Raw genomic sequence first — 122,463 nt, forward strand, 5'->3', positions numbered from 1 at the left:
AAAAACTCTCCCCACTTTGACTGTACTTCGGATTTTCTTTTTTTTTCCCCCTATAATCTCAATCTTAAAAAAATAAAGGGGGGGAGGAGGGCTTTACTGCTTATATGAAAGGAAATATTTCAAACACCCATTCTCTAGACAGCCAAATGTCCAGAAATCAGAGGATTTTGCAAGCGAAAGCGTTCCTGAAATGCACGGATCTGGGTTGAATGTTTGTAACAGAAAACAAAAATGTGTGATTTCTTGAACACAGCACCTTTCCCTCACACCTTCCTTCCCTCCCATTCTGTCCTACCGAGTGTTTCTGTCGTGACCTGCACGTTTCTGACGGCAGCCCCTAACACAGCCTGCAGATGTTTGATGTGTGCCCTTCCCAGCCAGAGCTGCAGTGCAATGTGAGCAGCTCAGGCAGGGGCTCAGTCAGCCCACGGGGGGACATGGGCAGGATGGGTGATTGCAAATATATGTTTCCTAGGAAACCTGAAAATCCTCTAAATGTAACATCTCTTCACGACAATACTTCATTAAGTGATTCAAATGCCTCTTCCATATTTCATTTGGTTCCAACTAATTTTATTTTTTTTTTTCATTTTGACTCTGAGTAGTAAAAAACTCCTCTAGACTATAGGATATATAGGATATAGTCTAGAGTATAGGACTATAGAACTATAGGATTTGTGCAGAGATACAACAGAGGTTACTGGCAGAACTGGAGACTGACCTTCCATCTCTGATCTTTGAGACCAGTGCTTCATCCCTTCCATAGATAACTGAGACATTTTTCGTACCATCTGTTGTCCTAGCTGGAAGTTCAGATTTATCATTATTATGTTTCAATGATTACAGAGCACTTCAAATCATGGCGTGTTTGTACCAGTTCCACAAATCAGTTACGCAGCTGAATGCAATCAGATTGCTCTGTGTGCTTTGTCCTTGGTTGTCTCTCCATCCCTAATGGATTCAAACACTACATCATTGTAATCTGATTTAAAAGGAGAGATAGCCATACACATCTGTTGCTTCATGGTTGGCTTTGGTAAACTTCTGGGTATAATGCATTGGAGAAGCACCACGTTGCTGAAGTCCCCATCCCTTCCATCCAGCCTTTACTAACAACCTCCAAGAACAAAACCTTTAGAATGACACAGGAGCAGAGCGTGACTGAGGTCAGAGCTCAGAAGAAGATGTCACACCAAAGGTAGATCAAAGCAACCATGAGCCCCACACAAATACATGAGTGTGCTTGGAGAAGCTCTGGCTGTGCAGTCATCCCACAAGCAAATGTGCTGTTTGCTCACCCCCCTCCTCCAGAGGATCATGGCTATATGGCTGGCATCTGGGGGAAGCTGAGAGGGGGAGAGAAGTCTGACTGTGAATGTGTACTATGAAACAAAAGTAAAAGCAAGCCCAGTGATTGCACATATGGGTACATTCATGTCATCTCTGATTTTTTTCCTACTGTGAAACAAAATAAACTACAGGAGATTCATCAGCAGCTTTCCTGGTTGCTTCCAGCTGTGCTTTTATAAATATTGTGGATTTAGAGAATAAACAATATTTCCTGACTCCCCCAGTTGTCCTCCAACCCCAGTGAAACTCATGGGTGAGAGCAGCAAGCAGCACTGCAGGTCACTTGTGGGCTTATAAAACAGCCTCTGCCCCAGCCAACCAAGTCCAACCTCCGATATTCGGTTCTGGATCCCAGCATTCCCACTGCCCAAGAACTTTTGCCAGTGAGAGACCTCAGACAGTAATTGTAGTTATTAGCCTATAAAAAAACAATGAAAACCGAAAAGACAGCTTGGCAAATTGTCTACTAAGAAGGGTTTATCAATACAGCTTAAAAACAAAAAAATGTGCAATTGGAAAAGAGAAAGGAATGAACGAGTTGGCTGTGTTGTGCAAAACATATTATTCAACATCCCCAGCAACACTCCACAGACCAAAGGGCCTTAGGATTTCAGCAGACACTTCTCAGTCAGTGCACATGACTGTTCCAGTCTTAAAATCTCTCTGCTAACAAAATTTACATAACCCAGTGGCAGATTGGACTCTTAGTGAGGAGAGAGAAGAAATAATCAAGTGCAGGACAGAAAATCCCAGACACCCACTTGACTTTACTGCCAGAAAAACCACGTTGGCTTCTTAAATTACACAGAACATGTCAACAAATAGCAATAACGCAGTGAACTGTGGCACAGAATGGCTTGATCCCTGTACTGATACAATGCCTGCCTTGTCCAACTCGGGTCTAATCTTCCTCTTCAATATTTGTGGTGAGAGAAAAAGGAAATGCAACATTGGCACTGGTCTTGCAGAAAGATTTTGTGTGCAACAGAGAAGTGTTTCATCTGTGTTTTCTCTCTCCTAAAATATTTCTTTGGTAGCTAAATGGGATCAGTTGAGGAAGGAGGGCATTTTTTTTGCTAGTTTTTTTTTGGAGGCTGATTCTTCTAAAACAAGGTCTGTTTACATATGTTACAGCACATGAATTAGCACATCCATAGGATAGGCAAGGCCAGCACCCTGGTACCAAACCTAGTCTCCCTTTGTGCTGAGGAAGCCATGAGGACAGGACTCTGCTGTTCTGCTCCACTCTACTTTTTCTTAATACCATAGAAACCAAGAGAACAGTGATTTATATGTTTCAAAATTCTGCGTTGTTTCTATCCAAGCTAATTTTTAAAATGATTTCAAATTGGGTTATTTAGCATATTGGCTCAGAATTGCTTTTTTTCAACCAAGAAATCACAAGTATTTTACCAGGTTTTGTCTCCTTGTCTTGTTTTCCATTTCTTGATCAGCACTACCTTAGTTGATAGAATGGAGATGATGTTCTTCCTATGGAGATGTAGCAGAAAGGTTGCTGCTTTGCTCTGATGTATTTAATGTTAATTGTTCTTTACTTTCGTTTTTCTCTTACATGTGTCATTTTCTCCTCCTCTTGCACTTACTTCCTCAGATTCCTTTCATTTTCTGCCCTCTATATGGTCTGTATACTTCCAATTAATTTCAGTGTCACCCACACTCCTCGCTCCTTTAGATCTTTTCAACTTGTGTCTGGTGGTCTTTGGACCAGCAATTTACACCTATTGAGTATCCTGCTCATACACCTCCTGAAGAAGGTATCAAGCTCCATTTCCACAAAGGAGAAATGATTTATTCCAGCTGACACACCAAATGGACATACAGATCTCCAAGGATGTCAATTCCAACACCTGTCCTCTCGTTTGTTTGAGTCAACCCAGTAATGAAAATAAATGCCTCAGGCCTGACAGAAAGCAGGCGGCTGATTGCATTAACAGTGAGTTTTCCAGCCAAAAGTGGTTACAAATTAAGTAGCCAGCTGAGATGTTGAATAATAAACCCATGTATTTTGGCACAAATTGCCATCTGAGGCTTGCTCACTCAGGGTTCCATCCACAGAGGCGCGGACAGCCTCAGCCTGCATCCAGCAAAGCGTGGGAGCAAGTGATGATAGTGAGGACATGCAGTACATATGAAGCCCAAGGAACAACTCACACAGTGAACAGTAAGCCCACATTTAACAACTTTGCTTCAATAAGCCCAGAAAACACTACTGAATGTTTAGTATATATAGGAACAAGCACAGACCCTTAAATAAAGCAAGTGATGAGTCACTTCAAGAGTGCACTATTAGGAATAAAAGCAGTATTTCTCCTGCAGATACAGACAGCCCGTATTACTTGACAGAATTTAATATTTAAACCTGGAGCAATAATATTCAGAAAAAAGATTGGGTGCAAATTATTTCAGCCGACCCCACCAGCCATGCTTCTCATAAAGGCTGATGTCATGTGTCTGAGGTTCACAAGTTGCAGTGTAAGCAGAAATATAATTGAAACATAAAATCCAACATCTTGAGGACTTCCAGGTTACTGCCTAGGTGTTCAAATTCTTTCCACACGAGGCAGCTTTGTGGGAAAACGTTTCAGCTAAAGCCATTGCTGCTATATAAAGAAGCCAAAAATCGACAGCTCCGTGGGTGTGAACTGCAAGCAGCATTTTCACTGCAACAGCACTGTACAGAATCTATGCTTCAAGGTTTCACAGCACCAACTCAGAAGATCAAATGAGTCTCTGCAACTTTATCTTATACTTTTTGGTGCTTTCCTGTCCATCATGAAGTTCCATATCCAGGAAGCTGGTGGTTCCAAGAGTTTTAGATTATATTAAAATTAAAAAGAAAAATAAAAAATCAACATGAAAACTTCATGGTTGCAATGGAAAGATTTTAAGAGTAGCCTAAGTATGCTTTTCAGAACCAAACAGGAGGTACAAGTTAAATTTCTTCTTTTTTTTTTTTTGTTTTGTGAAGCAGTAATTTAGGAGGCTTAATTTGTGATTTGATGGCAATGCTGTGCAAAGTAGCTGCTCCAATCATATGAAATCCGGCTGATTGGTTTGAATAGCTGACTTAAATTGCAGCACATGAACAACCACACTCCTATACCAGAGCTGTCAGAGGGATATTCCCCAGCAAGATTGAATTTTAAGATCTCCAAATTTCTCCAGCAGAATTCCCTTTCTACTTGCCTACAGTCACAGTGAAAGAAGTTCTGCATTAGAAGGAAAATTAACTGCATATGATTTTGATCACTGTTTCAAGCACTGAAGAGGGAACTGCCAACAACTTTCAATGGTTTCAATACTGAAGAAATGTACTTGTTCCTTACATTGGTAATGTTTGTTCTACTTTCAAAATCAAGTGTTGTCCAGTGCCAGAACATCATCTCAAATTCTACAATGCTAAGATATACTTACAGTATTCTCATTATGAAGGCCTTGACAATGTGACCCATTTCCCTGCGTAGGACTTAGAACATCCAGTTTGATTTCATCAACTTTGTGCACTCACATGTCTTTTGATGGCCTTCTGCTGCTTCACTGTGTGCTTCGTGGCCTTGTTAAGAAAACAAACAAGTAAGACCTGCTCATCTCAATGTCATCCCCTGCTTCTCTGCCCTAAAATCAAATTTCATGTTTAGTTTTTTGAAATGATCAGAAGGCGCCTTGAGGCAGACTACAGGCCAAAACTGATCTACTGAACTGCATTTGTTCTCCTTTGTAACAAAGGAGACATCATTCTTTATACCAAAGAATAGCACAGTGGCTGCTCCGGGTTTATCGCATCAGCAGGCAGGCAGACGATAACAGCAAACACTGCTCCCACAGTTCCTCACAGTCCCATGATAAGGGCAGTCAGCACAGCTTCTTTTTTATTTTTTTCAGTTCATTTGCATTTTTTGTTGAATAGATGACCACCAGCCCCAGATGTCTCTAATAATTAGAGCATCTGAGTAATTCAGTACTCCCAAGTACGAGCACCGTGAAGCAGAACAGATGGCCAATCCTGCTGCCTTGGATGTACATTCTTCTGACGTTTGAGAGGGAAACTGCAGCACGGGAGAAGGGAGGTTTGGGGCTTTTTATTAGCTTTATCAGGTGACTGACAATTTGCTGGAAGACATTTGGGCTATTTCTGGTTTCCACGTTATGCTCATACCTAAATTGGAGATGAAATCTCAGCAAGAAGTGAAAAGTGTCACGATGCAGCAGACAACAGAAGGATGAAAGTCTAGATAGATTACAAAACAGACACATATTTTTAACTTAATATTGAAGGGCATTCTTAACAACACGAGTGAGTGGACATATTCTGCTCCGTGACAAAAGAACCAATTTTCCCAGTACAAGAAAGTGCTACAAAAGTAGCAACAAAATGTAGTGAATGTAGTTTGCTGTTAGGTCAACTTCCTTTAACAATCCGAAAGGACTAAAATGTGTGTTAAAGTGCTGTGATGCACAATTATTTATATGAAATCTGGTTTTGAATTTCTGAACTTTTCTGCTGGTTTTAATCCATATTCACTTAAATGTACACATCAAACCAAAAGCTTCAGTTAGAAGTTAGGTTTCTCTGCCATATTTCCAGAAAGTTTGAACTCTAAATCTCACTCCACTGCCCACACTGATGTTGTGTTGACATATGAAATGAATGAATGGTGCTTTATGCTGCCTTCTGTATGTTATGCTGGGCAACAATATGCAGGTTAATGCATCCAAGGTCGGGAAAGTGAGAAGTAAGAGTTCCCCTTTGAGTGCTATCAGATACATTCATTACAAGACTTGTTATTGTTACAGAGATCATACATAGTCCAAGTGTTTTCCTGCCAGAATTCCATGTACAAAAATCATTTCACCTATTGCTATCTGCAGTAACGCATGATGCAAGCCAGCCTCTGCTTTGCAGACAGCATATTGCTGTGCTGTATGAATCACTGCAAACACTATGCAAACATCCTCAAGGGTTCGATCCTTTCCTAAGCTGGTAACAAAATTTCTATCTTTTTCCAGAAGTGCAGGATAAAGCTCAGCTCTGCTGGTTACGGCCCACACAACAGCACAGGTTCCCATCTTTACAGCCTGAGATATTCTGCTACCTTTGAAAAACAAAAACACAAACACTGTAGCCTGGGGCTGTGAAGAATATTATGGCCTATCTCCTGACATAAGAGGAGGGCAATAAAGCTGTCAGAAGGTCTGGAAAACATCACTTACAAGGAAAGACAGGATCTGGGAATGCGTAATCCAGACACTGAAAGAAGTTATAGCAGCCTTAAACTACAGGAGATGATTTTGCTGACTGCTTTCCTCTTTGCATATCCACTGGTGATAGACAAGAAAGAATGGGCTTGAAATGCAGAGGGAGTTTGAAAATAAGAAAAAAGCCAACAACTGCCCTATTGCATTGGAGTGGATCAGCAGGGAAGGTCTGAGTTTGCCACTATGGCAAAGGAGAGGGGTGGATGTCAAGGAGATCGGCTTAGGAAGATACCTGTTAGAAATGGCACAGAAGTCATTGTGCCTGCTTGGGGATCAGGATTATGTGACCCCTAGAAGTTCTTTCCCACCCTGTATTTTATTGCTCTGTGTTAAGTACAGCTGGACGATTCCTGAAACGATGTACGTGCACATTTTTGTGCAGCAGGTGTGCATTTTACCAGCATGGAGCTGGAAGTGGGTACTTGTCAGACTGCTGGTGTTTCAGAATGTATCCCCTTGTTCTCTCTGAGCTACTCACATTATGCTGAAATTATAATCCAGACATTTCATTTTGCTCTATTGTGTCATGTATTTTACAAGGATATCCAAAAAGGGATTTAAAAACTGAAACCTTTTATATATATTAATTTGGAGCCCATCACTAGAACACATAATGTACTCTTGATCTACCTGCTTCTTTTTTATTTACAATGTCATTATTTACTCTTAGTGCATTAATAGATAGAACAGGTTCCAGTGGGAGAATTGTTGTGGTGGGAAAGCTGACCACTGAGCAAACCCACACTGAAAGGACTGCGTGCCTCGGGTAGCCTAGAGTGGAGTCATCGTGCATCAGATGCAATTAGGCTTCTTAGAGAAAGCCATACTCACATGAGTATGCAGTGCAGGAAAAGCACTGCCTGTTAAAATATTGAATGGCAAATGAATGCCCAGCACCTTTATTATTCCTGGTCACTGAAACAAACGCTTTTATATTTAATTATGGCAGAGAACTGGGAGAAGAACATCAGACACACTGAAAGGCAAGTATTAGGTTCTTTTTACTTAATGAGCACTATGCTGCCAGTGCCAGGTATCCAGAAACCCAATCCAGAGATCAGCTCCACAACCAGCGTGGGTCACTTGAGCAAGTAACCTGAATACAGCTTAGTGCCCTGCAGAGACCGGCTGTGCCAGAGCAGCTGTAGGGACCTGCTGGTGCACTCAATGTTTTTCTTGTCCTCTGCAGTTTCTAAGAGGTCCTGCAGTCAAAGTTTCTCATTGGCTTTACTGAGATTATGCTTTAAAAATAACATTTTCTTAACAATCTGACCTATGGGACTTGTACACTGTCACACAAAGTTAGACACTGGCTAGAATTCCCTGCAAATACCACCTAATAATAAAATCACTAAAATATTGTGATCATTTTGCTGTAGCTGTTGGACCCAGGCTCATGACAGCCTGAGAGATGGGCAGAAGAACATGTTCCTTCTCATTCCTTTCAGACTCAAATATAATCCTGAAGATAATAAATATTCATGATACTAAATATTTAAATTCTTCCACCCTGCTGGCCTGGATACTTCCACATTCACCCAAAAAAAAAAAAACAAAAAAAGGCAAAAAAAGAGTTGTAATGTAAAAAGCTAAACAAAAAAACCTGTGCATTCAGAAAACAAGGGTGAGTTTTCAAGGAATAACAACAGTGATAAAACATTCCATACGGAACAGAGATGAATATATTACAAAGGCATGGCAATGATAAATGACTTTCTCACTGTGAAGTGGCTCACAGAGAACTGCGGGTCAGGGTCAGCTCATTTTACAGACCTGGAGGGTTAGATATAAATTCTAGACCCAGTTTGATTCTAGAGCTCTTCGTGCTTCAAAGCCATTTGCCACAGGGCTGCCACACTTCATCAGCAGCACATGCTTTTCTTTCTTGGAATAACCAAGCTGGGGGTGGAAGGCATTAGTAAAACTCACAGTCACATTTCAGTGTTACTGCAGGGCAGATATAATGGAAATATAAAGCCACAGATCCTCAAGTCAGACCACTTTCCCTTTTCTTTAAACATCTTATTCATGGAAAGTGGAAATGGGAGACAGAAGTATAAGGCCAAAGCAGATAATACTGGAGAACCCAGCTATAGTAAGCTCTCCGTGATGGCAGTTTTCAAGTCAAGCACTTGTAGCTGGCGTGTCCCCATAGCAGGCTGCAGAGCAGGCATCATAGCACTTGCAGGGTTCCAACTGGTGAGAACCTCTGTAAAAGGAGCTGCTCCTCTCCCACCAGGCATGGGAAGGTTCTTTTGGAATCTTGATTGAGACCCAAATGATCTGCTCTCGTTAGATACTCACTAACTGAGGCACCCAGATCTCCTCTCACACTATTTTTACTGGGTAGCCTTTATGTTTTCCAAAAAACCAGAATAGCTCACAAATCAATGAAAAAAAGTTGACGTAAGCATGTTGAGTATGAAAAAAACCCACGAGGAAACACCTTCCAGATATATGACTAAAGTGAGACTGATCCCATTTATCCAACTCTAAAAACACAAAGACAGAAGCCAACAAAAAAGCCAAACAAGTTTAACCTTGGCAGCCTGAATGAAGCCTTTCTTTCATTTCCATATGTGTGAATGATGCTGAATTACTACGTAGTTTGAAAGGCCTTGCTCCAACACTCGGCCTTTGATTATAATGTTTTGTTCTCTAGTTCTTTCTCCTACTTTCTATTCTGTAATCCTGGCACACGTGAGGTACTTCTAGTTCTTTAGATCTTCAGGGTTTTGTTCACGTTGGAACAGCTGCAACAACTCATTTTACTGCAGCACCAAAATGTATTATTATGCATTACACAGTGATCAGCATCAGGAATGCAGAGTTCTTAGGGAAGAGTCAAGAGTTCAACATTTTCTAGAATCATTTTGAAATATTCTCAGAACTGGAACTCAGAGGGAGTAAAATGCCCCGAGCTGTGAAATTTCAGATATAATTTCATTTTCAGAATTTGAAGTTCTTCAAATTTTCATGTCAAGCTTTTAAATATAAATATTTACTTTTTTTTTAATCATGTATTTTATGAAATCATGTATTTTATGAAATGTTTGGTGTAAAAATTTGAACAACATTACAAAAGATATAAAATGTGCATAGACTCACTGGACTCCTCAGAAGCTTTAAGAATTCAAGTAACCACAGAAAGCAGCTACTTCCAAATGGGGATGGAAACTCAATGTGGGTTTTTAGGACTGTAATTCTGGTCTTGAACCCATGACCAAGCACTTGAGGTTGGAAAAATATCATTCCTAGACAGCAACCTATCCTTCCTTCCTTTGCTATCAGAGATAATCTGCTTTTACACAGCCAGTTCATCCACCAGAGCTTTCTAAACAGTTTCCAAAACCTTTCTATACTTTGCCCTGGAGATACTTAACACAGGAAAACATATGGGGTGAGAAACCTTATTACACCACTCTCTTTCCTCACCTTCCCTAAGACAAAATGTTTAATATGAGCACAATCTGCCAATGTCACCCACACGACAGCGCTCAGCATCTGTGTGGCCATATGACTGCTTAATCTGCCTGTTTCATAAGATAATTACTGAATGAGAAATTAGTATTAGCACAGCAAGCCATGGAGTGTTTAAATTAGTCAAGTTCAGGTATAATTTTGTATGGAACTTCAAGCGCTTCATTGAAGGTGTGTCCTTGCCAATTCAGGAAAAACACTTTTCTTCTTAACGAATTGCTTCTTCACGTGTTTTCTTTGGATATATTTTGTGACTGCAACCAAAAACCAGTGCTACTGTCCTGCAAACCAAATGGATGCGACCGACACCTTTTGATGCGGTGCTGACAAGGCGCAAGGAAGCCCAGCCTCGGGTTTCGGTGTTCTTAGCTGGCAAGGATGGGCAGCAGGGATCCAAGGCAGGAGGGCAAGGTAGCTGTTGGCAAACCACACCTAACAGGCTGATTTCAAACCAAACATGATACCAAAGAAGAGATGGGCTCTCTGATGACAGACGTAACCTCCTTCTCATGTAACTGTTATCTCCTTGACTTAGTCACTAGTTTTAATGATGAACTTTCACTGCCTATGAGAGAAATTAGCTCAATCAAACCACTGCTGTTTGATTACACCATTAATAAGACATGTGACACGAGCAGGACTGTATACTAAAAGTAGGAAAAACAGCCTTTGGGAAGAGAGAGATTTTCCTGCATTTAGTGTCAAAGGAAAACCATTCCAGTAAGAAAGCAAAACCAAGACTTGCCAACACAAAACTGTCCATCTGTCATGCATCCCTATACATATAAAAAGAATGAAACATAATAATAACAGTAACCTACTTTGGGATTTTCAATGACTAATGTCTTGAAAATAATAAGACAGTTGGAATGTTGAGGTTTTTTCCATGAATACAGTATCTTAAATGAGACAGTAATGAGATAGTACTTTCAGAGTCCTCATTCATAATAATACAACTCTTAATAAAATAAGAATGATGAATAGATTCTATTTTTGTCTTCAAGACAGACTAAACAAACTTCAGTGCAGCCAAGAGCACCTGGAGAAAAGAAGGAAAACATCTGCTGGTATTGTAACATGTCCCCCAGGGCCTTGCCTTGTGAAGGGTACGGCGAAGGACAGCCTTGAATTCAGCAGCAGGAGAGTGCTGGGGTTGGGTGAGATGGTCACAGTTGCTTCACTATGCTGAAAATGACTCTAAACCAGCCATTAGTAAACCAGCAGTCTGTATTGTGTGCATGCCTGGGATCAATAATTAAAAATTGATTTTTAAGAACCTGAATGTAATGGGAATACGGGGATATGGGAATATCCCTATCTCCATAATGCATCTTCAGCTGGAATTTCTCCCTTTACAGTAAATCCACTCCAACTTCCACATATCAGGCATATGAAATCAAAACACTTATACAACCAATTTTGTGCATAACTTATCATTAGAATTAGAAATCTCATGAAATGAAAATGTTAATAAAATATTCTGAAAACTCTGGAATCTGCTATTAAGGAGAGTAGCTTCTGACTGCATAGCTACAGCTGCTTGAACTGTGAGGACACCCTAGGAGAGAGCCATGTTGTGAATTTAATAGGACAAAGCTTCAGAACAGCAAAGAATTGTCAGTGAAATTTATTATTAAAGGTTGAAGTTAAAATGTAAAACCATTAGCAAATTAAGTCCATAGTAAATAGATTCTGGAAGGGCCCACAATTCAAAGGACTCATCAGCTTAAGATATGCTAAAATCAGCCAAAGAGTCTTTCACAGCCTGCAGTGAATTTAAAGTTGAAGATATGAATGATATTAACATTCCCTCCCTACAGACTTTTCTGCACACAATCTAAAGCTCAGTATTACTTTACTGTAGTCTAAAACATTCAGCTTTGGCCTTGGCCTGAAAAGATAAGGTCTCTTTCTGGAACAAGAGCTGACACACTTTGCTTGTCCTACCCCTGTAACAGTTTCTAACAGTTAACAGGACAGCATCTTGTACGACTGAATGAACAGAGTAATCCTGGGACAGAGGTGAGCATGCTTACTCCTTATATTGTATGTATAGATTGGCAAATTGGCCAATTAATGATATGGGAATTCAATGGGAGTCTCGCAGTGAAACCAGAGACCCAATTTTGCCTTGAAAAGAGAAAATGTTTTCAAACAGTTCCAAAGGCCAAACAAACTGCAGCTCCTGGCATAGTCTCTTGCATCTATTTCAAGGGTGAGCTTTCTGACACAGCACCATCTGTTTGTCCCATGTTTTTACCAGACAAGAGGGTGTCCAAGTCTATTCCTTGGATTCTTAATCTCCGCTGCAACACCACTAATGACCACATAATAGCAAAAACAATCTTGTCTTTGCTGGCAAGAGAGACAGCATTGATTTCTAGACAATACTTGTGTAACAAAATATTGGTTTTTGCTGGAAATTGCTGAACCATAATAGAGCAAAAATATTAGAGGAAGAAGATGGTAAGATAGACGTGTTGCGGAGGTGGTTGTATTCCAGCATCCTGAAATATTTCGTGCTTTGAGTTGGAATTTAGATTATGAGATACATGAATGATACATGCATTAAGAGATAACACTTCTGTAACAGTAAAATAATTATCTGCATGACCCAAATGTGGACCTGGAAACGGAGTCCTTCCAAAGTCCTGCTGTCAAGCTATGCTGGGCTATGAAGCTTCACAAAGCTATTTCATAAAATTAAGAACCCATTCTAAAATGAGGAAGATATTATACCACTTCTCCTTTTCCCAATCACGTTTAGATCCTTCCTTCTCATGCCACGAATAATGAAGAACTTGCAGTCCAAGCAGTGCCCTCCACGTCCTTGGGTCCTTTTTAGCTCATCGCAGAGCTCTGCCTGAACTCTGTGACCATTTCTGTTGACGATGCACAAAAAAGAAGATGATTGAGCTGCTTTTCTCCTTGCAGGATTGCTTCTGCAAAGCTGAGGGAGAGCAGCACTGTCAGTAATAGCAGCAGTTCTGAGTTCAAGTGAGGAATCAGAGGTGCTGGGTAAAGTGGCACAATTTTTACCTTAGTCACTGTTCAGAGTAGACTGCTTTCAATTGATGCCCTCTGCTAATCTTTCATTGAGATCGCAGCATCTCAAGTATTCTCCCTGTTTTTATCTTCTGATGCATTTACAGATAAGGGAAGTTAGCATATGCATTGATTTTTCAAGCTTTTGCAGTAGCGTGTGATGCAGAGCTCAGAGGAGAACACAAACAACAATGCACCATCCTGTCAGCTAAAGAATGAAAAGTTGTGCTGTAATGCATAGATTCATCAGCATGGACTGATACACCCAGGTGAGGCCTGGCAGGAAAACAGGCTGGTGGAAGTTCTTGTGAAAAGGAAACTGCAAAAGTAGTGCAAAATGGCAGCGCCAACAAACAACAGCAACAATCGGAGGGGTGGAGGGCTACGAAAACTCATTAGGTGTGTGATTAGGAACCAGGGAGTTGAAGCAGGCCATCAGAAATGGTAGTTGAGTGACTTTACTGATATTTCTGCTGCCAATGAGCTACCTATTACCTTACAACAATTTGGGTCATTTTATTCTAACCAAAATGTTTTCCTCTATCTAAACAAATAGGTTGGACTGATGGACTGACTACTTTTCAAATCAGCCTCCCCTGTTAACTGAGGCAGATCTTTATGAAGTAATACCCTACATTTAAGTCTTTCTATAACATTTTTAGAAAGGAAAGCTCTAAATAGCAACATCTTGGAGACAGAATTCATCAGTGCCCAGTCTGTAAATAAACTGCCTGCTCTGATGTAGAATGAGCAGGGAAAGAAAGTTTCTGCAGCCCATGTCTGAAACAAAATTTTTTTACCAAGGCTAAAAAGATTTCAACTAAATATGATGATATTGCATCTGTTCTATGTGAAATTGGTTAAAATGAACTACAGCAATTCTGACTTGAGCACATGAAGAAATATCTCTGCTGCAATGAGCCTTCAAATTCCCTTTTCCCTCTTGCTTTCTGCCATACAGTTATACATAACACAACTGCCCAGTTATTTCCCAGGCAGGCAATAAGAACCCACCTGGTAATTAAGTTACCTCACTTGAATGTCAGATGTATTTTGAGTCACAGGAATATTTCAGCATCTCACATACCTTTCCTGTCCCATTGTTTAATTATCAAAGGAGCAATGAAAAGGAGAACAGGACTGAGGTGTAGATGAATATGAATTATTGAAAGGGACTAGGAGGAAAGCACTGCAGAAACAGGAGCAGCTGTCATTTAAGCTCTGCAGAAGGGCCACCAGGATGTATCAGAGAGATTTCCTCAGAGAAGTCCTCCTCTCTTCAGGAGCCTAAGTGACCTTAGGGCAATTTCTCTTGTCCAGCCAAAACATCAAGACTGACATTTTGTATCTTTATTTTAACCATTCATTTTACTTCATGTTAACACCCATTCCACAACTACAGGTGGTTACTATGTTACTGATAATGTCTTCTGTTCTTTCTCTTTGTTCGGTGCGTGCCATTCTTTTGCCCAAAAGACCAGAATTTCATGTATGATTTAGCTCTGCAAACACTCTCCCTTTCCCATTCTATGTGTCCTTTTCAAACAGTAAAATTCAAAGCCACAGAAACTGAAAACTCTACTCCAATTTAATCCACGATCCATGTCATCATCTTGTTAAATAACTCTGCAAGCATCTTTTGACCAGTTGGATGGACTACATGAATGGAATGATGTCACATTTGTTTTATGCTATCCCATCATATTATACAACCAAGCTGCATTTCTGCTCTCCAGACACTTGCTTGGGAAGTGTCTGGAAAGCACTGCATTAATCTTTCTTCCTACTTTATTTCTTTTTTCCTTTAGATTATCCCCCAAACTGGACATATTAGTCTGTTTTCCCCCATGTTCAGTCTAATTTTATTAATGCTTACCATTTTCTCTAATCTCTCGAGCTCCATCACTGTCTCTCTATCTATCCTTCCAGACATTTCCTTAGATTTTATCATTAATTAGAGCATATTTGTAAGGTTTACAACAGAATCTCGTTTAGAGATGTGATTCACACACCATTTGTTGCCCAGTCGCTGGCAGTCAGACCTTTTCCAAATCACCGTGTTGATAATTTTAAGATTACAACAAATGAAACACTTTCTGATTATTTTTCCCCTCAGTGTTCCAGCACTTGCAGATAGCAAATCCTCATGACTTTGGAAGACTGCAGGAGGTAGGGAATACAGATTTGAGAACAGACAGTAAGCAAAACAGAATGGCCAGGATGTCAGCAATGGCTGGGGAAGCTCACAGGGTGCACCTGAACCTTCCCAATCCTCGCACAATCCTTGCATGCTAAGGCAACTCCCTCACGTACCTTACAGTAATTCTAAAGTTCCTCTTCAGGAAGGGCTGACAAAGCACCCATCTACTGACAGCAGCCATGATACAGGTTATGCACTACTGAATCTTTTTACTACCGAAGCCCTGTAGTCCTGCAGGACGAGAGAGTTGCATCCTTGGGTGGCAGTTTTCAGACAGATTGAAAGATGGGTCTGAAAAGGAGGCTGGAGGGAAGAGCTTGGGCTCTCACCCAATGGTGAGCGGTTCACTAACAATGCTCTCAGCAAAGCAAGTGAAAGAAAACCCAAAACCAGCACAGCAAAGTTAAACAGCTACTCAGAGCCCACCGGATGGAGATCTCATGGGTTTACAGAGACCAAAATGCAAGCACAAAAGCTTTTTCTATCAGTTTTATATTCATATGATCAAATGATAATATCTTTGTATTTAGCCTGAATGAAGCTAACATTTCATTGGTGAAAACAGATACAGATATCAATAAGGAACTGGCTAAATTATTAAAAAGAGCTTAAGGGCACTTTCAACAACTGGGTGGTACAATATGCACAGCAATGCCTTTTATGTATATTGTGTTTTAATGCAAGGTCTCAAGCCTTGGGAGAAACCATGATTAAAATGATTTTTTTTTTTTTTACATTTAATGCATCATAAATGCAGAACTGGATTTGTATGGTAATTCATTTGAACAGTATGATATTAGAGAAAAAGTAGATGAAGTAATCAATCACCAGTAACAACTATAAACATATTTTCAGACTTTCCTTTGCAACTTTTTAATGATTTGAGATATAAATCCTAACAGAAGAAGGGAAGAAAACAGGTGATATTCAGTATTCAAATCCACCTCACCTGCTTAGTGATTCACATTTTAATCTGGCAGCTCATCACAGCAGTTAATGTTTCTGTTTTCTGTCTGAAAACAAAAAGCACTGCTGTACCTGATTCTTGAGCTGCGTACCTACAGATGATCACTGTTACCAGTAACTGATCTACCTATTAAAAACGGTCCTCTTGAGCATAGTTAGTTAAGACCAACTTTTTAATAGCTCCTGTCCTTCCCCTGTAATTGGAGCTTGCTGTTCTGTCTCAATAACAGAGCTCTCCTTACAGGACCACAGGGCATTTGATTTATGACTAGGAAATGAAGGCTTAGAGGCATTCAGTGATGTGTCTGGGATGACATACGATGATTTTAACAAAGGTAAGAAGGAGAGAACTTCTGTTTTGTAACCACAGTGCTGCCTTTTCTCTTTCAGTACTGCATCGCCTGATGGCAGACATCTTATGGTACACACTAAGTCAGGTTTGTGTTTATGGACACAGAAAAACACCCATGACCCTGTGATCTCCAATACCAGTGGTACTCACAGACATACGTACACTGCCAAGTGAGCTCTCCCATAAGCAGAGAAGGGCGTTCAAGACATTTGAAACATCTCGTTAAGTTTCTTCAGAGCAGATCTGCAACACCTTATTTTGCCCATTTTCCTCTTTTAATCCTTCAACAGGTGTTATTTTTCTCTAAGTCATACGGCGGCACAAATGCTATTCTTTTCAACCTACCCCTGTGTAGATAACCCCTCAATGAAACAAAGGTTATCTTAGTCACATCTCTTCTTTTTGACTACAGAAATGCATGAAAATGATAAAAACAACCGTCCAGGTACTCCAATGGCAGTCAAATATCAGGCTTGTGGAGGGCCTTTGGCTATAGCAGGAGGCATCTCAAAATCTGTATGCTCTTTTGGGCATTTGTGGTATTTCGAAGATCCTCAGGTTGATCATTGCAATGACTGTTTTAATACCAGTCATGAAAATGGTGTGATTCATAAATGCTTTGGGATTTTGAAATGGTAACTACTAGGTGAAAAAAGAAATGTTTATATGATTTCCAATTTTAATTTTACCAAAGGTTTTACGATGTTGAATGTTCTCTATTTTACAGATGCATCAACACACACAATGTAAATCTACCTGCAGTTAGAGGGAAAATGAAGCAACCTCCTATTTATTAGCAGCAAACTCGTGCTGATTTTTATCACCAGGGACTTTTTTTAATTCCTCCAGCTTCCAGGCTCTCAGGGAGGAAAAACATGCAGCCCATCAGTCTTTTCCTTGATGTGCATGCAGCCAGACAGATGTGCCCTTTCGTTTGAACTCAAGCAAGGGAAGGTTGCACACGTTTCCCATAAAACATTTTGGCACCTCCTAATGGACTGGTGCTCAGAGATGGTGGAAATGCTTCTTTCTGAAATGTGCTACTTGTGCGTGGCGCTCAGGGTGAGAATGAGCACCAAAACTGACAGCAGGAGGGAATTATTCTCAAGATCAGGTTATGAAAGGCTTCAGATTGTCTCTCCCTCAAGCTTTCTGATTACCTGGGTACGACTCAGCATCTCTTGCTATGTGAACGGATAACAGCACTCAGCTCTAAGCCATGGCATTTTAGTTTTGTTTCCTCTGCCCATGCCACATCACACTCCAATCCTTTAAACCTAGGTGATTCAGCCTTAATGCAACATGGATTGACATAGGATCATCCATTTGAAATCAGTTTCCTTGTGTACCGTACACAACAGGTATGATTTTCTGGAGTCCAGAGGAGATGAGCATAGAAAACTTAGGGTAATAAAACTGAAGTTAATTTCTAGGTGCAGCCATTGTGCAAGGAGGCAAGTGAAAGGACATGGAAATTTGTGCGTTAGATATCATTAACCTCACTATAGTTTTCTATATCTGATACAAGCTCTGAATATTTATTTGGCTTTAGTAGTATTTTGCTCTATTTGGCTCTTTTGGCACTTTCTGGCTTTCATCAAACTCGGCAAAGGAAAACCAACTTATAAAGACAGTGATGGAGAGAAGGGAGAAAGCCCTGCCCCAGTATGTGTGACTCAGTCTTCCGAGACAGTTTGTGGTGCATCAGGAGCTTGGATCATAACTGGCGTTTATGAATGCTGGGATGAGCAAGCAATACGTTACACAAGTGCTTAACAAATCAAGGGTATCACAGCCTGATTTACCACACGCTCCTGTGCGAACGCTATCATTATTCCGCTGGAATCAATAACACTGCAACTCGCTAAGGCTTGAATAACGAAGAGGTGAATCTAGCCCTTTACTGTCAGTTTAATTATCCATACAAACCAGGCATTTGGCAAGAAAGGCCATTTCTATTGCTCCATAAAGACAAATTATGAAGGAATAAACAGGAACATGAGGCTAACATTGCTGGACTGAGTAAAATATTGGCGTAATCCTGAAAGTTTACCTTGCAATACGCGATGCGATAATTGAACTAAGAAAAGAAGGCTAAGCTCTTCTTTATGTCCACTGAATAACATGAGGATATGAAAAGATGTTGAATTTCCATGTAACGAGGCTATCTAAATCCAATTACAGCCACACATGCTAACCACTGAGTACTGAATTTTAAAATGCTCCTTTCAATTTCACGCTGACTATTTTGCAAATAAATGAAAAAAATACGTATTTTATTGAACAGAAGAATTCATAAGGCACAAACAAAAAGAATCTGGGAAAGGACAGGTGTACACAAAGGCTGAGTGCTAGAGAACAAATCCCCACATGAGCACAAAAGGCCTCAACTGACAGAAAAAAAAAGCCACGCAACCATTTAGTGATGAAATTGCACCAACTGAACATTCAGTGCTGGGCTAATTTCTAAGCCAACGAATGAAAACAGCATAGGTTTTTTAAGTGAATTTATTCCATTCTTACTTTTTTTTCCCCTTTATATGCTTATTTTTTTCAGTGCATTCATATTTCCTTAAATAATTATTTTGATGTACACCTTTGTTTTTTGACTTTAAAAGCCTGCAATTCATCATCAGTTACAGGTGTCAAGGAAAGTAATTATCTTCGTACTATATTTAAGTATTACAAAAAGCCCAGTTGGGAAGCAAAAAGAGAAGATTAACAACACTCTCTTTATTAAATTACATACCTGCTCCCTGCAGAATGATTGGAAGACTTGGAAGTATATACAATTTCCAAGCATACATTCTACTCCTTGGTAAGATTGCCTGTTATAAGCAGACATAATTACTCTGGAATATATATAGTCTGGGATATACATACATATACACACAGTTTTGTCTCCAGCAGTTTTTTGCTGTTCTAATGGAAAAATACTGTCAAACAATGAGTGCACGATCGATTCAGAGAAGCTCAGCCAACCTAGCAGAGTCCAGGCCAACCTCCTCTGGTTTCTCAGCATTAAGGCACCTCCATAGGGTCCAACCAGTGTCTGTGCAGCCCCCCAGTACAACACCAGAAACCTTGGAAAGAGCAGAAAAGGGCATGTGTGCCCACTGCAGTACTTCCACCACAACACCTAACTTAGGCTACCGATTTTCTGTGTCAGAGGTTGGATCCACATGAACTTGCTGAGGCCTTTTCCAAATCCTGCTCACCACAGTGAGTTCCACAGTATTATTGTGTGTTTGGTGAAAAAAAAAAACCCACTATATATATATATACATAATTTGTATATATCTACTGCTTGATACAGCACTCAGCAAGGTATTACAGACAGTGATTTTTGCTGGACTTCCCATTTTCTATAGCAATTAACCATTACAACACCTAAATACTAATGCCATAAATGACCTCATTACCCAACTACCTGGGAAAAACCTGTTCACTGTGATGGATGCCTTTTAGCAGATTCTTCTCTGCGTTTCAAAGGGACGTAGCAATAGCTGCACCATCATACACACAAAGTTCCATCCTAGTAGATCTCTGCTGTGAGTACTTAAATTTGAATTCTGTCAAATAATATATAGCCAAGATTGAGGCTTTACCCCTGATTTATGCAGGGCTAGGCTTAACCTATCTGAGAGAGTTACACAACAGCATGCAATTGCCTTGTCCCTGGAGCTCTCTAGAGAACAACCACCTCTGCTCAGCTTGCTTCTCAGCTGCAGTATGTCGGCCTCGTTGTAAAAGGGGATGAGAGGCAGGTCTATGACATTGTAATAGAGTGGCAAAAATAATAAAAGGGGGGAAACAACAGGGAGGAGACAGGAAAGTTGTTCACATCAACAAATAAATAAAGCATATGGAAACTGCATGAAGGGCATGTAAAAGAAGCTGATCTGACCAGATGGCTAAGGAGCAAGGAGAGAGCAATTCCAGAAAGCAAAGGGGAACTAGAGAATGGAAAAAATAAGAACAAAGATTTTGATGTTAATTCTGAATAGGGCAAATTCAAAGGGAAATTAACAGGAAAACTACAGCTATTATTACAGAAAAGAAAAAAAGATATACAAAAGCAAGTCAGAGGTTTGAACTGATGCAGAAATAAGTCTTTCCCACCTGGAGAGAGACTTAAGTTTTGTGGTCTCAGCAATAACAGCTTTAGATGCTGAACTATTAAGGAGGATCTGTACTGGATCTTCTGCATGGATACTTTGGCAATGAGGCCATGATGTATCCACAGCCAGAGCTCCAAGTCCCCGTAAAACAAATATCAGGGTGCCCAGTACTGAAGGTGAAATTGTAAACTTCAAAAACATGCATTTCCTACTAAATAAGAATAAGACTCAAATTACTGAATTATGTATAATATTTACTCACTGATTTGGATTTATTCACCTTTTTGTCTGCTGGTTTCAGAAATGCAACCTTTATCAGTTGCTAAAGGGCTTCTCAAGGTGAGAAGGAAATGCTAATTGGTTTTATCCTTTGGTGAAACAATCCATCCAAACTTAATTAGAATAGGTTTGCTTTTTCTTCGAAAAGAAATAATCCATAAGAAAAGCTGATAGGCAGAGCAAACTGCATCTCGCACAAAGGTGGTAGGATTTAAGTGATTTTGAGCTATGCTCCCAGAACTCAGTTGCCTTCAGGCATCTATCTGGCCTTTCTCAGTGGATGGCATAATTAGGACCTGAGTGTAAACCCCAGTGGTGCCAGCTGATAAGAAGTTAATCTTTCGGGCACCACGTGGGCCAAGAGAGATGTGCCAACAGGTCCAATTAGCAAAGGCTTCCCGTTCCAGACTGTGCCATAGCATTTCTCAGCACGGATAAACAGCTGCAGGATCTGCTTCTGAGCTGCCTCACCTCAGCAGCGCAATGGGAAGTAGCCCAGGGCAAGCAAAGGGCTTCAGCTGCACCTTGTACTACCAGCTGCAAGCAGTGCAAACACAGCTCTGGGGTACAAACTCCTAAAGGCCTTTCCATGGAGCATTCATATGCCCAGTGGCATGTAAATCCCACAGATGAACCCAATCCTGTGGCAATAGGATTCAAGTCCAGGAGCTGCAACCACACTGGGTATAAACTGGCATTTCTTACTGAATTTAGGAACTTCATCAAGGGTACTTGTCATTAAGATCTGATCACAGACCACTTGAACCCTCTGACTGAAGCTAAGCAAGCAGAATACGGGTCAAACTCATGTCATCTCAACTTTACACAGAGGCAGCCCAAGACCTACTGGCAACACAGAACACAAAAGCCTTACAGCAAGCTCAGCCCCCACAGCCACGTATGAGAAGGTGAGAAACATGTTATGTGCTGTTCCCTTTCATCCATACAGGAGAGAGAAGAAAGTTCCTGGTTGTTGGAAAAGCAATGAAGATTTGCAGAGTGCTCAGCACCTGCTCTCTGCAAGATAGAGAACCTTTCCTTTAAAGAAGGAAAGCACTTTCCTGGCAGCCAGTGACGTGCAGAGGCCCAGCATCTATGGGCATAACAATTCCCTCTAATAATGTTTAAGAGCAAATCCCAGTCTCAAGAGGAATATAGCACATTGAAACTGCTCCTGAGGAATTTGACTGGTGTTGCCAAGATGACCACAACAATGGCAGAAGTTCACAGGGATTAAAATTGTTTTATTAAGTAGGTTCACCAGAATTTACTTATTAGCAAACCTGATTAGTCGGAGACTGTCTCCATGTTCCTACTCAGTTGCTGCCTGCTGCCTGCTGAACAGACAGAGGGATGCTGGAGAGATTATTGCTAAGCCCTTCCCCCTTCCCTCTCCCCTCCTCTTCCAGGACCACACTGACAGTCCCAAGGGAAACAGGAGAGACAGAGGGGGTAGGATCCTGCAGCTCTCGCTCAGCACATTTCACCAGAAAGCCCCATGAACCCAGGAAGAGGAGCTGCCACTCAGGACACTGACTCTTGAGCAAAGGATCTATCAGTACAACATATAATATATGAACACGTATGAATATTTTCCCCTTCCAGAGGACATAAAAGAGGAAAGAGACTTGGATCTCCAGAGTGCTACAGCAATTCTATTTTTTTTTTTAAATTTATTTATTTTGTAATCAATACCATTAAACATCCCCAGGTCTTTCTGCTGGATCGTAACTCAGCTGACCAGTTTGCAGCATGCATACTTCACCTGCGGGGAAGCCTGGCAGCGGGCTGCAGCCCGAGGCACAGTGGTAAGTAACTTGGGGGAAGTTTCCTTATGATTTTTGTAGTTTGCTGCCTTGGAGTAATGAATTCCTGTGAATCTTTGGAGGGATTTGTTCCTGAGAGAAGGAAGGGAAGGGGGGTGTCTTTCAATTGCTTTTCTCTGTGAGCTGGTCGTTTTCTTTCTGTCCTTGTAACAAAGTTTTCTATAGGATGGGTGAATGTTCCCTGTATTTTCTCAGTAATTTGCAGTGACGTGAGACCGAGCTGATAAGAATACTTGTCATTTAGAAAGCAGTTTACTCTTAGAGCATTGAACAAACATGTACTAGTTAATCCTTGCCATGGCTCTGCGAGGCAGGCAAAAGAGGCGAGCAGTGAAGAAAACAGGAATTAGAATCTGAGCATTCGAGTTAAAGCAATTAAGAACTTTGCATCCAGCTGATGGCAGGTAATTGACCACTCTAGTAACTATTAAGCAGCTTAGTTAAGTTAGTGTGTATTCAAGGGTTTACAGAAATTAGAGAGCCATGAGACAACTGCTGGAAAATGAACAATCCAGCAACGACTGAGATATTTTAGAGCAGAGGCTGATCTGCTCTGGTTTGGATTTGCAGGCGTCCGACCCTTTGCGATAATTATGAACGAGGCTTTAGCTCTCCTCTGTGCCTGTGTGTTGCCAGACAACCAATGAGGCTGCAAAGCAAATCGCATTCACAGGCTGCAGATTTCAGGAGGAGGCACAGGGGTGACTTTTACTTACAAACACTCATTAAATTGGTGGTTTAGGGAAGTACCCGAAGCACCCTTTCTCTTGCAGTAACCTCTACTATGTTTTCTCCTTCCTCACGCATCTTTTGGCTGGCAGATAACCCCGGTCTGATGCCATTTCGGATGTCCCAGTGAGAACTCTTAGAGATGCCTATTCTCTCTGGAGGCAGCGACCAAGACTATAGTAACATTAGCTACGCTTCTTGTAATTCCTTGAGCCATTTCTTTCCTGTCTCCGTTGAAACTCCTTCTGTCAAAGGGGTCCATTACCAAAGAGCCAGGAGGATTTACCACCCTGATCAAGCCTCTGCAGTCGATCTAAAGACAGAAATTATGATAAATGTTGGAGGCATCAAATACCTGCTACCCTGGAGCACTTTAGATGAATTTCCCCTGACCAGACTGAGCAAACTTAAGTTTTGCAGCAGCTACGAAGAAATTATTCAGCTGTGTGATGATTACGATGAAGACACCCATGAGTTCTTCTTTGACAGGAACCCCAATGCTTTTGGGATGATTGTCAGCTTTCTAGCAGCAGGGAAGCTGATGCTCTTAAGAGACATGTGTGCCTTGTCTTTCCAGGAGGAGCTGAGATACTGGGGGATTGAGGAATCCAACCTGGAGAACTGCTGCTTTCGAAAATTATTTCAGAAACTGCAGGAGCTGGCTGAGGTACGGAAAGAAGAGGAGCTCCGGAGGAGCAAAGAAGCTGCATGTGTCCTGGATGAGAAGACCAAATTTGGGCAGTTTATGAACAGACTCAGAGATATGGTAGAAAATCCTCAGTCGGGACTCCCAGGCAAAGTCTTTGCTTGTCTGTCCATTCTCTTTGTGGCCACCACAGCTGTAAGCCTTTGCGTTAGCACAATGCCAGATTTAAGAGCTGAAGAAGACAGGGTAAGTAAGTCTTCTTTAACTGATCTGACTGTAGAATTTAAAGTGTGTCTGCTTTGCTAGGTATGCATCCTTAAAAAGATAAAACAGATACAGAAAATCCATAGTGATGAGATCTGAAACTGCTCTGAAATGGAATTTTCTACAACAGAAAATGCAGTAATAGCTGAAAGTACTTCTGTCAGTTTCAAAAGGATGTTCAATTAAGAATAATTTTAACAAAGTAATTTACTAACTGTGAGCTAAACTACAAGAACGTATTTCTGGACAGAACTCTCACGTAGCATTGGGTTCCCTTCCCAAAAAGCAGTTGCTAGCATAAGTTATAAACTTGTTACACTGAGACTCTCCGACTCACACTGAGGAGTTTTCAGCACACTTTACTCTTTGGTTACAAGCAATCAGTCCATAACAGCAAAAGAAATACTTTCTATAACATGCAGCACTAATATCAAATACCAGCTGAACTTCTAACCACATATAGATCCTTTTAGTAGGGTCAGCTGCAGTAATTCAGGGCAAACTGTCCAAGCCTGTATCATACATGAAGGATCTTTTCTATAATACTGTTGTATTTTAGCACTGCAAAGATCTGTTATTCCAATTATAACATGGAGGAAAGTAAAATCTAAAGTTATTTCAGATGCAGTAACGCCCAAATTTATCAGATAGCTTTGACTAATCCGTTTAATTAATCCTTCACTTCATTAGCAAACTGTCCTTCTGAAAGTGGTGAGAAAATAAACTCCCTGCCCAGCAAGATAAGACATCCCAAAAGTATTCTGCACTGATGAATAAAGACATTTTCACATTTATAGCACATTACGGTATGCACCACGCAAATATATGTGCCTACTTTATTGCTCAAGCAGTAATTCAAGGCAGCACAGCTACAGCAAGGACATGTTACGATATGTGATGTCTTTCAATGAAACTGAGGACTGAATAACCTTTATTTGCATAAGAAGACTACTAACTTTCAGCAGTAAGTCTGGTGCTCTCGCAGCTCTCCACAGCTATTACTTCTGGCAGAGAAAACTGATACCCTGCTCCAGTGCTTCTTCCAAGGAAACACTTTAAAGAGAGCACATCTTTCTTAGAGTTAGATGTAAAAACATTACAAGCCCTGCTCTGGGAAGTGCTTCGTGCTAACTTTGTTAATGGAAGTTGCCTGATGGATTTTGTTGTCGTTATCCAACCGCTGCAGAAAAAGCTTTTGTGAATACTTGCCATGAAAAAGAAGCACGTGTTATTTCAGATCTCAGCACCATGTAACATGTTGTGTGCTTTTAAAGCTAATTCTCTGTGTTTTAGAAAGGGAAGGATTTTCAGGTTTGTAAGGGTATCTGGTCACTGAAGTATTGCTGCTTTCCATGGACCCCCTATAAAGCACAGATAACTTTACTTCCCAGAGACCTGCATCTGTATCACTACTTTAAAAACAAGCAGACTGGATTGAAACAAGCTCTAAAGTGAGAGTGCTTGAAGTGCAGGGCAGAGCACGAAGGCTGAGCTTGGTCCAAGGCATAGATTTATCCAAATAGTTGCAAACATCTCACAGTTTACACTTGAGGCATTAGAACAGTGCACCTCTTCGTGGAGCCACAGAAGCACAGAGCACAGTATTGAAAGCCTGGTTATTTGAACCATTTAAAATTATGCCAGAGAAAGCACAGGGGAGTATGTGAGACATACTGCCCACACCCTGTGGAAAAGCAGAATATCAACTACCAAATATTTTCTATCTCCAAATTCTTAGCCTGCAATACCTAGCATTTTCCTACTGGGATTTCAGAACAGCATTTTAGCAACAGCAAAGCAAACCACTAGCAGAGCTTAACTGATGAAAAAGCCCACTTCTCAGTTGTGACTCCCAGGGAAACTGCACATCTGCATGGAGATTTGTTACTCAAACCTGGTCACTGACTGACCTCTGAAAGCGACTCCAGCATGAGGATGTGCACCAGCAACCTGGGGCAGGCATGCAACACCTCAAATTTTGGTTCTGTGGGCTGAATTTAAAAATCCCATGATTCCCTTTTGCTTAGCAACAGAAACAGTCAAACTCCTCCAAAAAAGTTTCTGAACAACGTGTAATTTCACCTCTGAATCTAAAGATGTCCCATTCTGAGGTTTATTCATTTCTGAGCTGAAGTTTGACTAAACCTCTATGCTATAAAGGTGCTTAGAGGTATTTTAAGGATCTGTATTCCAATGTCACTTACACTGGAAATGGAATGTATCCATTCTGAAATACAAGCAAGAAAGGCTTTACCTCTGGTGCGTTTGTACCACTCGGGGCTCCTTTTTCCAATCATCACAGCTGTCACACTAAGAGGATGAGAACTGGCTGGGTTCCAGCACAAGGAGGATCAGATTCAAATGAAAGAAAAAGAAAAAAAAAAAGAAAAGGAAAAAATAATACAAGGTGACTTCCATTTCACTCAGAGGCTGACGCAGGCACATGAAATCACTCGTTCTTTCAGCAGGTGCAAAGCCAGGGCTCGTTCAGAAGGAAGAAAAGCTGCCTCGGCAGGCAGGAGAGCAAACAGGAGTGCTCACCATCCAAGGGAAAGTGAGAACTCCGGTCTCTGGGAGAGGGATGGCAAGGAGCCAAGGCAGGAGCATCTGCACCGGGGAAGCCCATCACCCTGGCAACCAGAGGGAGGGATGGAGCCATCCGCATGGGGAGCGCAGGGCGGGGGCTGGCTGACAGATCAGAGCGCAGCCCAAAGTCAAATAAAGAACGAGGCACTGGAACTGACACCGTGCACATCTGCCAGAATATTTCAAACAGCATTAGGAACAGGAAGAAAAAGCAGATAGAAGAGCAAACAGTTCTGTATCGTGTGAGTGCCTGATGTGAATCCCAGCCCAGAGGGAACGGCCCCAAGCGAAGGAGGCCAAAAGTTTGGGAAAAGTCCAAGGGTAAATCTGTGAGGCTCTATCTCAGGTCTGAGTCTGACCATGAAACAGATGCCACACAGCTTTATCTATGTATTTGTGCCCATTCTTAAGGGAAAGCAAACTGTCTTCAGTAAGGAAGCAAATACAGCATCACCAAAATGTAGTAATCAAGGCAGATATGAGTGTGGGGGTAGACAAGAAATCATACTTGGGAGTGAGGAACTGTCATTTTTATTGATCCAAACAGGTATTGCTGGCAGCATGAGAGAAGCGCTGAGCTGAACCACAGACTGTATTTAGGATGAGAGCTGAAATTCTCTTCCAATGAAGGAATTAAGATGAGCTCATTAGAGTCACGGCTAAAGTCTCCCCAAAAGTCAGTCCCATGCAAGAGGTACAGCCAGGATCCAGGAGGTGCAAATGAAGTAGGCACTGCTCAGCACAGATAATCCAAAGGGAAAAAAACCATCATTACACCTGTGAAATATGGAACAAAACCAGCACAGAAGGGCTCAGACAGGACTGTGCTTTGAAGCACCCTTGGGATTTTCTTTTGGAGGAGATTTCTTTTAATGAGTCCCAGAAATCAGCTTTCTCTGGAGAAATGACTCAGCAGAAAAGGTGCAGCAAGGTCTTTTCCTCAGGAAAGATAAGCAAATTAGGGTCAGTGAAAGAAAAGAAAGAAGAACCCCCAGACATTCCCATTAGCTGTACCTCAGCACAGTACAACCACAGCTTTTCTCCTGGTGCAGAAGCTCTCAATGGGTCACACTGATGTGATGTCCTATGGCCTCTGCTGAGAGAGAAGAAAACATCTATCCTCTGTTCTCCAGTGATAAATGAGGGGTCAGACATCATTACTACTAATTTTTGTGTTTGCCCATAACTGATCTTGAGAAGCTTGTAAGTGCTTTCTGTACTGCACAGATAACCTAATGAAACAGAACCGACATGCGATGCACCCAGCATCGTCAGACCTCATGATTTTATCTTGGACCTAAGTATATTCATTTTCTGAAGTTCCAGCTCCTGCGATCATTTGATTATGTAGAACTCTAATTCATTTTAAACAACATGCTTTTAGTCACTGATTACACTGAGAATCCAGAAAACATGAGAAAAAAAAAAAGGGGGGGGGGAAACAGGCAAACAACAAAGAGCAGATATATAATAAATGGAACCATATTTTATTATTTGTTCTTCATTCTGTGCCATTATTCTGGAGGCCCCGTTGTATGTTTTCCAGTGTTTGACATCGCTGTCTGTATCACTGCACCTACCTGGCTCAGACCCCAGAGGAAACTGTTGAGAAACACATTTTCTGTAAAAGTAGAGTTTCAGCGCATTATAGGAGAAAAGGCAAGGACTTCCTGGGGAGACAAAGGAAACCAGACAAGATATTTGCTTCATGAGGGTTACTATCACCTGGGCTAAATGGGGTAATTATAAAAAATCACACTGACTTTGGTTAAACACAAACTTTAGTTAACTGGTTAAAGCACGCAAATTTTTGTCAGTGTGAAGATATGCTCACTGTGTGAAGATAGACACGTATGAGACAGAGCCTCAATATTCAAGCTATTAAATCCACTGTGAAGACATTAGAGCAAAATGCTCCAGCCCTGCCCATAACCTGCAAATAAAATTAAATCTCCTCAGTGCATTTATTAAAGGAAAACTTGAAGGACTTGGGAGTGACTGGAGAAGATAATAATCCTTATGGAGAATGTCACATAGAGGTGTACAAACCCAGTCCTACTGCTCACAGTCTGCAGAGACAAGACTCTCTGTCAAAGTGTAATTTGGCCAACTGGCAAAAACAATCACCTGTGGTAAATTGGATGAGACAGCTGCGTTTTGACAGATACCCCTGGCTACCAATTGCATAACTTTTAAATAACCGGGGCTAAGCATTGATCAAAAAAGAATTTTCTAGCTGATTAGCCAGGGTAAAAGGATTTTTGCTGAGTAATATCTTTTTCAATGAGTAGCAGTTCAGAGTACTATTAATAAAGCTGGGCACTATTCAGAGAATATGTGCAAAGAAGGGTATTTGTCAGTAACTCTACGGTCAAATGCATCTTCTAATGCAAGGCATAAATCACACAAAGCATGGCCCGGAATGACTTGCTCTGTAGCCAAAAAATTAATAAAGTTCTGACTTTCAGAAACACTTAAAATACTCATTTAAAAGTGTAAAACCAGAAAAGTACATGTCCATGCCTATCTGTAAATTTATCAGTATATGGAAATGACTCGGTATCACCTGGGACAAAATAGAGCATTAAATCTAATACGTCCCCCATTAGTGAAGTTTACCTTGCTGAAGCCCTGCTCTACACAACCAATGGGCACCTGTGGGGCGGATGCTACTGAACACCTGTGTCAGTATACCATCACTGCCACACAGAATGATTATCTTTGGAAACTCTGGACACTCCATTTCAGTGAGTAAGTGGTTTTTAAAAGCTGGTTCTGCCAGTTCAAGGTCCAACATTTGGAAGGCACAATCTGACATTATTAGTTCGCCTTAATTTCGTCCAGCTTTGGCTGTATCTCAACAGCCATGGGACTTCCAGCTTGCACGCTATCCTGGGGGGACACCCAGCAGCTCCAGCTGCTCTGCAGTGGGCTGTCACCCAAATGCAATGTGGGACAGCACATGTGCTTCTCACTGGGGATCACAATTCCTTTTCCTGCTTTCAAGTTTGCGATAGCTACAATGGGAAAAAACCTGTCTGCTTTCTCCACTAAAGTCAGCTCGGGAGGTTCAGCACAAGTGACTTTTTAATAAATGCCTTCTTTGGGGAACTGGATATTTCCTTCTGCAGCCAAGGACCTCTGCCATTGGAACATGCTATCTGAAATCAATGCATCCTCCAAGTTCATAGGAGTAACGCAGCAAATACTAAAAACAAACAACCACCCAAATTTGTACATTCTTTAGAAGTTTCTCTTACTGCTGCAGTCAAATTAGAATGTGGTATTTTAGTTCTGGAGATGTTTGAGCAGATCTAATCATTAATTTCACAGCACCAGAGCTGTGAACTGCATATGTTGTACTTATTCCTGCAGTGTCAGCTCCTCCTGTTAGCGTGAGTATTTATAACAAGTTCAATGCCTGTACACAGGTACAGAGACAGACAGACTGCTGCAAAGAACTTGCAATGCAATGAGGGAAGAAGTGAGAAGGAATAATAATAGGGCTAAAGCTATCATCAGAAGTAAAACTGGAAATTGAATCTTTCTCCTAAGTCCCATATAGATACCTTGTCATTCTGACTGTACTGTTCCTCACAGTTACAAAACGAAGTCTGCTAAATTTTCTACTAGAGAAAAAAAATAAAAGATAATGCCTCCACATCTCTCTCCTAATAAAATGGTCTGGGCTCACCAATCAGATTGAAATGCTTCAGATTGATTCTTACAATATTTGCAGAATAAAGAACCCAAGCATAAAAGTTAATTGAAATATTTTATTTCAGTTACATTTACTCCCCAGATGAGATAACCTGTGCTGGGTACAGAGATGATTTCCCCTTCCCTACGTTCTTGTAATGTCCACATTCATATAATCCCACTATTAGTTTAGTTTCCTCAAATGTACCAGGTTTAGTAATTGTTTTCATAAGTCCAAGTTTCTTACTTATAAAGCAAAGTAAGTGGAAAATTGTTCTGTGATCAGAATACACAGCACTCCTTTAACCAGCTTATCATCCTGTAAATCAGGTTACAGTCTCTCTCTCAGCAGGCAGTAAACCTTTTGATTTTATTGCATCTGTCTCTAACTATAATTCCCAGTACTGGAGTGATCCATCACACGGGCTTTTCAAGTTCTCCCTGACCATCATTTGATTCAGCAGCACGGAGTTTAATTATTCAAATAATAGCAGCAATGCGGTCGCAGTGATTCAGCAGTACCTGCAGCACTGCAGCTGGATCCCACAGCTCCAGGTAGGCAGGGAACACAGACTGGTACAAGACTTCCTAACTGAATTATCACTTTACTGCCAAAAGAAATGGTAAAAATGCTGCAGAGAGGGATAAGAACCCCTGGGAGATGGTTCAGTGTCTCAGCTGCACAAAGAGCTACACAAAGGTGTTTTGCTCCACCTTAACCACTCTCAGACTTGTAGACTCACTCCTGAATCTGTGGGCAGGCAATAGCAAGAACTGAAGCTTGCTTTTTCACTATCACATTAGCTTGCATTTTTTTCACACAGAAGGCATTCTCTGGGGACAAGATCCAGATCAGGATGCATCTGTAACCTTGAGAAGTGCAGAAGGCTGGAAGACAGCACCGTGCCCAGGAAATAAGTCAACCTTGGGCTTAGAGAGGAAAGTTCCTGCGAGTTTTACTTCTAAATGCTCCACATCCAGGGCTGTGTTTTGCTCTGCATGGGCTGTGTGGGCAGCCCCAGGAGCAGTCAGTCTGGCTGAGATCAGCCTCCCTGCTAAGCACTGGGTAGCTGTCAGCTGCACACGTCAGCAGAAGGCAGGCTGGTAGCCTGGATCCATCTGCTGCCATTTCAATGGCCACTGGCCACTGTCTGCCATACAGCATGTGGATCAGACAGAAAGATCTGAGTGCTAACTGGCTTATCTGAATGTGGTAAATAACATTTGGACACACCAGGCTAAGTTCAGCAGATGTGGATTGTGACCTTGCATCAGTAATGCTGCCAGGCATGCTGGTGTGAAAGATGACGTTCTGGCAGCTTGTCCTTCAAATGCAGAGTGCTAAGCAGGACCAGGTCCTGCCAACCAGTATTTAAGGACACTCCTTTCAGGCTCCACTAGAAGTCTGAATTAGAAGAGTCATGTATATTGCTTTACTGAGCTCCTTCCCTGCTCCATTTTGAATGACTGCTTAATGTTTTCTGGGTGACTGAACACCAAAACTGCCTTCACTCTGAAGCAATCACAGCTACATTAGGGTAGATCTAACTGGGAAGAGGTTCAGACCCTTTCTGTCCATTGCTCATTTGCTTTATGATGGTAAGCCAGCTGCTTTCCATAAAGGTATCCCACAAAGAACAACATTTGCACACAGTGATTCAATCATGACTCCTAATTCAGCTCAAGGACTTTTATCAGCCCAGCTTCCTAAGTAATGTTACTTGCTTTTCTCAGAAGTATGCTGGATAACCAACACATGCACACATTGCTGGTGTAGACTTTGATTTCCTATATGAAGTTTTGAAAGCATTACTCTCTGCAGGGATGATGTGATTCTGAAATAATCCATATATTGACCTAGCAGAGCTTATTGGCCAAGTGCTCTACAAGCACTGGTGCAACTTGGGGCACTTAACTAGGAAATGGACAGTGTGAGACAAGAAACACATAAAATCACTAACATCATCATTAACTGCATTAACTGGCAAGCACAGAAAGGAGATCACGAGCAATGCTGCAGGTTTGCCTTTTCTTTATCTCAGGCAGCACTCTTTCATATGCTGTGGGAAATCCCAAATTACACACTATGGAAAACGGGTTCAGAATGCTGCCAATGAACTTCCACTGAGAGTCATCCATTGGAAGGGCAGAAAGTTGGTACCACAGCCACAACATAAGCAGTTGGGTGCACAACACTGCTGTTCAGAAACCTACCAAATACTGCTTGCTGGTAAGCTGGCAGCCATTACCTCACAATCTGCATCACACCACTCATTTCCATGGTGCTCTATAGAGGACTACAAAGAATGGATCTGTTCCAACCAATACTGGTGAGGTGCAATGTCCAAAATATACATTCTCACTGCTTTGTATTTGCTTCAGCATTTATTTAAAAATACCTTGCAGTGGATTAAAGGGTAAACATCCACTTCAGAAGGTACTGAGGTATATCTTCAATGGTAGGAAATTAATTGGTGATCAGGTCATGATTCAGAACAGGTTTTCCCTAGCATATTTTAATTATAAGATGCTTCAGATGGCAACCAAGTGGGTCACAAATGGCCAGTGCAGAGCAGGTCCTGAGGGCATGAGAACAGCTCTCATCTAGTTATATATAAATGAGTTTATAGTAGTAACTTTTTTTTCTTGTCTATAAAGTGCAACCAAGTACAATGCATCTGAAAACCAAGGTGGGTGGACGAGGTATTTATTCCACAAGGGAGCAATGCCACTCTGTCTGGGCACTGCTACCATTATTGGTACATGTACAGACATTATTTTCACAAGATGAGATTTATGTCTGTTGTAAAATATGATAGTGCTGCATAATTTTGAGATCTGGTTTTATTTACTGTCCTAGATGTCATTATGCTGTAACTAATGTTTCCTGGTCAACTAAGAGGGCAATTGGCTGGAAATTTATATTATTTATCTTATCTAGTGAGTGGCACATATCTCAAGCTTATTTAACTTGAATTCACAGTTGGGGAATAAATTTCACTCCTATAAAGTCACCTGTGCAATTGAGATTTAGATGCCACGCATCACCCTGGCATCAGAGGGTGCTGAATTCCTGAACCTCTGATCCTATCTAAAGAAGGCACTGCATGAAGGCTGCAGTAAAGCTTTCTGGGACCCCGATGTTCTCCACTATTAGTGATAGTACTTTCTCTCACTGTTTCTACAGAGATCCATTTTGCTTAAGCTTTTGTTTCTCAGGCTGTCAGGATGGGCACTGGGCTGATGAGACTTAGCACAACTGTTCTTACTTTTTATTATCAGCCTTTTTTTTTTCTTTCATATCTAAAGAGGCTTTAGTAAAAGCATCCTAAAATGAGCATTTTCACTGTATTATTATAAACATCCCAGTAAATAGAGCCCAAAAAAATGAACCATTACCTTATACAGCAGAAAGCAATAATGAAAAGGAACTATGAATTGCTTATTATCTTGGGTGCTAAAGAACTTTGAAATGGCCACTTTACCTCTTTGAGGTGGTTTATAAATCTAAGAAATCATTCAATATTTCAGCCATCAGGCTCGATATATAGCTTGTTACATACAAATCATTGTGTCCTTCATTGCTGAACCTAATGTTCTTTTCATACAAATGATCAATACCAGGCTCTCTTTTTATTACATTTATGCCATACGTTGTGGAATTTCAGCTGGAGACACGTTCCATAAATCCTGATAAATTCTTGCATTGCTCAGAAGTAAATCTGCAGGCTGTATGAAGCGTTGGATACTCAGACTGCTAGCTTTGTTCTAACTGATCTCCCATCAGAGTCCGTGACAGTCAGTGCTGGCTGATGCTACAATAGTGCAAAGCATCTCAGGTTGTGTTGAAAAATCCTACCCCAAAACAATTTTATAAATAAAAGTTCATCTTTCCCTCACACTCATGGTCAGTGCTGCATTAGTCTGGAGCTTTTGTAAGTTCTACTATACCATGATACAGAAAAAGAAAGAAGTCGGTGATAAATTTGATATAAAAATAATAGCCCAGAATTCTGCTCTGGTTAATGCTTAGAGAAACAGAGGAATGTTTTTGTTCTGCTTTACAGTCATTGATCATGAGAATTTCCCAAATATGTTTGCTTTGTTCAGTGAGAGGCGAGATATAGAAGCTGTTGTGCCACAGAAACTCCCTTATTGGCCATTTATGCAAAACACCCCTCATGGATCAGAATATTTGGCCTGCAAGTTGACAGTTCACTGGAAGGAGTTAACGTCCAAAGGGAAGCTGGCAACAACTGCGAACGTGAGATCTACCACTGACACACAAGTACAAGTATTTTGGAAAGAATATGGTAGCTGAAATCACTGTGTTATTCCACCAGCTTTTTGGACAATAAAATGGAACACAGAGCACTCAGGTCTGAAATTATCCAAAATACCGGAGAAACAGAAACTGGCCTTGGTATTTAGTCTATCTCCCCGTCTTACTGTCCCAGTATTTGTTACTTCTGAACGGGATATTCAAAAGGATCAAGAATCTTCAACATTACTTGTGTTAGGGATATTCCATATAAACCATCTCACACGTAACACACAACAAATGCAGGTATTCTCATACAAGCATACTGGATAAAATTTATCTCCCCGTGTGACATCGGTGAGCCTGTTCTCATCAAATCCTACAGACCCTGGGTCTTCCAGTCTCTTTCCAGACTCTGGCAATAGAGAGGCCGAGGTATGAAACGTTTGTGTCAGATGTTGTATAGAGATTGACTAACTAATGGTATGGCTACATTGTGTAATGGAGTGAAATAGTGCTGGTGGGAGATGATAGCCCAGCTGTGTTGTTTACAGTGCTCAAATGAGATACTTCCATATAGAACTACTGTACTGCATGGATAAATCAGTTCCCTCTGAAATAAACAGGGCTGGTTTTGCAGCGTGCCTTCATACCACGTAGGCATTTCTGAAGCAAACATATCTTTCTTCTTCCATCTTCCAAAAAAAACCAAAAAAGCAACCAAAAAACCACGAAGCCAAGAATTCACTGCATTAGTCAGTGTCAGAGACTGTGATACTGTACTGTAACTCCTGGTTTCCTCAGCAGAAAAAGAGACCAACAGACGACTTGAATCATACACTTCTACATATATATTTCTCAAGTGTCTTTTGCAAAGCATATAAAAAAGACAAAGCATGCTAACAGGGGAGAACTCACCATCCTTTACATCCACAACTGTGCACAAAAGGAAAATAAAATGCACATCAATGTTCATGAAAAATTTGCTTTGAAGGATGTTCTGCTGAAAAACAAACATGCCTTTGGGAAGCTGATTGCACAAATTGCCTTCTCTATACATAAATAACTGAGGATGGAGAGAATAAAGCTCCTAACCAGCTCTTACCATGCTGCACTGTGACACTGCATGTTTAGTTCAGATCTAGATTTAGTCCTAGATCTTAACAGTTAAAATTCCCAGCAAACAATTTTTTTTTCTTGCATTTTCGAAGGAAGGAATAGGGAAAGCTACACAATGATCTGAAAGCAGTGTCTCTGTAGATGTGTAAAGGTGGATAAGTAGCAGATGTAGTGGAAATTCACCCCAGTTAACAAAAGGTAAAATAAATCTTGATGGTAATGATGAATAATTCAGTAGTGTGACCAGAGGTGGGTGTGTGCAGAGTGCAGGCTGCACTGTAAGAGCAACTGAGAGCTGAGACAAAGTGAGCACCTCATAGCACAACTGCTGATCACAGGCAATCTTATCAAGCCAAGTCAGCAACAACGCGAACAGCTCAGCACTCCGGGCTCTGTCGGGGCAATGGCTTCAAACAGGGCTACAACCTCATCACCCACACATGACTGTAGCAGGACTGAGTCTGAGATTATTTTTAAGTGAAAAATTATGATTCTGACACTCTACTGTGCAGAAAGATGGAAATCCCCAAGGAGTGCTACAGAGCTACGCTGTTCTGAAGGCTAAGCCAGGTAAAATAACAACAGTAATAACAATAACATACAGGGTGCATCACAGTTTTCTTTGAGGAGTCTCAGCCAATGATCGTAACATGTGAGAATGCCAGAGCTACAGGATATAAACAATTCCTGAACAAAGAGAGCTGCTCTCTCCCAAGCTGTAATTCAACACAAAGGGATGCTCTCAAAAACATCACATTGTAATGCAGAGTGTAACTGAACACTGGGACAAGTTTAATTAGTCATAGGGGTATGTGTTTCCCGCAGAGCTTGTAATCAATACTGCTTGTGAAATGTGGCTGAGAATGGATAATACTGTTTCAGGAACTGCTCCTGTATTCTCTTGTTTACCAAAATAATCAGTTCATTGTTCATAATCATTGTTCATATAGAAAGAAACATGATTTGTATATGATGTAACTGAGCCAAAGATCCAGATGACTTAATGAATAACTCTGAGCCACTTTTAATTGCACCAGAGTATATAACATTTGCAAAAGCACCACGCATTAAACAGCACCAGAAGTTTGCAGACATTCAAGCATTAATCTTTCTTTTGAAGACACACTAATTTTTGTGCAGACTTATAAATCAGTCAAGTTCAAATATACGTTTTTTGAGAGCTGGAAGTTGGACTGATTTGGAACTTACAGCTGTGTGTGCAGACTTTAGGGAGAGTTGAGCCTTTCACAGGCTCACAGAAGAGCTTCATTCATTTCAAAGAAGCAAATAAAACAAGCACGAAGTACATCTCATCTGGACATTTCATGTGCTTAATACCTCCCATATGCCATTGAAAAACAGCTACCTGCTAGCTGGGATGTGGTTATTTCTGATACTGGTGACTTGAGTTGATAAACATTTCTGCTCCTCTAATGTTTTATATGCTGGTTTGCAAACAGTTCTTTTCTTTAATTCTCCTTCCTTTGTGTGTGTCAGGGTGAGTGTTCCCAGAAGTGCTATTACATCTTCGTCATAGAGACCATCTGCGTGGCTTGGTTTTCTCTGGAGTTCTGCCTCCGATTCATTCAAGCAAGGAGCAAGTGTCAGTTCTTCAAAGGGCCCCTAAACATCATTGATTTCTTGGCTATTTCACCCTATTATGTTTCCCTCATCTTGGCAGAGGACGACTCAAGTGAAACGGATGACAGGCCAAGCAGCAACACTTATTTGGAGAAGGTTGGGTTGGTGCTACGTGTTTTACGTGCCTTGAGGATCTTGTATGTCATGCGCCTTGCCCGGCACTCCTTGGGCCTGCAGACCTTGGGCCTCACCGTTCGCAGGTGCACACGAGAATTCGGCCTGCTCCTACTCTTCCTATGCGTGGCTGTCACTCTGTTTTCTCCTTTGGTTTATCTTGCTGAGAACGAATCTGGCAAGGTACTGGAATTCACGAGCATACCTGCCTCTTACTGGTGGGCCATCATCTCCATGACCACCGTGGGATATGGAGACATGGTGCCACGGAGCATCCCAGGTCAGATGGTGGCTCTGAGCAGCATCCTCAGTGGCATTCTCATCATGTCCTTTCCTGCAACATCAATATTCCACACTTTCTCCCATTCCTACTCGGAGCTGAGGAAGGAACATGAACGCCTGCAGTCTCGGATGAACCGAGTTAAAAATGCCAATCACTCTGGTGAAAGTGACACCTTCAACGAGACAGACAGCTTGATCCTGGAGGAGCCAGTATCACCCATCAAATACATTTACACAGGGAACTAAGCCTAGCTCTAAAGCATTCCCAAGAATAGGATACACGTGTATGTCAACATAACACACAAAGCAAAGCAACAAAATACATTACGCCGCTATTTTTCTCTGCCAGGAGATGTATAACAACGCAGCACAAGCCAATGCAGCTGGCTCCAGCACATCACAGCACAGGTGGGGGTTTTGAGAATGTCTAAAGTCAAAAGCTTATTCATTAACAAATATTCATTCAATAGGACTAATGATAAGATTCAGCTTTGTCTCTGCCAGTTACGTATCTTGCTGAATACCTAATATTGAATGCAGAGCAAACTAAACAGCTTCTGTTGGCACAAAGACATTTGTTATTTTATTTGCCTTTGAGTTTCCGATGTTCTTTGCAACACCTTGAGCCAAGCATTAGGAAGGATTTTTTCAGGGCTACACACCTGTGTTATTTATACAATGCTCATCATCCAGGCATACTTTAGAAGCCTCAATAAATCAGAGTTCTCTATCTAAGACCACTAACAAGCTAAAATAAAAGCTCTACATGTGAAAGCTTTCCAAGTTTGCCTGTCATCAGATGATCTGTCTCTAAACAACAAATTGCACTGCTGTTGTAAGATACATTCTGTTTGCAAGAGAATTTGCTTGAAATGCAATTGCAGTCTGAGAACTGTAAACATTTCATACTAGACAGGAGAACTTTTCAAACTTTTTTTCGTACACTTATTAAAAAAAAATAATAAAAAAACTTATTGAACATGTGAGATGGTGTTTTGTGGTTGTTGAATGCTGATGGCTTTCCCAGAAAAAAATGTTGAAAATAACAAGAGCTTAGAAGTATTCAAAGGTATAAATGGCAAAAAATGAGAGGAATGATTGCTAAAGGCAGTGGGAATGATTTCCTAATGTAAATGGGAGATGTCCCTCTTGGCAGATCCAGGTTTAGCCAGAAGAAAACAGCAGGACTATACAGAGGTCAAAAATGGGATATTCCAGATGATCTTCTATTATTCAACCTTTTAGAAGCTGTGAATGCAGTTAGTGGAAACTTCCACCAAGACAAGGTCAAGTCTGCACAAACATCAGCTCATGGGTCCTTGGTTTGTAAGCAGATGTGCAGAACGTTGACTCACTGGACATTAGGCATGTATTTAAGTACCGAGATGAATCAAGGCCTAAATTAATTTTTCAATCTGATTGTCAGCTTTTATTTTTCCATTTCTTAAATCCTACCACAGTGCCATGACATTGTTGTGGAGCAAGGCCTCATGAAGTGATCCCTGGGCTCCATTCTCATGCCATTCTCAGGCAGAGCAGCTCACATCCCAGGGGATCCTGCAGTGTCCCACATGGGCGCACACACAGACAGCAGCAGAGTTATGCAACTCCATGGAGGCATTAGGGAGCTTCAGTTTTCAGAGGCTCCCCTCAATGTGCTTTATAGCTTAAGTGCAGAAAAACACAGTTGTTGGCACAGTTTGGATCATGTGACTCATTAATCTCCTAGGTTTATCCTGCTATCGACTCTGATCTAAAGCAGAGAAACTCTAGTGCATTATGGATGGGATGTTCCAGTACAACTGGAGCAAGTTAATACTAGATGGCAGGAATTTATATTTGCCACACAGCGGGGAATTCCCTCTGTTTCATGCATAAATCCACCTGATTTTTACATTTTATTTTCTTGTTTAACTTTTAATTTTGCCAGCAATTCTCTGTAGCAGGACTACTCAGACCTCCCTGATGTGTACCACGACCCAGACCTCCAGGGTCTGCAATGCCACCTGCATCTGACTCTGTATTTCTTTACCACCATTCCAGCTCCTTATGAACAGCCACTGCACACTGCCACAATGCCCATCACACCCCATGTCTGAGGCAGTGCTTGCTGCTGCTCAGTGATTCCCGTGAGAGTTACATACCCTGCTGCAGAACAGTCCTGAAAGACATTTATCCCCTGAAGCACCAACCCGCTCTTTGGAAATACAAGCAGTTAGGTAATAGAATTGATTTACTTTTCTTAATTAACAGTTTTCTTGCTAGTTCAGGAGTCAGTTCAACACGGTCCCACAGAGAGTTAACCCAAGCACATTTCTCTCAGCACACAGATAGCTGGAAAAATACAGGGGCTTTCACTGCACAAATGCCCTACCACCCAAATGTCCAACAGGTTCCCTCTCTACTCGGCTCTTGTGAGGCCCCATCTGCAGTACTGTGTCCAGGTGTGGAGCCCTCAGTACAAGAAAGACATAGAGATCTTGGAAAGGGTCCAGAGGAGGGCGACTAAGATGATCAGGGGGCTGGAGCACCTCCCCTATGAGGACAGGCTGAGGGAGTTGGGCTTGTTCAGCCCGGAGAAGAGAAGGCTGCGGGGTGACCTCATTGCAGCCTATCAATACCTGAAGGGAACCTACACCCAGGAGGGGATTAAACTCTTCAGAAGGGCTGACAACAGCAGGACTAGGGGAAATGGATCCAAGTTGAAGGAGGAAAGATTTAGGTTGGATGTTAGGGGGAAGTTCTTCACAAGGAGAGTAGTTAGGCCCTGGAACGGGCTGCCCAGGGAGGTTGTGGATGCCCCGTCCTTGGATGTGTTCAAGGCCAGGTTGGACGGGGTCCTGGGCAACCTGATCTGAATGTGTGTGTTTGGTGGCCCTGCTAGGCAGGGGGGTTGGAACTACATGATCCTTGAGGTCCCTTCCAACTCGGGTGATTCTGTGATTCTGTGTGAGTGTTTATGGGCATAATTCTGCCCCCTATATCACAGCACTCCAACCTTCAAAGAAAAGAAACAGAAGAATATCACCAATATTTAACAGTGAAGCAAGTGCTGGTATTTTTGCCACAATCAGGACCATGCCATACATGCCCACATGTAACTGAATTTCTCCTGATAGCTGGGCCAGGCCAGAAGCAGCTTTCATAGAAAATATCCTTCGTGATTCATTGTGTTATTAGGGAGGGAAAAAATATGTCGAGGGGAACATTTAGTTCCTGTGTAATTCAACTGAGAAACAAATTCAGAACAAGTAGTTACAATTAGCAGATATTGTTGTTGCCAAGTACATATCATTTCATAACTAGACTTAATTAAAAGAGCAGTTTAGGTGCCTGGCATCCAGCCTCTCTTAGTTCAGAGCCTCTTCCCCGAATCCAAATCCCAGCAGATGCAGAGGACCAGCACTTGTTATCCAATGTGAGCCACATGCTTCAGTTCTCCCCAATGCATTACAACCCTTGTTAACATTCTGGTTGGTACTCTGATACATCAACATCTCTGCTGAGCAGTGAAGGACCCACAAAACTCCCGGTGATAAGGTTTTCTTTGGGGAAATCAGTAGATATCCTCTTCTGCAAATCAGCAAGCAGAGGGACAGGATCGCATGAAAATGCAGTACAGGACCCTTCCAATTTGCAGTCTGGCTTGAGACCAAAACACAATCAATGGGGTTTGATCACAAAATAATTGCAAGTGTTCTATGATGTTGAAGCAGTACTGAGGGAATAAGACCTCTGCTTTGACCTCGCTCTGCCTTCAGGGATTCTGCAAATTGTTCCAAACTTTCACTGCGGCATTTCTACCTCCCAGCTACTTTCCAGCTGGGTTTGACTTTCATCAGTTTCTCTGGTAGCAAGGGATTATATAAAAATGGAAATGTTATTTTGGCAGGGAAGTCCCATTACTTTCATAGGTTCAGTATTTCTCGGCCTACTCTTGGGTCTGCTGCAGGCTGATTTCTAACTGTCCTCAGCAATGTGCAGTTTGCAGCCAGTCACTAGTATTCATACATATTTCAGATATCAGGTTTATTATTTAAGCCATAAATTAATTGGAGGGAATAATACATTATTTAAGTGAATTATTCTATAATTTACTCCTACACTGCACATCCTACGCATAAATTAGAGCTGAGCTAAGGTGGGTGGGTTTTTTTGTCAATATATATATATTCTTGATTTCAAACATACCCAAACAGTACAGCTAATTACTTAATTCCTTTGGTAGTTGTAAACCATTAAGCATATCTGCCAATAAAAATTATATTGACTATATTCCCTCTGGTTTTATTCCAAATCAAAGATTGTAGCCTTTCTCCCCTCCTCCCTAGGACTTTTGTTATCTATAAATAACAGTGAAAATCTAGAAGGTCAATGAAATGCACAGCACATTCCCTGCAAGAACATCAGAAAGTTTTCATTCCTGTGAATGATGAATTGTCAGTCTCATGGTAAAGTAAAACCTTGGTAAGAACTTTCAGTTCTTAGTTTACAATGTTACACGGAATTCTAACGCTCCAGGGTTCCCTGCTTCTTTCCTGGATAACTAAAATTGTAATGTCAAGGAAAAGGGGAAGAACTGAGGTGTTTTGCTTGTCTCTGTCTTTATCATCTTACTTTCAATAGAAACTAAGTCTCAAAAGTCTTGCCTCCAAAGTTTCAGTGCCCAGTAGCTCCCTTGTGCCAGGATCGGGTCTCCATGACACAGAACAAATTTATCCCAAAGTTACTCCATTACAAGAGAGACACATCCTAGCAAGGACCAAGGAAATGATTTAAGTACAAACTGCAGGCTTGGACCAATAGCACAATTAGGAGAGCTCAAGGAGCACCTGAACAGAGTATTAAAGTAGGTTCAGCAAGAGGGAATGGTAAAAATTCATACAGATTTCATCATACTGGATTCCTGTCTGGTTGTACAAATAAAGAATGCATCTGAAGGAGATGGGATGCAGAAAACCCTTTGGGTATTTCTCTGCTGAAAGCTACAGTTTGTAATGACATGAGTAAGAAGTACTATAACCAGTAATAAAATGCAATCTTCCAGATACTACAGCTAATAGCATTTAACATTTTAAATCGTAAATGAAAACTTTTACTGCTTCACACCTGGCAATTTTGTTTTTAAAAAATTCCTTTAGTATTTAATGTGTCAGCACAGCACCGTGCTTGCAGACGGCAGAGCCATCATAAGTTCTCAAGTGCTTGCCAGTTCCAGTGCTCAGCCAAGTATTCGTCAGCTGGACTCTAAGCACGAGTCAACAGGCTTCACCTCCACCTCTTCAAAATAATTCCTTTTTAATCACCTTTCAGGAAACTGTGACTATTCTCACTAAGAGCAAATGGGGTGACGCAGAATTCTCCTGCCTGAAGTCAAAGTAGATGAGGTGTGGTTTACATTGACCTTGCACAGCAGTGAAGCTCTTGCAATGCTTTTGTGAGCATGGAATGACTTTTTTCAGTTAATTTCAGTCAAGTTGCACGACCATTTGCCAGTGTTCCACCACTTGCCTTTAACTCTGCATCATGGCTCACTTCACTCTCTACATAGACAGGGCTCTGACTGAATACTCTCCTCATTCCACAGCTTTTTTTTCCTTTTTGCCTGCTCACTGTTTGAACCCCATGTCACAAACTGTTTGTTTGTTACACCAATGGCATCTCATGAAAGAATTTTCCTATTAGAGTTCATAACCTTACAGCTACAGTGTAGAAAATTCTAAAGATAATTGAATTACATTCACAAACAGAGAATGCTTTTAAAACAAATCTGAAGTGCTTTTATTTCCTTCAACCAACAGATCTTGTATCATCCTGTATGTGCCAGACACATATGCTGTCTTTTAAGAATAATCAGTCAACGTTTTCTAATTAAAATTTAACATGGAAATCATTTTCTTGAAGTACCTACAGCAAAACAACAAGGCAGGTGACAACAATAAACCTTTTTGCCTTGCTGATCTATTTTTCCTCCAAATCACAAAACATTCATTAGTCAGATATTTTAGCTACACATCCTGGAGCTTTTCTAACTCTGCAATTCCATACCAAATTAGAGCTGTTCTACCTCTGAGAGACTTCTAGATGAGAATTCCATAAGTCACCCGAGCTCAGACACAAACTCCTGGAAACTTCAAAGCTTCAGAGAGAAGAGCTACGAGGCTAAGAGCTATGGATGATTAAAGGAAAAATCACAGTTCAGCAAAGACACAGGAATAGACTTGTACAGCACAATTGTCTATGGGTTTTTCAAGATACTTTTGGGAAACAGAGGGTAAAACCAGAAAGGCTGATGTTCTGATCACAGTCTGAGGAGGAAAGGTTTCACACAATTCTAAGTCTGGGGAAGTCTGTGTCAGATCATAGAATCACTCTGAACATGGATAACAGCAACAAATCTACCCTGTTACTGCTCTGTTACTCCACCTCAAATCACAAATGTGTACTTTTTCCATTATAACCAAAGCCAACCCCATCCAGCCTTGCCAGGGAGATCAATACCAATAAGGTGTAACACAGTTCACTTGGAATCTTTCTCTGCCTTTCCCAGTGCCAGCAAATTTCTGGTTCCACTTCTACTATTAACACAGCTTTATTTGTAATTCCAGCACTGATATAGAAGATCCTAACTGGGATGGTGCCTGCACATAACACTAAGTGGATGTTTTCAGAACAATCATTTACAAAGTCAATAAAGATGATGCTGTCAGTTTATTTAGGTGTAAGTATGCATGCAAGAGCAAATGAAGCTGATTTCACACCAACACAAAGACACCTCAGGGAAATTAAAGGTCAAACAGATTTGTTCCATCAGTGATTCACAGACTATGAAATGTTCTAAGAGATTAAATCTAAAATTGCATTTTCCTACAGAACTTTGCTGTTCTACGTAATTTGTGACCAACAGAACTTTCCTTTGAGTAGCACTTATAAAAAATATTGCATTTCAAGAGAAAGATTTTTGGAGGGCACACTGCCCAGAACAAAAGATAAATCAGTTTCAAATTATCTCCCAAATTTCCAGGTTTTTCATTGCCTGCTTCAGTATTGCTTTCCAAAGGAAAAAAAATAAAGGAAGGTAGCCTAGCTGTGCTGTGAATCACTGTCACTCCTAAAATTCATAGACTTCAGCCAACTTACCACAGTTGAGAACAGGGCAGTAAGGACTTCTGCACTGCTGCAGTAACATGTTCACTTCCATCATCCTGCTTCATGAAGAGGTTCTGAAATGCAGAAGAGACTATCAGAAAGCTGAAGAGAAAGATTAACCATCTTTTTACCACTAACCATGACCAACACTTCAGCTTTTAGAAGTTCAGCTGCACTGTGAGACCTGCAACTTCCCTGTTGACAAGAACTGCAATATCAGACACAAAGATAAACCTCTGTATTTCCAGTTTTATCTATTTACTGCTGCATGCTGTCATTTCAGATAGATGCAGACAGCCTATGCAGTCCAAAACTGCCACACCAATTCCACCCAACCACCTGCTCTTCCAAAAGGAAGCTCCTTAAGACCTTCAAAGCCAATGCCAGATTTCCAGATTCTGGGAGGGAAACCAGAAAGTCTGGATCCATCCAATCTCCAACAGAAAGAAGAGGGGCCTTTAAACGCTCTCTAGGAGGAGGGAATATTCCAACCTGCAAATCACTACTAGATGATCGTTGCGTTCCTGTACCTGGGAGAGAATACACTAAATAGAACCACAGGGAGGTGCTGAACCTGCTCCTCATAAGGGCATGCTTATTTGAGAAGAGCTGGCATAACCACAGCTGTTTGCTTGCTCATCTTTGGCTAAAAAGCAGCACTCAGGACTGCCAATATTTATATTATCCTCTCTCATTTTGTTCAGAGTAAGAGCAACCAGCCAACAAGTCTTGGAGCACCACATAACAAAGCAGCAATAGCACTCATTTCTTCCAACTGCTTTTCTGTTGAATAACTGAGCTTATTAGTTTTGGAGGTTTTCCTTTTCTCTAAAGTGGCAGGTAAAGTCAAGTGGCTTCTAAGCTGAACACTGCACAGAGTTTAACCCTGTCAGAAGTTCTGCCTGGGAATTGTCCCAGTGGCCTGCATTTGTCTGACTTGGTCTCATGAGACAGGAGCAAAACATGTCTAGAAGAACAAGTATTAATGGGGAGTTTTTCCTCAGGAAACTTGGGGGATGTACCTGTAGGAAATTACTCCAGTTCCGACAACTCATTGGCTGCCACAGGTCTAGTTTCCTATTCCTTTTCATGCCTTTTGTGCTGCCCAGCTGCAATCCACATTTTATTCATAGGCTTTAGGAGGATCAGTAAATAGGCTGTGCTGTTACAGATAGTTTTTAAGCTAACACCTCCCCAGTTACAGCCTGCAGTTACACAGCTGAGGATTTAAGAGCATCTTTGTAACACTGCATTGGTCTCCCTCCCAATACAGTCACTGTGTGCACTTCTACTGACTGAAGAAAATTACTGAAGAAACATCAAAGTATGTGCCAAAAGTCCAGATGAGAGTAATTGAATCTGCAGGGACACTGCTGTGGTGTGGAGCCAATATTCAGATATCAGCATTCAGGATCTTCTCCAACTCTTCCAGTCTATCGAGGAAGAGATGCACAAACGGACAGATGATGTGCTCAGTCTTTAAGGACTGTGTTCCAGCTCTGTTCCATCCAGGTCTGAGCCAAAGGCCAAGCAGGAACCCACTGCCCACTGTGCTGGGTCACCGTGCTGGACCCCTTCTTGTTCAAGCATCTTACCTATTTTGTTACTGACTTCCAAGATGAAGGCATTATATCATTGCAAAGCAGTTTTAAGATGCACTTCTAATGGTGTACAACAAATTATAAAAGTGAGTTGAAAAAAAAGCAAGATAATCCAGTGATAATCCAGTGATGCAGCCCATTTTGCCTTTGGGAATCCTCCCTCTTCAACGTATTAATTACTAAATCAGACTTCACACACACTGAGGTTCATTCACATCTAGATGTTCTTTTAATGAACAACGATGTTTCAAGTCATAGAAACACCATTCATCATGATTAAATCTCACTCCACCTCCTAAACTTGAGAGTTAAGACCCTGCCACAAAACCACTCCACAGAGGACCTTCCTTGACCCTTCATCTGCCCTGCATGCCACCCAGAGGCACCCACTCCTTTTGCCTGACAGCCACCTAGTGGCACCCGCTCTGCCATGCAAGGTAAAGGTGCAGCTCAGATCTATGGGCACATTTCCAAGCTCGCAAGACCACTGCACTCATTTCTAACTACAGACATCATTCACTGGGCTTGAAACATTACAGAAGCTGCACTGCCCTGAGGTATTGAGAACTGTGAAATTAGCAGTAAAGTATCTTGGCTAGCTTAGCATGAAGGCAAGAAGATTGCAAATTAAGTTTGATTCAGGTTTACCTAGAGGGCAAGAATGTACTCCAGTGTTCAGGGAAGAAAGAAAGGTTAAAAAAAAATGAAAATGAAGAGTCAGCGTGAGTTTTCAGAGTCAGATAGTGTTACTTCATATATTAAAAGAAGTGCAAAGGGAAATCAACTGCTTCTGCTGTTTTACCTCAGCAGTACACAAGAGATGAAAGAAAAACTGACATGGTTCAAGGGAAATTTTCATTGTGAAAAGCACAACTTGGTCCCAAGATAAGCAGACAGTCAAACTACTCCTCTTCATCCCACCTGAGGGGTATCAGGTGAATTACTGAGCCCAGAGATCCTGCTAGAACAAAATGCTTCAAACTGCATTTCTGGGAACCTGAGTTCTGGTCAGCTACAAAGATGAGGACAGCAGCAGCTGTCAGCCTCCTGAACTTCAGTTTTCATTTTGTTCTGCTTCCAATACATTCAAGCCCTTTCTCAATTAAATTCTTCAGCCTTGTCTCCACAGAAATCCTCTGCAGAGATCTCGCATGCAATGTTTTCTTCCAGTATTCAGAAGAGATGTACGAAACCTCAGCACTGATAAATAATGCAGAAACAACCAGTTCCAACTCTGAGGACTGACAGAGAACACCGCACTCACTTCCTCCGGCTCAAATTCTTTACAGACAAGGAGACACCTTTCCTTCTGTCTGCCACCATGCCTGCCTCCTGTCCCAGACCCAGGTACCTGAACTTTCCAAGAGGTCCAAACCACTGCTCTTCATGGCAACCTGTAACAATCCCCAGCTGGCTTTCATCTCCCACCCTGGTTCATTAACACAGAAATTTTTCTGTGCTTGTGCTGGTTCCACTCTCCTTTAAAAATCCCACAAGCAACCAAAATGAAGAGCTTTAGCTGGCTCTCCTGGAAGCCTATATCTTTATGTAGAATATAATATTCCTAGAGAGGAAGATGACATGGTGTTTCCCAGGACACAGTGTAGCAAAAGGATGTCGAGCTCTTCAATTCACAGCTGAGCACAGCTGCCTAAAGAAGCTGTGAGTGCCCCATCCATCCCTGGAGGTGATCAAAGCCTTGGATGGGGCCCAGGGCAGCCTGAGGTGGTTGGTGGTAGACCTGCCCGCAGCAGGGGGTAGAACTGGATGATCATTAAGACCCCTTCCAACCTAAACCACTCTATGACTCTGTGAAATTCACAGGCAGCTTTGTTTGCTCTTACTATAAAAAGGCAGGCAGTTTTGTCTAAGGCCCTTATAATTCGTTGCACAGTTGAGAGGCATCAACCACAGACCCATCTCAGGATCAGCCCTTCTGCCCAGGAAATTCATGCCAAAAGAAGTAAACAGTCATGGTTAGTGATGTGTGCCTTTTGAGAATGGAAATCCAATGCATGTCTCGAGAGCTATCTGCAAGCTCCTGGTAAAATGCAGTGCTTCTTTTTTTAATGTATCATATACTGGTATATAACTGGTATATATTTGAAAATGGCTTGCTTTTACACCAAGTAGTGATATCCAATGGTAGTCAAAGTACAGCATGTGATTTTTACAATAACTGTTCTTGAATACAGTGGTCGTTGCTGTACGATGCTACATTAATAAAGCACCAACAACTGTGACACTATGAAAGACACAGTTTAGTTCATCCAATCTGGCTTACAGACATTTTCCCCACATAAAGCCACCCAAATGCCTGAAATAATCCTGACTCAGAGTTACTGCTTGCTACCTGTAGATCCAGCGACACTGTTTACTGAGTGTATTACTTGGAGAGAAAATTAAATTATCCATTTGAAGGAGTTCACAGATCATGCAAAGGGCAAAGGAAGCAGGATGATTTATTACGACCATTTTCCGTGTGTCTCAGCGATTCCAAGCTTTTATATAATGTTCTTATTTTCAGACATCTATTTTTAAAATTTCAGAAGGATGTGCAATAAGTGAGTCAGGGGGAAGATCTGAAGGAGACAATTCAAAAAGAGAAAGATAGAGGCACGCAGGACAAGGTTCAGAAGGCAAATCCTTGCACAGGGAACTGGCCCGAAAGATGTACTAAGGTAGGAGAATTGTCTCACTGCCATAAAAGCACATTGTGAAACATGGCTTTAATGGTTGTCCTACAGCTCATTCAGCAGCAGCTCTCCTTGATTTTCCCTCTACTGCTGACTTGCCTGCGAACTGTAGTCAAGTCTTCATTTTGTGTGGCATGCACAACAAAAAAGTGACCGCTGTCACAAGCTGGTAGGCTTTATTTTCCTACCTCTGGTCTGCTCTAAGAGAACATAAAATGAAAATGGCAAAGAAAAAAAAAAGCCATCTATGATGCAGATGCCCAAAATAGCTGAGAAGATTGCCAATGTAGAGTTCACTGAAAATAAATAAATTGAGGGGAAAAACACACATTTCTTTTTTTTTTTCTGTTGTTTAACAGCAGAAATTATGACATAAACTGACAGCCAGTAAAACATGAATTGTTTCTTAGGCTGAATTATCCCTACATGTTTCATAAGGATTAACTAGTACGTTGTTATTAGAGTAGTCAGTGATTCAGTATGCTAGAAGATTGGAAGATTAAACAAAAGCTAATCTCTAGAAAAGTAGGACAAAATCCTTTGCTTCTTTTTCAGGAAAAAGATTTTACAGCTTGCAGGTTCCAAAAGCTGATTTTGGGAAGACAAAAAGCTTTCCTCAACTGTAGTACTTACTCCTCCACCTCTTTCAGAGGAACAAAACATCCAGTGTCATTAGGAATCAAGAAGGGCTAGTGTTGCTCACAGAATCATATATTAATCGTATATTAAGTGTCAGATATTAAGTAGACTTCTTGCATACTTGTACTGAATACCCTACAGTGCTGGAGAAACCTCCCAGCCAAGTGCAGGACAGTGGTCAGCAATGGCAGCAGCACAAAGCTCACAGCTCCTGGGAGGATTTATCCCCAGAACAGTCAAGCTTTGAAACATATGGAATTTATACCGAGTGATCTCTCACCTTCCTCCAGGCTCCCTCTGCAGTCATGTTCTGCTGAGTCCCCATCAAACAGCTGCAGGTGCTAAAATTAGCTACCTCAACCATGACGTAGCAGCACATGCCTTTCCTTGGGACCACAGGCATGGCAGTGGCACAGCTGGAAAGGTCACCCAAGAAGCTCCTGCTCATCTGCCCACAGGTCAGATCTTTCCCACGGCAAGGTCTGACCCAGCAGCTGACAGTGGGCACTTTCTGTTCTCAGGAAAGTTCTGCCAGGGATGCAGTGATCTGTTAAGGAAAAGTCAGCTGTAGGATTGAGGCCTTAGTTTGGCAAAGTTCCCTTCAGCTGTGCTATGTAGGATAGTGTAAGGACCAACTCTGATTTCCTGAAAGAATTTAGTATTTCTTGTCAACCTCACCGTCTATAGCTTCAGACTGAAACTCAGTGTGGGTTTGGCAACACACAGGTACTGGTAAACTGCAGGAGAAAAATGTTCAGACTTCTTAACAGAAATGAAGTATGCAACTCATCCACCTCAACAAGATCAGATGGCCTCGTGCCCACCTGTAGTTCCATGAGGTTCCCTATGGCTGTCCATGTGCTATTATCACTGAACTGAAACTTATGATACTCTGGGCTAATGGTTTGCAGGGGGTGTTTATTAGTCAAATTATATACTCACCATCTTGTTCTGTTCCCACAGGTTGCTCTATCTCCAATCCCTTAAAATTAGAATAAGGACTCCTAACAACAAATAAAATTTCTAGAGTTTCACAGTAAAAAATTGTTATCAGTGTTAGAATACTTAGCATCTGCTGCGTGTCATTCACTGCTAGTCATCAGCTCCTCTATGGCTCCTTAATGATTTTCTTAGAGAGAGAGGCAAGGATGAACTACATCCAACCCAAACTGAGATGATTTAGTTCATGCTGGCAGGCAGATCTGGCAAATGTTTGTCTTGACTGACATTTCTGATGGACGCTGTTGCAATGATACACGCCAGAATAGCATCCATAAAAGAGTAACGGGTGAGCATTCTGTGCAGGTCAGCTGAAACAAGCTGTAAGGAAGAATTTAGAAGGCATTATTGTTTGCCAACAGCCATTCTGGAGCAGAAACAGCTCATGTAGCCTCAGTACAATGGCAGAAATTTGTTTTGTTTTACTTTCTCCACTGGAAAATAACTTTCCTAACAGGCCCAAAATCAGATGGCAGAAGATCTGCTCAAAACTTTACATGCATAATTCTAATTTCAGCCAGCACACATCCACTGAATAAATAAATAGAGCCAATCTCTAACAGTTCCATATTTAGGTACTGATTTCTTAAATGAACTCTATGAATTTATTTCTCTGCAGTTCATTCCTAAGGGATGACAACACAATGGTGTCCTCTTTTTATATCTGGCACACAATGAACCTTAAGAAGCTTTTAAATACACAAACAGTGATGACTCACATCTCAATAGCTGGCCTCATTCTGCGATTCAGGTGTGGTCACACACCTGCTCAGTTGCTTGTGTTTTCATTAAATAGTCATTTCTTGTTGACACAGATTCCATCATATTTTATTATTATTCTAGGATCTAGGTTTTCTGATTACATTCAAAGCTGTAGGGACTGGTTGGAATCATGAAAAACAAAGAAGGACAGCAATCCATCCAGAAGGCCTAGCATAGCAGGTGGGAGGGGACAACACCATGGGCAAAGAGAAACACATTCCTATTGCCAAGATCAATCTTGCACAGCTGGCAGCTTGCAGAGCAGATCTGCCTGGCAACAGAAATCCCATCAGTGGGTCTCATCTCTGTGGAAGAAAATGGGAAAGCTGGAGAATCCCATGTCCAGTGCTCCCAAATCATTACCACTCCCACTAATCCCTTGTATCTACGGAGTTATAAAGACTTAATTACCAGTTAGGATTCTTACTGAGGGTGAGATGCATAAATAGAGTTCACTAGAAATTACAAACCAGGTAGCAGAAATCAGGAAACCTGAATTTTATTCTTAACTCTGTATTTGTTAGCAATCCTAACAACAGTTATTCTATACTCAGTTTACAAAATGGATAAAGAAGGAATTAGACTTGTGAATGACTGATCACCTTTCTTTGTTTCTAATTTTGCCTGAGTAAAAGCTGTAAGTCTTGAGGTTGTAAAATAAGTCATAATATAATTAAAACGTGCCAGAATTTCAAAGGAAAATAATAGTATGCATTAATATTTCGGTCTTGAAATAACAGAGCCCTGAGGTTTACTAGCAAGAGAAAACAAATTATCTTCTTCTATCCGTGCTTTCACATTGTTTATTTACAGATGAGATGATATCTCATTTTTGTCTATAACAGTCACTTGACTTCTCTATTAGCCACCATCTGCTTTCTTAATTAGAAAAAAATGTCCCATTCTACCCAGGTTAAAGTAGCTAAACTCAGAATTTAAACTGGATGTACATCATCCTAGAAGATGAGCGAGCTATTGCTTACAGACACAAGGATCATGCAGCAGTACAAGCATTTGTGTGTTTGGAAGGCAGCTACTTCCAAGCTCTCAAATAGATCAAGCTCAACAGTGCTCACTGAAGCACTGTATCTACTGACAATGGATATAAATTGCTTTATTTTACATAATGAAAGTGCAATTTGTAAAGGCAGTGTTTGGAACTGAACTATGCTGTAAACTGACAATTTTAGGCTGTCAAGCTAAAAACCTGTCTGGAGAGAATGGAATTCAAAGACTGAGATTTACCCAACGTCCAAAGCAAGATGGCCGCTACAGATTACACACAAACTGTGTGAGAGAAGAGAAAACCACTTAATGGTGTGTGATAATTCTGTTTGTTTGGGGTTGGCAGCATTAATTGGCTTGTAACCTCATCACAGTCTAGAAAACCTTGGCTGTTCCCTTCCTCTTCTCAGGCATGTAGGCAATAACACTCCTGCAGTGCACACATAGGAATCGGCCTCAGCATGCAGAAGCAGAGAATTATAATTTGGAAAGCTGAAAGACTTTTGATTTACCCAACTGAAATTATGAAAACTTCATCCTGAATTCACCTTCAGATGCAAGAGGCAGAGACTTCTCTAGAAAAACTGGGCCTTATCATCAGCCATGATGGACAATAATCCAGCTATGTGAGTTAGTGCACGCCCAGCCAGCCAGAACAGGACTCAGCTTGGTAGTAATCACGACCCAGCCCCATAACAGCACTTAATGTCACCAGTCATCTAAATTTACTGTGATAAATGGAATTTTCCAGCAGATCCCTAATGATTTCTATTATGAGAGTATGAAAGGCAGAGACCTGAAAAACCTAAATCACACATTTCATTGCCATTTGAATGATAATAGCTCTGCTGCCTGTTTTCCTGGCAAGCAAGGTGAGTCTTGCAGAGAAAATGTGGCAAGCTCCGACTGATTTTCTTTTCTCTAACCCATTTTAATCAAGCAACACTTGATCTGGGAGACATTCATGTTACACCTGGCACGTTATCAGAAAGAGAAGAAAACTGCAGCCTGAAGATGCTGGAGTCCACATTTGCTCTCAGTATGAATTATTCTCTAGCCTTTTAATTTTTTGAGATCTTATCCTGAATTGTCTACCAATATAATTTATTTTAGCAATGGAAACTCATTTTAACCACTGTGCTTTCTAATTTCATTGCAATTGCAGTACTCAAGAATGAAAGGGTCTCAAATCACATTAAAATGTTCAGGAAACACTCTGGGAAATGCTGCAGTTGAGACATCAGATAGCAACCTGAGGCTTAAGCTCAGAACAATGGACTGTACTAACCAGGTAAAGAAAATAAGAGTTAATTTCAAATTACCTGATTTTAAAAGACACTCAGCTGTAGCCTTCCTATAATCACCAGATGAATTCTCCAAGGACTCAGCTCAGTTAAAACATGCCATTTATCTAGTGTGATTCGTGCTGTACTTCATTACAAAGAACTGTTCAGTCATATACTAGGACAACTTCACTCACAGTGTGCTGAAAACAGAACCAAACATGGGCACTGATGGCACAGAGCCTTCATGATTTCATGCAAAGCTGCTTCCCCATGAATGTTCATTTCACTGCAGGACACTTGGAAAAAATCCTATAATCTTACGAGGCTTTTAAAACTGAAACAATCTCTGAAACCAGTGTTTGTCCTCTGTGTTCAAATAATTCCCCAGTTCTGTCCTGTCTGCTTCAGAAATTTGTTTTTACAAAGATTGCCCATTTCAGAGCAACAAAAATGATGCTGTGGATTGGCATCTCATGAACTGGAACTGGAAGTTCTCAGGTGGTGGTCAGACTGCTACAGCCATCCTGCATTAGGAGGCTGCTGTGAATCCAAACTAGTCAAATAGGTGGAAGTTCTATAAAATGTATCTACACAGATTTAAAGCTGAATGGTGGCAGATTAAAGCTGAATGGTGATTAACCTGAGTTTAACATTCAGTAAAAAGCAAAGGTAAATGGCACCGCAACATGAACAGACAAGTGCCAAGAAATAAAGTTTACTACATGGATAAGGAATTTTAGAACCAAAGCTTGCACTGTAAACCTATTAACTAATCAAGGACATTAAAAAAGATTTCATACAAGCCACTGGTACATAATGTCATTTTGTGGAAAAGCCACAGTGAAAGGAAAGTTCATATCGTGGTCAATGGAATATTAAAGTAATGAAATTTTGACTCAACAAGATATTTTAAAGCATATGACTGGGGTCTGATAATCCTATTATCTGGTTCATCATGTGGTATTATTGAGAAAAGAAGCATTTCAGAGAGTAGATGAGATGGAATAAGCCTCAAAGGCTGTGAAGAAGGACCAGGATGTCAAAACCCAGAGCTTAGTCTTCGCAACAAGTCCTGAAAATAACACAGTTGGGACTGAGAATCTAAAATGCAAGGAAAGATGGGAAATGGATGCAGGCCCCTAATTATTTCCTTAACGATTTCCTGAGAAATTGGCATTCTGTAAAAACACTGGAAACACCAGGAGTATAGGATATCTCATTAGCAGAAACCATAGATAAACCCATACAGTATAAATAATAAACACTTGACCCTATAAGCAGACATTCAGAAGTCCTATTTCCCCTTATGGGAACTATTAACATAAAAAATTCAAGCTGGCATTACACAGGGAGAGATTTGCAAACATACTTGCTACAGAGCCCAATCCTGTTGTCTATGTATCGCACCCAAGGAGAACCACACACAAATGTGCTCCTCTCCAGATCAATATCCAGGATCACTTTGCATCACACCAGATCAGGCTGAGATCTACGATACTCGGAGCAAGTTCTACTTTGAAAGCTCCTTCCACAGAAAATTCCACTGAAGGAAAAATTTTGTCCCAACCCAACAGGTGTATGCAAGTGCTAGAAGAAAAGGATTTCTGCACTAATTCCTACGTTACACTGGATGAGAAAACAGAGCCATGATTTAAAGACTGGGACAAATGATTTTTGTGACAGCACCCAGAGTTCTCCATACCTTCTTGAAACAGAAGTTTTAGGACACCCCCTCATTCTTTTTGTGTTTCTTGGTTTGCTGGTAAAGCACCAATGTTAACTGTAGCATACGAGTCAATTCTGTTCAGCTTTTGGGCAAGACTTACCACCTTATTCACGCTTCTGTGGCCAGCATTCTCAAAATATCTTGCTTTTCAATGCAAAGTCTGCAGCGAGCAGCATTGATCATTCCATTATCACTGTGTTACGCTTAATTTCCTCTTCATCTCTCAAGTCAAACACCATCTCACACTGCATCAATAGCAGTGGCAACATGCTGATTGATTATCCTCATCTTTGGCAGGCATGCATGCTGCAATACGTTGTAAGATTGTTCTTGTCCTACCCCAGCACAACTGCACTCTCCTAAGCCATTCCAAGAATCAAATAACGAGTGTATTGAGATCTTTAAGCACTCTGATTTGACTTTGCAACAAGCAATTAATTGTTGCAGACATTTGACAAAGCACAAGAAATCTCTGCTAAAAGCAGGACGGTGCTGCAAGCATAAAGCAGCCTCAGCATCCACCTGGGCAGCTTCTGGCCCCGGCTGCCCCCAGGTTTGTCACTGAATATTGTGGACGTTGTGATTATTCCTATGAGAAAGTTCTATCAAAAAGAAAGATCCTAAAGAACCTCTGAATCTGGTTTCCCATCATACTCAGGACACTGTCAGTCATTTGATTTCTACAAACAGAAGCATTTTGCAACCACTCCTGCAGAACTGCAGTCCATGCATACATAACCCAAAGCAGAACAGACACTGAACTGCTGACACTGACTGTCCTTTACTTATTTTTTAACATATTTAGACCATTTTAACCATTTCTCTTAAGACAACGGCACCTGATAGTTCTGGTACTCGTCAGATTTAGTACAAGTGAAAATGCAATTCCCAAATTGGTAACAGTATGTAATACATCATTTATTGCTCTAAGTGCATCTCTTTTGTGCCTACCTTTTCTTTCTTTATCTTCTTACCTCCATGCTAGATACATATGCACAAATTAAGAAAGCATTTGTGAAAATTAATTAACAACAAAACTCTTGCTCCATTTTATTCTGGTAAGGTCAATTTAGAACTCACAACAGTAATTACAGATGCTCTCAGTCTACTACTGTCTATGTTCCCCAGATGATCCCAGACACTACTGGTACAGATCTGAAAAGAAACCACAGTATAACAGTCAGAATGGATCATTAACTCTGTACTAATTTAATTTCAGCACTCTTTGAGTACGGAAGGTGAAGGAAAATAACCACTAGATTTAGATAGAGCTTAGATCACAAGCTGAGTAATGAAATCACACCAACAGTACTGATCCTCCAGTATATACCACATGGCTTCCAGAATCCTTTTCCAGTTTTAATTTACTTTCAACATGTGTCTCCCTCTCCCAGTTTCCCTTTCTTTATATGACTGTGTGTTACTGACCCTGCCCAAATAAAATGTTTTGATATATCAAAGTAGGAACCTTACTATATGATCTTATCTCTTTCCTTGACAGTCGTGCATGCACGTACAGTCCTTGACACAATAAATTGCCTGAAGTTTTTCATCCCATGTAGCTTCAGAGCAGGGAAATGAAAGATGATCTCATTGTGTTCCTTATGCCTCTAATGAATTTCTTTTATAGCTTAAGATACCGTAAAAATGAGTTTCTAGGATAACGTAACCAGAATTATAAGAGTTGAATTTTACTGCCATGCAACTGTGGTACTGTTAAAGTTTAATTTCATTTCTTAAACTTTCTGGTTGTTGCACCCTGATGGGATACGACCACGTGAGCCTCTCAGTAACCTCCTGCTCAGCACAGGCTTTGTGTTTTTGCACAGAGCTGGACAAACATGAAATCAGAACGTACGCTCTTACAGTTTGATACTGCATATTTTTATCCATCTAATTGTATAAATTAGCACTTTGTACTGAACATCAAAGGAAATGTATCTAGGAATTGTTTCAGTCATAGACTGGAACCAATAATCAGGTACTGTCAATGCAGTGTGTTGAGACCCAGGAACAGGCATGCTTTCTCACAAGCAGACAAGCATAACTCTCATTTATCACACGCTCTCAACATCTTTATACAACGGATAACAACACAAATCAGTAGTTCTCTCCAATATTGGCCACTCATTTTACCTACAGACAAAGAAAAAGGCATCAAGAAGACATTCAAACTTAGTCTTCACATCTGGCAAGGAAACAGCCCTGTAATATTCTCCTAACACTCAATCATGGATACAGCAACACACAGAATGCAGCATGAAGAACACAGCTTCCCATAGGAAATGCTGACGTGAAAGAAAAACAGAAGCAATTTGGATCAGTGGACATTCTGTTTCACAGCCAGATGTTAATTGCTTTCACCGCATTCATTTCTCAGAGTCCTGTTTATCCTAGCAGAGGCATAAGTCCAACGTTAGGAAACATCTGCTGTTACGTTCACATCATGAGATCTTGTTGCACTACAATGAATAAAGACAGAACAGCACTGTCATAATCTGAAACTGGCACAAATGGATGGGGAAAAAGCACAGAGACCTAATGGGATCTTTAGATGTATGTGTGTGGGACTAATAAGGAGGAGTAATAACATTATTTTACAGCACAGCTGAAGCAGAGACCAAAAGACTGCTTTCAATTCTGGTAGCCACACTTGAAAAGGAGATTGAAAAATCACCAAGTGATGAATGAGCTGTGTCTGGTACCCAGGGTTCTGTCTGACTGTTGCATGGCAACAAGAGGTGCACGCTTTCAGCCCAGCTCTGGCTCCCAAAGGAGCTTCCATCAAGGCAAACCCTCTGCATCACCTGGCCTAACCCATAAAGTGCTACATTCAGTGACAAATTCTGCAGATAAAGAGATGGGGCCCAAAAAGAGATATTCTAGGGACACTGTGCCAAAATGAAACACTGTTTAAGGATGCGTCAGAAAGAGAATATTTAGCTGAATGCAAACTGTGAAATTGAGTTGAACTTTTTAACCTTATAAAACTGGGTTGGACCTTGAGAAACCAAGGTGAGATTCTCTGACCAAAGGATGGCAGGAGAACCCAGGCACTGAGGACCTTCTGCAAAATTACTTAGAATAATCCGAGGTCTGATCCACATAGATCTACCCATATCTTATTAATTATGTTTTATCTTTCTTTTTTGACTGCATAACACAACCTGTGAAAGAATATTCTTTGCCACAGCCTTCCCATAATTAAAGAAGATTTTTTTTCTATTTCAAGCACCTGATATTGACCATTCTGATGTGCTTGAAGAAGTACCAGTTTCTCCTTTGAGCTGTTTTTGCTGTGATATGTGGCTTCCATGCCACATTTACAACTTGAGGAAACCTCAGTTTCATGGCTTGAATACTGTGTACTTTCTTAAGCACACAGTCTTTCCTTCCTATGGCAGAGCAATAGGAATACAGCTGTATTTTATGCTCCACCTCTGACTCTAAAGGTGAAATAATAAATGTCAGCCACACTGAGACAAGTGATGTAGTTGGTGCCTCATGCCAGCACCCTGAAGACTCCAAGATCCAAAGCCAGATCCCAAAACCTATGGGACTGTCCCGTTGCTCATGTCCACCTACACACAGTGTCTTTCGGCCCCATTATCTGTTGAAATAGATCCAAATGAGGCCCAAATCCTGCTTACAGTTGTTGGAGAGACCACTTTCACATCAGTGAGTTTTGCTGTGGGTTCCTTGCCTGATGCTGATGCACAGACAATGCCCCACTCGTTCCCAACCCAACCTGATCTAAACTGGCCTAAGGAGTGCCCCAGCACCAGTGATGAGGATTGTGCCTTCAGTTAATCACTGCTCCCTTTGGAGTGCAAAGGACAGCTGGGGAGAAAATGAACACATTATCAAAAGCTCTGCTCCTGACAGAGACAAATCTGGAGAGTTTGTTTACATCAGAGGCAGTGACTGAATTTCATTTGACATGCCACAAACATCCAGCCTCTTGGCCACAGCTTCAAGTGAATAATTTAGCAGGATGCTGTATGCCAAGCAAACAGGCCGTAAAACAGTTCTGTACAAAATGTGGGCTACCAGCTGTACAGCACCAAGGCACAGAACAGTATTTACTGCTTATGCACTGTGCTGAATCGCTAACAGAATGGCCCAAAATTAGGAAATCAGGGAAAGAATGACAAACGTGGATGAGTACTTTTTTGCAGCCCACACTAAAACTCTTCTGCCAGCACATGGACAATCACAGCAAACACTGCAGGACTGGAGGCACTGCTTTCAACATCCCTAACACCTGAAGAATAGCCCATATTGGTGCACAGTTTGGGCAGGAAGTGAACTTTAATGAGTAATCTGGGAAAATAATCGTAGAGCACAGTTTGCTTAGATGCTACAGTTAGGAAACCTTCTCTTTCCTGTCGTTACACTGAACAAATAAACGCTGGTTTTATTCATTCCTATGCAGGTTTGTTTTGCACAACAACTCAGCACTGACCTGATTCTGAACACCTTGGAATCAAAAGGAATTCATTGCTAGATTCATTCAGAATAGGAATGGGCTACCACTGCTCCACGATGTGCGATGGTGCAGATTTCCATATTCTGCAAAGCCTTTAGAATTGCCCCATTATTCAGAGTGGCTGCAGAGCCATTTAATTGGCCTCATTCCTGCTCTGGCTCCCCTGCTGGCTTCCATTTGTTTTCCATGCGCCACCTTTGTTCGTTTGCAAACGATGCCTTTCTCATGGCTTTGCAGTTAGAATTGGAAGGAATCTTTCCAAATTTTGATGAGCAAAACTTGGCTGTCTGTGCTACCTAGCTGTTAATTTGCATCTTCCACGCCAAACTTCTTTCAGTACAACAGAGGGCACAAATATCTTGTCAGAGCAGACACTGAAAAGAGTTACCTGTTCTCCAGTATTTAAGGTAATTAAACACATCCAGATTTGTTTGTTCGCAGTAATTGGAACAGCAATGAATTCTCTAAGAAATGTTCACAGAAATCTCATCCAGCTCCATTCAGAGTTTAAAATTTCAGCTTCTTTTTTGCTTTCTGTCATCATCATCACCCTGAACAATCTGCTCAGCCACAGCTGGCACGCAAACACAGCATGAACAAGTAAGAGATCCCTCTCACACTTCTAATGCAAGGTAAGTGCATTGGAGCTGAGATGCCCCTGACGTTTTTACATGACCCCACACCAGGACCAAACAGCAAATCCAAAGAGGACACAGCAGAGTTTATAGCTCTTTACAATGGATGTCAGACAACTTTAACTTTATGCTCTCACCAAACAACAACGTTGATACTGAACATAAAACAGTATCAGAAATAATTTAAGGAACAACAACCTCAGTGCCAAGCACTTGCTCATGATTAATGTTTAGCTCTGAGGAATTCATAGGCCCATAAAGGAATTTTAACACTTAATAACATTCTTTGTGGGAATGTGTATTACTTCTAAATGTATCTTTTAAAAGCATTCATTTTGAATTTCTCATAAAAGAGTCCAAACTGAATGCTACCTGTGATACTTTCACTTCTTTTCTGCTAGTTCTGGGTGGAAAGTTAACATTCAAAAGGTAGAAAGCATCTAAACAAAACTGCTCACCCAGGAGAAGCAGGAAATAAAATAGAAGAGCATTTCATTATTGTGAATAAGAAACTAAAACAAGGAAATAAATCACTGCGTGATCTCTGTAGAAAGAAATGAGGACTTCAGCAAACAAGCTGTACATGGAGGTACATTAAAACGTGACAACAGCTGTAATTCAGACAAAAATGTAAAATCACTACAGCAGAGAAGTTCTACTAACAGAATGACAAATGTAATGAATGTAGAAGACACGAGAATAACAGTAACCATTCCTGTCAGAAAACACTCTCAAGCATCTGTGTTCATATACTAGAATTAATGACAATAATGAGATCTCAGGTACAGAAAGGTGAGGTACCTTACTGTGTAGTTACTGCTGGGATACACTCTGCAGTATCCAAGCCTCAGCAGCCATTTGTAGGATCAGACCCTCAGTCCACATTCTCTTTTGTCACAGAAGTAGACAAGGTTAATTAATAGGATAAAATTGTAAAGATGTGGGCTTATTTTTAAATGAGATGAAGCACAAAACAACTTAATTGTACTACACTCCTGTGACCCTCCAAGTAATCCTCTGGTTTGATGGATTAGGCTTTGAGTGTAAAGGCTGCCAAGAGTATCCAGCTTTTCTAGTTGTTATAGCCTCAATTTAAAACTGCAAGCTACCCTGCTGCACAAGTGTAATTCCACTTCTAGCTCAGAAAAACTACAGCAAAATTACATGGGTTATTTAGCACTTATTATCACTTGCTTAACTTGGGAGTGTGAATGGCAGGGCTGCATGCTCAAAGTCAAGTCCAAAACAGTTTGGCTGCATCTTCAAAAACAACAAACGCCCATGGAAGTGAATCAGACGTTGGTTACACATCCACTCCTGAGGGCTCAGATTGTGGATAAAGCACTGAAATGTCTCTCAAAGCATAAGCACATCTCTTTGTGACTAAAAGCAAACTCCTTTCTATGCAGTCTATGTATCTATAAAACAGCCTCATCTGTCTCTGCTCTGATTCACCAGGGAATGCCAGGATTCAAAGCAAAGGAGGATTCCTCCTGGGACCCTGCACCTCCTAGGTTTAGGATGCCAACAGCCACCCAAGAACCTCTGACAGCAACACTTCAGTGACTTTACAGGAAGAGTCACCTGTGCTAAAGGGAAAACCACCACGAGCTACACAGACACTACAGCCAGGCCCAACAGAGTGAAACATTTTTCACTGGCACTGCTTCTCAAAGAAACTGAACCTCCATTAAGAACTCCTGTGTTTCTGTGCTGCAAATCGACTTTTGTTACAGAAACTTACAGCCAACACTCCTAGTAATTACTTGATTGAAAAATCCCATCACTTACAGTTAATTAGCAGAACAAAACTGTTCCTTCTATCTATAGTATGCTTGCTTTACTCAGGAACCTTAATGAGATGCCCTCTGGAACGTTTATAATTGAAGGTAAAATGGACTTTGAGCTTAAAAAAATGAAGTTCTCCATACACTTAGGTCACAAATGTCAACGTGTGTGAGAAGAACACATTTCAGTTTTGTGCATGGTCCATGCTCCACGTAGCCATGATGAAAGATTCAGTATCTAGACATTAACATTTTGCTTTTAAGGTACTGAGCATCAGAAAAATCAGCTGCTATTTGTTATTAAGGGCATGACTGAACCTGAAGTTGGCAGTGAAGGAGAGGGGCAACATAGAGACAGCTATCTATAGAACTTCCCAGAAGAATCCCAGGACTGCAACGCCACGTTAGCACAACATGGCTCTTTCCCTTTCTCCCACACTGCTTTCCAACACAGAAGTTCTCTTCTAAGTTTTCTCAGGGTTGCCATGCACTGAGCCAGGCACCAGATCAGGCTGCCCAAGTCCCCATCCAGCCTGGCCTTGAGCATCTCCAGGGACGGGGCACCCACGTGTTCTTCTACACGTGTGAATTATCTTTGACTCTGTGCCTTCTCCAATCACTGAGATAACAGATGTCAGTATGAAGGTAAAACATACCTTAGTAGCTTCTTTTAAAACTCACATATTGACCATAAAAGTACCGTTGACTTTTCTACCAGCATAATGTCTGTTTTCACATATATACGTGTCCTTTTCTTTACAGAACTATCAGTATCATTAAAGAGAGCAAAGTATAATCTTACAATCTCTTCCTTGTTCTTTTATAGGGTGGTTGCTGAGCACAGCTCCTCTTGTCCTGGCCCCAGAGATGCCAGTAAGGACTGTATTAACATTATTATGAAATGCAAAGCAGTTATTATTAAGTAACAGATATTGCCACACGTTGTCACACTTTGCTTAAAATGAAGCGGAGAAATGAGGAGCAATGACAGTGAAGGAGTAAAATGAAATTTGATAATAATACTTCCTATCTCCATATCTTACTTTGCTCATTTTCCTCTGGTCCGACCTTCTGCAATGAAATCTGTCTGCTCTTAATGAATCCTGGCTGTTCTTTCTCTTCCCACACGTGGCCCAGAAGATCCGGAGATGCAGGGAGGCGCTCCTTGCTCAGTTCTGCTGTGGGTAACATCCAGCTCATCAGAGACTGAAAAGGCAAGACACAGTAAATTACCAGAGCAGAATAACTACAGCAAAAGTGATTTAATTTCTTAGCAGGAGTGAACTTCGTGTAAGAACTACTCAGATTAAAGATATTTATTTTAGTTGCTGAAAAATTGGTCTATGAAGAAAGGCTGAGGGAACTGGGCTTGTTTACTTGGAGAAGAGAAGCTCCAGGGAGACCTCACTGTGGCCTTCCAGTACTTGAAGGGGGTGTATAAACAGGAGGGAGAAGGGCTGCTTACGAGGCTGGGCAGTGATAGGACAAGGGGGAATGGTTTTAAACTGAGACAGGGAGGTTTAGGTTGGATATTAGGAGGAAGTTTTTCACACAGAGGGTGGTGAGGCACTGGCACAGGTTGCCCAAGGAAGCTGTGGATGCCCCATCCCTGCAGGCATTCAAGGCCAGGCTGGATGTGGCTCTGGGCAGCCTGGGCTGCTGGTTGGTGACCCTGCACACATCAGGAGGTTGGAACTGGATGAGCATTGTGCTCCTTTGCAACCCAGGCCATGCTATGATTCCATGATTCTATAAGAACAATCTGAAAATAATCACAGTAAATTGTTTCTGTTTTGCTCCAGATCACTCTTCTGCAGCTTCCACACACTGTGCTTTAACTAGTTAAACATTCACAAGTCATGATATTGAACATTCAGCTTTCCCTTCACAGTTCTTTTCAAAGAAGAATTTGTTGTTTAATACATTTTGACCTCGTGTACAGTTGACAGCCTCTAAAGAGTGCTGTTCCTCTGGAAGTAATAAATGAATTCCATTTGTTATATTTTTCTAATTTCTCCAGAATTTATGCTGTGAGCAACTCAGGCTGCAATGAGATATTAAAATTTCATTCTCAAAATGTCATCGTAAGTCTTTGGCTGGAGTACAAGAAACATATTTTTATGTGCTGAGTACCTTCAGATCCATAAACTCAGCACACTCACATGAAGGAGTAAGAATGGTTGCAACAGTCTGAGTGCACATCCATTGTACAGACAGTACTACCACGATTACCTGACATCATCCAGGAGCCCAAATAAGAGCTGATGGACAAAGCAATTAAAGTACTGTTGCAAAAACAACTGTCTTTGCAAAAATTGCCTTTGGGATTTATTTACCCTTTCATTAGCTGCCACCTAATCCCTGTCCTGTGATTATAGGAAAGGAGGTATAATAGCAAATACAAATTCAATTCTGTACAATTAAGCACTTAGGTGATTTTTACATTAAATAGCATAAAAAACAAACTGTTAAATTAACAGTTTGATTTTTATTTTTCAAGTGGTTGCTTGATTATAATTATATTAAGCATTAACTCTGCATCACCAGAGTAAACAGGAACAAATCTAAAGATGCCAGTGCCAGAAATCTGTCATGTTTCCACCAAGGCAAAGCTCATTTTGAGTTTTTGGGAAAACTGAAAGTGTGCTGCTGCTGTACACAGCCTGACAATGCCTTACTGCTGTATGGGCCAAGCACTCTGCACTGCAATTACTTATCCCTGCATTAAAAATGAGTTTCATTAACAGTTCTTAAATCAATCTTTGTAAATTCCCCTTGACTTTAAGGAACACAACAGGCTCTTTGCTGATTCTGATAGTCCTCCTTCTCTGTACAATTTAAATTAAGACTTTGCCAGTAAAAAAAACTAGCAAGATTATCCAGCCTTCCACATCTCCTATCATTTCAGTAATCTCTGACCATTACTGTGAGGGAATCATTAACCCTACCAGTGCTCCCTGCTTAGCTTTTTTTCTGCATTTAATCTCAAAAAGAAGACAAAAAAACCCAACCAACCAAAAAGCCCTTGATATTAAAGGTAGTCACTGTCTGACTATGTTGTGCTAAGAGGTGAATCATGAAAACCTTTTATCCTACCATGAAAAACAGTTCCAAAACTTGTGTGAAGATTAATGTGCAACTGCTCAATAATTTAAAAACCATCAATGGCACAAGGAATCCCTTCATCAGTTTGACCAGGCTTCTTGCATAACCAGGACTGCTATACCACAACGTTAAAGTGACAAGTTGAAATCACCTTGGACCTCTCCAAACCTGGAGCATGCCACTGGAATTTCTGAGTTAGAAGAGGCACCAGCTGAATCTACAAAGCACCCCATCTGAACTTGCCAGGACCACTACCAGGACAGCCACAGTTACAAGGTGTGGAAACCAACTCGGGAAGGTCTCGTTCTCACAGGCAAGCTGCCCCAAAACCATCCACGAGAAAAATAAGCTGGAGATGAAGCTGGCCCATGCTTCTGCTTCTGAGACATGCTCAAATGGTGCAGGGGAAGGGATGGCCCCAGCAGACACTGCTGACCAACATCCCTTGGTGGTCTGCACCAGCTGAAGGACAGCTCAGCCTGAGCCTGCAGCACTGCCTGCTGTGTGACTCACATCAGCACCTGGGAGCTGAGATATCTCCTCAGTGTGCATTTACAGACCAGGTATGACAGCCTTTCCAAAGCAGCAGCTCTTGAACAGTCATAGAAACAACCTTTTGTAAACATCAAACAAACGGGAGTAAATTTCTTAGCTTTTCTCAGAACTAGAAGCTATATTTACATTTAAACAGACGACATTTCCCCAAAGTAGCACTAAATTCTATTTTTTATTACTACTGCAGTGTTTCAGAAGGCACATTAATAATGCAAATGCCCCACATCTCACATTTGTTAGCAGCTATGGGATAAGGCTGAACATGCCAGCGTTCACTGCCTTCACCAGAAATGAGGTATTTGGGAATTATCCCCTGCTAATGGCAAACGTTCCTCACCTACAAACGCACCGTCAGTGCTTTACTTCAATTTGCTTAGATCTTTTCGCAGTACATAAATAGGCAAGCTGCGTGAACATCAATTCCCCTCACAGACGACAGCCACAGATGCGTGGCTTTGGTCGAAAAGCCCATAAATTTGCACTTTGGGAATGCAGCTCCTGCATCCATCCCCACAGGGACAATCCAGCACACGAAGCTCTGCAGTCCCTCAAGGACCACATTACTGCGCTCTGCGCCAGGGGAGGCTCAGGTTGGATATCAGGGCGTATTTCTCCTTAGCCATAGCTTAGCGGGGCACTTGTAGTCTTAACTGGACGGCTGAGCTTTGCCGATCCCGCTTTTCCAACCTGCACGTCTCTGTGGGAGAGAAGCGGCCGCGCGCTCCCGTCACGCGCCGACTGTTCCCGCCCTCAACACCCCGCAGGCGCTGCGGCCGCGCGGACCGCACTTCCCAGAATGCCGCGGGAACTCATCTTCTCGCGAGAGCTCTAGGACGGAAGTCTCGAGGCGCGGCCCGGAAGTACCGTTGCTGTGGAGCCCGGGGTGAGCCCAGCCGCTGCCGAGGCCATGGCGGAGACCGACCCCAAAACCGTGCAGGACCTCACGGCCGTGGTGAGCGCGGGCGGCTCGGGCGGAGCGCGGCGTCCCTCAGGGCGGGCGCTGGAGGATCCCTTGGCCTCGCCCCGTCCGTGTGCTCTGGTTCTGCCTCTGGGCCCTTCTGCATGGATCCCACTAGATATCACTTGTAGGGTTCTGCCTGCCTCGGCGCAGCTCGCCGTTGTTTTTCCCGTGGAGGCAGAGAAGAGGCTTTGCCTGCTTAGCGGGGAGCTGCTGCCGCCTGCTCCGGGTTTGTCGGCTCTCTCTGAGTTTCCGTTCTCGTGTGTCTGTGTGTACACGTAAATACAAGGTGATGAGGAACTGTGCTGTAGGGCTCGTGCTTTGTGGGGTGGAACGCTGCAAGAAACGGGTCGGTGTGTGTTCTGGTAAGAGAAGGCGATGGCCTCTGTAACGAAAGCAAAACAGGCTTTTTTTTTCCCTCTCTTTCTGCTAGGTGCAGACATTGCTTCAGCAAATGCAGGACAAGTTTCAAACCATGTCTGACCAAATAATTGGACGAAATATCCTTTTCTAAAGCCAGATGGCTACTGTACACTTTGAACGCTGAAGCAGTTTTACGTATATCTGTGGGATTTGTAAGCTACTTTTAAAGCAACCATAAAAGTTGAGCAGTGCCATAATTGCAATCAAACACAACCAAGAACCTGTGCACTAATCCATTACAGTCATAGCCCTTAACCAGAGAACTCGATGACATGAGCTGCCGCATCGATGACCTGGAGAAAAACATAGCAGACCTGATGACACAAGCTGGAGTAGAAGAACTGGAAGGAGAGAACAAAGCCCCTGCTGCTACTAACAAGAGCTAAGGTGAGACAGTTTGCCTTGCAACGAATGCTCAGGTCGCTTGAAATTACTGACTGTAAAAGACAAAAAAAAAAAAAAGAATTTTTGCTTTGATTTGTGAGGTAGGCTGAAATTCCCATAGAGAACTGCTGTATGTTACAATACAAGAAGCTTTCTCACAAGATAAGGGCAATGCAAGATTGCCAAAAGCATACCAGCATAAGCAGGGGCTGTGTGTTACAATATGTAAGCAGGAAAATTTTGTTTTGGTTCATGCAGAACTTGATTTTTATAATCCATGGAAAGCAATGGGGAAATAAACACAATGGTAGATAACATTTTTTTTAAGGGGGTTTAATAAGAGTCTCAGGCTCTTATGTCTGAAATTCAGAGGTCACACCTCAAGTACCGTGCAGCCTGTTTGAAACAGGCAGACTTGCATGTTAAGAGAGTTTTTGGCCGCCAGTGCCATTTTCCTTAGCTTGAAACTCACAAATGAAAACTTCTGATCAGTGTGTTTTTTTCTTAAATTCTTCTCAGTCATATTCACGTTATTTCTTGTTCCCCCACAGGTTGCCAATAACTTAAGGTGAATGCTGGAAGACTTTGGTTTTTTTTCTATAAGCCCTTGGAATTCACAGAACAGCTTTTTGCAACTACTGTGTGTAAAAGCATTTTTATATTGTTACAGAGCTTGCATTCTTAATGTATATTGTATAGCTAGGATAGGTTAGTTTATATTTCAATTTGTGTACTGTAATTTCACCTCTCGAATTCTTGTTACGAGGATCAATTAGTTGTTATTAAAATGCAGATCTTACGGATCTCAATTACCGGGTGTATTTTTTTTTTGTGAGGTCACTTTTTTCCCTCATATACTTTTTCTAGACATCTCATTTTTGATAGCTAAACAGATAATGACTGCTGTCCAGTGGAGATCTTTAAGTTGTCCTATAACTTTAACTGTAACTTTGTGGAGTGAAGCACAAGTTTGAAACCTGGCATTAATCTTAGGTCCAAGCATCATTCTCTTGACTAGAGGATGACTATTGTTTTCTCCTCATAAATGTAAGTAAGGTGATTTTGGAAATATAAGACATTGAATATCAAAGTCATCTCTTGTTGATATTACCTTACCTATGTGCTCCTAGAATGTAAAACAAATACATGTTTAACAGTAGAGACGTGTGTACACAGCAGAGCTACCACTGCCATTCTGATCTGTTAAGGAGACAAAGAATTCTCAATTAGAAAAAAATCTCACCATGGTATTCTGCTTTTTGTGACACTGTAAAACTACACTTTGAAACTGACAGTGTGTCACTTAGGAGCATCTTGGAACAATAATGATTAAAATATTGATACTTTACAGAGTTGGAATGGGATTGTGGGAACTTGTGTATGGGATCTTTCAGTTTAAATCACTCATCTGTTGTATAAAACAAAGTTTGCTAAACAAAGCAACGATATATCGAATAACAAAGGAGAGAATCCAGTTACAATTGTAGAGCCTGGCTACTCTGAGTAACAAACAGCTGGGAGTCTCCAAAGCACTTATTTAGAAAGCTGTTCGTTTTATAATCACATCCACATTTATGGCCTGAGATGACAGCATTTTGGCAATGAAGTGTTCCTAGAAAAGTCTGTACTGTGTCACTATTGTGAAGAAAAATGACCAATGTCGCATATTACTGACAATCATTACAGCCCTACTGCAGCTTGAAATACAAATGTAAGCAAGCACTGGTGGCAGTCAGCAGTTACGTGTGGGCCACTTAAGGCTGCTCTCTGGATGCCACTAAATTAGTACCTGTGTGTTATGAAGGCAATATGACAGGTCATTTTTCCAAACTGAGAGGAAATTGTAATAAAAACGCATAGGGCAATTTTGTGAACGTAGGAGCTGTATCAATATATCTTGTAATACCAGCCTTAGGCTATTTGTAATGTCATGAAAAATCTAATAAATTATGATGTGTTACCAAATAGCCAGGTTATGTATATTAAAGCAAAATCTAACACAAGAGGTTGTAATTTACTTATAGAAAGACTTGAGTGCAATCACTGTAGAATACAGACTGGCATATAGGTCCATTCTGTATAATAAATGGCTGAGCACCATTCGTGCCTTACTAAATCAGCCTTTTATACACAGTTACATTTCAGACCAAATGCACAGGAATTTATCCCAGCTGAAAACACGATATGTAAGAAGAAAATTATTCCATATATTCATTTAAGCCAAGCTCTGTGTAGGGCTGTCATTTGAAACTGTGGCTTGCATTTTTTATTTAGTTATCTGTATATTTAAGTCCATATAACCACTTTCTTTAAAGACAAATTGTCTGCTTTCATTGTGGTAACATATTGTTGTATTTTGTTACCCACATATTTACCTCTTGCAGTTTATTCTCACAAATGTTTGCTGGTTAAACGCGCCCTACTTCAATTCCCTTGCAAAACAGAAAATGCATCTTCCACCGTAGCTTTCAAAACCAGTGCAATTTTGTACAGACTTGTGTAATAATTCCACCAAAAAAATCTGTATTAACAACAACAAAGACAATCTGACAAAAATTAGAAGTGACACCATGCAAGCCAAGCTTTTTGTAGCATATCTAGTGGTATTGCTTTCTGTCTGAGAATCCAGAAACAAACTGGAAGCTGTTACAAATGCACAAAGTTGTGTGCACTGGCCTAAGGATCTCACACTGGGCAACAGAAACAAATCTGAAACTTCTGTCTCATCTCTTCTGCTGTATTGATTCCTATCTTTCTAGCAGGAGCGATGCTCTCGTTACAGACATCCAAAACATAAATCTCAATTTTGAAACACTCAGGCCAACTGATAAGTGATACAGAATTATGGAGACCTTAAGTGGATCTTTAATCTTTGCTCTGAAGACAATGGACAGTAATTAGAACTGCATACAGATAGCTCTTTAGCTCACCCCATCTGGTCTGTGCAGCAAATGAAGCTGGGTGTAGGTCAGAGAGACGCTGAGCTTTGATACCTGCTGTCTGTGAGAGTTAGTTTCAAAGCTTTTCTTTCCCTGCGTTGGACCCAGGCAGGTTTCCTCAGATTCCTGGTAAGTACTGCGGCCTGTGCTGCTGCCTGATGTAGGACAGAGCTCAGAAAGAGTTACTGAGATTATACCTTGTAATTCTTGCAATCTATTGTTGTCAAGGGAGACAAGAAAATAGGTGCAAATTCATGTTACCTGGCTTCCTCTGGACTTACTGCCTCAACACTTCAAATAAGCAGCTCGGTTCCTTTCTGTAGCTGGAGTGAGCCACAGGAAATTGATTTGCCTTGAGATTACAGTGGAAATCAGTGAGACAGAGACCTCACCCTCCTCTTCCAAACCCTGGGGAAGGGCTCAGAGCGCTCACCGTTCCTATCTAAAGGCAGCTCAAGAAATTCATTCCTTCATATTATAAATGCATCTGTCACTGTGACTCCAAAAAGCAAGTAATTTTGATTCCTCATGGTTTTGCAGTGCAATAGCTGTGACTGTGGCTAGACACATTGCCCACTCCCTAAAACTGCACCTGTCTGCTGTTCTGGAGGTATTCGTGGGGAATTCTGTCCATGAAGCTCTTTCTTTGCTCATTTTATAACTAGCAGATAGTGCCTTCTAGTGGGCACACACTCACTAATCAAAGGAACACTACTCAGATTAATTATTTGGTTACCTTTACTCCACAAGTTCAGATGTTAGGACTTTAATGAGCCACATGCTGTTTTGAAATGTGGTTATTACACAAGGCACCCAGGCTATGTTTACAATTAAGAAAATTAATGGGATATACAAATCCCTTCCTGAGCCTTAAGCCTCGTTGTGCTTTGAAAGGCCTGCTGCTTGCAGAGAATTTTTTCTGACTCTGATGTAAAGGTAATGAAATTAGATCATTAGGAAAATAAGGCGTGGGAATAAAACCTTGACATCATATAAGCACTCTTGAGATAAGAATTGTTAAACAAATATTGTCTCTCTGAAAATATGTGCATATATTAATAGAAAATGTTCTTTTATATTGCTTTGCTGCAGACCCGACTATTTATGAAGCTCTGGTAGTTAAATACATTTGTAAATATTCCTTCAGTTTATGAAGCTGCAGCATACACAATCCTTGCACAAGAAATTAAATCCTATTTGAAATAGCACCTGGAGAATGGGAAGGGATGCAGTTCAGTGTCAAGTCTCAGAACCTGCCGTGTCCCTGTGACATCCCAAATGTGACTTGTGACCCATTTGTGCAAAGCTGTATTGCAGGTACAAAACCCACAGAAAAATAATGCTTTGTAGTCTGCTCGTCTTTAGCAAATGTATCCCAGCACAGGAGATGTTTTGGCTTGCTCATAACTCAGTCCAATTCCTCCTCCTCTAACTATAAATTTCACAAGGGATAAAAGTTCTGATTCCCACAGAGCTCTAATAAATATTTCACTTACTTCTTTCTAAGGACCAAATCCCTTTGAAGCACACTAGAGAAGGCTTTCACATCTGCCACCACACCGGGGGAAAGAAATCACTGAACCCAGCTGCCTGTATCTGGCACAGAAATGTCAGATTCCTTCAGAGCAACACAGGGAGTTTTCCTGGAAATTGTTTTCACTCTCACTTGGAGACACCAGGAGGCCAATGTTATCCAGGTCAGACATTGTGTAGCTTGGGGAAATTAAAGCAATTGATAACACAGAGACATGCTGTAAGACACAGAGCTGTCTGCTACTATCTATGCATGTAGGAGCCAGGTGAGAAGTGTGTGATGGAGCAGCTGTGTGAGCTCTGACACACAGTGCATCCCAGAGGCAGCTTCGTTTCCTTCCCCAAGGGCTGCCCCACAGCACAGCACCCTTTGTTTCGTTGGCCAACTGCTACAAGCCAGGACAAGGCTTGTGTCCAATTCAGTTACACTGTAAGACAGAATTCCAGCCAAATCCTCTCTTTAAAAACATAGAATTAAAAGCAGTAAAATAAAAACACTGCAGTAGGTAAATATCTACAGCTCAGATGGGCAGATGTCAGTGATCTTTACAAACATCGATTCTGCAAGGATTGTGTTCGCTTGTGAAGAAGCGGAAAGAACCTTCCAGGCTCATCACTTCAGCATAAAGGATCTGAAGCTCTTCCTGGCTCTACACAGCAGCAGGTTTTGTCTGAAAATGATTGGTGACCAAAGATAACACAACTGGAGTGCCTGTGTGCCTGAAGACACAAGGGAAGGACCTCAGCCATGCTATTATCTGTTATAAACATTCCTCATTCCAGCTGCTGAAGAAGTGATTGTCAATGAATGTTAATGTGATATAAGGGGAAGAAGAAAACAACAAAGAAAACCTCACACTTTCTTAGCGAAGCCAGCTCTCCTATTAACACACACACAAAGAAACATAAACAGACCAAACCTTCTTAAAACCTTAATGGGACTGCAAAAGTAAAAATTAATGGCAAGTGTAATCGACGTTTGTTAGAAGAGACGTGGCTGAATCTGCAACGAGTCAGGCAAAACATTTAATCAGGTTCCTATCAGAGGGTTACAAATAGATGTGTCATTTTAATAAATCCAACAAGCGTACCATGCAACTGAAAACGAGGTGCATCTTAAAAGATAATTAACCAGGAGTCACTGCTCTGGAAATTCCTCACAAGACTTCTTTTCCAAATTATTGTTATTAATTTATTGCATGAAGAGGAACAAAACTGCATTTTTTCTTCATTAACAGCCCTAGTTTTCAAGTTGAACTCTTGTTTTAATTCCATTTCTAAAACAACAGGCATCCATAAACATTCAGCAGAATCACAAAAAAAAAAAAAAAAAAAAAAAAAAAAAAAAAAAAGGCAGATGGTGTCTTTTTTTTTTTTTTTTTTTTTTTTTAATCTTTCCAGTATTTTAAGCCATGATCTGGTTAAAAATACTGACAATTGGCACTGGAAATTAGGATTTTCTGCTCTCTAAATAATCAGGACTGAAAACAAATAAAGCACAGGTTTCCATCTCAGTTTTCACACATTTTTGAGCTCGTGAGAGATGCCTCAAATTAACCCACTCTTGCCCCATATTTATGGGAGGGGATCTAGAGAGTGCTCAAGCAAATTCCCTGAGGTTCATCAGAGGCTCTACGTTCAGCTGGACCCCCTAGGGCTAGGGACAGAATTCTGCTTTGGGGAGATGACCATGAGATGGATGGCTGAAGGAGTGGAGCAAGACAGACCAGCCGCTTTCATATCTCTGTTTGGAGCCCCATTATACCATGGCTGCTCATCTGAGGCTTAGAACAGCAGAAGTGCATCATTCTTTCAAACACGGTGTTCTTATAGTGAGACGCAATGGGAAGCAGCATGGAAATTCCTCCTGCCTTTATGCAGCTGTATCCTTCCTGTCCCGGCCTGTTTTATGAAATCCCTCTCCGCTCCCCTGAAAGCGCTGCACAAAATTACTATTTCACACATCACATGAAATTAAAAACAAATTTATTGAACCTGAGGTGTATTTAAAGATCAGGAGGCTTTTCATGCTGTAAGTTATTTTAAAACATCTTTGAAACTACTCCACAAACTGGAGTTAAACAATTAAAATGCATAATCACATTTAAAAAGCAGTACCAAAAATGTAAGTCATTTTGTCACAGAGGCTGCTCCAGTATGGTTTGATTATTTAACATTATGCTGTAAAACCAATTTATACCCTACGCCCTTGATCTCTATTTCAATTCCAGGATGTTAATATATGCGCCGTTGCTGTATTAGCTGATAGGGCAGAACAAATACTTTGAGAGAAGTCATGATTGGAATTCGAAATCTCTCTTGGCCACATTTAATACCCAAATGCACTCACCTTGCTGGGTTCTGCTGTAGATTTCCTCCTCTGAACCCCACATTTTATACCTAGAAAGAATGATTAATCAGCACCAGATGAATGTGGAGCTCTACAGGGAACATACAGGTGCAGTCACACCTGCAATGAATGCTGAAATCATCTGTCACTGACTGCAGCTCTTCAATATGAACCGTCTCCAGGTGGGGAGAGCCAGCAGTCACCACATCCCATGCTGCAGAAGCCTTAGGATCCTGGCAGCTTGGCTGGATTCCTGTATTCCTTATTGTGTTCCCCACAACTCCAACTTCTCCAGTCTTTCGTTGCTTGTGCTGACTTTGTTTTGCTGTGCACAACTCTGCCACGAGGAGATGCTAGAGGGCCTGGCTCAGCCTAATGCTTTGAAGCCACTAACACAGCCCCGAGTTTCATTCGTTCATTACCGAAGGAAACAACATGCCAGGTTAACAAGGAGACAGAGCCACTGTTGCAGGACAAATTATTTTGTATTCTGAGCACCAACAAATAAATGAGTGAAATTTCAACAGACAATTATTCATAGAAATTTAGCTGGCAGGCAATGTTAACACGGGCTACCATCCCCTATATTACTAATGCTATATTAATTGCATGCATACAGCCAGTAAAGTGATTCATTACCCTTTGTTGTTCCAGATACATTGTGTATAAAGAGCCCACTATTGAAATGCCCATTGCCAGGCATCTCAGACTGAGTTCTTGTCTAGAAGAATGGCATAATGCATCCTCATGCTCTGTAAGGAAGACACAGTGGGGCAGACTGTTCATAGCCTCCTTGAATTTTCTGAGAAAAGACTCACGGATGGTTGCTTGGAAGGCATGGGGAGATGGAGGCACACGTATCTGACTCACAAACCAGAAGGTGGAGATGCAGGTACTTTCCCCTTCAGATGAAGGTGTGGACGACCCAAGTGCCACTTAGAATCATAGAATTATTTGGAACTGGGCTTTGCAAGGGTTCAGTCTGCTTTGGTAGAAGTGCACTGTAATGCTTCCAAGTGGTACAGCAACCATTTAACAACCTTTTCTATGTTTGCAACAGTACTGCTGCTACAGCCTGCTAAAATAAACCTGATTCCTATATAAAGAAGCAGATAATTTGGAGGAGAGAGCTTTGCCTGGAACTAAGTGAACTGTTATTTTCACTGCAAACTCCAAATCCACTCTTAAGTATCTGCCTGGTGTTTCTGTAGTAAATCTTCATTCTGAGGACAGAGCTTTCACTTTGGGCATCACTTACTCTTTTTCTCACCATTTTCAGAAGGAGATGGAAATCTTCCTATAGCAACCTCTTAGAAAAGTCAGAAACAAGTGGCTCATTCTCAGTAGTATCATCCATCAGTTCTCAGAGGCAGGCTTACTAAGGAAAGGGACTGCAACACTTAGTCTGCCAAAGTTCTGCAGTTTGTCTCACACAAGATACGGAGGGATGGCAAAAGCAGAGAGCTGTCCTTCAAGTGCCCTTGCCTAGACAAAAAGAACAGCTTGAGTTCCTATCATTAGCAGGCAGAACACCTCGGCAGGAGGCACGCCGCTTGAAATCCAGAGAATTCTGCATGATTACGGCTAAGCAACTCCTCAAAAATCAAGCTGGAAGTTGTCCTGAGGGAATTTTTCTATGAGAAACTGTTTACTCTAAGGTTAGCATGCATTAACGGAGTCTGAGTAGGAAAAAAAATGTTATTTGGAGATCAACAGGGAGTTTTTGCTCTCAGAGAGAGAAAGGGTTGAGGGCACACATCCTCACTGCCAGGACAAAGATGTGTTCTTCACCTCCGGGTGCAGTGAGCAGCACCTCCAGCTCCAAGGTGAGGGTGAGCACACTCTCACAGAATCACATAAGTACACAATCACTCACAGCAAGCTTCTTCCAGGCTGGGAAAGGCTACTTGCCACACAGTGCCAGCCTACTTGAAAGCTTTTCTTTTAAACAGGAATTGGAACTGCAGAGCGCAACATTAAGGCTTTCCTGGTTTTAGAACCATAGAAAAAAAAACTAGAATAAACCTTGAGAAGTCAGTTAATCCTGCAGCCTGTCCTGATGCTCTCATATCAGACAGATTCAGTCTGACAGTTCCAGCAGATGCTCAGTGAAATTTCAGTGAGGTTTGGTGATTCTGGAGCATTCCCACTGGACCCTCCTCTATGACTGATCCAAAGATGATGCTCAACCTGTCACCCTTTGGGCTTCAGCTGATGCATACAAAGGTGGAAAACTAAACAGGAGAACAGGTCAGGCAGGTCAATATTTGTATTAAAAACAAGGCATCTGTGTATTTTGATAGGAGGAATTCCTACAGATTATACTTTATCATAAAGTAAACATACATCATTTAATTCTTCAGAATTTCTACACAAATACCACTAGAATACTTAAACAAAACCCTAACAGATTTTTACTTTATAAATAGCAGCCCCACTTACTGTTACGACCGTTTGTCAAATCCAAGTCTTAGGGCAATTTTAACTGATCAGATTTATACCGCTCTCACACACACAACTGAATCATCAGTTGGGTGGCAAAAACCTTATTAACAGACAGAGGAACTACTTTTGTAGGTTCAAAGACAGAAATATCTTTGTTTCTGAGCAGGTATCTTAGACCTGGTGCTACATTTTGATCGCAGGAGCTTATAATTACAGCTTAAGAATTTTGCCTCAGTTAAAAAATTATTCACTGCTGTTTCAAGAACCCCATAAAGCTGGCTGACACGGAAAACACACAAGCACAAGTTGTAAGCACAAGGCATTGCTTTGATTTGATCACTTTTCAAGTATAGCTGTTGGAACTGAATCACTTCTGAAGGGATCACACCAGGGAGCACCCACAGGCCAGACCCAGCCTAGCCCCTGAGTTTTGGTTAGGTTCAGAGCCACACTTCCTCGTCTCTGCCTTTAGCAAGATAGTTCAGCAGCCTCCAAATGACATCCTACACCTGCAGGAGTCTGAGCCTCATGATGACAGCCAAAGCAATCCCTTGATTTTTTTTCTGTTCCAAAGAGCAGGAACAGATTTATTGCCTGAAGGGAAGGAGTGAAGGAACACTAAAACATTTACAACTGTCAAACCTAAGGCCCATGGGATAGCAAACCTTCCAGGTTACATTAAAAAAGCAAATCTCGTTCATTTTCCCCTTTAGATAGCAGGTGTATACAGCCTTGAAAACACACAGGACTGCACCATTTAATTCATTAGCTCAATGCTTGTTTGAGTTAAGAATCAATCTCCATTTACTGCAGGGTTCTGGGCCATCAGGTGGATCCTGTATTCCCTTCCTCTCACTGATCTGTCGTGCCCTGTGTTTCTTTACAAGTGTAGCTGGGAAGCATTCAGGAAAGTGGGATCTTGCAGTAAACTCTGAGCTGTTTGTGGATGGCTAAAAGCATATACAACAGTGAAAGATCCTAAAACTGAAAAGTATGTGACTTGGATAAAAATATTTTCTATTAAATCTGTTGAATAGTAATTTAGAATGACACAAAATCATACAGGAAAGTGGTTGGAATAACGGGTTTTCAAAATAGCTCATGTGACTGTAACGTACTGATGCTGTTACTGCCCGTCATTTATCATCAGTGTTCAGCTCCAACCAGAACACATGGCAGGACTTGCACTTAGCTGAGGGAGGGGAGCAGGCAGCAGAGAGCACGAGGATGTATCGATAAAGGTAGGAGATCATTTCACTTTCCTGTGGGAGTTACAGAAACACATCAACCTGATTCAGTAGATGGCACTCTACCCTCTATAATGAAGCAATGTTTCAGCATAGCGTTAAAGGAAGAACTACTGGGTTCTGGATGAGAAGTACAACAGAGATCCTTACACCTTGTAGTCATTAGATGCTCAGACACCGTGGCACTGAGTGCTGCTGCCGGGCCATAACAGATGGCAGGACTCGGGTGCTTTCAGCTTCAGGCTTGACAGCCCAAGGGCCCAGCTGTGGACTAGATATTGACATTCTGCCTCCCAAAATTGCTGTGAAGTTGAAATTGGGCAAAATAGCATCGTTCATTTCCTGTCCTAAACTCCCTGGTCATTTCAGAGCCACTTCCCAGTTCAGCAGTGAATTATATTTCAGCTGGCGCCGCATGATTTCTGCCTGTGTAAGTAAAACACTTGGGTAATCCACTGGGGATGTGGAAACACCTCAGACAGCAAAGATGCTTTGCTTAGGCTTAGGGAATTCTCTTCACAAGTTACAATTAAGCAAGAAAGTTCATAGTCTACCCGTTTTGCTTAGCAAGTCTCTTTCAGGGCCTGCTTCCTTTCCTTCAGCTCTGTCTTTGCTAAGGATAGGCATTCTTTTATCTCAGTTTAAAAGAGAGATATGAACACATCACATTCCACTAGCAGCACCCTTGTGGACTGTTGCAATATGGGATCAGACAACAACCAGATTCTCCAAGGCATTGAAACTGGACAGATTAGTCTCCTTTACTTCTTAGCCCAAGTCACTGCTAATTGCAGTATTTCTGCACATCAGCTGCTGCATAAAACCATGTGGGCATACATATTCTGAGTACATACTGCCAAACTGAATGCAAACAGGTCAACATTCTAAAGGTATTTTACTTACTGCATGACCTGTGCCTGAAAAATAGAAATGGGTCAGAATCCTAGAAAAGAAATGGTGTTGGTGACCAAATAGGTAATGGCATTTCTGGCCTACTTTCTCCTACAAAAGTAGATGTAAAAGGTTTAAACTTCTTTTCAAGCAAAGCAAGAATCTGTAGCATCTGTGTTTTCTTTGTAAAATTCTTTTTCTTCTTCTTTTTTTATTACCCCAGCAGAAACTCAGAAACAGCTCACCTCAGTGAGGTAGAATTGGAAAAAAGGGTGTGAAGAAATAAATCTTTTTGCTCCCGAGGGCTGGCATCATGCACGAGAGGGGATGGATGGATCCTTCCTGGTACCTTTCTCTTGCTCCAGCTCAGGTTATTAAAACCCATGACTCTAGGGATGGTGAGGCAGGAAATCCAGAGAAGCCACAGATCATATCGTTGTCTCACTTGTGGAGGAAAATAACTTTCTTTATATTTGCTTGAATTTCAAACTCCATCTTGACAAATGCAAGATAAGCACAATTTTGGACTACAGTGAAAGTGAAATTTATGTTGTGCCTCTATGCCTTCAGTGTTCCACTCTCAGAGGAGAATATGTAGTCAAAAGAGGTGTCGTTTCACCCATCACCAAGAGCAGTCCCATTTCCCCAAGCAAGAAGAGGAAAGAATGACAGATTCAGCATTCTTCTGGTAATTTATCCCTGCTCCTCAGTGTTTTGGTGTGAAAGACTCACAAAACCCATAAGCCTCCACTGTAGTTTTGAATTGATTTCAAAATGAGCTCATTCTGCCATGATTCTTCTCATGACACTTTCCATGGTTTTTCCAGATCAGCAACTTTCTAATAGCAGCAGAGAAGGAAAGAGTAGCTCCATAAAACAGCATTAAACAAGGAGGCTCACTGGTAATTAAAGTGGGAACGGAGGTAAAGGAATATTGGGTAAAGCCTGCTGGAATGCCTCTTTGGGATATTTCAAACAGTTTTTTGAAATAACATTTCTGTCTTCCTGGAGCTAATTACGCATTTGCTGCACACTAAGCAGAAGGCTAAATTAATTGAAAGAACAATGGTAATTTGTTGCAGGTTGGAAGGAGGCCACGGATATTTGTTTCCCTTGTGGGAGAAGAACTGATGACCTATCCTAAGTTTGTCATCTGCAAAAGAGACGCAGGACCAGAACATACAGCCCACCCAGCCCAGCAGTATTACCCTCCAGCCTCCTCTTCCTCCCTAGCTGTGCCAGGCACTGTGACTACCAACTGGGTAGCAGCAGGTGGAAAGTCTCTCTGCCTCTCTTTCCAACCCCCTTCCATTCTTTCACCATCTGCCAGTAGACTGCTTCAGTAAGAGCTGCCAAATTCAACACGTCAATATTAATCATGAAAGTCACAATGGAGTATTTTTGAGGCCCATACTCACATTCTGCCTGTCAAATAGATCATCTCCTTTGTGCTGGTTCTTCACAAACATCTGGAGATTTTTAAACATCTTATTAAAACAGAACAGATCATCAGCAGCTGGAGCATTTCAGAGATGAATGGGCTGTATGCCAGGAAATATGGTACTTGCCAAAAAGCAGGTGGCAACTATACTTCTACAAGACTGTTGCCGTTCCTATTGTATATATTGATTTGGACAGGCTACACCATGTGGGACAGGTATTGAATACCTACCTCCTTTCCCTAGGTTGTCAGAAGTTGCAAACACAACACACGCTCTCAGACTTCCAGCATGTCTGCTTAAATACAAAGCAATTCACTAGCTCCTTTCTTTTTCTTTTTTTTTTTCCTGATGAAAAAAGATATGATCAAAAGAATCTGCTGAACATTTGCAGAAAATCAATTTCTCTAAGGTGCAAGAGAGCTTCTACTGCCAGACTTGGAAGCCATTCAAAAACATACTTTACAGTTTGAGGTGTTAGTGCTTTTTTGACAAAACACACACATGCCGTTGGTGTCTTTAAACACAGTTTTGTTCCCTTGTGAGAAGCATTTAATTGGCTTCAAAGAAGAAATCACTGTTTTACATAGTACAATCTTTCACTTAATGCCCAAGAATCCATGTCATGTATTTAAATTACAAGTAAAATACTTACTAATGAGCTCATGTTTTGCAAACACCCATAGAAATTTTTGAACTTAACCAATTTCCTTTTAAACAGGACATGGTCTAAAGAGAGAGAGGTAGCTTTCTCAGCTAAGAACAGTGCTGATGAAAGAACATGGCTGTTAAACAGAATGGTAGCCCTTCATTTTACTCCCAACATTTCCCTCTAATTCACTGTTTAACTTCAGGACAGACACTTAACCTCTACGCGCCTTAGTTCACCCGTCTGTAAAACAGCAGATAAGTCACCTAATTCACAGGGATGTTATGGAGATTAATTAACTAACGTCTGGAAAATGTCTCCAGATCCTTCTGTGAAAGGCATTATAAGGGCAAAGGATAGTAGTATAGCCATATGCAAAGGGCTTTATCACTTGGCACAAGGCAGTTTAGTTTTATCCTGTTTCCCTCTGCAGCATCACTGAGTATTTTTACAGAGACCGTTGGCTAATGGCAGGCTCACACACAGCCCTGCAGAGTACCATTATCTTAAGTCAAAGGACATGTGCTTTCACCCTAAATAAAACTGTATTTAGTCAGCACCTGATATTGCTTCAAGATGCCCAGTGAGGTCAGAGCCCTGGCAGGCACAGTGCTGTGCACAGAGTCCTTGAAAAAAAGCCCTTGAATATGTAAGAAAGCTGCATCTATTTAGCAGATGAGATCTTCAGCTAATTTAATTGAACTGACAAATGTGCGATGTGGGCTGTCTTTAATGGCAGTCAATTTTCACGGCCAGCTCCAGGTAGGAGCAAAACAAGCAGTTGCCTTGAGCAGCAGATTGCTGTGAAGAACAAAACGGCTGTGGGCTTCCTGCCAGCTTCACCTGTGCTGGACCTATGGGAAGTCTGACTGATCAATGCTCCTTCCTGCCAAAACCAGAGTTGCAATGGGCTGAGGGTGAGTTAGTGATCCTTCCTACTCCCAAAATCAGTGGCGGTGGGCTTCCATCGCAGCCTTCAGAGATGCAAATCTCTGCCACGATTGTTGGTGCATTTGTTGACATGAAGTCCGACCTTACATTAGTTCAGCTTTGCAGTACCAACACTAATTGCTCTTTGATGCTTGCCTCATGAACTGGGAAGAAAGAGAGGAAAAAAATAAATAAGGAGGAACAGAACAGGGACAAAATGAAGAACTGATGTGCCCAGCAATAAGCGCCAGAAATAATTCCCAGAGATCCTCAATCCCACATCTAGATACTTCCTAATATGCATGAGGGACTTGGGATTTGTTTTCATCTACCACATTTTCCATTAACTCATACATACTATCTGATAGAGCCTTTACCCAGGAAACAGCATCATGCTACATCATCTTCTTTACCGTGCAGTGCATGCAGCTTGACAAGCTCCACTCCCCCTCCACTTGTTGCCTGCTCTTAGAGTCAACTTTAAAATAGAAAAGTACCTGTCACAACCAAGTTGCCTTCAATTGCAGCACAGCACATAGCAATAACGTTTTGTATTGGGAAGAGAGCTGGAAAAATTTGTTTTGAAGTAGCTGTTTATCTTCTTGTGCTGTTCTTATTCACAGCTTCCTCTTCAAACAGCAGACCTCGAAGGGCAGGGGAACAGGGGGAAAGAAAGGTTTGGTCACAATTTAGAGTCATTTGTTTCTGTCAGAATATATATGAGCTAAATCTCAAGTCTGGGCAAGCCTTAATAACTATCATATTTAAAGTTCAGCTTTACAGGGGATGACTTTGTTGCCCAAGGGGATAAGAAATAGAATACAGAACAGTTCACCTTTCAAATGCCCATTCATACCCAATGCAGCAAGGAAAGGCTGGCTCTGGCCTTTCAGAGACATACATGATATGAATTTAGCAGTCTCCAGCTAATCCTATTGGACTGAATGACTGCTAATTGGTGTCCTTGATGGATAAAGTCACTTAGAAGGTCATTGGAAAAGCCAAAAGAAGTAGCTTTACTGCTGGTCCTGTGCTGAAGAGATGGGAAATCTCTACAGTCTCCTAATAAACTGACCCATCCAAACAATATTTAATGTTCTTACATATACTTTATCTTTACAAAGAATATTTGACTCAAGAGCATGCACCCTACTGAGACAGTACTCTAAAAACGACAAAACGTGTGGGCAGATGGGCTTTCTGCAGAATGAAATGAATTATGGACCATAAAAACAAATGAAATCTCTGCTACCCCTCCATTGGGTGCCACACGTCATGAATGGAAACATCCTCACAGAAAACTCAGGAACAGCTTGAGCAAAGTATTTTTTTATAACTGCAGACTGCTAAGAAATCAACAATAATGTGCCAAGCGCCAAAAGGCCACGAGCAGACATGCCTCCCATCACTGCCCTCGAGATCAGAGCTTCCCTGTCCAGGATTAGAAGTCTGATATGAAGAGGTTTCACCCACTAGCCTTGGTGGATGTCCTCTGGAACAAGAAATCTCACTAAAAACAAGATTGGGAGAGTGGGGGGAAGAGAGATTTGATAAGAAAATAAAAGCAAGAGGATTCTCCCCTAACCACCGTGGCCAGGGAAGACACATCTCTCCAGCACTAGAAGCTGGTGCCTCTTCTCCAGCTCTCCATTTGTTTTGGCAAAAAGACTAACATGAAAAGGTCTGACATTCTGCTTTACTACTTTATCTCTCTCCTGGTGTTCCCAGGGGAACTGGGGATCCAGGGCATCTCTTTTGCATCTCCCCATCTCTTCATGTAGAATCTGGGACTTTGTGAGGAGCTTTATGATACGATGTGCACAGTATCAGTGTGGGTCAACAGTGAGAAGTACATGAGCATGAAAAATAACACAGGGGAATAAATTTCCTTATTTTTTAACAATGATCTCATAATTTGTTTTAAATTCTGTAAGTTGAAGCTGAGGCCATTTTTCAGTTGATACCACCAGGTTTTACACAAGAGAAAGAAACAGCTCTAAAATTAGACTGAGTAATCTCAGATTTAAAAGCATTGCAAATGCTGGTCTTGTAAACACAGTCATCAAGAGAAATACAAGCATGCTTGCCATGTAATTGCATATTCAAAAATAATACAGAGAGGGTATTTTGCAAAGAAATGCAAATTTAGCATTCAGGAGAGTTCCAGTCCGGACAGCCCAGAGCATGAAATTGCCCTGCTGACTCACAAGGAGACAGAGCAATAAGCAGATCAGCCTCCTCTCAGTTCTGCTCATGGAGGAAAAATATCTGAGCAAAGAGCCCCCAGCTATACCTCCTCCATCCTTTTGCTGCATGATCACAGGCAGTGGATCTGTAAGAATACAAGTCCATGGATGTTTTGTCTCAGGCTTGTCACCAAAAGACAGCAAACTGCTTGCTGTCCTCATTTCATTTCCTTAGAGCACCAAGCATCACAACACTCAGGCACAACCTTTGCTGTGCCTCTCTGACTGCTGGAAATACCACATTTTTTTCCGAATGCTTTTTTCACTGAAAAAAACCTGGAGATTTCAAGACAAAGGGGTGGAAATGAGCCTCAAGGGCTTTGGTGTGGGCCAAATACAAATTCTTCCAGTGACCTAAAGCCAGGCACTGCTGTGTGCTCAAACTTCTGACCCAAATTCTGCTAGATTTAATCATCTTCAGTTTTTCACGATTACATCGAATGTTGGGTCCTACAGAACTGCTACCTACTTACTGAATAGAAGCAGAAGTTATTACTCTGCAGCTTCAACATCTCAAAAGCACATTGCTAAAATAAACCAAATAAACCCAAACTCCAGTTTCCATCCTCTGCTCACCACTTGCAGGCAGGTCTAAGGAACAGCACAAAGCTACCAGATTGTGTTGTGTGTGCTTACTGAGCACACGTTCAGGGATCAGATTGGAATGGCTTAAAAAACAATGGACATAAAACCCAGGATGTGGTATAAATAACAGATCTGCAACTCTTGAAGCACATTAAAACACAGACATGTTCTTCAAATCAAGTCTGAAACTCTGCTATAATCAAATGATATTGAACAATACATTATACTGCTTAAAATATCCCCAGATACTGGGCGTACCAGTTATTGTAACTTTAATCTGCAAGAACCTTTTCACTGAGGCTTAAATAGTTTCCATATCAAGAGCATAATACAAATCCTATCTGGTAAACTTCAGCATTTGCATTCCTTTTTAATACATGACCTCATTTACAGCATGTAAAACGCAAAGCAAGAGCTACTGAACAATATTTTCCATGTTAAACTCAAGGACTATTCTTCCAGAGTGATTCCTGTGAAAAACCGGTTTATCAAGGGAAGCTTCAAAGAGGGATGGATGCATTTCGTTCTCACTGCTTTCATTCAGATGCTTTGGTGGTGGCATTTTTAGTGAGAGATGGAAGGGCGGTGGGAGAAAGCAGTATGCTTTGAAAAAGCACTTTGAAAATACTTCAGTGGGCACTTTCTAATGTGATTTATGTGATAAGATCACTTGCAACTCCTCTGAAACTGTGTCAGAATAAGGAGGGATAAATGCAGAAATGGAGGTCCCCAAATGTTACCAAAAAGGAATTCTCCATTTCATTTCCCCTATGCTTGTAGTAGTGCCCAAAGACTTCCAAAAAGCTGCCCTGAGAGCCTGCTGTGCTGGGTTCTCTGGACTTACTCCAGAAGACACAAACTCTGTTGAGCTCAGGCTAATGTGGCCTTGCTATTACAAGTGCTATTACTGTGCAGTATCAGTATGTTAACAGTGGGTGCACAGAGACTGTACTGGCATGGATGCAAGCCAACCATCTTTTTGAACAGAAGAGCAAGGCTGTACATAGATGGGAGACGTTAGCAAAATATACCAAGATTAGTCAGTGTACAAAGAGGAGACATCCTTCTGCCTCTGATAGTTACTGCATCCAGCTATGACAGAGCTGCCCAGGGAGCTCAGCAACATCACCCTGAAGGCTCCTCCTTCAGACAAACAAGCCCAGCTTTCCATCTTGCAATACAGATAATCAGGGCAAAATTTATGAGTGATGTTCTGTTGGTGCATTTGCTTTTCAATAACAACGAGCGTGGTCGCATCCTGGCACAGATCAAACGTAGCACCTATTAGATGCATTCCCTGTAGGATTAATCATCAAAACAGGGCTGGAAGAGAACCCCAAAGGTCATTCAGCCTGCCTTTCTGCCTAAAGCAGGCTAGGCCACACAAACTCTTCTTGACAGAAGTTTCTCTAATCTGTTCTTAAAGCCTTTAAGAAGGACTTCACCACCCCCAAGGAAATCTCCTTGATGCTTACCATGCTTGTAGTTCCAAAGTTTCTCCTACTAAGGAAAATCAGCCCTGGTTTAAGTGACTCGTGAAATAGCAAAACAGTACAAAATGAGGTCAAAGAGACCTTTCTGTCTCTGTCTTGCACATTTAATAGCTTCACCCCCTCTGCCCTTTTATTAGCCAGAGCCAGTCCTGAGTTGAGTTCACATTCAGACAGAGCCCTGCATCGGGTCTGTCCAAGTCCTCAGACAAGTGATGGAATCATTGTTGATGAACTTCTTAACAGTACTGACTTTCTTTCAGATTGTAACGAAAAAACCTGATAGAAGCTTGAAGTAGTGCCTGTAAAAAGAGGGCATCTACAAAATTAGTTTCAATTTTCACACAACCTCATTGTAAATTGGACCCTTTTCACATATAAACACTTCCACGTTTTTTTTTTTCATGCCCGTTTTTGCTGTGACACAAGCAAAGCAAAATACTGATTCAGAACAGATTATTTTGGCAATCATGCTTGTATGCATCCAGCTTTTAAAGAGAGGCTTTTCATAAGGTTTAACTTGACCTGAACCAGCATTGCTTCCACCTACAAATCTCTCTCAAATCTCAAGCCAATGATTTAATCTCATAGAGGACCAAACAGAGGTCAAAGACCTAAAGACAAGTTCTTCTTCAGGAGTTCAGAATATTTCAGAGGGACTTGACCTTTGATCAAGATGTATCGATTTTAAGGCTCAGCAAGCGGCTCAGAAGAATAAAATTGAGGACTGGAGCAACTGAACAGGAGCTCAGGAAAGGGAACTAACTGCAAGAATACGATGAGTAGCAGGATCATGCAGATAGCTGCCCAAAGCCAGCCATGAAACACACAGAACTCTGAAGATCCTCCCAAAGCACTGCAAGTAGTGAACAGGTCAAAGAGCCAGGTCTGTAAAAGCAAGTGAAAACAGTCTGCAGAAAGCTTTTGCATTAGCTAAATAGAACGTGACAGCAAATCTTCCCCCAAGCATGGGTTTACAAGCTTTCAGTTCTCTACAGTAGTCTTCCCCTTCAAGCTGAATTTAACTCAACCGCAGCACTCCCAGAAATGGAGGCACAACATCCAGAAGATGGTGCTCTTGGGTAAAGCACAACTGCAGGATATAAAATAAAAAGGTTTAAGATAATATTGGCTCTCTTGGCATTGTAGGATTCTGCACATTTGTTGTTAATTCACAGAGGCAGCCTATGCAATGATCACCAAGGAGAACAGAGGAAGGCATAAGGAGGCAGAAAAAATCATGTAAATAGCACTGTGCCATTGAGGAAATCCTCCCCCTTCCTATGCCTTTGCGAGGACATACACACAAACCATAAAACAGCAAAAATAAACAAGCTCACCAGAAGTTTGATCAAGATCTGTGCACAATCAGGGCACTACTTGGAGTCTTCCTCTAAAAGGCAGTACGGAAAACACGCCAGAAATTGCAGAGGGAAGGAGAAACAGCTAAAAAATGACAAACGTGACGTTACAATTTTTGTCAAGAGCACTTATCAGAGGCTCTGATGAGCAGAGCATCACCTCTGACTTCCCCACAGATAAGGGGTACTTCCACTGAGCCAGGGGGGAAAAAACAGCAGCATCGTGAAGCCTCACTTATCGTATCATTTAGCCAGCACACCATTTGTAATTGCATCTATCAAATCAACATTTTGTTTCAAGGATCCAAGTACCTAACACAAAATAAACGTGACAGTTTAAAACAGAGATTGAAGCGGCATTATTTTCTCTGCCAAGGAAATCAACTCTTCTTACCTTTGAATACAACAGAACAACCATCGCACTGTAACTTTTTCTTTCTTTTCCTTCTTAAGGAATAACCTTGCACCCTCTGAAAGTAAAACACTTCCACAAAAATAAATGAAGACCAGACCAGCAAGCTCAGAAACCTCTATTCCCTAAGCTGAGAGTCAATTAGTTATAATCAATTAAATAAAATTAAAGAAAACAAAGTCACATGGGCTTGGGAGTGGAAAAATGATAAATGAATTACCATTGTAGTCACTTGGGGAAAAAATGTCACCATCAAGGAGAAAAAAAAAATGGAAGCAATTAAAAAAGTATAAAACGTTCCTTATTGCAGGGAGACTGGGGAGCGCGCCAGACCCCCAAGGTTTTCATCAACTCTTTTCAATTCATTTCATTTCTCTGTCTGTGACAACAGTTTCTATTGGGCTTGGGAGCGTCTGAAGCCATGGGGCCCAGGAGCCTTGCAGCGTGCCCTACTTTGCAAAAGCCCACCTGTAGCTGCTGTGACTTGGGCTGTCACAGCCCAGCTGCCTACAGCTGCCTGCAACCCAAATGGCTTGTCCCCATTACATGGTAAGAATGCCCTCCATGGACAAAGGACAATCTTACAGTATTCACTGTAGTGCAGACTTGAGAAAGTGGATATCCACAGCCAGGAGCCTGACTAATTAGACTGCTCTACTTGCTGCATTTACCAGACTTCTGAGAAGACCCAGAGAGAAAAGATTTCAGATGAGGCATGCAGGTTACAATAAAAAAAAACAAAGCAAAACCTCACAACTCCATGAAAGTCCATATTGTCCAGATATCTTCTTGATGATACCTTCAAAGTGTGCACTGATCTAAACACAGGCGAATCTGGCAAGGCTAGTACTCACGCATCTCACTTTTAACACAGATGAAACTTCCAAGACACACTGCCAAAAAGAATGTCAATGAATACCAGCCGTGGTGGTAGCTTTCAAAAATCAATATCATCAGCACAGTGTTCTATTCACAGCTTAGAAATTGCTGTCACAGTGGCTAACTTCAGAGCCCTATCAGTTCCAGAAGCCTTGTTAAAGCTGCCTGTGAAGTTTGCTGGACTCAGTTTTGTCAAAAGGCATTTTGCCTGCAGCTCAGCACGGGCACACTGCTCAACATCTGCCCAGAAACTCCTCACACTGCAGCTGCAGAAGAGAAGGAAAACATGCTGACACAATTTCAAGAGCTAAGGTAGAAACAGAATCAGAGTGTTTGGAAATAAACTTTTTTCTTCCTACTCAAAGAAGAACTCTTAAAGGCCATGGATTTTCAAATCTTCAAACAGAAACAAAAGGTAGAAAAATGAAGCAATTATGTACTGCTTCCTACTTTAGCAGCTCATATTCACACCGCAGGCTTCCAGACATCTAGGAGCACATGAAGGCTGAAACATGTTATTTTCCACCACAGGACAACCCCACGCTGCCCACAAGGCACATATCCTTTCAAGACAAATTCATATCATTATTAACCAACTAATTTAGTCTGTCGCCTAGCAGGTAATTAGGCAATGATCTCAGCACCTACTTTCTCTGAGCTCAAATATTATTTCAGGATTCCTGTGCTGTGTGCCATGGATCTGAATTTGGCCATATTTCATAATCTTCCTATATCTCACCTCTCCAAAAATATCCCAGTTTCCAAAGAATTTAAAGAAATCAATTCTTAGTATAGCTCCCTTGATTTCAGCTGAGTTATACCCTAGAGTTTCAAACGTGTCAACATATCCTTAACATTTGGAAGAATGAGGTGTTGTTCTTCCTCCAGACAATCCCATAAAACCTGAGTTTCATCACGATCATTAGCTGTGAAATGTTATTTATTGAAGTACTTGTTGTATAGTTTGTCTTAGCACTGTTGAGATCTTCAGAAATAAAACTACCACCTAAATAAGATGGAATAATACTACAGCAAATCTACTGAAAGGGAAGCAGTCACAAGTATTGAAGGATTTGCCTAGGACAGTTGAAGGAACCTCTTATTAGGGCTGGGAAATACAAATGAGGAAATATGGAGGCCCTTCCATTCTTCACTCAGCACTTTATTTTTGGGATCACTGCCATCTTTCTCAGAAGTTAGTTTCAATAGCCTGGAAAGACAACATTTAACTGACTTGGATGGTGTTATCTTCTCTGATTCAGCCCTGCAGCTCCAACAGACAAGCTGGGAAAGCATGAGTCATCTCCAAGGACAAAGGAAGCTCCTGCTTTTCCAACAAGAACACACAGTAGTAACTTCTTGTTTCTTTCTTCCCAAACAATTTCAGTAATTTTAAGCCACAGAGATTAAAGCATTATTCTCAAGATTGTCCCTTCATAGCTGTGAAAGTGAAGAAATATTACATCTGTTGTTGTCAAGTTTGTGATGCCAAAACACCAAACTGCTACAGCTTTAAGCTTTATTGGATAACTTAGTATTTTGTGCTGAAAGAGATAAGGCACTCAGAAAATACCTAGTATGACAAAAAGAAGTCTTTGGTTTCAAAGGCTCTCTCAACTGTCAAACTCCCCACCAAATCTCATTCTAGAAACCACTCATTCAGTTTTTCCAGCAAACCAAATCACATCTTCAACCACAGTACAAGCATGCATGCAGACGTGTAGTCACCCAGGAGATACTCAGTTTTTCAGTCTATATGGGACACTTAGCTGCAGATTACAATCTAAGCAGCTGGACTATCTGCAATCTACTACACATCATCACATATCTACTGAGAATTTTCTCATCTGTAACTGCCCAGACTTTCTCTTTTTTTTTTTTTTTTAATTTTATTTTTTTTTCTGGAATATTTGCTGCATTCAGAAAGGGAACCACGTGGGTGCAATTTGCTCAGGTTCTTCTGCATCCATTATCTCACATTACATCACAGACATTAGTGAGAGACTTAATTTGAATGCTTTCAAACATCAGCTATCAATGCTAAGAATACTAAATCAGACCAAAAAAACAGATCTTGCTAGAACTTTACCACCCTCTTCCCACATTATCCTCTCACCGTGAGCTCACAGATTTATGGCAAGATAGTTCCATTTAAAGCCCAACCCGACTGTGTACATCACCCTGGGCATGTCACTTCTTTTCCCTTAGCTAAGTGAAGTGTCTCAGGTGAGGCTCTCTTGCAATGGCAATGTCTGGTGTAAAAATCAGTGTCTACAGAGAACATTCACCACTCCCATAAAAGAGGGATATCAAGACAAGGCATCACTTACATGGATGTTATTCTGTTGGAAAGGTATCAGAGACTTAGATGAAGCACAGTACTTTTCTATGATTATGTAAATTACCCTTATTACAACCACTAGATATATTTAAATAAATGACACTGATTTTTCAGAAACACTCCTCCTTCAGGTGTAATTTTGCATGCACAATAAACCGAGGACTTCAGAGAAGCACTTTAAGCATCTAAATATCAGACGTTGCCTACAAATTGTTCAGACAGATATTTTAACACTGTAATTTGTCATTAAAATTACCTTAGTGGGCAAGACTGTGTGCAAGGAGGCACTCAATAATTAAGACCACCACGCTGGAGCCTACGGCACCGTTTTAAAATCTTTTATCTAATACCTAAATTTGGCAAGCGTAGGGAAAAAGCACTTAAGGAGAATGCACGTAGACAAGCAGCACATAAGCCTCCCATTGCACCACACAATCTAGTTTCACTTATTGCTGAAGATTATTTTTGAATGCTCCGATTCTAAAGTTATCAGAATCGGCTATTGTAAGTAGTTGATGCTGCTTGGCTTTTCAAAGCCTCATCAAGTTTTTAAAAACACAGATGGCTGTTCTACAATAAAAGAGAATTCACCTGCAGTGATGCATTTACACCAGAATAATCAGGTTGTAACAAGAGGAAGAACAAGGCATATATTCAATACGGAAAGTTACATCCATGAACTCTGGTGCTGACAGGATAAACAGGTGCTACGCTGAAAATGTGAAGCCTCATTAATGCACCATTTAATAAAATGCACCATTATCTTATCTTCCAGATCTCTTTACATCTTCCATAAAAATTTGTTTTTCTAAGTTAACCATCTAAGTTAACCAATGATGTGATAGATCTCAAATCTCAGAAATGGTTCTGACTACAGCAGTTGACAACATAAAATGCCATACAAAAGAAATACTAAAACCTTTATGTATGTGATTAAGGCTACTCAGAAAGCTCCATCTTACAGCCATGGAAATAAAAAGCTTCTTGCTGCTTCAAAATGTTGCTCTGGCAGCATTTTAGCTCAAAGATGTTGCAGGAAAAACAAGAGACAAAAAGCCTCCAATAATCCTCCTTGCATAAAAAACTTTAAACACAACAAATTTCACAATGTCAAATCAGTAGCCTACAGCTTTTTTGCAGGCTCAGTACCTGCAGAGGGGAAGTTGTCCAAACCAACAGAGAATGATATGAGAGGGACATGAAAATCTTGCAGAATCAATGCAGGAGGAATCCTGGAGAAAAAGAAAATGAGAGGTAGTGGGGGGGGAGATCAAACCATCATTTGGAAAGTCATTTCTCTGTGGCCAGGAGAGAATCCTTTCTGAATCAGCCTACTGACAAAAACTGTCTTCTCAGAGACAGAGGAGACCTTCCCAGAGAAGTTGGGCACTGTGGTCTCTAGCTGTGTGTGGGCACAGAGAGAACTCTACCATTTGAGCATAAAGAGGGAACACATGACTGGGTTGCTCTTACCGAGAGTTGTTTCCCAGAAACAGCTCATCTACTCAAAAAGTGAATTGCAGTTTACAACCTTAGTTTTCCCCACTTCCTCAGGTTAGATTAAGCTTCTGAATGTCTCAGTTTGAAAAGCTCCCACCCTGTAGAGCTTAAGAACTCTGAGTTTTGTGATACAATTATCCCTAAGGATTTCAGATCTTCAAACAGGAATTCTCCCAAGAAATGTTCACCTTTTACACTTTCCACAAAATCTTTATGTCAGGACAATCAGTAATTTTATGTAGCTATAATCTGATTTCACAAGCTTAGATTTAATTGCCTGGTGTAACATTCAAACTTTCAATTTGTTTGAGACCAGCTCCATTTCCTACAGAGGTGCAACACATGAACGTGACCTGCTGCTCCTCGGCTGTCTCTTGCTTTGTGTTTCTATATCCCCTGGGCTGGGCCTTGGGCTCCTCTGCTGCACACAGTAATTGTCATGGAACACAATCAGGAAATGTCCAGGAGGTGTAAAGTCTTCCTCTGAGTCTCGAGGCACTCGGTGAGTACAGCCCACTTGGGGTCCACCTAGGGAAACGAATGGATCCGAACCCTCTCCTCTTGAAGGCTTTGGAATTTCAAAACCAAATTCAGGCTTGTGTTTGAGTGAATCAAATGCCTCATTTATACCGAGCAAATCAAGTGAAATGTTGTGACTCGTGACATTTTAATGCTTCATGCTGGTAAGAAGTTAATTGTGACAAGAGCAGTATGGAAAGTCTGTAGTAGCAATGGGAGCAGCAGATACATCTGTTGCATCTGCATCGAGAACTCTCACTATCAACAGTAATGACTTCTTCATGAGACTTCATTTACCTACGTTACTTACACAGACTCACATGGATGCTCTGATTTCTGATAACATGACTTGAACTTACATTGCAGCCTTTTCTATTGTAAGGCCATCCATTTGGCTTTTTTCTCCCTGCCCAACCACCAATTTTCACAGAAGTTGTTAATAGAAACTATCATTGATGCCACTCCATCTCTGTCAAATTTAGTTGGAAATAGCTAATAGATTCAAAAGTTATTAGAGAAACAAAGAAGAGACCATGTTCATAAATCTTGTTTCTTAATCAAACAAAGAGATGACATGCTGTATTCAAATAAGAAAATCCTGTCTTAGAAATTGAGTATTTTACCTGTTGATAATAATGATCAACGATAACATTTCCAGTTCCTTTCAGTCCATCTCCTTGAGGAGATGGATTTTATTGCTAAAAGTTATAATGTTAAGCTGTGCTGTCCCAATAATCTCTTAGAGAGCAGTTTCTAATTTAATGAGCTAAGAATCTTTCATTGAAATGAAGACAAATAGATGAATCAAAATGAAGAAATCTTTTGTTTAAACAGAGATCACAATCATCTAGCTGGTAAAGTTGAAAAGTCCAGGCTCTCATTACAGCTGGGCACAAATTTCTTTGAAGTCATGTCACATAGCTCCCTCTTAACACTTCACATGCTGCACTTTTACTTAAGCAGATATTGATGTTCTGAACTATATTCTTATAATTAAAAATGGCAAATTTCAAAATAAACATCTTTTTTACATTTCAACTTGACTATTTATGAATGGAGGTAATGAAGTGGCCTCAGTGACAATAAATCCTTCTATGACAGTAACAAGTAACAGCAGCACAAACAAAACTTCAGTGCAGCGATGATAACCACAATCAGAAAAATTATTTGGTAATCATTATTAACAATCATTAAAACAAACAGAACAGCAGATATCAAAGCTCCCTCTGGCAGCATTTTCCTAAAGTTCATTCTTTTGTTCTATATCCTTATGTCATCTTGAATGCTATTTTTTACTTTAAATATAATCAGGGGAAATGAGAAACTAATATTCTCAAATTGCAATTATGAAATAAAGTATGCAACATTTTAGGTGCTTCATTTAGAGAACATTCCAGGTTAATTACATGATTTTTCTAATGAAGATATTTCCATGAATACTTAGGATTGTTGCATTCATCTCATTTGGTAATGAATAGATTGATACGCAGATGATTTCAGCATTTCATTAAAATAGCTGCAGAATAAATGCTGAAATTCATTCAAGTGAATTGAGAATGCTAGTTCCAATTACGCTTCTTCCCAAGTTTAATTAATAAGTTGTATTGTTACAATTAATCATAGTCAGATGATTACAAAACGTGACTTCTTATGATCTGAATGCTTTTTTAATTGCACACGGAGATACATCTGCATCATTCAAGCCCACATGCCATAAGTCAAGTCATACTTAAAACGATGTCTAAGCACTCTGAACCGACCGCAGAGCTGTACAGCACAGTATCCCCACCAACTGGACCTTGTACGAGTACCATTTGCTAAAGGAAACCAGGAACCCACCAGTTCCTTTTACATTACTTTTCCCCCTGTGCATGAAGAAGCAGAGTTTGGAGTCTCCTTGCTCCACCTGCTGCAAGTCCTGGCTGACCAACCATGCCCACAGCCCTGCTGCCCCCTCTACAGCACAACCCTTGTCTGGCCTTTTAGATTCCTTAAGAACAGCTCTTGTTGCTATTTCTAAGCTGACGTCTCCCCTCGCTTTGTGTCACAGCCATAAGAGTAGCACAAGCACTTCAGATGTCAGTTTGCACCGACACGCTTTCGTTTCCTTGCACTGGAGCAGTGAAGTCTCACTGTCATTCTCAATTGAGGGCTTATTTCTAACTGTAAAAACAACAACCTTTTCCTGACCTGCTAAGACAGCATTTGTTTTTCTTGTTTACCTGGTCCCTCTGCAGTTTTCTACTCCTCCATATTTTACGGTGTATTAAAATAAAATCTCCTTTTGACACTGCACTTGAAAATGACTTTTAAGGACTTCTCCCCAGTAATAAACCCAGAGACTGAGCCAAAGGCCAGAGGAGGCAGAGGAAATATTTCCATTCCTCCATTTCAATGGGCTTCAGATCACAGCTTATGTTTACCAACAGGTTTTAAATGCTTTGGAAGTATGCTTTTGTCACAATTCTGCATAACTGAGAGGCTAACACAGTGAAGAAATAATGCTCCAGACATCAGAAGTAAAAGTTTCCTGATTTTTTTTTTTTCTTTAAGCTTCTATCTTAAAGACAAATGCAACAGAAAGGTATTGGTTTTTTTTTTAATTTCCAATTATAGTTATGATTTTTAATAACAGCAAACCGCAGGCTGTTCTCAAAGGATCAAAGATGAATTGCTTTCAGTGGGTTCTGTTTGGCTGAACACTGAAGTTCTGCTAATGCTTATACATACACCTTTCTTTGCAAAGAATGCTGAGATATCATTTCTACATCAGAATGATACTCACTTTTCTAATAATGTCCCTTGAAATTATGCAGTTTGTTCTTCATTGCAGAAGTGCCATAATTATGAGCTCCTGGTTCTGTCATTTCTTAAAGGATGATCTCTTAACAAGGTGGTTTTTTGACACACCACTTATTTTGGGTTGGATGTGGAAAACAGCTGAGTTGAATAACTAAAAGCAGAAGTTATTATCTGATAATTACCTTTGTTTGAAGGCTTAGGCCTTCGATGTTAATTCTAACACCACTGATTTGTCTGTGGGTGCCTATGTGCTAGATGTGGTCATTATTTCTATTAAAAAAAACGTGATAACAATATAGGGAATATAACAAATGTTAATGAGTGAGTGTAATGGACAACTTTTCATTCTGGTCAGAAATGACTTTGGATACATATAGATATTTAAATATTCTCTTTTTGTTTGCCTCAAAATAAGAGTAGCAGAGAGCCAGCCCTACGGAAAGGCTCTACTCTCATAGTTGAGAACATGAATTTTTTGCAGCAAAAGTTTTGATTATTTCACGCACAACTTTTAAGAAGAAGAGAAGAAGAAAACCTTTTCCCCTCTCCCCTGTGGGGATAGACATGCTTTATCTCCTTTTTATAACTGCTCACTGGTTAAGGACTTTTGGCCCACACGTCGTACCTCCTGACAACACTTCACCAACCATGATGTAACCGCGCTGTAAGCGCTCTGCAGAAACATCGCCTGGCCAGCCCTGAGCAAAGCAGGACTTATGGGCTCACGATCTTCAAAAGACCCTTTGGTGTCTACTGGAATCCTCACACCACAGAAGGCAGAACCAGCCGAAGCAACGTTTTGTAGTGTGGCACTCTTCAAGATTCTTCTCTTTTCCTTCCTCAGGAGCAAATGCTTCTTTAAAATTGTAATTGGCGTTCCCATTGTCAGACATAGCAGTTGAACACACCTAGTAGGTACCTGGTTTTGATATTTCAGACACAGGTGTGCTGAAGACCAAACTAGACTGTTTCAGGAGGACTCTGATACATTCCAAAGAGATGAAACATTAGAAAGGGTTGGGGAGGCAGGAGATGTTACACTTCCATAAGACCGAGCCGTAAAATATGAGGCAGGAGCAATAAGGACTTCACTTTTAGCTGTCTATTAAGGCAGTTGGAACCAAGCGTTCTGCAGGATGAACACCACAGTCAGCCTCAGCTAAGCACATTTTAGACAGATGATGTACAGATTGGCGACAATGCAAGTTCACTTCCAACGTTTTGCACTCATATGAAGGGAAGTTTAAAGCACAAAGTTTGATGGTATAGCATCATTCAAGAAATATGGTTTCTTCCTCGTAAAAGCAAAAGCAGTGCAGCAAAACCCTCACTGACTAAGATGACTGGTCTTTAATAACCACTACTCTACATTTCTTACCTGATATTGGTGACCTAAGATGCTCAGTCATGTTCCAAAACGTTAATCAAGACCAGGAAGCACAGCACCTTGGTCATACCCAAACCCATATAAATGGAGAATTTACTTTCTATGGCAGTTTCTGCAGGTCACTTATGCTAAAAGGTGTTCCAAACCATTAGTGTAGTATATGAGAAGACACCTATGTTTCTGGGAAGCTCCATTATAAAAAATAATAATAAAAAGTGATAGTTTTGTGATGGCTCTCCACATTAATTGGTTGATGTGGAAAAGGATGTGCAATCAAACCACATCACTGCACTATGATTTTTTAATTAAACAATAAATTAACAGTGTGAAGATCAATACTCAATTCCATTTGAAAATGCCAGATGGGCCCAAATTCAGAAAAGGTCACACACATTGTAGATGAGCTCTCCTGAAATAATTAGTGAAAGAAAATGCAGTCTAGCCTCTTAATTTGGAGCACATTTTGAAAAATGTGAGTAATTACTTATTTTCAGTGTTAGGAAATTAATACAGAGATTATTGAAAGTCTGGAAATTTTACAACAGTAGGTTGTGAGATGGATGCTACCTTTAAAAGAAAAATGTAAAGATGCTGGGCAAAACCAGCAGAGAGATGAGGTCTTTTGTTCTGATCTCCTTTGAAAGATCTTTTCAGCACAGACATGAAACGTTGAGCCCTGTAAAATGCCTTCTTCTCAGAAATCAATGGAAAAAAAAAAATATCAAGTTCATATATATATATTTTTTTTGCTTAAATATATAAGTGTCAGGAACTGAGTTGAATAAAGTCCATAAATGACTACCACCCACTGGGCTTCAAATGATATCTAAAGAACTGATCTAGATACTTTTTTTTTTTTTTTTCTTTTAATAAATATTGGAATTTCAAGTGCATTTCTCTTAGAAGTTGCAATGTGATATTTTACTACATATTTTACTACATGCAACAGCTAGAAGGAAAAAAAATCACTCTACTGACATCAGTTTTTCCCATCTAGCTTCAAGACCAGCTTTCCAACAAAGCTGAGATCCAAACTAAAGATAATTTGATCCAGAGAAACCAGAAGTAGCACAGGAAATTTACAAGAGATAAGAACTTAGTCAAGTGTCTTCTGATCATCAAAGCAGTGTTCTATTTTGCAGTTTGGACTGATTTTTTTATTGCTTTTTGACAATTAAGCCTACCTCACCCAGAAATAGGGCAAGCAATGCTAAGCCTCACAAGAGTGCTCCTTGGAAGATTAGGATCAGCCTCAGCAGCAATCTGGTACTCTCCCCCAGAGAAATAGAAGTGTCGTCTCATGACACTGAAACCACACAGCAATTTTTCCCTTGTTCAGTGGTCAGTTCAAACTTCATGTTCATTTCTTCAAACTCCTGAGCAAATCAGTACACTGCCCTTTTAAAGGGGGCAAAAAGGAGGGACCCAAACCGTCCACCTCGAGTTCCCAAGCTCAGATTCCACTTCCCTAGAAAAGAGGTTGCCAGATGATCTTTAAAGCTCCTTCCACTTCCAGCCTTTCTATGATTCTGTGATCCCTATATTAAACATTTCAGATCATAAGCTTAATTTCAGAGTCCTGCTGTCTATTTATCATATTAAGAGATTAATTTCTCTAAGCTTCTAATGTATACTACTAAGTTTAGTCAGCACTAATCTCTCTTTCTGCCTTTCCCTTTTCTCCCAACTTCCCCCTGCCAAGATCTCACATTACTTAGGCCTCATGGATTATGTTCAAGACAGAAAGTTTCAACCCAGCAAAATGTTCCCCAGCATAACTGACAGAAAGAAAGATGCCTAATTATTTTAAGCAGCTGCATTAATGGGACTACACTTCAGGATACAGGCAGCCTTCTGATGCTCAGACTAACCAGGGAGGGCTTCAGTTTACTCAAATTAAGAGCCTAGCTCAGAAGTGCTGAGCATAGATTAGCTTTGTTACTTGAGATTCATTATGATATTGATGAAGACGATATATTCCTCAACAGAGCTAAATAAGAGTATGAAATGGAAGTGGATGCCCTGTAGAAGGACTCGTGTTCCAGAACCTTCCACCTCTCGAGGATCTTTCTCTTGAAATAAGCATGAGCCTGCAAACGTTCATAAATAGTTCCTGCAGTTAATTAGAGATGTATCAAGCTGAAATGGCACCTCAAAATGGGTATGACTAACTTAGCAGTAACTCCTTCGTTAGTATCCCGGTAGCAGCAGGCTCCTAATTACATCCAATATTTTGTAGTCTATTAAGTATCTGATGCAGTGTTGAAAAAAAAGTGCACGGAAGGACGCTGAAGGCAGTGAGCAAACACACAGATGAAGCATCTATCTTTCATGAGAGCTCTTTCCCTCTTCTTCTACACAAAGCAAACTCTTCTACAGCAGATTGGAAGATTGATTTCACACCGCAGCTGATGCCTTTCTTTTTTTCCTTTTCAAAATCAAAGTGCTATTAGACCAAGAAGTAGGTGCCAGTCTGTCTGACACCTTTGGCAGAATAAGTGCTCTTGCTCTCTCTTGTACCCTTTAATAGCCTGAAAAGAAAACAGCTCTCAGATGGAAGAAAATGGTGGGAAACGCATGCACTCACCTAGAAGAAACACAGACATTAGTCTTAAAAAATATGTACAATAATTCCTGTTCATTTAATTGTACTGATGTAATGAGGCCTTGAAGGAAAACATTTTTTTTCTGTGGGGCTTCTTAGGTACAAAACAACCAAAGCTCTTCTTAAATAGAATTAATATTTAAGAAGAATAGCAAAAAAAAAAAAAGAGAGAGAAAGAAAAAACAGGCAAGCATGAAACAACTCTCAGTATTTCAGAGACACGTGGAAAGCAGAACCAGACACTTCTACCAGCAAGCTTAGCCCCCACCTTCACGTATGCCTCCGATGGCATCTAATGTCAAAAGGTGTTGGAAATTGGATTCTAAAGAGAACAAAAAGCACAGCGAGCTGCAGAGTGCTTGGGGAAGGGCAGAGGATCTCACTCAGACCTGAGACACCTGCAGCTGCCAAACGAGAAGCATGTCAGTGTTACACCCCAGCTCAGGCCATTGCAAGGGCAGCTTCCTTACGGCCCTGTTTCTAGGTAACCAAATCCCTGTCACACACAGCATTCCACATTGCAAGAGGACACTGACACGAGCAGCACAGCGACCGCTGCCATCAAGAGGTAATGCTCCGTCTTTGTCTCTTTATGAAATGTCACAAAAAGGGAACATTGCTCTGTCACCTGCGACTGGTGGTGGCACAGAGCCGGGCTGGGTGTGCTCCAAAGGTTGCGTGTGCTGTTGCAAGCCATTCCATTTCTGTAAAAGCACTTCACAGGATTGTGAGACAGCAACCTCAGGGCTTGCAAAAGCATTCCTGCTAGAGGAGAAGTGTGCTGCCACAAGGATTAGCCTGAAATCTGCAGATGCCTGGCAGACGTTGAGCTATTGCCATCTGCAGAATGAGCGGACTGCCGCTCAGCAATTTGTATGTCTGCACTGAAGGCCTGAAGCAGTGGCTTCCTGAAGGGATCATGGCTCTTACACACCATTACTGAAATACGTGCTAGCATTAAGGATTGGCCCTCAAGCAGCAGATGTGGCAAACCAGGGCTGGATAGCTATTTGGGGACGCCGGGTCCTGCTGCTGCACTGGTGCCCCATGCATCACTGTTTCAAGGCCTTCTCCATGAGACATCCTGTGCACCCAGGGAGGCCTCAGAACACAAACTCAGCAGATGAGCCCTGCTTCAGTCCCCAAAATATCAAGATTTGAAACCCCACCATGAATAACACCCTCAGAAGGGTAATAAGATGAATGCAGACTATTTGTATGCTGTAAGAGTTGCAGCATATTACTTCTCTATCTTTTTAAAAACCTTTTTTGCTTAAAATGAAAACACCGTACGGAATGAACCATGCATCAACCAAGATGTAGTGCCAAGAGATACTACAGCACTCGATTGCTTTCATCTAAGCACACTCCACAAGCTCTCTAATTGCTCAGCATAAGCCAGGTCCTTTTCTACTCTCAAGCCTTTTTTTTTTTTTTTTAATACTCATTTCTCAGAGAGCTGCATCAAGGCAAAAAGTAGTAAAGTAATTAGACATCAATCAGCTCAGCCCAAATATCAGAGATCCACTGCCTGGCAAGTAACAAAACTAACAGCAGTGAATGGCATGAAAGGCTTGCAACATGCAACCTGTGAATTCTATTAGAAAAGAAGCATGTTTGGCAAGAGCCTCCATAACTTCTGTCTTCCTTACAAAATTATCCTCCATATGTAGATTCCGTTGAAAGATGCTATACAAACACAACAAGCCAACACCAGGAGGAAAAAACACCCCACTGAAAACCCAGTTAGAAAATTTTAGCTTCAGTGTAAAGACTTAAATTACAATATACCCAAACGGTGGATTTCACAGGTGTTTGCTGAGCAATTATAAGGTCTTTGAAAATGCATCAGAGCTGGGTTAAATAAATTCAGTGATTTATTAATGAATATCATGCCCATATAAGACAAAATTACTTTGCACTCAAATCTACACAAGAAGCACAGAAAATCATACTCCTGACAATTGCGTGGCTAGATCTATTTTTAAATACAGACAAGCAGGGGAATTGGATTTATCTTTGGGCTCCTGATGTCTGTTTTAAAGCTGGAAGGCTCTAGCAGCAATGGAAGCTCAGCTTTTCCTCTCAGCAACGTCACCTCTCTGCTGCACACCCAATGCATGGCTGTTGGCACACCAGATGAAAGCTGGAAGTGAAGCAGGAATGTGGGGTGACATTTCAGCCTAAGCAGAGCGGACAGATTGGCTCAAACAAAGCTGCCAAGCTAAATATGGCTCCGAGGGAAGCCACAGCTTTACTCTCGTCCTGCTATCTGCAGTCGTTGCTGTCCTAGAGAAGAGCAAGGGATGCAGGGAAGAAAACTCACAGGGAGCAAGCTGATTGATTACTGTCATTCAGTTAAACGTGTGAAGTGTTGCATAGATTTACAGCAGCACAGCCACAACTCTAAGTGTGCCAGAACAATGTGATATGGCCACGTAGCAGAATGTCACACTTTTCTTGCACGAAGGGGATTACTGCAACTTTGGTACTTATCAAAGGGCCTTTCAGAGCAACTTCTGTTCAGAGGTTGGATTCTAGACAATATTAGCAGCATTTGATTTTTTTAATCCTAAAACTTTGAAGCTGCAGTAAGTGTATATATTCTAATCAGCATGTTAAGTTAGGGAGCATTTTTCTGCTGAAACTGTAGAATCATTGAATCATTCCACTATCTTTCCTCATTCAGTTATACTGTGACTATTACTACACTAATGCTGCTCTGTCAATTGCCCTTTCATCTTTTTTCTTTTTCCTTAACACAGATCCATTTTTAAACCTATCATAGGTTTTACGACACACCACTTCAATGTATCATTTATGCTCTTCCTTCTTGAATTTCAGCCTTTGTCCAAGGCTGTATGATAGCCCTGCTCAATCTTTGAGCAGAGCAAAATAATCCCATTTCACTTACATAGGAGCAACCTATTTTACTTTGAAATGTAAATAATTCCAAACATTGGATTAACTGAAAGAAATTTCCCAATGTAAAGGTCTTATTTTATCACTCACAGAATCATAGAATGGCCTGGGTTGAAAAGGACCACAATGCTCATCCAGTTCCAACCCCCTGCTGTGTGCAGGTCACCAACCAGCAGCCCAGGCTGCCCAGAGCCACATCCAGCCTGGCCTTGAATGCCTGCAGGGATGGGGCACCCACAGCCTCCTTGGACAACCTGTTCCAGTGCCTCAGCACCCCGTGTGTGAAAAACTTCCTCCTAATATCCAACCTAAACCTCCCCTTGTCCTATCACTACCCACCCTCATTAACAGCCGTTCTCCCTCCTGTTTATACGCTCCCTTCAAGTACTGGAAGGCCACAATGAGGTCTCCCCATAGGCTTCTCTTATCCAGGCTAATTAGAGTCTTCTGTCTCACTACTGCTCAGCTGCTGGCTGCAGAAGAGTTAACACATCTTTCAGCCCAGCTGATCAACATGGGACTTACCTGCTCTGTCAGATCAAGATCTATGCAAAGAGAAGAAAAATGAAATAAAATTAATATTGGTACCCTCCCATGCTTCACATTAGAAAAAACCCAACCCTTAGTTCCATGGCACGGCCAAGAACACAGCTAACTGGCACACAGGTAACACCAGAACATACAGAGGAACTCATTCACTAGAGCCAGCACTCAGTGGACAAATGAGGTTTTACAATACGCTGTAGCAACGGCAGGGAAAGGTCATTTATTTCATCACATAGCAGCAAATGGGCTAACAGCTAACTGCACTTATCCTCAGGGGGCAACAGGAGCCTCAGCTGATCTCAATTACACTAGCAGCAATTCGGAAAAACCCCAGTGAATCCAGGCTGGAAGTGGAAAGGGCATTTAGCCATTTTAATACAGGTAATGCATTAATATAAGTTGCAACATTCCATTTTAAGTTCAAATTTTAATAAAGCTCCAAGATATTTTTCCACTGAAAAAAAAAAATTTAAAAAAATATTTGTTCTGAAAACATGGTTTTGGATAGAGCTGCAGAAATAGCAGTTTAAGATGATTCTGGCATGTTCAGAAAAGACACTAGAGTGTAGTGGTATTAATAAAACAAATGCTACTGTTATTCTGGAGACACCACAAAGTAGGTTTGGGAGCCTTGGCTTTCCCAAAACATATTTTTGCTTTTAGTCCCAATCACTGTTTACTGTCAGATGTGGAAATACAAGCCTAGCAGAAATTCTTTCACAGAAAATCAGAGCAGCCACCACATTATTTATCCAGGTTGACACCCAGTTGTGCGTTATGTGCATAATATATTTGTAAGATGCCTTCACTGTAAATCAAGCTGAATGTGCTTTACAATCAAGTCAAATTATTGGTTAGAAATGTTTTTGTTATTGCTCCTATGCAGAGAAATATCATAACATTTTATTGCTTTTTCAACAGCTGAGAAAGGTCCTGTCCTCTCTGCACCTTTTGGAATATTATTTTTCAGGTTTTATGAGGCATTTCATTACATGAATTACGAACGGTAGATCTGACCTTGTCACAATTTAAATTGACCAGCCATGGGTCAACATTTGCAAGAACTGCTGAGGGTCTGAAGTTTATATACATTTTCAAGTGAGTTATAAAAGAATAAAATTAGTCAATAACAGCAGCATTTTGTAACTCGGGTCAAAAGATAAAGTGGAAAATATATCAAGATTGATGCTGCTGAACCTAATAAAATTTTAATTTCCTCTCTCCACACGTATCATCTTTTGTTTAACTTGGAATCAATCGCTGAATTCATGCAAACCCAATGGCTGTGCAGTTATATTGTCTGATGCTTGAAGCTTTTATGTGTGTGGGGGAAAAAAGCAAAAACAGCAAGCTGGAAACAATTCTGTATGAAAACCATCTGTGAACAATTCTTTTACATTTCACATACTGAAAACCAAGGTGCAATGCTCTAGTGCAGATTCAGAATGAACTTTGTCGGGGCTTTGACGTGTGAGATAGCACTGCTTGCATTCATTCTTTGTCACTTCATACAAGGATGTCATTGCACACCACTACAAAGAGGTGTTTCTCTACTGAAGTGCTCAGGTTCCCCTCTCTGACCACTACCTACCTCTCCCCATGCAAAGGGCCACCACTATTGCACAGGTCAAACTGAAAGCCTGCTAAGACCGTAAGTAGGTTTCAATTAATTTGATAGCCTTTGGATCAGATTGGTGTATGCACATTTTTATTTAATGAATGAGCACTTTAATTTTTAAAAGACAATTTATGAAATGAAGGCAAACAAAAGATAGTTTCAAAAACATTGACAGAGTATTTTCCTACTACAGATCTAACTCATAGCTGTCTTATTAACGATCACAGATGAATGCAAATCACTGAGCAGAGTTGAGATTAATTTTTCTTTTGTTTTTATATACTACTGTTAGTTGATTCAGCATTTGGATCTCTTGGAACAGATCAATTATATAAACTACCAAACTTGTTTCAGTGGCTACCTTGATACCAAATAAAAATCCATACTGAAACAATTAGCGCTCATGAGCTCATTACACAAGACATTAAGGCCCATTGATCAATAACCTCATCAAGTAGGTGATTACCGTCATAAAAACTTTACATCTCCAGGCAGCGGGCCAGAGGCTGTTGCAAACAACAGACCCCATTTTTCTGGAAATTTCCACTTAATCCCATCTTCATATTTCTTCTCCTCCCACCTGCAACTCATAACAGAGGAGATAAACTTTCTGCAGGCTCCTACTGGGAGCTGTTAACAAGACAAATACATTTCTAGGGGCTAAATAACCGAATCCTTTGCTCACCTTATTACCTCTGGCAAGAATTTGATGTGATCCTAACTCCCAGAAAGGCAAATCCTCAGAACAGTAGAAGTAAAATGCCATCCTGGCTGTCTGAGAATTCCTCTGTTTACCACTCAGAAGAGGACAAAGCTGGAGAGACACCTGTCATGTTCACCTATTACCCAAGCTAACTCTGTTATCAAAGGACACTGTTCTCATAAAATGTGAGATGATGATTCTGGTTGTTTTTATGCAATGCTCGGTAAAAAACTTGACAAACTTTTCCCCTCTAAAAGCCCAATATTCCTTCTCAGCAAAGCAGGTATTGAGAAAGTGCCCTATTTTTACAGAAGGTGCAGTGTTTTCAGTCAGTACCATAATACAGAGCTCCAGTTACCCAACTGCTTTTAAGATCATGCTCAGACCACCAAATAATATCTTCGCAAATTAACACAGTCAAATTCAGTAGCATCTCACTAATAACAGCTTGTCTGTGACTTGGCACTGCTGTGACTTTGGCAGCTGTTGCTGCTACCAGGCAAAGTACAGAATACGTGTGAGCAAAACGTTGCACTGGAAACATCCCCTGGAAGTTGCTCCTTTGAGCAGTGCCCGAAATGCAGATTGCTGTGGTGCCAATAGCAGTAAGGAAAAAATTTTCCTCTGAAACTTGTTGTGCGTGTAGCAGAAAGTTAGCAAATGAAGAAATACCAACCGATTTTAAACAAGGCAGTTGCCAGGACTCTAGCACTAAGTGTGAAGGTTCAGGTGTTAAAAACGAACAAACAAAAAACCACCTGTGGTGCTTTGATTTTGTTCTTTCATATGCAGAAAAGCTCTGAAAAGCCCTTGAAGCCCACAATAGGAAATGTTTCATCGGTCTTTAATACGGAATATTCTCAACCTGATTCTCCTGCTAAATCACAGCGGATGGTTGTACTCCATAATGTTGCATCATCTGGATGAAAATTTGTGATGTTATCCTCAAACATTTCATAATCAGATGAACAGGGAAGAAAAATACTCTTGACAAAGGTCGGCTTATAAACATGGCATCATTTGATGCCTTTACTCCCCCAAGCAGGAGGTGACATGGCAGCAAGGTGGGGTTTCTAGCTTGAAGCAGTTCGTACTGCATCTCCTACAGAGATGCTTCACTGTGTGCAGGAGATGAGAAGCCCTCAGGCTGGGCTGCCCACTGAGTTATCGTGAATGTTGAGTCTGATATTACTTTACAAACAGCTCAGATTCAGCCACAGCTACACACCAAATCCAATTCTGACAATAATCTACATTTCAAGTAGTAATCTAATTTCAGAAAATACGGAATTGAGTTTGGAAGTTGCAATCCATTTATATGATCCTCCTCCATATGGTCACTTGAGGAAGTTCAGCTTTTTCATCTGTTAAAAACCAAGAAAGTAACCATAGATTTATTTACACGCATTCCCCATGCATGCAACAGTCAAGCTGAAACATGATTTGGGACCTCAGAATGAAAAGTGAAGACAGTGACACAGAAGAAGACTGCAGATAAAGAGTGGGATTTAATTCCCTTTTTTCCCCCTCTATGCAGAAAAGAGAGCAATACACAGATGCAAAATGTGTACAAAAAAAACCCCTCAGATTTCAACTGGCAGGATAGTACTACACCGTCAAATGGAAGTCTCATCATTGCTACAATATGAGGCTCTAAACATCTGTACAGTGCAGTCTGATGCTCCTTCCTAGGAAGTAGGAATATGGATACAATAAGGCTTGATAATCTGCAGGGGCTAAGTCATCCCCAAAGGTTTTCCCATTCCCTGAGGCAATAAGTGCTAAGTGGTGCTTCAGTGCAGAGCAGAGATTATTGCTGGCATAAATAAGGCAGAGGAGCTCTTAGGTGAGGGCAGATGGAAAATTTCATCCCATCTGAGGGGAGATAGGACAAAAAAATAAATAAGCAGAAAACTGTTTCTATCTTAAACTTATAGAAGTTTAGAAGTGAGATAGGAAAAAAAAAAGCCAACTGCTTTTTAAATAAGAGCTGCCTTTCTTCTAGGGATGCATGGGGACACAGTCACAGAATCAGGAAGAACAGATTTGCTCTATCACTTCTGTCTTGTGTTGTTTCCTTCAACATTCAAACTCACAAAGAACTCAGCTTTCCAGTTCAACAGAATCAAACCTCCTTCAACATGGCCCCAAAATTTGGAATTTGGAGGCAAAGAAAGTAAGTCTATATATAAATATAAAGGAAACAGCATTATGGAAAGGGAGGAAAAAGCCAAACTACCTTCAGAGTCAAAAGTTGGGAATGTTAAAGCATCTGAGACCAAACCTCAATTACAAGTTTTCATACAGATCTGAATCCATGCAAAAGCTTTCATTAGAGACTGAGTGACATCTGCTTCCTGGGAGATAGGTCCCTCAGGTCAGGTCTCTGAAGTTGTATCAATTAGACACCTAGAGCTGTTACTTGCATCAGGAGTCAAGGGTAAATATTAGACCAAGCTTGCTCCTTAACCTGCATTTACTGTCACATTTGCAACACAAGAGATACAAATTTAGGGGTAAATAAGTTGGATAAGTGGCCACTTCCTAGCCTCACTGAGTCTATAGACATGACCTTCTGAAGACTTTTCAAATAGTTAACAACAGAGTTAAGCACCACAAGCAGGCTATTGGAATCCAGAGTGAGACATTAATAACTGTATACTTCAGGTGCTGTCATGAGAGTCAGGAATTCTTCCAGCAGTAAACAGCTTTAATAAGTTATCGATATGAAGACAATCCACTTATATTCCTCACTATAATTCTGGGTTGATAAAGCCAAATCTGAAGTCAGAACTTTCAACATATTGTTTCCAAGAATTCATTGGCTTCGGGTCTGTCAGACTTGATATTGATTTAGTAGAATAACCTTTATTTCAATCAAAAGAGCAGCAAAGCCAGTCCCTTCAGAACTCTGAAACAATGAATATGGGATATCAAAAGGAAAAAACTTTACTCTGTCTCTTATCTGAGACTGGAACCTGGGACTGAATACCTAAAGAATAGTGATTTGTTCCAGGAAAGAAATCCAAAACAAATAAATAAAAGAGGACTTTGTTCACAGCAGAAGACAAAAAAACAAACAACAAACAAACCCAGATATTACTGCAAATAGCACAGATCAGAAGGAGGAACATCATGAAACAGATACAAGAGTGTGAGGAGCACATGTCTGATGAAGGGCACTCAGAGTGGCTCCTTGGGCCCCAGCAAAGCTAGAGGCTGGGAGAGAGAAGCTCTCATCTGGGACAGGGGCAACTTTTCACTTGAACTTAAACAAGAAAACAGCCAAGATCCCCCACTGCGATCAGGCAACGTTTTCTTCTTCCCCTTCCAATGCACTGAAGCGTGGTGCTCAGAGAATTCAGTGGGATGGATTTTACCTCCCCAGCTACTGACACTGTGCAAATGTCTTGTAAAAGTGATCTCAAAAGTTTCTTTGGAAAACCACAAAACAGAATCCACCTGTGTCTTGAAATACGTACATTTGTATTTGCTGGCAAACCAGCAACTTAACCAACAAGCTCTTGTCTTCACTATGCACTGTTCCTCTTGAGACAGAGCATATCTCAGATACCGTTTGGGAATATTACAGCTGAATCACAGTTAGCTCTTTTCAAATTAACCTCTTGCAGTGACTTTAGACTTCAGCCCCAAATACACCTCCATGCTATTATATCTATATAAAATTCTTACCAGAATTTTTGAATTGATTTCTATTTCATCAAAAAGTGGGAAACCTTTCCCTTCTCCTTAAGAGACATCACAATCCAAAGCACAAAAGGAAGACTTCTAAAAAACTGAGAAAGGGGATTCTTATTTACAGGTGACGAAGTCAAGCATTTAACTGTGTTTGGAAATAAACTGACAATGAAGCATCACATCATTCTACCGCTAAATGATAATGCAGAAAGAAAGTGTTTACAAGCGAGTCCTCCAATTTAAAATCAGTAGTACAATATGTACTAACCCAGCAATGAACTCTGATATTTATGGGTAATTGCTTTGTGGAAGAAAAAAAAAAAGGAAAGCATATTTGCATCGATCGTGGGTGCTGCATGGGGAACACAACTCATTTGAAAAGATAGCAGCAAATAGCTTGAAAGGAGAATTTTAGCCCGCTCCAGTGTAAAAAGAACAAATAACTGCAACTAGTGGAGTAACATAGGACTCTATCTGCAAATGCCTTTATGATAAAGTATTGCAAATTAATTCTTTGTATTGTTAGATTTGTAATGCGTGTTTAATATTTTCTGGTAGATGCTGGGTTGTCTGAAAATATTTATGAACCCCGAAGCTGCGAGAATGATATTTCACTTGAAAATATGTTCTAGAAGTGCACTTTTCAACTTTCACTTTCCTTTAAGAAGACTCAGCCAGCATGCCAAAATGCAAAACAGAGACCTTTTGAATTCAGGAACAAATCACACAAAACTGACACCCCAAATTGGTAGCTGGGCCAAAATTCATAGCTTGGAATTTATCTGCAAATGTTGTCAACCAGGGATATCAATTAATACTTCTAGAGTTTCCCCTCCTTATGAATGAAGACATGTGGGGTTTGAAATATAAGTGACTAAATTCATAATTAATTACACAATGTGATCTTCACTCATCTTACTGTAGCAGAGTCGCAATCCCTAGGAGTCATTGCAGAGAATTCATTGCTTTACCCTCTCACTGACTGAAGAGAGATGTTTGAGCTGAGGAGATCATTTGGGGAATTACAGCAGCTTGGCCTGAAATGACCATGAATGCACTTCTCCCAGCATCAGAAAGATGTAATCCTAAGGCCAGGTAGGAGGGCTCCCGAAGCTCCATCCCCTCATTTCTAAACTAGCATTAGAGATTCTCTGAACACAGTAGTTTTGCTCAAGCTCACCTGTGAGTATTGTTAAGTATTTGCCCATTCTGTGCCAATGGAGCCATCTGTTTTCCCAGCATACTATCATTTACCTGTCACTGCTGTTACTGAAGCAGACACCGGGAAAAAATGGGCTACCACCAAATCTGCTTACTAGAAGCAAGCTTGCAGGGAAGTACTGAGGAACACTGTGCAGAATAAGGAATGATGTTTGCTTTCTGTGGCCGTTTAATCTTTAATGGAAATTCATTCTGAACTTGAACGTTTCACTCAAGCGACTACTTGCTAAAAAACAAACCTAGAGAACTGCACTTTTGGATGTGAAGCTCGCTGTTTGTCTGCTGCACATAATCACTAGTTTATCCATTCAGTAATACTCAAAGTTGTGTTCAACTATAAATTTGGTCCTGTTTCTCCTTTGTTCACATTTGCAGACATCTTTGAAATTAATTCTAGCTTCTGGGAGATGGTGAGCAAGACACAGATCTTCAATTAGTTGTCATACTAAAACAGTAGGAAGCAGAAGAGAACCCCAGACTTCCCCTATAGCTCTGAATAGTACAAACAAAAATCACATCAGTAGAGGCACTGTACAGACAACTCACTCACAAACTGCTGTTTTATAGATTGGTTACAACAGCCAGAAGTTGCCTAGAAAGCTCACACTGGCAGAGAAATATATTGGGGATATCACATGCTATACTTAACATCACTGTAATAGGCAAAATATGGTTTCAGATGCCTTAACCATTTGGGGATGCTGTCTCACTCACTAGGAAAAATGGGACCAGCTGCACACTGGTCAAGCAATAGCAGCATTTCCTTTATTCCACTGTGACCATCATAAAAGTGGTGGGTTTTCTTCTGCCTCAGTGTGGATTGTTTTGATTAAATGACATTTACTAACTAAGCACTTTCACGCTGGATGGTGGCAGATTTTCAGGGCTGCTACATCTGGGGAACATTTTCAAGTTATTCTCTTAAGTAAACATAAGACCATAAAATGTAAATGTAAACATAACCGTTCTATAACAGTAAAAGCATAATCTGAATGAATAGGGAAGTTAATGAAACACCATTACATGTAAGAAACTATCATCTCCCTCCGTGCAATAAGCAATGAACTCACAACTGCAAATTCAGAAGTAAAAGAATTAATTCCGCTCAATCTTTTGATTTTTTATACGAGTCACAAAACATTTATTTCCATACATCAGCCATTGGAACTGCCTTGCAATTTGCTCATTGCTATTAGCATTTCAGTCCTGACATCAATATGAGCCCAGACACAAACCATTTATCTGTGAACTAACAACCAGGACAGTAGAAACATACAATTACTGATCCAAACTGCAAAATGCAGAAGTAGCAGAACATTTTTTAAGGTGATCACTTCATAAGTGCTTCAGTATTGTCAGCCAAATTATCAGACACTGACAAAAGCACTTTCCCAAGAATGTAAACTTATAAAGAAACAACCCGTGACCTCCTGATTAGAAAAAAGAAGCCAAGTATACTTACTTTCTTTTTGTCTCCCATGAGCATCATTTGATTTCTTTATGCTTCAGCATCAACACTTTTCACTGCAACACTCCCACCTGCCCATCCATTAACATGCAAGAACATCATCTTTAATTTGGAGTCAAGATAATTTTTGATCCTGGCTCATTTAACTTAGAAAAATTAAGTGTTCTCTACTATATATTTAAACACTTAGCTCTAGTTATCTATTTACAACTATGGCTGAAAGTGATACCTACAAACCTACACAACACTGTCAATAATCTCTCTAATAATTGTGGTCTTCTTTGGGCCTAAGTTAAATCTGGCTTAAGGTTTGATTTGATTCTGATTCTAATATGAAGTGATAGAAACCCACAGCATTGGGGACTGTTTGGAAAACAAAACCACCACAACCCAGAACGCAATGTTATTTCTAGTTAGGAAACAATTTATATCGGTATATATAATTGGAAACGAAGTGCTAAATATTACTCAGCAGTTGTTTTTATAGCTTTGATCAGCAATACATCTGAGGAGAGGTAAGGGTACTCAAGTGTTGGGGGTTTGTTTGTTCGGTTGAAGTGTAGCATGATTGTCAATTAAAGAGATTATATTGTCAACAAAAGACAGCCGAGTCTTTTAAATGGCAGTTTGCATATGTTTACCTAGAACGCTTAAGAATCTGAGATTAGATGTTCCTCATTTGGGTGCTTTACTGTTAAAGCAGAATGTAAATTCTAACATGTACTTACCATTGCTTTTTGTCATTTCTTTCTCACTTCAGTTTCAAGGCAGAACCGTTCTGCACTCCTCCCTCAGTTCCCTTTTTTACTCCTTTTGATAATTCCATCTTCCATTTAACTACAGACATGCACACACATACAAGAAAACCTCAGGAAAGGAAAATGTATTGTGCTGTCTACAGTCATCTGTCGCATAACCATGAAATCCATTGCTCTAAAAGGCAATAAATGCAGCTCTGCTTTCTGAAGTAGTGAAGAATAACTAGGAGCTATAAAAACAAGTGGAAATTTTTGCTACCTCATTCTGTTTGCAGCCTTGACACATTAGGACAAATGTAAAGATTCTGCTTTATTACAGAATTCTCCAACATGAAACATTCAGTGCGTAACACTAAACACAGAAAAGGCCTCACTTTCGTAAAGGAGAAGGGATCAGAAGCAGGGACCACCACCTTCTCCCCGTATGGAGAAACAACCAGGTTTGCAAACAGCACCACTCAGCAATTCTTGCGAGGGCTTCTCAGCGTTGGTTCAGGGGAGGCAAACTGAAGGCAGTGGCTTCCGCACTTCTCTCTGGTTGGTAAGACTGGGAGCTACATTTCCCACGTCGGTTCTGTAACAGCAGTTTCTTTTCTGGTCATGCTCATGTAACGACATTTATGCATTTATTTTCCTAGCTCTACTTCTACCCATTATGTCTTTCTTGTTGTGAGATTACTATCCTTTGAAGGAGGAAATTACAGCTCTCTTGGTCTGGTCCTAAAACACTTGATATAAATTGAACACGAGGCAGATTTTACATTAGGTACAGCACTTTCTGCAAAATTAGAGCAATCACAAAGCAAGCCATTTGTAACTTCCCTTCCCTAGCTCTCCCAAGGACAGTATTTGTATTTGGTTTTTAGTCCCCTGAACACAATCACTGAGGCAGCTGCTCTCCTAAACTCTTCGTTAAATCAGCCCCTTTGGGGGGAGGCCTCCTCCTGAACATCACAAGTGATGCTAAATTAAGAGACAGTTTATTCCTTCAAATTCCAAGCCTCCATAAGAAAGCAAGCTGTACATGGATTTCAAATGACCTGCAAGTTTTACAAGTAGTGGAAACACTATTTTATGACTGAAGTAGATATGGCTGAAGAAAACATTGATTTTCCCCAGACAGATTTCCTAAACTTCACCTGTGTTTTACACACATGGACTTTCCTCAATGTTCCCCCACCCCTCACAAAGCAAAAATAAACCCAAACCCCAGTGGCACAGCCATCATTTACTGCCATTTCACCATTGCCTGATGACATAACTGTTCAGAAAAGTTTACGGGTATTAAAAGAGAGAATAAACAGTTCACGATCATCAAAACAGATTCAAGTGACATTTCTGGATATATGAGCATCCTTTGATTCACAAACAAATCGTGGCTTAACTTTGACATTAACCTTTTGAAAACAAGAAGAAAAGAAAAGGCCTCATTTTTCCATGGCATTGATTTTGTTTGAAGGGGTTTCCTCAGCTATGCTTTTCTCCTCAGCAATCAGGAACTGGAGATCATATTTTTGTGCAGCCACTTTTAAGCTGAAACAACAGTCAATAACAAAACTGAATACAGCCCTTCATATTTCTTCTTCACTTCCACTAACAGTGAGTGCTTTGCAGTAAAGTTCTAATACCATTTTCTATGCTGTATTTAGCTTCACTGAATCTGAGAAAGCCTAACATGAAGGTTAGGTTAGATTCCTCTACAGTTTCTTCTAGGATCTATCACCAACCTCAGACTGAAAGTAAACTCGAAAGCACTGGAGATACTTTCATTGCTAACACACATAAGAGTGCTTACCTAAGTGGCGTGATCAGCGCTGCATTTATAGCTAGGATTACAGCAAGCACACAGACAAGCCTTGGCACTCGTATGCAAAAAGGGTACAGGGGAGTTCTCAGTTCACCTAGCCTGGCTCGCTCTCACAAAGCTTAATATCTTATTGTCACATGTATTTAATTCACTCCAGACATACTGAATGTTCACTGGCAAGGACTGTGACAAACCTGGCAATCTATGTTTAAAGGTTTAACCTGATGACACAGCAAGGTATGAGCTCATCGTTTTTATTAGGTCACGGAAAAGACATTCTGCAGAGACTTTCAAAATTAAAAGGTATGGTTTAGTACCAGCTTTGGGTTCAGCGATTTTATAATATTAATTAGTTTCCAACACTATGACAAAATGGTCGGACTGGGGGGGTTAGGAATGAGAAAGACTCCAAACCGGAGGTAAGATTGAAGCAGAGAAAGGAATGGCTTTCTGAAGCTGATGTCAAACTGATTTCCTAAGTGCTCTTTACCAACCATTACGGGCTGTTCCAGCCACCCATGACAGCTTTTCACTCTGGCTCTGGCCTTACCCAAGTTGCTCTGCACACCTTGCTTCATCCTTTCAACCTTATTCTGGTTAGCAGTGTGTCACTTGATCTCTTCCTGCTTGACTTTTTCTTCTGCCTTTGTCCTGACATACATGTAAGATGTGAATCCCAAGCAGAAATAGCATAAACACCTGAGAAGTCAGTATGAGAGTGTAACATATTCTGATTTTTAGCCTTGGTCAAAGCCTCTAAGAATTGAAACCAATTTTCTTCATAATTCTCCAAATTCGACACTTTGAATTTGCTATGAAATTAGTAGCTGAGGCATTTTAAGTCAGGAGAAACATTATTACATTTTAAAATACGTGGTATAAAAATTAACACTCAGGAAAATCCAAGAAGTTCTCTTCCAGAAATGACGTGTTTTGACATTTATTGAAATTACTCATTTTGACTTTTCTGTCACAACTTTATCTTACTGAAGTTCGTATGTACTTGTGGAAAGTTTCCTTCTTAGCAAAACTGTCTTCTCATGAGAACATATTCGGTTGGAAAAGTTTCAAGTAGTGATAAGCACACAGCACACGTACCATCCCCTGCTCCTTAAGCCACCCGCTTGCATTGCCAGTTTTGAAGCAGCTACGGCCTGACTTTGGAACTGAACAGCCCCAATGCCTACTGAGGATCCCATATGCCACACTGATAAATAAATGACCATTCAAGAATTTGAAAGTCAGAAAGACGTGCATAAAATTAGTTCAGAAGAGATGCTTTTACAGGCATTTATACTAAGATACAATAAAAAAATCAGATTACGATCATGAAAAAATATTATCATGCAGATCTATAATAATGAGCTCTTTCCCCATAGTATTATCTGAAGTAAAATAGGTTAAAATAATAAATATGTTCATAATTTCCCTGAAACAATGTGTCTCCAGTTTCATCCTTATATTACAAACAAGAGATTAAAGGCAGAATTTCTTACTCAAGCTTAAATATTTGAGTGCTAGCATCACTAAAACCTAAAAAGTACTTAATTATAAGTATCGGTTTGAAAAACCTCTAAGCAAATTCAAAGCTTCCATGTCTGGAGAAGAACAGCTGATAGACAATATGCTGTCTTCATTATACTTTGCTGATAAATGCCATAGATACAATTCAGAAGAGAGCTAGCTTTTTGCTTAAACAAAAGAACCTCGTAAGATTGCAATATAAATGAACAAAAAGCCAGAGGTAATAAGTTGCTGCTTCCATTGACAAGTCTACAAACACATTTTCCCATTTTTAGATCAACAGTATCTCATAAGCCAATAGAAAGATGCCTGTGGATGAATGTGTTTATCACATCATATAAATATCATTGTCTGCAGTGTGCTATGGTGTCTCTGCACTCCCAAATGACAACGTGTAATAAATAGAAAACATTTTTACAGGAAATGATGTCTGTCACAGCAAGGAGGATTTTACACTAGATTTATATTTTTCAGAAAGTTCTTTCCATGCTATTTTGTAGATAAGCTTATTTGATATTGTTATGAAGATGCACTTAATTGGAAGAATCATGTCTTCCCTCAGCCATGACATTAACAGTCACTCACAATTCTTCCCTAGCTACAGAGCCCAGCTTTGCGAGCTGTTGCATGCTCCACTTTGCCACTCATCCAAAAGCCTACAAAGGGATGAAAAAACAAACCACAGTGCAATAGTAGTCAAAATAAGAGTTACAGCAGTTACTTTATACTCATCTCTTGGCTACAGTCAATATCCTGAGGACAATGTCCTGATTATCAAGGCCTCTGATTTATCTATACTGGGTTTAGTTTGATGAGTGGCTCATGCTGCTACAACAGATGGGAGTTTCCTCTGCATGGCAGTTTCTGTAGGACTTCAGCATCACTAATCGTCACATGCACTGAACAAAAGTGACAGAAGAATAAACTAGGAACTCACTTTGGTTTTGCTTCAAGTATTTTCATGTGTCCCACGATTTTTTCACTCTCATTTTCTATTTTCAGCTTCAACTCCATTATTATTCTAAAATTAATTCTGTATCAGTGCATACTCACACTTCTCTTCTACAGCACTTGGATCTTCTCAACTGCCACAGACTACAGAACTGCTTGCTATTCACTTATGTGTACCCAGCACATAGCCTGGATATGATCTGGAAGGATTGATGGAGATTTGAAATCAACCCCTACATCTTCCATCTCACGAACCACATGGCCTCTTTCCTTTGTTTAGATGGGGATGAGGTCAGAATCTTCTTACTCTCATTTGGTTGTTTTTGAAATTGAACAATTTTGACAAGAAAGGGGGAAAAAAAAAGACATCCTTTAATGTAATAATTCTATATTTCATAAGGATCAAACTCTTAAGATTTCTGTCAGAAAAGGGGAGGAACACCACAGGAACAAAATGAGGTAATGGACGTTTCTGTCAGTTACCTTACAAATTCATCTTTCTTCTACGTGTTATTAAATGCTGCCTTGCTCTCCACTCCTCCTTAAATACAATTGACAGATTATATTAGATGCATGAAGTACATGGATTATATTTCTGTCACCAGTAAATTAGCTGTTAAATTTAGTTTGTGTGATGCTATTGACAGTTCCCTGATTTAAGAATCTTTTTACTTTTTAGTCTTTTTTTCCTCTTCTTCTTTCCTCTTCTGTCAAGATCTCCGTCACACTTTTGGAAGCACACAGTAAGAGTGGTAGCTATATATCACAGACCCACAAATACAAGGAGGTTATGTTTCTCTTAAGAAATGAGGGAAAAGCTGCATACAAATGCATTTGTAAATGATTTGTAAATAAGCAACACGTACTAAATGCAATATTCCAATGAATGCTGTTCTCCCTCTAGATTGTTTTTAGTGGACTTATTTCCTATTTTTGCTCATTTTTTTCTAACCCTAGCAAGTTCTTCTGATCCAAGTAGAACTCAAACAAATTACGAATTAAGGAACTGTTGAGATGCTTTATGGCTGGCTCCTGCAAATCTTCATTCCCAGATCTCAGAAAACAATTCCTTACCATGAAACCTTTTCTACAGATTGTGCCAGCTGAAAACATACAGCAGGAATCAATCATGCTCTATATCTGCAGGAATCAATCATGCTCTAAATCTGACCAATCTGCAAAATTCTGCCATGTTAAGCACATGCAAATCTGAGCAGGATGCACTGGCTTCAGCATAAAGAGTGGTGATCCAGACTGAAAGTTCAACACCTTCGTTGTCACTCACAATTAAATGCCACAGATACACTAAATGATTTTGGAAAGACTTGGTGTTTTGTACAACACTTTCCAATTTGTTATGGCTCATGAAGTACTAGAAGAAGAAAGAAAAGCCCAACCCAAAATGTCAGAAAAGCCATTGTCATCGTCTCTGCCCAATGAGGGGATGTGGCAAGGCCTCAAACTGTGTTAAGTCATCAGGAAGAGCACAGGCTCTCACAAGCTGAAGGATCAGGTGATGCCAGATGTGCAGTAAGAAGCAGGGTGCTCAAGTCCAGCAATCTACATTAACACATCATTCAAAAACTTACAGATTCTGCTTATTGTGCGCCACAGCATTTTCATGAGTCAAATCCCCCGCCCCCAATAAATTAGATCATTGCAGTGGAATCCCCAGGAAGTTATTGGCATCATCAAGCTTTGCAGATTCTATTATATTTTTGAACCTACAGAGTTTTTATACACACAAAATTACAACAAAAAAACCCAAAACACTCTGAAGATGAATAGTTTCTCCTGGGGGGTCATTTCATCAAAATTCTTAAGTATTTGATCAGAATAAATTCAAGCAATTGGCAAGCAGATGTTTCATGCAGCTTTCTTTACATGCACAGGAATATTATCCTTTCAGCACTGGTTTCTGAATTATTGCATAACCTTAAGGAAACTGTGATCTCCCAGTTTTGTAAACAAACAGATGTTTTGATGTCTGGGTTGAACTCTGGCTCCAACAAATAGCAATAGTATCAAGATATTTCATAAAATAATATTGCAACAAGTAGCTTCATATCGTTGAAAAGTTTGCAGTGCTGATGTTGCTGAACAATGAGGGTTGTCAACCAGTGACTCGATTTCTGGATGAGTTTGAGAGCTATTTCTGCTGCCTGCACAGAAAACCAGGGATATAACGGGGTAATGAGCACTAATGAAGGCCATCCCCTCACATAGATTCCTGATCTTTGAATATGCTTCTCAGCATAGATACTACACACTGTAGTAACAGCACGGTCATTGACATTTACATCCTGCAGCACGCATCCCCACAAACATCTCTTACTGATAACATGTATTTACCTCTAGGCTTTGGGCTTTTTAAGGCTAGTCATACGTTGTTTAGAAGCCAGCTCAGTAGCAGAATTAAATTATATTTGACAGAGAGCCTAGTAAAAGCATTGAATCAGGGTATATACAGACTATAAAAAAACCAAAACCCAACCCTAAACAGGACAAAAGCCTCAAATTCCCAGATTGACTCTAATCTTCTTACAGTCCCAGTATATACAAAGGTTAAAGTACATGCAAATATCCCTTCTCAGTCTGACTCGAGTCTCCTCACTCTCCATTTGTGTGAACACAAATTCTAAAGGGACCTACCTACCAAGGGTATAAGAAAGGAAGCTCTGAAGACCCCAGCAGTTAATCTTAAGCACCACAAATTAAAGAGGAAAGCCAGAAAGGAAGAAAAATTACAATATTTTTCTTGTATGCCTACGTGGTTTGCAATGGACAGAAGCAAGCTTGCAAGAAAGTGTTTCAATTTGCTTAATAAATTCATAAGAGACTCTTATCCCACCCCTCAGACCCCCCCCCCCCCCTTTTCAGGCACTGTTACAAATTCTCATATTTTAGGATTTTAGAAGTAAGTTTTAATCCTGGCTCTGCCAATAATCTTCTGGATGACCTTGAGGAAATCGCTTAGCCCCTGTTCTTTCAGCCCAGCTGTAAAGCTGGATTAATTCTTACTTGCTCACAGTGGTGTAAAGCAAATGATTGTCATACAGTATTCTGAAGCACTACAACATGCCAGAGATAAGCAAGACATACACTAAGCTTTGCATGAACTCTGAAAAGATAAGCTTAGAAACAACTGTCTATGAGGTTTGAAGGGAACCTCTCAATATTCTTATTCAAAAAGGCTTTCATTTTACATCCCAAATGAATCCCACCTGTAACTCAGGTTTTATTAAAAGCATTCAAGATGGTGTGCACATTTTTGATTAGTGCTAACATGAGGGAAAAAAACATCACTCATTACTTCATATTTCTTAATATATTTTTTCTTCTCCAGACATCAGGTTCTGCACTTAACTGTATATCTGCTTTGCTTCTATAGCCTTGTTTCAGTAATACCTGGAGTTTGGACAAAACATTGAAACTGCTCCATCTGGCAGGACTTGAGAACTCCGTCCATCTTATGGTAACCTGGACACAGCTGGACACCAAACAGTGCAAGATGATGGCACAAATGCCTACCAGTATCAGTCATTATCTAGCCAGTAACCAATTAATTTGTATTTTGAAATACAATCACACACTTATTTCACAAAGCATTCCTATTAAAGGCAAAGCTATGTTACCTTGTGTTCCAAATAATGATTTTAATTAAACTGTCAGCTTTTTGAAGCCAGAGGTATCTAAAGACTGCTCTTCTTGCTGGTCTCTTATTACAGCTGGGTTTTGTTTCCATTAGTTTCCTTTATTGTGGTGACTTTCTTCTCTGTACTCATTTCAGTGAAGATTCATAGATCAGAAAGACACTTCCACAGGAAACCCCCAATTCATCCAACATTGTGATTGCTCATAAATGCTGCAAACCTGTGTATCAGGAATGTATTTTCTCCATGTAAGTGGAAGAACTACAATTTATCTACAGCAGTGAAATTATTAAGCGTGAATTGTTTGCACATGCAGAGAAAAACTGCTCCAAAGCACCAGAGGGCTTAACCCTTCAAGAACATACCCAGGGCAATACCATCCATGCCCACACAGACGTCTGCAGGACTACAACTATTTGAAGTCCAAGATAGCCACCTTCAGGCCTGGCTACTTACTTGTTTCTGTGCAAGAAAGAAAGTACATACCAGAAATCCAATTTCACTCCTGCAAGCATGGCTTACAGAGATTGACACAAAGCCTTTATCTTCTAATACCTCCTCTTGCAGCAAGGTGCTCTTGCACTAGAGATTCCAGTTCCAATAATCA

General features: G+C 40.8%; 2 protein-coding genes across 2 annotated transcripts; both read left to right on the forward strand.

Moving 5' to 3' along the window:
* Positions 1-22,418: 22,418 nt before the first annotated feature.
* On the forward strand, positions 22,419-39,173 carry KCNG4 (potassium voltage-gated channel modifier subfamily G member 4). The gene is made up of 3 exons (XM_052686464.1): positions 22,419-22,878; positions 23,718-24,517; positions 37,698-39,173. The coding sequence occupies exons 2-3, from the start codon at positions 23,768-23,770 to the stop codon at positions 38,481-38,483; spliced, it is 1,536 nt and encodes a 511-aa protein (XP_052542424.1). The 5' UTR covers positions 22,419-22,878; positions 23,718-23,767; the 3' UTR covers positions 38,484-39,173.
* Positions 39,174-67,480: 28,307 nt separating this feature from the next.
* On the forward strand, positions 67,481-69,245 carry HSBP1 (heat shock factor binding protein 1). Its single transcript, XM_052686302.1, has 4 exons — positions 67,481-67,623; positions 68,063-68,129; positions 68,317-68,439; positions 68,988-69,245. Exons 1-3 carry the CDS (start codon positions 67,579-67,581, stop codon positions 68,436-68,438), a joined length of 234 nt encoding a protein of 77 aa, XP_052542262.1. The 5' UTR covers positions 67,481-67,578; the 3' UTR covers position 68,439; positions 68,988-69,245.
* The last annotated feature ends 53,218 nt before the right edge of the window (positions 69,246-122,463 follow it).

The sequence above is a fragment of the Tympanuchus pallidicinctus genome, unplaced genomic scaffold (assembly GCF_026119805.1).
Source record: "Tympanuchus pallidicinctus isolate F22 unplaced genomic scaffold, pur_lepc_1.0 scaffold22, whole genome shotgun sequence".
NCBI classification, from domain to species: domain Eukaryota; kingdom Metazoa; phylum Chordata; class Aves; order Galliformes; family Phasianidae; genus Tympanuchus; species Tympanuchus pallidicinctus.

Excerpts from the sequence above, each read along its gene's own strand:
- KCNG4 (XM_052686464.1), top strand. The coding sequence starts at position 23,768 with ATGCCTATTCTCTCTGGAGGCAGCGACCAAGACTATAGTAACATTAGC. Across the intron at positions 24,518-37,697 it reads TAAGAGCTGAAGAAGACAGG|GGTGAGTGTTCCCAGAAGTG; the intron begins GTAAGTAAGTCT and ends TGTGTGTGTCAG.
- HSBP1 (XM_052686302.1), top strand. The coding sequence starts at position 67,579 with ATGGCGGAGACCGACCCCAAAACCGTGCAGGACCTCACGGCCGTG. Across the intron at positions 67,624-68,062 it reads TGCAGGACCTCACGGCCGTG|GTGCAGACATTGCTTCAGCA; the intron begins GTGAGCGCGGGC and ends TCTTTCTGCTAG. Across the intron at positions 68,130-68,316 it reads TGACCAAATAATTGGACGAA|TCGATGACATGAGCTGCCGC; the intron begins ATATCCTTTTCT and ends TAACCAGAGAAC.